This window comes from Leptidea sinapis, chromosome 11, assembly GCF_905404315.1.
Source record: "Leptidea sinapis chromosome 11, ilLepSina1.1, whole genome shotgun sequence".
NCBI lineage: Eukaryota > Metazoa > Arthropoda > Insecta > Lepidoptera > Pieridae > Leptidea > Leptidea sinapis.
This window is the reverse complement of record NC_066275.1, coordinates 2,481,968-2,603,863: the sequence shown is the minus strand read 5'-3', so window position 1 is coordinate 2,603,863 and position 121,896 is coordinate 2,481,968. Positions and strand designations below refer to the sequence as shown.

The following is a 121,896-nucleotide window of genomic DNA, read 5'->3' as shown; positions in this document are numbered from 1 at the left end:
CATTCAAGAGTTTTTCTTAAAAAAAAACTAAGCTGCTCAGTTCCTTGCTGCACCTCTTCTCAGCAGACCACTTGTCTGTATGTCGACGTGATTGTAGTCTAAAAAACATGTTACGTGCACGGACAAGATAAAAAATAAGGACTCCGTGTCACCTTACATAACAATGTAGCACCAAAACAAGCAGATTAACGTGTAAATACATAGTCCCACGCACACACTTACGCTACTACAGGCCGATAGGCGGCCATTATGAAAATTGTCATCGTCTGTGACAGATCAGTTTGCGTCTCAATAAAATATTATAAAAATGCCGTCGTGCGTTGTGAAAAAGTGTAAAAACGATACTATATAAGTATTTGTGACCATATATGATTATTTAAGGGAGAAAAAATTGTGTTACTAGTATCCCCCGTAACCGCACACACACCTAGCTTAACGGTGCTTCACTTGCTAATATCACTGCGCGGAGTCCTTCTTTTTTCACTCGTCCGTGGTTACGTGTAAAATTATTTCCTTGAGATCCACTTACTAGCTATAAAGTTATCCGAATTTGAACTGTGCATCAACATTACCACTAATATAGTTGTGAAACACAATTTTCATATTCTGTGAAGCTTTTTAAGTCTAAGGCGTCATCTGTTTTTGCTTTAGTTGTTCTCACGTAGAAACCAAACTTCTGTACACTAATGTAAAAGTTTGAGCACATCTGACACGGGCTCTGTGGTGTGAACGCTCTACTGAATTTCAGATGCCCAACCCTAGAGTTGCCTAAGGTTAGACCGTAGAGCGTACTCCGTAGTCGCGCCCTAGCCATCGTAGGGGATGGTTGTGTCGTGTGTGATAATAAGTTCGATACGTTTTCGTGTTGTGTTGAGTTTGGATTTACGTATGTAAAGGTAAGACACTAAAAATATTTTAACAATTACTTTTGTTTTTTTTTATTTATTACCAAAACTTTTATGGAAGCCCAGAACATAATTAAAAATTATAAGTTAGTAATGCAGATCTCTGAATATTATCGTAAGTTTCAACCCCTCCCAATTATCAGTAATTTTCAAGATTTTTAAATATTTTTTTCATTTCGGATTTTGCAGTATATCGATTTTGAATTAGAGTTATTGATTCTCTTCGTGCCTTTTACTTATTTAATTTCATGTTTTTCTTGTTTAAACATAATTCATGCATTAATTTATGGATCTTTTATACGTTGGATATTCGTTATTTATTTATTTATTCAATAAATAAAATTATCTTAATATAATATATACAATAATAAAGACATACTCGCAAAACCTCTAAGGTTTATGTGAGAGCAGTAAGTTCGCATTACAATAATTATATTAATTTTATTTTTTATTTTTTTAAAACATATTGCTTTTATGTACATCGTATTGTAAATATTTACCCATAGCAAATCAATATTACATAGTGTAATGTCATTGTTGCTTTAACTGCTTTTTCAGAATATGTTTTGCTCTTTTCAATAAACGAATAAATAAATTCAATATAAAGTTTTGTGAGATTACAGTAAATTTTTGTTGTGAATTCGGACTTAAACAGTTTGACTGGACGGCGACTGAACATTCACGTAATGAAATGTAATTACTTTTAACGGATTCAATCACGGTTTAAATTTTTAATCAGTTACACTTAAATCAGTTAACATTACATAATTCTTACATTATAGTTAATTGATGTTTGAGAATTTATGATAAAAATTGAAAGTTGTGCCAGTGTCTCATAAGAATTAAAACAATTTAATCCGAATATTATGGAAATTAAATCGTACCACATAATAAATTTTATTTATTTTATATCTATATTTATTTTCTCATAAATATGTTTTAAAGAGCATAAGCTAGTAAATAGGATTTGTGTTCTTTGTTTTTTGTTAGTATTGATTTAAGAAACCACGTAATTTTAAATTTTTTTCTCGGAAACGAAATGCAGCTTTTTTCATGAGAAAAAAAGCCGAGAAGAGCAATACGTTTAGCTGATAGTACACCGTGCCCAATCATAGCACAGTACAGCTCAGGAATCTTGAAAAACCGAAAATTCTGATCAATTTGAGACATAAGATGGAAATTCGTGTCTTTATCCCAATAATTTTACGAGATTTTTTTCTGCTGTGAAGCAGTAATGTGTCAGCATTATTGTGTTCTGTGTGAAGGGCGCCGTACCTAGTGAAATTACTGGGGAAATGAGACATCTTATGTCCCAAGGTAACAAACAAACAATTGTAGTTTCCAGTTATGGTTACCACAACGGCGGCTTTTTCTGCCGTGAAGCAGTAATGTGTAAGTTTTACTGTGTTTCAGCACAGTAGACATATATCTACTGTGGTTTCGGTCTGAAGTGCACCGTAGCTAGTGAAATTACTGGGCAAATTAGACTTAATATCATATGTCTCAAGGCGACGAGCGCAATTGAAGTGCCGCTCAGAATTTTTGGTTTTTAAAGAATCCTGAGCACTACATTGTAATAGGCTGGGCGTATCAATTACCATCAGCTGAACGCCCTGCTCGTCTCGTCTCCTATTTTCATAAAACAATATAAGGCAATACCTACCTCATATAACCTGTACCTCGGCGCTGGTTTCTGATTGCTCAGAATAGTCATAGTTACTTACAACAACTTAAGAAACGAATCTACTTCCGGGACATCATTAAGAGATTTCCGCCGCCAAGGCTCTCTTGTACACAAAAGGAATCACGCCATTCCAAGAAAATGGACGTCATTTATAATATTACACATCCACTCGAAAATATTTCCGAAAGTACACGCGTACAAACCTTTTTATATCACATACGCGCCACAGTCAATGCAAGCAAATATTCACACTTCTATTGACTGTTGCTTCTCAATACATTTTGATAATGTTCTGTATGTTCATAAGCACACTGAGGAGTTTTCTAGAAACTGTGACTTTCATAATGTTAACACGAGGAACAAACATAAACTTGTTATGCCTACTACTCGGTTGGGTCGAGTTAGTAAGTCTTTTGTTGGGCGATGTATATGCTTCTACAATATGATCCCAGAAAATGTACAAAACAAATGTGTTACGGAAATTTAAAAGAATTGTTAAAAAACGTTTGTGTGGGAAAGGTTATTATAGCATAAACGATTTCCTAAATGACACCACGGACTGGGAATAAAGCGAACACCCTCAGGCTCTTTAATTATAAATGTTTATTGTACGATATCACATTGTAATCCATATTTTATAAAAAAAAGCCCGTTGAGTTTCTTGCGCCCATTCTTCTCGGGTCTGAGGCAGTCTCTTTTGAATGGGTGGTAGTTTTTGACGTTCAATAAGTGATTTTAAATCCTATTTTGAATAAAAATATTTGAATTTGAATTAAATATCACATTTGCGCGGGAAAGAAGTGCTGAATGTCAATCAACAAGCAAAAGAACCAATGTGGTTGGTTTCTTAGCACAGGATGCCGGCTACATATGTACCATAGAGGAGATTTTGCCGTCAAAGAGCAGTGCACAAGCACTATTTCTGCTTTAGTTTGAAGTGTAACGAAGCTCTTTTTATTTACGATTTATTTTTATTTATGACAATAAGGGACGAGACGAGCAGGATGTTCAGCTGATGGCAATTGATATGCCCTGCCCATTACAATGCAGTGCCGCTCAAGATTCTTGAAAAGCTCAAAAATTCTGAGCGGTACTAAAATTACGCTCGTCACGTTGAGACATAAGATGTTAAGTCTCATTTGTTCAGTAAGTTTACTAGCTACGGCGCCCTTCAGACCGAAACACAGTAATGTTTACACATTACTGCTTCATGGCAGAAATAGGCGCCGTTGTGGTACCCATAATCTAGCCGGCATCCTGTGCATAGTAGCCTACCATTGGTACTAAAACTCAGCATAGTTTATAGTCCAAGAGGAGAGAGTTCAGATTAGAGAAGAGCCAAATCGTAGACTCCCAGCCAAGCTTACGGAGTTCATAGCTTGTGACCAGATACAGTCTTGCTGGAAACTCCATGATACATTTTTATAAAGGGTATTGCTTTGATGTTTCACAACACGATTTAATGTCTCGTGATCCACTTTGAACGGTATCAGCTGGATAATTAACAGCACGCGGTTGCCTCTATCTATAAAGATCTTTGACAATGTGTTGGTATATCTATCTATAGAATGATAGAGGAACATATGACTGATAACCAGCTTTTGAAATGCCTTGAAAATGACCGAAGGCAAGGCAATCATAGCCATTCTGTTCTCTTTAACACCCCATAGTTATGAAGAAAAACCCGAAGAAAAAAAGTTGAATGGCGGGAAATTATCAAAATGTATAACAAGTTCAACGCGTTCCAAATATTAATTTAAAAAAATATGAATTAGAAGTGTTAAAGTTGTAACAATATTTATGGCCAGACTATGTATGTAGTTGGCAATACCATGACCCTGGAAATTACTTTTAAAATCCCCATAACGGCTAGATTTATTTTCATTTTGAATTATCAGTGATACATATTGACAGCCTATACTATAAGAAATAATCCGCAGAAAGCCAAGTAGAAAAGCAAGAAAAAAAATTAAAACTCTTCAAACGGCAATGTCGTATGCTCCTGCTCTATGAATTTTAACTGACTCTGGTATTTAAACATATACTGTGTTATAACAAAAAAATTAAACGTGTGTTGAACCCTTGTTTTAAAAAAGTTCTATTACAAATCTGTGTCTATCTGTTGTTCAGCGTTAAACAATCTTTAGACATTGCTTATATTTAAACACGAGACGAAGCATGTCCAACGGATACATCATATTATTCTTAAGGAAAATTTGGATTATGTCATAACAGAGATATGATATCTGTTGAAAATTGCGTTCCATTGGCTTAGTTGTTCCTGTACACTTCAGTTTATGTTGTGTTTGACTAATTAGTTAAACACAAGCTAAACACTGTTTTGTAATATCTACGTCGATATTGTGAAGTCTCTGATGTTGTTAAGTTTGGTCACTGTATAATCACACACGTGTCTGAGCCATGCTTAAAATATTTTTTTGTAATAACACCCTATGTTTTGTTAATAGTAATTATTTATGCAACTATTTTATAATAAGGGGTATTAAAACACGAATGTGGGTTGATAATAGTATCACATGAGTGTTTTTATACCTAATTTTCAACAGTTGCATACAAGACTTAGCTACACCCCTAATATGAATCCTCAAACAGACTTTGGGTGAAACAACCAATGACAACCTAATAACCATTACATCATCCAAACGAGTGGTGTAATGAAATTGAGTACAACATTACAACACTCGTTTGGATGATGTAATGGTTACTATGACTGGCTTTTATAATGTTTTCAGTAAGCTAACTTTTTCAGAATCTTTAATTGAGGATTTACAGCATGGGTGTAGATAAAATGTATTCACTCATCTTGTTAAATAACAACGTTCTTTTATTTACCGAAAACTACTTGGTACGTACCAGAAGTAACTTTATAATCACGCATTACATATTCCATGTGAGCATGTTATCAAAACTCACAAAAGCACCGTTTAACATTAATGAGCACATGCAGTGCGGTGTCGAAGCACGTACAGTCACAAGGTGCTGTTTGTCGGATGTGATTTTAGCCTAGATTTGGGAAACTCTACAATGTATAGCGCGCTGGTTTAAGTCACTCATTTGCTTAAGTCTCGCAAAATTTGCAACTCGTTGTATTTGCCAGTAAATACAAATAACTGTTTCTCTTTGTATAGCCGTATTACATTATTATAAATTTAATGTCGATCATTAATACATAGTACAAAACAAAGTCCTCCGCTGCGTATGTCTGTTTGACTGTTCGCGATAAACTCAAAAACTACTGCACCGACTTTTCTGCTGTTTTCACCAATGGATAGTTCTCGAGAAAGGTTTTAGTGTATTATTTGTTAAGTTTTGTATACATTAACGATATTTATTGGAGGGTTCGGAAAAAAGTAAACTGTCTGGGAGCTTTGAATAAAAACCCTTTGAGATATAACAAAATAATGTATAGTGGAATTGTGTATCTTATATAGGACTATAGAAAAGTCCATTGCATAATATGTCTATCTGTTAAGGATAACATACGATTTCCATTTTAATACTTTAAAATATTGGCACTTATAAAGCGGTAATGTAAAAGCTATTTTTTGAAAGAATTAAGATCATATTATAACGTGACCACTATAGTAAAAGTATTACAAGGAATTCAATTGCATTATTTTATACGCTTTATATTAGCTTCACCAGTATGTTTGTATGTTTGTAACCGACTTCTTTGGGCGCGATTTTGATCCACTTTAAACGGCTAGAATTCGTTCAAACTTCGTAGACACTAATTTGACTAAAAAATGAAAAAAAAAAATTTTATATTAACGCTTTTAGCAAAATAGTCACAACTTCTCATACAACTCTCAAAGAGCGGCGATATCACAATAACCAAGCTTGTTTATCTAGCAACCCATAATATAAACCGCATAATGATACCTCGAGTATTATAAACACAAGTGGGTATGACGTTTCAAGTGTCCGGCGCTGCGTTTGGCGCCAAAATAGCTCAGCAAGTGGCTTCACCCGAAACGTATTGGAATATCAGAGGATATAGTCAATTTGGAAAAAAAAGAAGCATAGAATTATTAATTACTTTCGCAGCCTTCGTTCTCATTGGAGTTGTTTTAATACTTTTAATTAAAGCTAAACATGTATTTACATGTGGGGTTAGATTGAAATATTACTGCTAACTAAGAGGTTCCTGTAGTGTTGCTGTTGAGACAAGTTGATAGCAATTTGTATAATCATTTAACGAAATGAAATAAACCTGTAAGCCTCGATGAGACCGAGATATTATTCGTTCCATTATGTCTATCAATTACAACACTAGATAAAGTCGCTTGTACATGTGAAAAATCCAGAGTATTAACACAAGTCACGTACTACACCAGTAATCTTACCCGTAACCAAGTCATTAGGTCTAAAACAGACGATTCATTAAGAGTTGCAAACACCCTTTGAATGAAAATATATGCCTAGCAAGGGAAATGACCTTCTTATTCAAGGTTAGCCTCTAACTTCCTAAAATCTACCTTTACATCTTTGATGCATAATTTTAATACTTTTTACATAACAACAACAGAATAACTTACCCTTTCACTAAAAGTACTTAAATATAACAAATGTAGAAATACATTTAATCCTACGATATATTTATAAGATCCTTTGATCCATTAGTACCCTCATAATTCATTTAGTAGAGTAACAATTTCCTAATGGGAGCGGAAGAAAAAACCAAACAATAGCGGTCTTTTCTGACACCTACAATACTAGCAACTTGTAAAGAAATTAATCAATTTGCTTTCTCAAAGAATTCGTATTCGATCCAACAAATTAGGAGGTTGTTCGCTGCGGGCGAAAAGTTAGTGAGTGGTTTTCCCTTGGTTTTTCTTTTTCGTTGTTTGAATGGTCTTTGTTTGACGTTTGTGTAAAGTTTGTCCCAATGAGACTCGCTTATGACTTATTTATTTCATAGTCTACGTTTTAAATGGGAATTCTTTCTAAATTTTTGATGCTTAAGTTTTTATTTGTTGGTCAAAAAATTTGGCTGTCACATTATGTTTTAATTTGAAATAAATAAAAGTAGTAAGAAATAAGTGGTTAGTGACCCTACCAACTAAGCTAGAGGTCCCGGGTTCGAATTCCGGTAGGTGCAATCATTTATATGATTAATATGAATGTTTGTTTCCGAGTCATGGATGTTTATTTGTATGTATGTATGTTTAAGTAAGTATATTATATTCAATATATCATTGTCTTGAACCCGTAGTACACGGCTATGACAAGTTTGGGGCAAAATAATTTATATAAGAGTGTGTCAATATTTTTATTAGAAGTATCAAATAGTTAAATAAAAATAGATTTTTATTTCAATAATAAGACAATAATTCGCATTATTCTATTGCCATCAAGCGTGCATGAGGGCATGGGGCAACGTAGTACCATTTTCCATGACGCGAAACCGGATGATTTTACTGCCAATGTAAATCTTTTGGATTTTACCAATGAGAGACTTTTTGAATAGTGCTTTATAATATTATTTTATTATAAATGTAATGCATAAAAAGGAAGCAAAACGCTGCTCACCCATTTTAGAAAGAGCTGTAAAAAATATATGAATAAATAATTTGATTTAAATAAATTTTTAATAACGATATTCACTTAAAAGCTTAGAATAATATATTTAAATGGAATGCCTTACTCTCAGTAATAATTACTCCAACAGCCTTGAGTCTGATAAATATTATTTCGCACAAAACTAACACTTAATGTTACTTATAAATAGTTAAAGAGTAACAATTAGCTTACCTCTTAAGATTTGCTTTAAATAAATTCGAACTAATAATATACATAATTAAGTTCTTTTCACATACTTGATAAAAGAGTGAAAAAGCTTTTTTGTATGCTAATACGAGACTAGACGAGCAGGACGTTCAACTGATGGTAATTGATTCTCTCAGGTTTCTTCAAAATCCAAAAAACTCTGAGCGGCACTACAATTGTGCTCGTCACCTTGAGCCATAAGATGTTAAGTCTCATTTGCCCAGTAATTTCACTAGCTTTCTTCTTTCGGTCAAGTTTTAATTTAAATTTAAAAAAGCGTAATTCCACTTTGATATTAAATGAATATTTAATATTGATTTTTTTTTTTGGTTATTCAAATCCTATAAAATACTCTAAGTTTGTATTAGCTAAGTATTTATTGTATCATTAAATATAAATAATTATCAAAATAATATTAAACGATTTATAAAAACTATATCTGAATATCTTAGTATAAATAGTAAATTCCTGTAAGTTTGCAGAAAACTTAATATAAATAGCACATTTTGAACCGACTTCAAGCAGACTGTACCACAAAAATAAATCAATTTTGCCTATGTGAGTTAAATAATATATTTAAAGTATTCAGAAATAATGATCAGAAAATTCATTCAAGGAAATCCTCTCAAGGGTATTTATAATACCATAGATATAAGAAAAGAAAAGCGTAAGTTGATGAGATTGTAAGAGCATTTTTCTGTAGTGTAATCGGATAAGGGGAGTACCCCAATGTCAAATGCAGTTTTGGTGATTATTGTGAAATAGGACTCCATCATTCGCACCTCATTCTTTTGACCCTCTGTAGCATGGGGTCGTTAATGCCATCAGAATTAATAATATTCTTCATAGGGATAATAGAGATTTTGGAATCATCGTTGGAAGCGTGATTTTAATAAATATTTTCTATGTCTGTTTGCGACGGCGAGCAACTCATTATAATATCTATAAAATGGTTTATAAAATCTGTGAAGGCCAAAAGGCTTATATAACAGCTAAAGTACTTTGTTGGGAAGTTTTCAATCGAATTTGCAAGGGATTTTTTTCGTCGCAGAACTTTTAATATATCAAGAAAATAAAATAAGGTTTGCATCACAAAATCTTATTTTTCCATTATAAACGTACAAAGATGACAAATTAATTTATTTTACACCATCAAAATATAAATAAAATACATAATAAGATTCATTTACAAGTTTTTGAACTATTTGAAATACATTTAATTAAATTACATAAATAAAAAATTAAAGTTATTAAAAAAGAATTAATAAAATCGTATCACAATTATATACAATTAAATTGAAAAAGTTAAATTTAAATTACATTAACACTTAACTTTTTCTAAAAAGACATTTAGAGAATTTTATGATATATTTATAAATGTAAATTATTTCTATTAATTAGTAGCAGTCGCCTCTTTGGCGTAGAACTTCCCCATTCTTTTCCAATAATCTCTGTCACCCGGTGCAATACTGGTATTTGAACGAAAACTATCCACCTTTTCTCGGTGTCCTCACCGTTTTTCTACTCTTTGAATCCATTCTGTTAAGATTCATTCATCATCATCATCATCAGCCGGGAGACGTCCACTGATGGACAAAGGCCTCCCCCAAAGATTTCCACAACGATCGGTCCTGCGCTGCCCTCATTCAACGTATTCTGGCGATCTTGACCAGATCAGACCAGACTGTTCCATCTTGTAGGGGGCCTACCAACACTGCGTCTTCCAGTACGTGGTCGCCATTCGAGGACTTTACTGCCCCAACAGCCATCTGTCTGTCGAACTATGTGCCGTTCCCCCTTCAGTTTCGCAATTATTTGGACTATGTTGATTCTAAGTTAACTAAGTTTTATCGTCTACATGTAATACATTTTTAATACATCACCAGTCCAATCTCATTTTAGAATATCCACACTTTTTGCGCTTTGTTTATTTCCTAACAAACTCCTTGGTTAGGTCATTTTCTTCATACTTCCTGGATAAACTAATTTAATATAAAATTTATTAATTTCCTCGATTTAAGTTTATTTTCAAAATTTTAACAAAGTAGGACAATATTTTAGAATTTTCTTAGTTAGCTCAACGTTAGCTTTTTCATTTAAATAACTGACTTTAATATTAAAACTAAAATATGTTTCATCAAACAATATAATCTTGGTCGTGTAATTTTAACCAAGGTTAATCGTCGCCGGGTTGCGAATATTTCTTTATTAAACCCATAACTTGGCTTCATCTTAAAAATTAATACAGTTTCCTCTAAATATATTGGCCTCCTTAAATTAAATTTTTGTAATTATTTCAGCTCGGAAGCCCCAGTTGAACTTTAGCAATCTTAATATACCTACAAAATTTTACACGCATAACCATTGGGAGATATAATTTCTTTTGTAACCGTATTTCAAATATTTTGAACGTTATAGTATTTTAATTATTCTTGAAACTTGTATAACTTAATTGTTGAATTGTTGACGACAAGGATAGAGTAGCGTCACGGAAATTAGTAATTTTGAATCTCTAGCTAAACGAGCTCGGCTAGGATTTCTAAAACCGTGGGGACAAAACGAACTATGGGTAATCCCTAATATGTATACAGGGCTATAAGGAGGTACCCATCACGGCAAGATTCAAATTGGAAAAAAATTTAAAAATATATTAGAAAGAAACAAAAATCATTAATTCAATAAGTTCAAAATTACACTTATGAATGTCTGACTTTGCCACCGCCTACGAAAAGATCAGCCGAAGAAGTGGCACAAAAATCATTGCCTCTCTTTTTCATGTATATTTGCAGTTCCAGCATTTACATTATATTTTATATAATGTGTGTAAAGTAATGCACAAAAATTGCAAGGTTTTGACTTGGAAACACTCATTTGTATAGGCCTTCTTTATGCATGCGAAAATCAAATAAAAAATCAGTAAAAAGTATTCTTTACAAAATTTACTCTGTTCAAGTATTTAAAATTAGGGTTGACTCATTCAAGAAAATCGTTGCTAGCAGATGTTTTATTATATCAAACTGAAAGACTATTTGTCCCTTGTTCCGGGTGAAGAATTAAAGTTTTCAAGCGAAACGTCGCCTTTGTTATCACTAGCTTTCACAACCGTCCCGTCTCGAGTGATATCTGGGCGTCTTGGATACTGATTCTTGAGATGTTTTGTGCAGTTTTATTTTTTCTACTAGCTATTCTATGCTAAAAGATTCATTCCTTAACAATTATTGTTGCCTTTTTATAATAGACCTGATATAAAGTCTCGTCTATATTAAATGGAGTTTATTGAAATCCAAGATGGCCGCCGCGCATTGATTTTGACAATATGGATATCGTATCCGACGTTCTCGAGGGTTCAGCGCGTGGCCGCAAAATCATAGAACAACTTCCCCACTGGCTTTGTATCGTGCAGATTTAGCACGCGGATGCGAGTAAGAAGAACATCTTCACTGCTAGCATTGTATCGTGTAAGTTTAGCGCGTGGTCGCGAGTAAGTAGAACATCTAATAATTACTAATATTGACAAAAAACATTTGCTTTAGAGAACATATTAGGATAATTAATATAAACGAGATTTAAAAGAATTTTCACTTATGACATGTTTACTTTGTACACACAACATTTTTTTATTAAGAAGATCACTTGAGGTTTAGCTAAGAATTAAGCGATTGAAATTTTCGTAATGGTCTAATTATGGTTTTTAGGTGTATGAATCAAACATAACATGCGTAAGATAAGTAATATAATAGGTGCTACAAGGGTAGGGAAATCTCAATATGTAAGTAATATTTTTCAAAATGTCAGTAGAATGTTCTAACGTTAATTTGTATCCTTAGACGATGGCTATTAATGTATTCCCCATTTCATTTCTAGCACTACCGCTTTCAAGATAGAACTATTGTTATTACCACTCATATACTATTTATTACTCGTCGTCGAGACCTGCAGCAATTACAAACTTCAGTAACTTCTTGAGGTGAGTTTTTAAAATATCAGTTGGAAGAAAGGAGTATTTTCAAAGGGCCTATGCATTAGTGTGCAACAATTTCAGAGGAAATTCACCTGTGTTTCGTCAGCCTCACAGAAAATCTACCGTAAAACCTAAAAATATTTCTGCTTATCCATTTTCAGCTGGAAAACGTCCACTGCTGGACAAATGACTCCCCCTAAGATCGCCATAACGATCGGTCATGCGCTGCCCTCGTCTAACTTACTCCGCCGATCTTGACCAGATCGTCGGTCCATCTTCCGGCTGATGATGATGATGATCTATATATCGATCGATATCTAAAATCATGAAATCTACAGATTGTTATTCTCTACAAGATTTTGAACTAAGTACTTCGTAATAGTACCTAGGTGTAAAGTAATGGTAATTTGAAATATATTTAGAAAACTCATGTAAAACAATGCACATTTTGTTAAAATGTTAAAAAATAATTATGAAAGAAAGATGATGGGAGGCGAAGGCCCCCATAAGATGGAAACATACAGTGTTGGTAGCAACACAATGTCTTTCGGTACGTGATCGCATTTAAGGACTCTACTGCCCCAACGGCCATCTGTCCGTTGAGCTTTGTGCCCTGCCCACTGCCACTTCAGTTTCACAACCCCAAATGGATTTGTCGGTATCTTTGGTTCTCCTTCGGATCTCCTCGTTACAATTCCATCTCGCAGGGAAAATTTCTGTTTATATTTATCGAATACAATATTCAACATGCCCAATTAACAATCAGCAAAATAATAGCGTTATCATAAATTAACGTGTTGAAATAGATTAAGTCCACGCTGACGAAAGTGCGTTAGTTTTCTAATTCAGATGTTTAATCAACAAAGCTAATTATTAAACATTTGGGTTACCTCCAGTTGTTTTTATATACTCTTGCTATAAATACATTCAACCAACGCTGACTAGATGTCGACAAAAAATTGTTTCCGACTTCGTTCTGAATGTAGGTCAGATCTCACAATAACGTGATTCCATTGGGGATGTAATAACATTAACTTATTTTATAACTTATTGTATTGTTGTGATTTTAATAAACATTCATTAATTAAGATGTATAAGATTTTATTTGTCAAATTTACCTTCTTCGACCAATATTTGACTCCATCAATAGTATTTTTTCTAAAAGTTGCATCATTATTTTTTTAACATTTCATCAAAATGTGTATTGTTTTTTACTTGAGTTTATTAAATATATTTCAAATTACCGTTACATTAAACCTAGGTATTATTACGAAGCAATTAGTTCAAAATCATGTACAGAATATCAATCTTTAGATTTTATGTTTTTAGATATCATAATTATCATTATTATTAGCCGGAAGACGTCCACTGCTGGACAAAGGCCTCCCCAAAGATTTCTATGACAATCGGTCCTACGCTGCCCTCATCCAACGTATTCTGGCGATCTAGACCAGATCGTAGATCCACATTGTTGGAGGCCTACCTGCACTGCGTCTTCCGGTGTGTGGTCACCATTCGAGGACTTTACTGCCCCAATGGCCATCTGTCCGTCGAACTATGTGTTACTATTTTTAAGATATATATAGACCAAATTATGTTTGAAGTTGGTATTTAATTAAATTTTTCAATAAAGCAAATTATGATTAAGATAAATAATACAAAACAAAACATTATAAATCCAAGAATATCATGACGGGTGGTTGTACTACAGCTATGTAGTGTTAAAAGGATCCTTTGATCTCATACTATGTTCTATTAGTTATAGCTACTATCTGGTACTTATCCATACCTATATTAAGTAAAACAGAATAATATTTATACGTATATATAATACATCTTTCTATTCACTCTACACACATTAAATTTTTTGTTTGCGATAATACACTTTGGATATATTCAAGCTGATTGTGGGTAAACACTTTTTCGTATTTTGAGATTCGTTGACACAGAAACAAACACTTGTGTGAAAGATTTATAGACGTATTTGTACACTGTGGCTTTGCGCACCAAATTTTTATCAAGTAATTTTATAGAAAACGATATATATACCTACTTGATGTACTTTAGATAACACTTTATTAAACAGGTCAATAAATTGTTAACAGCTGGAAACAAATTACGATTTGGGAGTGGTTTTACAAATTTATGTACAACTATTTTGATTGTTATTGTCAAGTTACTGTACGGTTTTTCTCTTTATTAAATAACTTGCTTTTAATATACACTTAGGTTAAAAATTTATAACATTTTTCAAGAATTAGTCTAATAAGGCTTTTAGGCAAATTTCCCGGACCGATTTGTACGCATCATCTCTATGCAGGTTGTAGAGCACATCAACAGGATAGAACCTTTTATCTCGTTATATAATTCATGTAATTTTTTTGCAATCACAAACTTTTAAATAGAGTCATTATGACACGCGTCTTTGTTTCCAGAAGGCGTCCAATCCATGATCAAATTTATTGTTGTGTCTTGTCTAAAAACTAGGAAACGATTTTTAAGGAGAAGAGACGAAGCCATGTTTTGATATTTAAAATTTTAAAATAATACATGTATTTTACTAAGGTATTTTAGGTATTGATCTATTACAGAAATCTCCTTTCAATCACAATGGAACCAAATCGAATATGGTTCATAATTCTCCACTATACCGATGCATGAACAGTTGTCATTCAATTCATAACGTAGTTCCTGTTGATACAAAGGAAAGCTTAGAGATTTTGTCAAATTCAATAACACAATTCAAGAAATTGGCGGATAAGTAACAAACAATAAGCTAAGTTAAAATAGCTGGTATTGTAAATGAGTGAAATAATGTAAAATTTGAATTTGATATAATTTTATTGAGTTAATTTGAATTGTTATTTGCCGTTATTAATGTAATTTAATAAATTTTTTTGATTCTTCAAATTAAGTTTAACCTGTTATAATTAAAAACTGTAAAATAATTTTATTTTAACTTAATTTAATTTAATGTAGTTCCATTTAAGTTTGTTGGTGAAATAAAAAAATTAATACAGTATCTGTGGAATACAATATTTATTTATTTATTTATTTATGATTCCTTACAGCTAACAAAATGAAAAGAGTATATTAAAAATTATACAGAATAGATACGCCAATTAAAAGGAATACTATTAACAATACAATAAGTATGTGACAAAGTAGTTTAAGACAAAAACGAAAAATACTAGAAAAACTTACAAGAAAAAATTACATAGAAAGAAAAGAAGAAATCGTATCCATATTGAGTAACTGAAACGGTGAGTAGGAGTATATAAGCATCTAGCTGATTTTATCTTAAAATTGTTATCAAGTAATTTTATATAAAAGGATATATATTCCTACTTGATTCACTTTAACAAAAACTTTAGTATACCTACTGGTCAATAAATTGTTAACAGTCGTGTAACGCCATAAATCGTTTGAAAATAGCCACTACTGAATCATCAAACATATTAATTTTTATTGTAAAGTTACTGTACGTTTTTTTTTTATAAAGCAAACATTTTTCCTTCCTTATTTCTATATATTATTTAGTAATTACTTATATATTACCATATTTCTTAGCTTAGGGTATATATATATATCGTAATTATTCACGTATTATCATATCACCTTAATAAACAAATACCCTCATAGCTGTCATTATAACAAATAATAAAATAGTGTAGAAATTTCATTCATACTGTAAACATTTATTTTATACGTTACCCACCTATTTCGTTATTAATGTATCTACCTAATTAGTATTTATTGTAACTGTGTAAATTATGGTAACTTTAAATATAAGGACTTAAATTATATCTATATATAACTTAAGTATTTAGTACCTGGACCACCGAGCATTGCTCGGATTTTTAAGAAGGCACAAAACTTGCACAAAAACAAACTAATAGGACATCTGGATTCGAACCAAGGTCTTCTGCTTTCCTGATTACCCAATTTCCCATCTGAGCTATTATAGTCTTGTACATAGTGGTTAAATTTACCTTTGTATTCTAATGTCATTGTAGCAGTTTCTCATTAAAACACGGATAAAACTACAATTTTTTAAACCGAAACCCACCTAGATCGATTTCTCGCCCCGACACTACCTGTATACTAAAGTTCATTAAAATCGTTGGAGCCGTTTCCGAGATTCAGATTATATATATATATTTATATACAAGAATTGCTCGTTTAAAGATATGAGATATACACTACGATTTGCCGCTCAATATGTGTATCATGTTAGTTTAAGTATCTCAGTAAGTGAATTTGTATTCTTTTTGAGATAATAAATATTCTGAAATCAAAAAAAAATCATATCATTGCCTTCATATTAATAAAACGACTCAGATAATAGTAAAAAGCTACACAAGTTTCTTTCAGCGAAAATAGGTCAGATGCTACGTTATAGGTTTGCCAGTGACTTAAGAAAATGAACTTATTAATATTTTACTTCATATTTTATTTTTTCATCCCATATATGAGAGCAGCTGTATCTTTAATTAAACTGTTTTCATTTCAACAAAAAATACAAGAATATATCTACGTTGTGCATTAAATGTATTGATAATAATGCATTCGATGTATCGTATGATCATAATTTTATTGCTTATTGATGTTATGAATACTACAATAATATGTAAAGGCGCATTTTATTTCATTAAATGAATACCTTTTTGAATGGAAGACGCAGTGTTGGTAGATCCCTCACAAGATCTGGTCAAGATCACCGGAATACGTTGGATGAGAGGAAATCTTTGGGGTAGGCCTTTGTCCAGCAGTGGACGTCTTCCGGCTGATAATGATGATGAATACCTTTTTTAATTGCTATTCGACTCCAAACTTTAGTTCCACGGTTCAGTTTCAAAAACTCATTGTCAGCGGTCATGATGCAGTCCCGAGGCACGCGATTCTTTATGACGGTACCGGTAGCATTGAAACCAAGCTTACTTAAATATTGCATCAACTTCGTGTTGGAGAAGTAACTCTCTCTCTCCCCCTTCCGCGTAGTCGTACAAGACGTACTCTGTTCCCTATAGCTCTACCTGATTGTTGTATTCTTGCTGCTCTAGAACTCGATCGTCCCCGAGTCAACGAAGACGAATAAAGTGCTGGCGATGAAGGTTGAGTTGGTAAATTACCTTCAGATTCTGAAATGAATTCATCTAATTTGGAACTGTTGAGCACAACTCAATCTGAATTGTCGCGATGTTGATGTTGGTGGCTCATATATTTCGTCATCATCAGAAGCCCTGAAATCTCCCTTACTATTGTCCAAATCCTCTAGAATTTGATCTTTATTTAAAACTACAACAACAAAACAAATTATATTAAATTAAATTAAGGAACGAAAGACCTAAAATAAGTACATTTAAATAACGAATCTCACCGTGTAGGAACCTCATGTTCTAAAAAAAGAATATCGGTGGGCTTCAACCAATAAAATTGGGTTATATGGATAAAATAGTAAAATAATAACAATAGGTTGTTGTACTCATATCAATATATCTATATCGATGGCAAAAATTTGGAAGGTTGCAAGAAAAGGAATGATTATAATTGATTAAGTTAACCCTGTTGGCCAGCACACACGTTTTACCTGGTTGTGCCACCATTTTCTGTTTGAAACAAGTGACAAAGAGCAGTAACTTTTCCTTTTTTACTCCCTTTGTATAGTAAGGTTACATTTCCAACAATAAATGTTGCGAAATTGATACATTTTAACAAAATCTTTATTTTTTTTTGGATGTTCTAAATATAGCACTTCAGGACTCAGGAGGATAGTACCAATCTATTTTATATACCGCACGCTATATAAAACGATTATTACTAAACTCCATTAAAATATGATGTAGTAGCATTGCGATAGTTCTAGTTATACACATCTCTGGGCTAGCGCACCCCAGTATCAGCTCGATCCATTTGACCGCGTGCAACGCAGAGCAGCTCGAATTGTCGGGGACCCATTGCTCTGTGAATGGCTGGAGAACGTCGCTTCATTGTGCGTCTTCTACCACATTTATAACGGGGAGTGTTCCGAAGAGATGTTTCACCTGATTCCTGCCGCCGAATTCCACCTTTGCACGACATGCCACAAATTAGGATATCATCCCCACCATCTGGATGTGTGGCGGTCCTCCACTGTGCGCTTATCAAGGATCTTTCTTCCACGTACTACAAAGCTGTGGAATGAGATTCCTTGTGCAAAGTTTCCGGGACGTTGGGTACCTTCAATAAAAGCGCGTACACCATTCCCCCCCGTCCTCCCCCCCCCCCCCAACAAAATATGAGAGCGGTCCTAAAAAATAAATTACCCCAGGAGGGTACCGGCTCTTGTAGAGCCGGAGAATCCCTCCCCGAGCATTCGCGCTCGGGCTGCCCCTCGTATTCTGGGGAGGGCACAGTACCGCGTATGTCACAGGACAAACAGGGCAGCAACACCACGGCACCCCGCTCCACACTTAATGTGGACTTTTGTAACATCCGGGGAATTCACTCCAACTTAAACGCCGTCCACCACCACCTTGAGACGGCGCAGCCGGCCTTGTGTTTCCTTACGGAGACGCAGATATCTCGACCTAGCGATACGTCATATTTAACGTACCCCGGGTACAAAATTGAGCATAATTTCATGCCTCATGCAGGGGTATGCGTGTACGTTAGGGAGGATATCTGCTGTCGCCGTCTCGGCAATTTTGAGGGTAGGGGCCTGTCTACTCTCTGGCTCCGCGTAGATTTAGAGGACCGCGTCCGCATCTATGCGTGTGTCTACAGGTCCCATAGTGGTAACGCAGAAACGGATCACCTCATGGGCTGCGTTCAAGCGGCATTTGATGACGTGCTTGCTCAGATCCCCTCCGCTGAAATCGTAGTCTTGGGTGATTTCAACGGGCACAATGCCGAATGGCTTGGATCACGTACCACAGACTACGCAGGGCGATCTGTGCATAATTTTGCATTGGCGTATGGTCTGTCCCAATTGGTTGAGTCGCCGACGCGGCTCCCGGATGTGGATAGCCACATGCCGTCCTTATTAGATCTTCTGCTGACTACACATCCCGATGGTTACCAGGTCTCTGTCGACGCCCCTCTCGGAACGTCCGACCATTGCCTGGTCAGGAGTGTAGTGCCTATCCGACGCCAACGTCGCAGACCACCAGCGACCCGCCGCGTTTGGCACTACAAGTCAGCAGATTGGGATAGGATGCGTTCCTTTTTTGCATCCTACCCTTGGGGCAGGGTTTGTTTCCTTTCAGATGATCCTAGTGCCTGCGCCGTTGCAGTAGCCGATGTGATACTGCAGGGCATGGATATTTTTATACCAAGCTCTGTAGTACCGATCGGTGGCAGATCACAGCCCTGGTTCGATGCGTCAGTTAAAGCAGCATCTGACTGCAAAAAACAGGCGTATCGAACTTGGGTTGCGGTGCTGGGCTCAAAGGATCCGAACTGCAAAGTTCTGAAGAGGAAATATAACCGTGCCTCCAGATTTTTTAAGCGGCAAATCGCCCGTGCGAAATCGAAGCACGTCGTCAAAATTGGCGAGCAGCTTTCCAGTTACCCGACCGGAACACGCAAGTTCTGGTCGTTGTCGAAAGCTGCTCTTGGTAACTTCAACCAGCCGTCCATGCCGCCGTTGCACATGAGGAATGACACCCTGGCCCATACGGCAAAAGAGAAAGCCGATCTCCTGTGCACTCTTTTTTCCTCCAACTCGACTCTTGACGACAACGGAAAAACACCGCCGACCATCCCGCGGTGTCAGAGCTCCATGCCTGAAGTACAGTTCCGACAGAAAACTGTTAGGCGAGCTCTGTTTTCGTTGGACGTCAGGAAGTCGAGCGGGCCGGATGGCATTTCTCCAATCGTGCTTAGAACGTGTGCCCCTGAGTTGACGCCGGTGCTAACGCGTTTATTCCGGCACTCTTATTCAAAAGGCGTAGTCCCTGATTCATGGAAGTCAGCCCTTGTCCATCCGATCCCAAAAAAAGGAGACAGTTCGGATCCGGCAAACTACAGGCCTATTGCTATTACCTCCCTACTCTCCAAAATTATGGAGAGCATAATTAACCGCCAGCTCTTGGTATACCTTGAGGGTCACCGGTTGATCAACGACCGGCAGTACGGCTTTCGCCATGGTCGGTCGACTGGCGATCTTCTGGTATACCTAACACACAGATGGGCGGCGGCTATTGAAAGCAAGGGGGAAGGCCTGGCAGTTGGTCTGGATATAGCGAAGGCCTTTGATCGTGTATGGCACAAGGCACTCCTCGCAAAACTTCCATCATTTGGGCTTCCCGAGAGCTTATGCAAGTGGACCTCCAGCTTCCTCTCTGGGCGCAGCATACAGGTCGTTATCGACGGTTATTGCTCGAATCCCAAGCCCGTGAACGCTGGAGTGCCCCAAGGCTGTGTGCTATCTCCCACGCTGTTTCTTCTGCATATCAATGATATGTTGGACACCGCCAACATGCATTGCTATGCAGACGACAGCACTGGTGATGCCGTATACACGGGCCATGCAGGTCTCTCTCGGGAAAACGTCGACCAGTGCCGGGTGAAACTTGTGTCTTCTATCGAGTCCTCTCTCGAGAAGGTCGCGGAATGGGGTAAGTTGAACCTTGTCCAATTTAACCCCCAGAAGACTCAAGTTTGCGCGTTTACCACTAAAAAAACCCCATTTGCCGTATCACCGCTCTTCGAGAACACTTCCCTTAAAGCCTCGCCTAGTATCGGAATACTGGGTCTCGAAATCTCGAGCAATTGCCAATTCCGTGGCCATCTGGAGGGCAAAGCCAAACTGGCTTCAAAGAAACTGGGCCTCATAAATAGAGCACGGCAATACTTCAAGCCGGCCCACATTCTAGCGCTCTACAAAGCGCAGGTCCGGCCTCACATGGAGTATTGCTGTCATCTCTGGTCTGGCGCACCCCAGTATCAGCTCGATCCATTTGACCGCGTGCAACTCAGAGCAGCTCGAATTGTCGGGGACCCAGTACTCTGTGAACGGCTGGATCACTTCGCGTTGCGTAGAGACGTCGCTTCATTGTGTGTCTTCTACCGCATTTATCACGGGGAGTGTTCCGAAGAGCTGTTCAACCTGATTCCTGCCGCCGTATTTTACCTTCGCACGACACGCCACAAGTTACGATATCATCCCCACCATCTGGATGTGTGGCGGTCCTCCACAGTGCGGTTTTCAAGAAGCTTTCTTCCTCGTACCACGAAGCTGTGGAATGAGCTTCCTTGTGAGGTGTTTCCGGGACGATACGACATGGGTACCTTCAAGAAAAGCGCGTACACCTTCCTTAAAGGCCGTCAACGCTCTTGTGATTCCTCTGCTGTTGCAGGAGAGTGTGGGCGGCGGTGATCACTTAACACTAGGTGACCCGTACGCTCGTTTGTCCTCCTATTCCATAAAAAAAAAAACACGTTCCTTAAGGACCGGCAACGCTCCTGTGATTCATCTGGTGATACAAGAGAATGTGGGCGGCGGTTATCCCTTAACACCAGGTGACCCGTACGCTGGTTTGTACTTTTTCCATAAAAAAATGGGTAGACCAACACTGGGATTGACCAGGTATAATATAAAAATATGCAAACATAAGTTGAACCTTACCCAGAAACAAAAAACGATAGCATTTGTGTATATTATTAGCATCCATCACTATCAAGTTATCTAATAAAAGTCACAATTGTATCGGACAAGAAACTTCAAAGAAAAGTTATTTAAAACTAGCCCCATCTGCGCATCCGAACTGCAAATAAATTGAATTTTTCCATATTCTTGCTCGTGTACTTCGTAAAGACTAACTAATAAATATTTGTGGAAATAGATTCAATATATTTTCACTTTGCATCATTCACAAGCTCGAATGTTTCCTTTATTTATATTAAGAAAAAAGACGTGTGGCACTCGGGGATTGCATAGCATTTTTTATCAACTTATGCAATTATAAATATTTATTTATTTTATTTATGCAGCATTTTTTTTTGATAAAAACTAATTTAAAAAAACTCAAACGGGAAGTGAGTAAAATTTTACTTGCAAGATTTGATTACAGACAGACAACGGGACAGGTGAAATTAAATAAAAATGCTTGTCATAATAATAAAAATTAAAAAACGTGATAAAAAAATAAAGAAATTAAAAAAATATAACGTACCCCAGGCTCGAACCTGAGACGTTCTGCACAAAAAGACATAGAAATATCTATATAGATGTAGTAAGTAAGTGTTAGGTTATTTTCGTTACGGAATTTCTGGTTTCGGTCACGCTCAAGGCCCGCGATAGAAGCTATGCAATAGCTTAAAAATAAAATCAGTGGATATTTTTGCAGTGTTAAGAATTTTCTTAAACGTATTATCGATCATTTAAAATGAAAATCCGATTCAAAGTTCACTTGCACTTTTTTTTTGACGAGACGAGTAGGACCTTCAAATTCAAATTCAAATTCAAAAACACTTTATTCATGTAGGTCACGGAAATGACACTTATGAATGTCAAAAAAAAAATAAAAATAATAAAAATATTGTTTCTTATTGAATTTATCGCTACTTCGTAAAGGGTTGAGCTAATGAGAAGAAGTTGCAATAAACTCACTGCCACTCTTTTAAGTCAATATTTACATTTTAATTGTTTTACAAATCATTTTAATTACAATATATGCAAAGTGACGCAACAAAAATACTCAAATATCAAAAACTGAAAGGCTTACACGAGTACATCAAAAAAAAAAAATTAATACTTATAAACACAAGAGTTATTGAATATAGTAGATGCATCAATCCACACATACCGTAAATAATTAGAGGCATTATGTCAGCATTTTATAAAATAAAATATATAATAATATTAACTTTAAAGGAAATAATAGATAATAATAAAAAACACATCAAGCAGACCTCCCGGTAACAAGATCATCCAGCCACCAGTTCAGCTGAAGGTGAACAATGCAATGCCCCTCAGGATTCTTGAAAAACCTGGAAAAAAACTGGAAAAGTATTGAAACGTCGCCGTCGAGTTAACTAAAATAAACACAGAAACAACAAAAACAAACAAAATAGCGTGAAGCACTGGCAAAAATAAGTAATAGTCTATACACTACTCGGTCAGCCGCTGCGAACTGTAGGCGCCGCCCGACCGTCACGCGACATGCAACACAGAGACGAAAGAGTTTGAGACGATGTAATAAAAGTTTCACTTTAATATTAACTCCTAAGAATCTATAACAAGACTAGGTCATAGCGAATGTAAATAAATTAGATGTAATTACCCGTCATAAGAAGCTTCGTGGAAGCCTTAAGAATAATATAAATGATATCCTTCAGTAAACATTGAAATGACAAAGACTTCTTATTGGATAAGTCTTAAGTAGTGCAAAATCGGATTAAGACTACTACTTTAATGGCTTTTTGAATAGACTGGAATTCTGATAAAACTGTTTTACTTTTAAACTTCTTATATTTTATAAAAAAAAAACTTTTATAACGACTAAAATTGTATCAGTTAAATAATAAAGTATATAAAATCGTTTGTTAGCAGTTTATGTTTTAAGAAATAGAAATTATTTAACTAGGGTTGCTACATCGAGTTTCGATAGTAATAAAATAGAAAAAGCAAAAAGTTTTAAACGTGAACAGAAACTTATTTATGTCTAAACTAGTTAGCAAGCTACGGATAAAATTATATGTATGAATCTTGTATAGTAATCTAGTGGTATAGTTATAATATACTAGCTGACCCAGCAAACGTTGTATTGCCGATATAAAAATCGCGATACAAAAGTAACTGTTCATCGTAGATGGGTCAAATTTGAAGTTGTATGTATTTTTTAATGCTGACTCATAATCATACAACTATAAAAAAAAAGTCAAAAAAATAAAAATTTGCCGTGGACCATCCCTAGGGGGATGAAAAATAGATGTTGTCCGATTCTCAGACCTACCGAATATGCACTCAAAATTTTATGAGAATCGGTCAAGCCGTTTCGAAGGAGTTTATCTACAAACACCGCAACATGAGAATTTTATATATTAGGTTATGTAACATTGGTTAGAGTAAATTCGGCTTGAGTGACTAACGGATAGTCGTATTTGATGACGTTTTCACTTCATTAGGGTAGTCTTAAGCACATTCGGTCTTTTTTCATAACAATTAATAAAATTGTTATTTTCGATTTAACCCAGTTCATATCATAGCATACTATATAATGTTGGTTGGTGATGAAAGTTTGTACCTAGTTTAATCACTCTTCGCATTTTATGAAATATTTATGGTTATCAATATGTTTTTGTATTAATATAAAACCTACTTTAAAAAAAAAACAGCTTCAAAAACTGAAAAGTATCAAATAACTAAAAATTTAATTAAATACACCTCTTATGCAAACCTTTACCTTTAAAATTAATAAAATACTATTATTTATATGTGCTACCTATAGGTTTTAAGTCGGCACCAAGGTCCAAACAAAATAAAACTTAATATTATAAGCAGCTTACTTAATGTAATTATTAATGTTGTCTGGCCACGCATGTCTGTTCGCTTGGGTTGTTTTGTTCTAGACGAAGCTATCCCGCTCAAAGTCACGCGTGGCGAGTGTAGGTACCTAATATAACATTTGGATTGGGCTTACATTGAGAACCTCCTCCTTTTTGAAGTCGGTTAAAATATCTTCTTATCTTATTTCTTACCTATTTATTACCTCAACCACGGCTAAGGGGATGATAATCAAACTTCGAGAAAACTCAATTTTTAAGCTATTACTGTTACAAAATGCACCGAAATATCGAAACTGCAGCCATGTTAATCGAATGTTGAAAACGGAAGCGTTTAATTTACCCTTTTATATTTATGATCAAGTTTTACATCACGAACCACAATGCAATGATAAATTGATTCATATTTTTAATATCGGTTTTAAATTAAGCTGCGGGAATTCGGTTCGTGCATGATTTACATGTTATTAATAAGTCTTTGGACAATGTTATTTGTTGGTTCCGGTAAATCACTTCGTATTTTTAAATTACTTGGATTATTGAGTTGTCTTGTCAAAATGAGAGACAGACTTTTTAATGCTTATCAAGCGCTTCATGAACCATGTTTCAGATGCATTATTAGTATTAAATTTATTTTAGGTAAACATGAATTATATATTATTATTATATATTAGGCTACTGCCCGCGATATTGTCCGCATGGAAACAATAGCTACATTTAAAGTTTTAAACTTAAAAACTATAATTTAACGTAAATATTATGTAAATTAGTATTTGTTAATACACTAAACGTGACCTTTTTCATACTTAGAGAGTTTTGTACCGGTCATTACTTATGAACCAAAAAGCCCGATCCGAATAATTTTAAATTTAAGTGGAAATTGTACACATATATCTATTATTACTTATCAAACCATTTAAACTACTATTTTATTTGCCGTAAATAGTTTTTGCAGTACCGACAATATAATGACGGTTATACGCAATTTTTTGATACCTAGGTTTACATTGTTCCAAAAAATTAATTGAGGATCTCTTTTTTTATAATATTATATAACCTACGTTACTTGGTAAAGATAAAACAATTGTGTTTTGAGATTCTCCTTCAAATTAAAAGTGATTAGTAGATTGTAAGATGGAGCCCCACTTTCTAAGTTATCTAAATCTTAGTAATAATAATCCTAAAGTTAACATATAAATGTAAAGAATGGAAATTTATTCTAGCTCATAGCACGGAATGCCGGGTAAATTGTTATCCAGTGTGACTTGGCTCCAAACAGATCAAGTGTACATATAAACACTATTTGGTTTGAAGGACTAAAGATTAGTGAAATTACTGTGTTACTGAGTCTTAGCATCTTATGCCTCAATAACATTGCAATAGTGGTACCGTTCATCATTTTAGAAATTTCTAGAATCCTGAGCGGCACGGCATTGTAATGGGCAGAGTCTATCATTTACCATCACGTGGGCGTCTTTTTTATGATAATAATGGAAAGACGGACAAAGTTCAGCTGATGTTTTTTTTTATAAGAATCAGGGACGAGACGAGCAGGACGTTCAGCTAATGGTAATTGATACGCCCTACCTGCTGTGCCGCTCAGAATTCTTGAAAAACCCAAAAATTCTGAGCGGCACTGCAATTCCGCTCGTCACCTTGAGACATAAGATGTTAAGTCTCATTTGCCCATTAATTTCACTAGCTACGGCGCCCTTCAGAAACACAGTAATGTTTTAACATTAGTACCCATAATCTAGCCGGCTTCCTGTGCAAAGGAGCCTTCCACTGGTAACTGGTGTCTTGCTTGTGATGAGACAAGCATAGACTTCTTATCTTTAAATAAAATGCGCATCCTCATACTCTGCATAAGTGATCATCTATCAAAAGTATTTAGGATTGATGTACTCAATCAATACAATTTTTAAGGGAGTTTCTCTTGTCATTTTTGACGCATATGACATAAAAGAAACGTGTCGTCAAGAAACAAACTTCTCGCTAAATATACTACAAATGCAATAAAGTTTACCGCAACCACAAACACGAAACAACACATACGAGAAGTAGGTTACCTACGTGTCTTTCAACGCGTTTCTATTCAACTAATGTTGTATGCTAGACTCGAGTAGACAATTAGAAAACTATGAATAGCCCCTGTTTTACCCATTTTCTGTATTGTATGTGCCACGTGCATACTCTGTGGAATAACTACTTGTTTCCAGCAGGGTTTAGTAAGAGAATTATGTAGTTTGACTTCAACCTATAATGTTTTTAGTTTCTGTAAGTTAGAAGATGAACATTATTTTATTTGAGGCTATTATGTAATCTCTACACAAATTAAATAATAGATTTTTCTACCGACTTTACCAGTGCAAACAAATTAGTTGGTGCTGCTACATACATAATTCAAAAATTCAAAATTCAAATATTTTTATTCAAAATAGGATTTATAATCACTTATTGAACGTCAAAATCTACCACCCATTCAAAAGAGACTGCCTCAGACCTGAGAAGAATGGGCGCAAGAAACTCAGCGGGCTTTTTTTTTATATAAAGTATGGATTACAATGTAATATCGTACAATAATAAACATTTATAATTAAAGAGCCTGAGGGTGTTCGCTTTAATACCAGTCCGTGGTGTCATTAAGAAAATCGTTTATGCTATAATAACCTTTCCCACACAAACGTTTTCTAACAATTCTTTTAAATTTCGTAACACATTTGTTTTGTACATTTTCTGGGATCATATTGTAGAAGCATATACATCGCCCAACAAAAGACTTACTAACTCGACCCAACCGAGTAGTAGGCATAACAAGTTTATGTTTGTTCCTCGTGTTAACATTATGAATGTTTCAAACAGTTTCTAGAAAATTCCTCAATGTGCTTATGAACATACAAAACATTATCAAAAATTTATTGAGAAGCAACAGTCAAAATGTTTATTTCTTTAAATTTTTCTCTTAATGATTCTTTAGGACCTAGGTTATAAATCGCGCGAATAGCCCTCTTCTGCAGCACAAAGATAGTATTAATATCGGCCGCACTGCCCCATAACAATATACCATAGGACATAATACTATGAAAATAACTAAAGTATACTAATCTCGCCGTATCTATGTCAGTTAACCGTCTGATTTTCTTAACCGCATATGCTGCAGAACTAAGCCTATTCGCCAATCCTTCAATATGGGGGCCCCACTGCAATTTGGAATCAAGAGTAATGCCAAGAAATATAGCAGATTCCACTGGTTTTACCACCTCTCCATTTAATTAAATAATTTAATAATCCGTCCATCAATCCATTTCAGGCAGAAGACGTGAATATGGTCTCTTTATTTTTATGGAATAGGAGGACAAACCGGGTCACCTAGTGTTAAGTGATCCCCGCCGCCTACATTCTCTTGCAAAACCAGAGGAATCACAAGAGCGTTGCCGGCCTTTAAGGAAGGTGTACGCGCTTTTTTTGAAGGTACCCATGTCGTATCGTCCCGGAAAAACCGCACAAGGAAGCTCATTCCACAGCTTTGTAGTACGTGGAAGAAAGCTCCTTGAAAACTGCACTGTGGAGGACCGCCACATATCCAGATGGTGGGGATGATATCCTAACTTGTGGCGTGTCGTGCGAAGGTGGAATTCTTCTTCCAAAGATTGCCATGACGATCGGTCCTACGCTGCCCTCAAACAACCTACTCCGGCGATCTTGACCAAATCATCGGTCCATCTTGTCGGGAGCCTACAAACATTACGTCTTCCGGTACGTGGTCGCCATTCAAGGACCTTACTGCCCTAACGGCCATCTGTCCGTCGAACTATGTGGTGGCTGGATTATCCTGTTTCCTGACCTAGCTGACCTCCCAGCTCCTTTTTTTATTTTATACAATTATTTTATATTTAAGGTTATTATAATATATTTTGTTAAAAAATGGCTCGCATAATCCCTGTTTTATATAGAATGAGTGGATTGATCGATCTGCTGTACTCAATAACTCTTTTTTTTGTGTGTGTAAGCCATTTAGTTTTTGACATTTTTGAGTATTTTTGTTGCATCACTTTGTATATTATATATATTGTAACTGAAATGATTTGTAAGTTGCATTAAAAATAAGAACTTGTAATACGAGTACATAATCTGTTTTGAAAAAATGACATATTTCAAGTATAATATGATTTATCTATGAAATAAAATATTTTTGATTTGATTTGTGCCCTGCCCACTTCAGTTTCGCATCCATTTGGGCTATGTCAGTGACTTTGGTTCTCCTACGGATGCCGCACTAGCGTAACTATGTTCGTCGTAGTAGTGTTGTCTTGATTACTGATTAGGAGAAATGACTTAAAAAAAATTCAATGCACGTATATGCTCGCAAATCAACCTTCAAAACTAAACAAAGAGGAATTTTTCTAAGAGCCGAAGGAATTTTCTCACCGTATTTTATTACAAAGGCTGTCCATCGTTAAAACAAATTGGCATGCGGGCTTCAAAGCACGTTTAATTTTACTCTTATTACGTTTAACTTTATCACCGGGTGTTTCAGTACATTGATATATAATATAGATAGATCCAATTGTTTTGAATTTTTTTGGGTATTAATTCCGCCAATATTTGTCTACTAATAATTCGACACCTGTTTTGCATGTCATCATCTCCTGAGGATGCCTCGTGTAGAGTATTTCGCAATGGTGTTGTTTGTCAGAATGCCATGACTTTTATACTTCTCCATCATGAAATTGAATGACTTAACCACCATTTCTAAGCTTATGTTGAACGCTGTGAATAAAAACTATTTTAAAAATTTAGATTTTTCTAAAAAAAAAAAACATTTTTGCTGACTATTAATTTATCAAGGAATTATTAAGCAAATTTACATACAGTTTAATCTACAGTAACAAAATTGATAATTTTCAATCAAGCGCATAGACGATTTTATTACACGTCACAATTTTCGTTTTGATTCGATAAGTTAAAATTTTGTACTTCATGGACGGGTTCCGCCCCCATTGTGATGTGCCACACAACGATTACTACGATTGTGCCACAGATTCCAATTATTAATAATCGTTAGAAATAAAAGCTTATACGTAAATAAGGTGTAATATGCTTTTTAATCAGGAAGACAATAAAATTTAACGTTGAAACAATCAAAATTAAATATTAACATTAAAGTTATAGGCTTTTTTCTTCTTTTTCTTTCTTTCTTCCATACAAATACAACAACTAAAATAGTTTAATTCCTGTTATTAACATGAGTTATTAGAATCATCATATTATATACTAGATTCGTACAATGTCCTCATCGTCTTCAGTAATATTAATGATTACCTCTTGTGTGCATGAATAATTATTAAATGCAATGACTCTCTTAATTTTTTCCACCATACTAGCTCAGTTCTTGGACGTCACGTACACCCAGCAAGCATTATTAAGTGATGTTGTTTCAATTTCATTTGAATTTCAACTCATTTCATAAATGGCCAACATGGTTAGGTGACTATAATTAACTAATAAAATAGTGACAAAGCCAGAAGGTATGCATTGGAATTCTGGGTTACTTCAACTAAGTTCATTGTTTGTTCTCTTTCTATAATTGAAAAGTAGATTTGATAACATATTACCAAACATAAGCTTAATAATTAACACAGAAATTCATAACATCGTAAAGAACTTTCCCTGGAATAAGTGGAATAACTGAGTACAATGTAAAAGTACGTCACAACCCAGTTTTATTGAATCTATTCTGTCCATTAAAGTAAACTCTTTGTTGAGAAGTTTGTTAACATCTGAATACGAATAGAATCCTCGCTACAGTCTATATAAAATTAGCAGTTTTTATCTTATTGCAAGATGTAAATTAGTTGACTGCCTTGCACAATTTACATTTTAATATGAGTGACTAAATTGGTGCAGTAGACTATTGTGTTTTTAATGCAATATAAGGAAAATACAACCATACCAGGCCGGTAAGAATTACCAAAAACCATTTGTATCTATAATAACCAATTGTTTGTAAGGTGAGCATTACCTTTTAATAACTATACTAGTTTTAACTTGACCATCCGAATACCAATAATTGTAAAAAGATAGATGTAAAAAAAAAATTAGATGCTGTAACGCTCGATTTTATATAAAATTCTCCACTTTACCCTAAGTCATGTATAGTTAATAGTTTATATAGAATAGCATGGTTTTGGATGATTCATAGTCTCGTACTTCATGTAAGATTGTTCCTTGACAAACACACGACTGAATGCTACACATCTAGATCGTATAGAAGTGTGTGTTTGTAGCGTGTTGTGCTATTGTACTGGAATGAAATAGTAAGAATTCCGCAGAACTTGTAGACACATGTGAGAGTTCTGCGGGACAATCTCCCAGATTTATGTGTTACAAAACAACCAATAAATTTACGGCTGTTAGTTATATAGTGAGCCATTTTACAGTGTACTTGATCACCGACACTCAAATCAGCGGGCCTACCATGAACTCTTATTGCGATTCAATTGACGACGTAAAATGAACTGCTTTGCTTTTTTTATACCACGACATCATTTGAGCTATCCAATTTAGGTTCACGTCAAATCAAGTCAGAAATTGAATCACTAACTGTTAAAATTCGTTCATTCATTCGTACCATGAGGCAATATTTCAACCTCAACTGGATAGCTTATGTGTTAAAGTGAGCGATTAAAAAAAATATGCTACATTCTTAGGCAAAAGTGATTTTTTTTGTTGATAACTTTCAAAAAAATTATGAAAACATACTCAAAAGGAAATTGGAATTGATAAAAGATGAGATGAGAAGACTTTATTGGACTTTTTTGTAAAACAAAATACTGAAAATAAAATACTAAAGACGAGGCAAAATACTACAAAAAATGTACTCTGTGCTCCTGTCAAATCAAACATGAATGGAGGTGCGTTCATAACTCGTTTTTAATCAGTTTATTTCTACGAAAACACCTAAACAAACATTTAATTCGTAATACAAAGAACTATATATATATATATTACTATTATTGAATAGGTTACTAAAAAATTCTTAAGGGCTCATAATTTGACGCTATAAAGTGCAATTTTCAATGTATTTGTAGTAATTTCTACGCAAAAAACGGCTAAAATCATATCGTTATTGAGTAAGAGAGACAAACTTATGCAACGACTGTACAGGGTCATCTCTTTCTCACACTGCGGACCACAGACAAATTTCTTTCGTTCACTCTTCCATAAGCGATTCAAATACCATGCAGTTATATCTTAGGGATTCAGTTTAGGTACCTAAACCAATTTTCATCGGAATTGAGTCACTAATTAAGAGTTGGTGGTAGGCCTTCAGGTCTGTGTTGCATGTGACAAAGGGTACGTAAGCTATTCAAATGTCATTCAGTTATAGGCACTTCATGGTACGTATCTTAGCGATTCAGTTTAGGTACCTAATCTCAACTGAATCGGAATTGAATTGCTAGTTAAAAAATGATGGTAGGCCTTTAGGTTCTGATTTGCATACGACAAAGGGGGTGCTTAGGAATCACAATACATAAGAGCGATACTGGATATGTTCCTACGTAGAGAGTGTGAACCATTATTCGCAATATTGACGACAATTCGGTGTTAACTCTCAAAACAACTAAGACACTACATTAATATAAATACTGGATATATATTTGTGTAAATATAAAGCTTTCATAGATTAAACTATTCTAATTTCATCATTCCATTAAATTTTTTGAAATACATCAATCCGTAAAGTTTATTACTTTGAGATCTCATGGAGTACCCACGTTATCATATTTTTTATTATTTCATATGGACGTCACATGAATATTTTATGTTTATCTGTCTGTATATCTTGCATTATAGCCTTATGTTTATTAAATTGCCTTACTTCTTTAAAAATATAAGTTAACTATAACTAGAAAAATTATATTATCTTGTCTTGTTAATTATTGCATTGCATTATTTTTCCTTCATCGTTTTTCTAGCATTACTACTTTAATTTAGATTATATTATGTTTGAACGTATATTATATTATTGCCAAGAGTATATTATTACCCCAGTTTGTTCCGCTAGGTGGCGCTTCCATTATCATAAATCACAGGAATATCTCATGAATCAGCGATCTTCGTGAGAGCATGAAAGATGCTTAGTCGTAGCTTTGTCTCGGAGGAATTAATACGTTAATGTGATTTCATTTTTCTTCTTGTTGGAAGTTTACAAGCAATCATTATATCATATTTCCTCGAAAATGCCTCTTAAGTTTCATGAAATATCAAAGTAAAGAAAGTCTTCATAATTATACTTAATAATTATTTATAACGTATTTATTCTGTTACGTATCACACAATTATTATAGTATAATAAAGATGTAATAAGCTAAAGCTATATAATCTAAACTAAAGAGTATAAAAATATATTAATTTTTATTCAAAATTGATAAAAAAAATATTCAAATTGTATATATTTTGTGAGATTATTATATATTATAGCTGTTTTAGAGTTAAATGTTTACTACCCGCCGCGATGGCAAGCGTCCTGGTGGAATAACCCTGGTGGCCAAGCATGGGGATGGGCGCTGGTGTTGGACACAGCTTGCATCGACACTCTGGCTTCTTCTCATGTCCAAGTTACGTCAGTTATTGCTGGGGCTACTGCTTCGACTGCCGAAGACAGCAAACGTCGCAAATATGTCAGTCTCAGTGAGTCTTATATCTTGTTGCCGTTTGGTGTCGAGACACCAGGCCCGTGAGGCCCAGAGGCGCAGAGAATGTACTATTTTCTTGCCTCAATAAGCGCGCCAACCCAAGCGCTAGCAGCTATTTCGGTCAATGGATCAGCCTAGCTATGAAAACAACATGAAATGATACCAGTATTATTTTACGCTTCTCCGTAATGATAGGTTTAATTTAATGTAATCATAGTATTGTAAATATAATTATGCAATTTGTTTTGTTTGAAAAGATTATATAATTTTGAGAGAATACCTTAGAAAAACATATTATTTTATTGCAAAAAATAAAGTTATATGGAATAGGCGGGACGCTTTTGAAATGGTTTAATTCCTACTTATCGAACAGAACTCAATACGTAGCGGTGAAGGGCTTCGAATCCGACAATTACGCAGTGATGTCAGGAGTACCTCAGGGTTCTCATTTGGGGCCATGGCTGTTCAATTTATCTATTAATGATATTGTATCTCACATCCAACACAGTAGCGCTTATCTCTTTGCAGATGACCTGAAGTTATGCAGAACTATAACAAGCCCTTTAGATTGCGATTTATTACAAGAAGATCTTAATGCAATAAACAAATGGTGTACTAGTAATAAAATGACATTGAACACAAGTAAATGTTACTCTATCACATTCACTCGCAACCGCGATATACTCAGAACTCAATATAGCATTAATGGTTTAATTCTTGAGGATAAAACTGATATTAGAGACTTAGGGGTTTTTTTTTGATAACAAATTAACGTTTCTGCCTCATATTGATAATGTTATTAATAAATCTTCAAAAATGCTAGGCTTCATCATCCGTAACTGTAAAAAATTCCGCAATCCAACAACTAAAATAACCCTGTATAATGCTTATGTGCGCAGTAATCTAGAATACTGTAGCATCGTTTGGTCTCCTCAATACAACATTCACCAATTAAGAGTTGAACGCATCCAAAAACGGTTCTTATGGCACCTTGCTTTCTGTTCCATGACAAATGCTAGATCTAATATTTTTATACAAAATAATTAGAAATCAGTTCGACAGTCCATCACTCGTGCACTCCATCAGCTTACGAGTTCCCCGCCGAGTACCAAGGCGTGCGCAGGTCGGAGCTGGCCTGTTCCATCAGCCATTTGCCAAAACTAACCTTAAGCAATTTTCTCCCATACCACGTCTATCAAGAACTTATAACTCCATCTGTGGTGAAGTAGATATTTTTAAAGATTCTTTACCTGCTTTTAAAAAAAATATTACGAGATTGTTAGGCGCCAAAATATGATAAATATGAATATGATTAATATTCTTCTTCTTCTTTTTTTTCCTTCTTTTCAAATTCGTATCTTGATTTTATAATTTTTGCTTTATTTTATATAATTGTTTTCTTGGTGTCACGGAAGCAAAGACTGTGCATGTTATGACACCTTAATTTGTTGTACATTCAACTCATTATTTGTAAATATTTGATATATTTTAAGCATATTAAAATGTAACAACTACTGGTTGTCCTATAAATAAATAAATAAATAAAACATTTTACACAGGTACTTTCTTATAATCGAGATAAATCTCAAATGATTTAACAATTCCACAAACAATTGTTTGCCGTTACAACCCAAAATAAAAGACTGAACGTTGCGTTGGTACAAATAAAATTAAGTGTCCTTATAAATAGCTGTTTCGCGAGCTGCAAAACTATTTCATTCAAAGCGTAAAGTTTTGCGAATAAATAGAATTTGCGATTCCAAAGTGTCGCAAATTTCAACGTGTAACGCAATAAGTTTGTGTGACTTATGTTAAAATATTACTGTATACTATTAATATGTTATACTACAGTACGGTGATATAGATTTGCGTGATTTTAGATTTGAAAATTTTTAACATTGGTAAAATTGTTTAGATTTGAAAGAGCGACATCTCAAGTCAATTATATGCAACCTAATATGCAAATATTGGGGTTGAGCAGGTTATAAACTGTAAAGCAGATCCTGTAGATGAAACCACAACCTGAGAGTTAAACAAAGCATACAAGATTTATCAACGATACGTCACTCGAACGGTTGGCTCAGTTGGAGTGCTCTTTGGAAGACGAGAGGTCGCGGGCTCGAGTCCCACATCGTTCATAAAATTTGTTTTAAAATTTTATTTGTAAAATTAATCCCAGAAGTGAGGGTTATGAATTTAAAATATAACAAATTGTTTAGATTTGATTATTTTATTAAGATGACAAATCTATTTTTATAAAGGTAAGATACCAAAGAAAATTATAAAAATTGGTCGGGCTAAAATACTACTATGTCGGTTATCCGCTAGTTGCAGAAAGCATCCTTAAAGTTAATGTTTCATTAAATATAATACCGTCACTTTCTCTTGAAAGAGAATGAATTTTGACAGTCAAAGATAGCATGTGATTATGACATTGAAACAGTAATGACCTCATGACTCAGTAATCATCACCACACCGCTCAGCGTCCTTTGAAGTTTTCGTTTTCATTGATTTCTAAGAAATGACATTAAAATCAGCCACCATGTTACTGTATTTCACGTATAATTTAAAGGATATTGTTAAAATATCGTGGCGTTTTGGCTACAGTCTGTTTTAATGATGAAATTAAGTTATCAATAACTCTATTTTTGTTGCGTTACTTTGCATATATTGAAATTGAAATGATTTTTAAATTGCATTAAAAATATGAACTTGTAACACCTAATCAGTTTTGAAAAGCGCAAACTTATACTTTCTTGCAAATTCTTCTCTGAGGAAATCTGCCTTCTGAATGAGATGTATGAAAAAATTACATATTTTGAGTGTAATATTTGCATAATATCGTAAAATATCGTATGGGACCCAGTTTTCTGTGAACGCCAGCCGTTATCACTTGGCGTTGTGTAGAGACGTCGCTTCATTGTGTGTCTTCTACCGCAGATATCACGGTTCTGAAGATCCGTTTCACCTGATTCCTGCCAACGAATTTCCACTTTCGCACGACACACCACAAATTAGGATATCATCCCCACTATCTGGATGTGTGCCCTCCACAGTGCGGTTTTCAAGGAAGTTTCTTCCACGTAGTACAAAGCTGTGGAATGAGATATTTTGTGCCGTGTTTCTGGGAGGATACGACATGGATATCTTAAAAAAAGTGGGTTCACCTTGCTTAAAGACCGGCAATGCTACTGTAATTCCTCTGGTGTTGCAAGAGAATGTGGGCGGCGATGATCACTTAACACCAGGTGACCCGTACGCTCTTTTGTCCTAATTTTGTATAAAGAAATCTGTTTTAATGCTGAAATTAAATTATTAGTGTGTATTATAAACCGATATTAAACAAATGCCCAAACCGAAACCCCAAAACGACTAGTAAAGCGAAATTTTATTAGAGATTTCTAATATATAATATGTATGGTAAATACATACATAATATTTAGCATAACAATAGTACAATATCATGAAAAACATAAACTTTTACTTCCATTGTATAATATTAAACTGCAGCCTGAAGAAAATCAGTTTAAAATTAAAATGATTAAGCAAGAAGGCTTGATTTTCGATGGCCTCACAAATTGAAGATATAAATTAAAAGGGTCCGCGATCGTTGTAAAACGAAATTAATTAAACGCTCATAAACAAAATACTCTAGTTACCTCGAATAAATTAAATTGTCCTTATTGCGAATTTTAAAGGGGTTTTTATTTGCCACTTAATTCAATGATTTTACAAGTGTTTTCCTGGTTTCGCTTTTATGTATTAATAATGATTCTACACGGAGTATTTACCTACTTGGCGGCAATTCATGACTTTTATTTTGTTTGTACTATGCTGGTGTTTAGTTTTAAACTTGATAATACTGATGGAGGGTAATTTTTAGAAGATACATAAATGGTAACTAAGGACTACCAGTGGTAGGCTCCTTTGCACAAGATGCCAGCTAGATTATTGGTAGCACAACGGCGCCTATTAGTGCCATGAAGCAGTTATGTGTAACGCATTATTGTGTTTTGGTTTGAAAGGCGCTGTTGCTAGTGAAATTACTGGGCAAATTAGTATAGTAATTCTTTAATTCAGGCGAGGTGTCGCCCTTGAGGTACATGTGTCACGCGAGGGTCACAGAAGATCAGCGTTGCAACACACTTGTGTTGAAACACATGCTGAGTGGCTCCTTTTTAAGCACCACACGATTTTACATTTGTATATTTTTAAGTTGCTTCATTTTGTTATTTGTGTGTGTATTGAAATATAAGTTTATTCCTTCTTTCTTTCTTTCTTTTAAAATGAGACTAAACATCTTATGTCTATGACGTGCTTTTGATTGTGATTTTTAAGAATCCTGATCGGCACTACCATTGTACTGGGGCAGGGCCTCATCATGACATCAGCTGCACGTCTCTGTCATAAAAAAGTACTTTTTAGTGAAACAATTTACAAATACAATATTTTCTTGCTTTCTGGTTATTATCAAAGCGCACTAGGTAGCAGCTCTCAAAATACTGTTAGGCGAGACTGCTACTTGTAAGGCAAATTCAATATATTTGAAATATTATTCTCTCTGATTCCTGCCGCCGAATACCACCTTCGCACGACACGCTACAAGTTAGGATATCATCCTCACCATCTGGATGTGTGGCGGTCCTCCATAGTGCGGTTTTCAAGGAGCTTTCTTCCTCGTCCTACAACGCTGTGAATGAGCTTCCTTGTGCGGTGTTTCCGCGACGATACGACATGGGTACCTTCAAAAAAAAGCGCGTACACCTTCATTAAGGGCCGGCAACGCTCCTTTGGTGTTGCAAGAGAATGTGGGCAGACGCTCGTTTGTCCTCCTATTACATAAAAAAAAATCTCCATTTTGGCGCTAATAAAAGTTGCGACTAGTATGAGCGTACTTGGCACTAGTACTTTAAGTACTAGTAAAATACTTATATTTTAATACATTTTTGCTATTCAATTACGCCACAACAACGTCACAAAAATAAATTAGTATATAGATATAATATATCTTATTTTTTCGGCGAATTCGAGGGTAAAAGTTTGTTTATTATAATGTCAAAATATCTGCTTTGTATGCTAACCGTAGATTTTTAATTTGGATCAAAATTGGGATCAATTTTCAAGTGTTGATAACAGAGCAAACTCAGAAACACTGTAATTATGCCTTCAAGTCTGCCAAAAGAGATTTTTCTGAGGCCAAATCAAAACACGTGCACTGAACTGTGACTAGCGAACTTTTCTTATTGCACCCGACACCTAAAAATAAAACGAAAGCATGTTATCGGGTGGCACAAAGCATTTCTATCGAAAAATAGTTGACAGTGCAAACTCCAGCCCTAAGATTATGAACGCTGATATTGTCTAACAAGGTAGCTTTTTCTTCTGTATATCAATAGGGCGAATTGTTGGCAATCATTACTTTGCAGTTGATAGCATGTTTTATATTGCAGATGATCAATTCCAATGTAATCATGCCTTTAATACTTAAAACCAAAGAGTTTTTATAAACACTGCAAGTTGTAATAAAACAATTTAAATTATTATAATTGAAAACTTCACCAAGCACTAAGCGAAAAAGTTATTATTATATACAAAATGTTCAAAACAAAAGTATTACGATATTTAAAAGTTGTTAAAAACGTTTGTGTGGTAAAGATTACTATAGCATAAATGACTTTCTTAATGACACCACAGATTGGGAATGGAGCGAGCGCACTCAGGATAATAATTAATAAGTTTAATTGTACAATATTACTTTATAAGCATATTTTTTTTGATGAAAAAATATCCCGCTTGTTGCGCCCATACTTCTCAGGTCTGAGGCATTCGTTTTTGAATGGGTGGTAATTTTTGACTGTCAATAAGTGATGTCACATCCTTTTTTGAATTAAAATATTTGAATTTGAATATAATATAATGACTTTGAAGTACATAATCCAAAAAAATAAATGACATATAATATTTTTCATTTCCAATTAAACGCAGAAATAAAACAATGTCAAAAATTGTTATTATAAAATTCGGAGGTGCCTCAAAAGTTTGTAAGCTATGGCCTGGGATGTATATACCAAGTGAGAATTTCCCTGTTAGATTTATGAGCTCCAGAACAGTTGTGTGGGGCATCAATAAATTTGTGGGACACGCGTGATGTTCAAACTACCGTGGGTTGTTTATTGCACTAACTTAGCTGTGTTTTGGCTTAATCAATGAAATCCGCTTCCAGAACACATGATGTTTAACTAAAGTGGGTTCTAATGCATTTACCACAAAAATTTAATTTTGTTAGACATGTCCAGGATGTCTATTAGAAACATAATATATAGAGAGTTCGGCAAAAATGATTACAAACACAATGTGCATTTTCTCATAATTAGATCAATTTCCGTTTTATAGTTGACAAGTCTGTAATGTGCCTGTAATGTAAACTCCTAAGTTGACCTAATGTTATTTGAAAAAACAAACACATGAATTATTGCTTAAAGCATTTCATTGCAATCTTTACTGTGACATAATAACGTTCAGCCCAATGAGACCAATTTTCCTACAGATGGTGAAGAAATCGCAGCTACAGTTCATGTTTTTTTACATTGAATGCTCATATTGTTATAATTACATAATATACTTACTTTGTCAAACTGCTACCAAAAGTACTCAGTAACTGGGTGACTTAGCTATGGCTAAATCTTGTTCACAAGTTTTTCATTCTCAAAAATTCAAGCAAAGTAAATTTCACCAATTCGTTTCATTCACTTCCGTCAATTCAATCGTATTAGATGTCTTTAAATCTACATAAACTAAAAAACAATAGCTATATAGCGTTTGAAATCATTTAATTATATAGAAAATTATTTGTTACTATAAATTGTAGTCTACCATGAGATTTTATGTAAATCTAAATTTGAAGTATCCTTATATAATTCTCCTTATGCTATGATGTATCTTATGATGTTCCAAGATTACCATCCAATTAATATTATAAATGTGAAAGTTTGTTTGTCTGGATGTATGTTTGAACTTCTTTAATGCAAAAACTACTGAATGGATTTTGATGAAACTTTATAATAATATAGCTTACACACCAGAATAACACATAGGCTATTATTTATAAATCTATCGCGTGAATTATACTTTATATGGCTAAACAACGTTTGCCGGATCAGCTAGTTTCCAATAACTACAACAGTGCCTTGTCATTTTTTACATTACCATTTATGTTTGAAACCACATACAAAATCAGATTATATAATAAACCATTGGATCAGATTATTCCACAGTAAACATACAAACATAATTATCTCATCTACATATACATAAATATTCACACTTTTTAATTATTTTTGTAAGAATGTTTTCTCCTCACTTGACTTGTCAAAATGGGTTAATTATTGTAGTAATAACTCAATCACATTCACTTTAATATTATAAATAATAACAACTCGTCAAATCAAATCAAATCAAAATTACTTTATTCATGTGGGTTAAAAATGACAATAATGAATGTCAAAAGCTTTCCTTTCTTTTTAAATTAACAGCCACTTTTGCTTTAATGAGAAGAAGTTTCTTCTAAATCGCCTTGAGGTAAGGTATACAAAATAAATATTATATACAAAAAATATAACGCGTTCTATCAAAGTTTTCAAATTTCAAAACTTACCCTTGTCCGATACATGTCATCAAAGTACTCATAACGTACATTTCACGTATTCAAATTCTTTGTTCTATCCTGAGGCGTCTTCGACTGTATTTCCTCATCAAAAACTTGTTCGGAGCCCTTTTTCGTTGGCTTCGAAATATTATATGCTTCGTTGATTTTGTATTCAAAATGTTTTTGTTTTGCAAGTTGCAAAAGTAAAACAATGAACTCAGCTCTAATAAACCAACCAAATCGTAAGGGTTCAAAAGATTTTCATATGGAATCACAGTTTTAAATATTTTCTTAGTAGGAATAGATATTTTATGTCTTAAGTAATTGGTTTAACTTTAAATCGAAATATAATGTAGTAATTTTGTTGCGGTACTCGCATATAATCTCTCTAGTCGTTCCCTCATGACTGAGGATCGTGGTCATCAACAAGTAGTCCACACTTGGAGTGAACTATTTGTTTCCATCGACTTCTGTCCATCGCGACCCTGACGACGGAGCTAAACCTCGGGCACCTGGAGTATTTTATTTGGTCCTTCCATCTGGAAGGAGATCGTCTTCGGGCTCGATTGCATGCTATTTGTGTTCCCAAATACGATCACTTTATCCAGGCTCTATTACCTCTTCACATTAAGTGGTCAAAATACAAAAGAATTCAATGGTGGCATATCGTGGATAGACGAATTTTTATCTTGAGCTATGTGAGGATCGACACAGTTTTCTCATATGATACAGCGATACAAAATTATTTACACACTGTACTTACTAGCTATATAGTATGGGCTTTGCCACATCTATCACGGTTGCTGTCAGTAATTTTTCGTATGAGATTGATACTTTAGTTATAAAGCTAGGTAATCATTATTTCATATAGATACAGGGGCAAAAGTTTAGTTCGCATACTTAAAAAACTGCTTTTAGAACATTAATAGGGGTCGATAACTGTGATAGAAATCAAATCAAATCAAAATCACTTTATTCATTCGTGGAAATGACACAAGTATGAATGTCAAAACATATTTTTTTCTTATTGAATTTAGCGCCACTCCGTAAAGGGTTGAGCTAATGAGAAGAAGTGGCAAGAAACTCAACGACACTCATATAATTCAACATTTACATTTTCATCGTTTTACAAATCATTTCAATTGCAATATATTATGTAAAGTGATCAAAAAAATACTCATACGTCAAATAGTCAATGCCTTACACGAGTACAAAAAAAAGTACAAGTAAATTAATACAAAAAATATTGAATAATAAGGTAACCCTAACAACATTGAGTCTGTCTGTCTATCTGTGCTAAATGTTATGAACTGCATAGAAATATGTAAATAATACATAAATGCAAAATAAATTTCAGCTCTGTAAATACATTACGGAGAAACGATATTATATTTTCTTTCTGTATGAGGTTATAAATTATTTTATGTTTAAGACATAACTAGACTAGTTCGGTAATCAATTATCGCTGCTATAATTAAATACTCACTTCTCCGGATAGACCGAAGGCTTCAATCAAGTTAAGCCAACTTACTTCACTTCAACAACGAAGATCTAGTAACAAGCTCCCCTGGAAATTCATAACTTGAACACTACTTCAAGCTGTTATCTTAGTTTAAGTAATTGGGTACCAATAAGATGGAGCCATTTTGTTGTATATTACTTGTCGAGATAAATGGTTTAAGTGTCCAGTTTGCAAGTATTTAATAGAATTTAATTCAAGCTGCTGAATATCTAAAATATAAAATTCTCGTGACATGGTGTTAAACTTTGAACTCCTCCGGCTTGACCGATTCTCATGAAATTTTGAGTGCATATTGGGTAGGTCTGAGAATCGGACAACATCTATTTTTCATCTCCCGAAATGTTAAGGGTGGTCCACACATTTTTTTTTAATTTTTTGACATTTTTTTTTTAATTTGTTTGATTATGAGTCAGCATTAAAAATACATACAACATCAAATTTTCACCCATCTACGATGAACAGTTACTTTTGTATCACGATTTTAATATCGGCAATACAACGTTTGCTGGGTCAGCTAGTAAGATATAAAAAATAACTAAATATTGAATAAAAGTCATAAAAGGCATTTATTTTCTCAGAATTGATGTGTTTATAATTCTACTACTAGATACTTCTATCGCTTCGGAAACAAATGGCGCTCTGAGAGAGAGAAGCGGCGCAAGAAACTCTCCCAACATTCTTTTTTTGAAATATACAATATTGCACTGTCATTGCTATTGCTATAAAATAATCACGATCTAGTCCCAGGCTGTCCCATCACTTAGATATTCAGCTGTGGAGCAGTAGGATTTACGACAGAGCCATCTTTTAATAAAACATTTAAACATTAATAGATAATGCCTGAACAGTGGCTGGGACTTTATTATAAAAAAGAACACATTTACCCTAAAAGCTATTATGTATCTTATGAAGCCTACTAGAATTAGTTACAAGCAATCCCTTATTTCTAGTGTTTGATAATTAGATGCTCTCCAAAGAAGCATTATCTGATCATAATATAAATAATTTAATTTGGTTGGAATAGAATCATAAAACGAACAAAGGCGTTTTGTAACGCATATTAATCCTATCTGACTTATCGGTCACTTAGAGACTTAAGATGAAATTTCTTATATGATCTGTTCCTTGACACCAACGTTGTTTGACTGGAATACAACAACTGTACTGCTGTTTTGCAGCAGAAAAATATGTATGTGTAGTACTGCCCCGGAATTCGCCATGAGAGATTTTAGTTTGAATCATGTTCATGTAGCATCCTCACACAAACAATGAATTCAAGCTCTAAAGGTGCAGATGCATCCAATAAAGGATAATTTATATTTATACAGTTTATTGTTAATTACTTTTTATGAAAAATTTGATATTTAAAACGCTTTTAGTTTGAACACGATTCATATATTGGATGCAACACCTTAAAAACTAATGTGTTATGTATATTACAGCCATTGTAAAATACTCCATTAATTGAAAGGAGTAACTGGTAAGTTTCTTGTATGTTCTTCTCACGAGGTCTACTTTTGCCGAACATAAAGTAGATTCAGTAATTTAAAAGAAACATTTATAGTTACCATTCAAAAGCGCTTAGTATAAGCCTAATTGAAAAAAGTTTCTATTACTTTTGACTTTGAACAATAATTTTTTTTATTGAAAAGAAGGACAAACGAGCGTACCTGGTGTTAAGTGATCACTGCCGCCCACATTCTCTTGCAACACCATAGGAATCACAGGAACGTTGCCGGCCTTTAAGGAAGGTGTATACGCTTTTTTTGAAGGTAACCATGTCGTATCGTCTCGGAAATACCGCACTAGGAAGTTCGTTCCAGAGCTTTGTAGTACATGGAATAAAAATCCTTGAAAATCACACTTTGCAGGACCGCCGAACATCCAGCATATATACTGCACATACAGTAAGTTCTATGTCAAGTTATTATTAGTTATCCATACGACATAATTATTTCTATAAAACATTCACAAATAATATAGTATTTTAGTCAAATGTCTATGGAGTGCTGAAAGAAAGTATGACGTAAATACAGTGGTTACAGTAATAACTGTCTCCATACACACAAAATCAAAGGAAAATCACCATTTCTTTAGATATTATTACTTAACCAACCTGCAAACTATCGCCTTCAGTACGTTTCCAAATAAAAGACCAAACGCTAAAGTGAAACCTTCGCAATAATACGATCCCTTATTTTCGCTTCTTGCGTTTCATCAAATTTTATACACACTTACCTTTACATTTACGAGCCAGAAATAACTATTTATTTATTAGTTGTAATATAATCAGTGTGATTCCGTTACTTGAGTTATGAGTTTTGATTGAATACAAGATTATTGTTTTACAAGTTAAACAATGAATTCGAAATGAGTTTGAGACTTGGTTTGTACAAATACTTCGTTATTGTAAACTGTTTTGAATTGTATTCGAAAATTAACAATTACGGATAAAGGGAGAATTTAATATAAGATAAATATTTTGATTAAGGAAGGATCGTTGCTAGCTTGTTAAGATTTGGACGTAATATTTTTAGTTATTCACATAGAATAATGTAGCAGGTTTATTCATATTAAATGCCTATGTTGATAAAAAGTCATAATCTTTATCATCAGCCGGAAGACGTCCACTGCTCGACAAAGGCCTCTACGACGATCGGTCCTGCGCTGCCCTCATCCAACTTATCTTGACCAGATTGTCGGTCTATCTTGTGGAGGCTCTACCATCACTGTGTTTTCCGGTACTTGGTCGCCATTCGAGGACTTTTCTGCCCCACCGGCAATCTGTCCATCGAACTATGTGCCCTGCCCATTGCCACTTCAGTTTCTCAATCGTTTGGGCTATGTCGGTGACTTTCGGAAAATAATTACGCAAAACATATTCAAAGCATTATGAGAAATAGTTCTCATGTTGGAAATAGTATTGCCATATTTGTGGATGTCATTAGGAAGCAGAACGCTTTATCTCTGTGAGGTTCGGACGCCGTGAAGCTAGTTGGGGCTAGAATCAAATCGCAAGCAATTATGCATGAAATCTAGGGGCCTATTATTAGGAGTGATTAGACAGCTGAGCATGAGAAAATAACCATGTAATTCAATATTATTGGCTGGTTCAATTTATCAAACAAAATTGCAGTCTTGGTCACCTGGAGTTGAAAAATCAGCAGGTAATTTTTATAAATTTTTGTTACCGTGTCATGGATGTTTAAAATTATGTTTAAGTTATAATGTATATAGTACAGGCTATGCCTCGTTTGAGGGAAGATAATTTGAGTAAAAGTGTGTCAATATTATATTATTATTATTAATTAGTTCGTCAACAATTCATTATAACAATAAATTTTCTCTTTTTGTGCAAATCAACCCTGTTCTGTAACCGCTCAATGACTCGTAACGTCACACGAGTTTACACAAGTAAATGACCTTTATAATATTGAACTACATCGATAGTTAAGTTACATCGGTTTTCTTAAAATTTATTTAATAAACTGCTTTATAAATGTCTATATAGACAAACCTTTATAAATAATAGACCGAACCAAATATTTCTCAGAAGAATCCGACAAGTTTAATTTTACAAATATTACATACACATATAGTCCAGGATCCAGGATCTTTTTTTGCAATTGATCAGTGTGAAGCAAATTTTGCGATAGTAGCTTTTAATTTTTATATTATACAATTTTTATATTTTAATGGGACGCCTAACATTTTCTCTTAAGCATAACAATTTTCGATTGTACATAGCATGTAATTGGTGCAATTTTTTGTACCTGTGATATTGGAAAATAAATTTATTTAAATTTAGAAAAATATTTTTTTAATCTTATGTATACGATGAATAATGAAAAAATTATAATTCTTGTCGTACTAATGATAATTAATGTCTTCTTGTAGGACACTGTTTCATTTGGAAAGAAATTCACTCGCCTATTGTAATATTTTCATCCTCGAGTTACTAATGAGAAAAGAGGTCTTGTTGTATTTACAACTTTTAAGAGCAGGGGATAACTGTACCACGCAATTTGTGGGACAATGTGACTGTTAAATTATATAAATGTAAACTAAAACAGAAAAGTGTCAGTTGGTTAGTTATCATTTTTCATCTAAAATGATCACCTTGTTACCAATACAGTTGGAAGGAGGGGACTCTTTTTGTTCAAACTATATTCAAATTCAAATTCAAATTCAAATATTTTTATTCAAAATAGGATGTGACATCACTTATTGAAAGTCAAAAACTACCACCCATTCCAAAATGAATGCCTCAGACCTGAGAAGAATGGGCGCAACAAACTCAGCGTGCTTTTTTTTTCATCGAATAAATATGTTTACAAAGTAATATTGTACAATTAAACTTATTATTTAATAGCCTGAGGGCGGTCACTCCATTCCAAATCTGTGGTATCATTAAGAAAGTCATTTATGTTATAGTAACCTTTACCACACAAACGTTTTTTAACAATTCTTTTGAATAACGTTATACTTTTGTTTTGAACATTTTCTGGGATCTTATTGTAAAAGCATATACATCGCCCCACAAAAGACTTACTAACTCGACTTAGCCGAATAGTAGGCATCATAAGTTTATGTCTGTTCCTGGTGTTAACATTATGGTTATGACAGTTTCTGGCAAATTCACTTATGTGCCTATGAACATACATTACATTATCAAGAATATATTGAGAAGCAACAGTCAAGATGTTAATTTCTTTAAATTTTGCTCTCAATGATTCTTTAGGACCTAGGTTATAAATAGCGCGAATAGCCCTCTTCTGCAGCACAAATATTGTATTAATATCGGCAGCGTTGCCCCATAGCAATATACCATAGGACATAATACTATGGAAATAACTAAAGCATACTAGTCGCGCCGTATCTATGTCAGTTACATTTAGTAACAAAAAAATCCAAATAATTCATATTTTATCTTGAGATTTAACAAAAGTTAAACAGTAAGAAATAAATTTTTGACAAATATAAAATCGACACAATTCATCTCTACCTCCCGTTCGCTGTCATAGTTGAAAATTGTTGTACCTAAGAAAAAATTGGGGCCTCATTAAAATTAAGCTACATCACCAAACTATACCAATATTTTGCTGTTGTCACTTTTTTGAGTTGCCTCCTACAATCGTAGTAAAATTAAGCATGATAATCATAACAAAATATGTTAGGTTCGGCTTTTGGCAGGTGTAAAATTATAGTTTTGTTGATATTTAAAATGATAACAACGAAATACGAAGGGCGATGGTTTTTTCTTTTATGTAACGAGTTTTTGGTGTAGTAGATATGGAATCATTACATTTTATAAACGGAATCATATAATATGTATAGAGAAGTAATTAAATGCTTAGCCATTAGAAAATTAGGTGAACCACAAAAAAACAGCATTTAAATAAATTGGTCTACATACAGAGGAAGAACATCAGGCAGCAATCCTTGTTCCGCAAATATTTCTGATAATGGGAAAAAATTAATTCATAAATAGGCAGCTTACAATAACATGAGTTTACATAGTAGTTTACATACATTCAGTCCGCAAAATAACTACTTGGTCAGCAAGATTTCATGATTGGTCAGCAGATAGAGCATGTCTATAATCAGTGTATTTTAGGGGCTTATATTACTATCAATAAAAGGGAGTTGTGACTGTCCAGTCCATAATTTATAAAAAATGGTTAGGTTAGGTTATCTTAGAACAACCAAAACAACGCACGATCCGAGCGTAGCGGGCCGCGGCATCGGCTTGCGAGAAACGAATTCTAGGCGTTAAAATGAACTTTTTGGCTTACCCACTGAGGGCTTACGTTATGAAATGCTTACCAAAATGTTATTAAACAGGAGCAGCTCACTGCAACTAATTATTTAATATGTTATACAAAAATAATTACAGCCATCCAGAATGATTGTGATCCATAAATTGCTGATTGATTTTGGAATGTTTGCTGGCCATCGATTAGCTATTTCTGCTTACAGATTATATTTTTCTGCTCACAAAAACACCAATATTTTGCTTACTATTCAAATAACACCCATATTTATAAATATCCAAGCATATAAAAGCACCTGTTTTACGCCTCTACTAAAGAAGCTAATTATTTTTATACCAATTCAACAAATATTTTACAACACTGTCCGATATAGCCCTGTTTCGGTGACATTAAGCTGCTCTGAAAATATATGATGACTATTAAATTTGGATATCACGTTTACTACGCTTTTATTAACGCATCAGTATTAAAAAACTGGTCAGGAGTGAGTTGGACTTACGTACGATGATATCACCAAGCCCATACATTTTATTCAGTAAGAGGGAACAATTGCTTTTTTATGAAAATACGGGACGAGATGAGCAGGACGGTCAGCTGGTGGTAATTGATACGCCCTGCCCATTACAATGCAGTACCACTCAGGATTATTGAAAAGCCCAAAAATTCTGAGGGGTAGTACAATTGCGCTCATCACCTGGAGACATATGATGTTAGGTCTAATTTGCCCAGTAATTTCACTAGCTACTTGAAACCGAAACACAGTAACGTTTACACATTACTGCTTCACAGCAGAAATTGGCGCTATTGTGGTACCCATAATCTAGCCGACATCCTGTGCAAAGGAGTCTCCTATTGGTATGCTGTAGCTGTGATTCGTCGTGATGTAATCACCACCGCCCATGAATGTACTATTGCAATACTTATTGATTTGTGTTAGCTTATAATAATAATTATAAAACGAAACCACTGGAATATTTGCATGTCTGTAAAGACGAAACATTCCTACTCTTAAATTAAAACAACTATACTTGTAAATGTTTCTAGCAAATAAAGAACTTTGACTTTGTAAGCAAAGTGGAAGGTAGTTTTAATCGTCGGTTGTTACGTATAAGAAAGTTTCTTCTAAGTCGCTCTGTCGGTAAATAACACTCATTGAGATAGTAAGCGTTGTAATTAAGATAGTGCCTGTAACAGCGACATAAGCTCCTCGAAATGCTTTTCCAAAAACATTCATAATATTATTTTTCAACTTCGCTATTAAAGGAGGAGGTATTATTAGAGATCATTTATATTTTTGTTATGTCAGAATGCTTTTTTTCTCAGGACTTCATTTGTTTTATTAGACAGGTATATTCTTTAGTAAAATCAAAAAAAATCTGATCTATCAATGATTGAATTTATAATTGAACGTTAATGTAGTTTAGCTTGGTTGTTTAAACACTTAACTTTTAGATTGGGCCATTGTGCGTTTTCATATGTCTTCATACTCCAACCAGCCCAGATCCTTCCAGAAGTCAAGCAGTCTTTAAGTTTCTGTAGGCATCCGGAAGCGATGCTGGTGATTGGAGTATTTGTGCCCGTTGTTACAACTACGATAGTATCTCACAAGCTAAGAAACTCATCGGTTCTTCACCTAACTGTACTGTTATTTAGATAAAGAATTGTGATGGACATACACATACAGACGACGTTGTCTCAGTAATAGGGTCCCAGTGACCCTTCCGGGACGGAAACATAACGTAAATTGAAACAAGGAAAGAAATAGGGTATGCCAAGAAGATACAAAAGTTAATGTTCTTTGAGAACGATAGTTTTCAAACGACTCTGAAATAGACCACTATTTATTATTTTGGTGGGTTAATATTTAAATATACAATTGAATAATTTTAAAATAATTTTGTATGTAAAAGTTATAATCTATAATATTAATATATTTACAATAATTATCATAATATTTGGTTTATTATAAGAAATACCTTACTGAATAAAATAAAACGGTAACTTACAACTTCATTATGAAATGAACCCATAAGGAGTAATAAAAAATAAATATGAATAAGAGAATTAATTTTATTAAAGGAACACAACATAACAATAATATAAATTTAAATGTGGTCTCAAGTCGATCAAATGATATAAATAATTGTATTATAATATAGGTATTGTACTTATTACCGAAAAAAAAAACATGTGCCTTTCTATCCCTTCGTATCTATACCTATCTATATATATATCCATACTTTATATAATCTTAATTGTAAATAACTATTGTTTTATCCAATTACATTCAAAGGTTTGTTACCAATTTAGTTTTTTCAGGTCTTCTTTCTGCATATATTTTCAAAGGTTATGTGAGATTCAATAACTGAAAATTTCCTTGTGAAAATAAAAATCAAATAACACATTTCATAATTCATATTTAATTTCTATTATTATGTATCTACAACATGTGAATATGGCCTAAGCGTTCAACATGTATCTCCATATCTGTCAGATATATTTATTTTTTTAGTGATTGCGTATCTTATTTCTTATAGCAAGTAGGTATGATAAGTTGTAACTAAAACGTTGTCTTAGGCGTTAAGACGCACATAAAGTCGTGATACGTAGAAATTTATTACGATAATAAAGACGTGAATCGCGACCCTTGGGGGAGAATGCGTATAGTAAAATGTTGAGCACATCTGAAGCTCGGGGTTAATTTTATACGAGCTTTGTATCATATTATACTTATCTTGCAGTGCTAGCTGTATTGAGTAAAGCAGCATATACTTTGCTGACACAAATGATTCTATTACTTAAATTATTCTTCTGACCATACAACAAACCAAAATCATCAGAATATATTATTTTGCTTCACTATTGCATTATTATACAGTGTTTCGGTACCAGGCGATCATGGTTGAAGAAGGTATTGTCTTATGTATGATACGAGTATACCTTAATATATTCTGACATTATTTATACGTGCACTATTTATACGTAGACATAGACACCAGGAGAACATAAATATGGTAGCAGTGTTAGTAATGTCTATCATAGCTGTTGAAATCATGTGTCATTTACATCGGATACAGCGATTCCGTTGATTGAGTTTTTGGACGCCAAATTTAATTTGAAAATGTGTAGCAGTCACTGGCACTGTATCAACAACAACATCAAAAACAGTAACTGAAGAAGTATTCCGAAGATATATTGACAATATTAAGACCAAAGTATTTCTTTCATACTTTAGATACCATAAGCCTCTTGTATCATTCATCGAAAATGTATGCTCTGAATCTGAATAAATCTATGTAATAAATACGAATAAAATCTAAAATAATTATAAAACTTTGTATCACTATGGTCATTACTAAAACCTACAATTATCCTTTTCCTGAAATTTTACATTCGTCTCATTATCTTGAAGTCTCAATTTCAGAAGGTTTCACTTCTACCCTCATGTGAATTGCACACATTTTTTTTTGTAGAATAATTGTCTATATATCTTCATTATGAAAATAAACTCACATTTGCATTTTTAATATTTGTAAGCATATATTTATTGTCAAATCTGTAAAGAAAAATTGTTCTCAATGCTACATGAAACGACAACTACATTGACTAATTGGACCACGATAAACTCCATGATAAATCTCTTTTATAAAAGGTTACGTAAATAAATCACACTCGTATCTATCGATCTACCACTAAACAACAATAATATCCAACGTCCCTCTCTAAATGCTCCCTCGAGAGGAGATAAGTTGAGACAAAAAATCTTAAACCGTTCAAGCGGCAAATCTTGATAAAAGGGTCTAAGTCCCTCGATACCCAAGATTTATTGCTCAGAATCTCTAGTTGAATGGATTAAATGTATAAGTAGTTCTTGACAGCATCAAGATTGTTGTTTCAAATAATGAATTCATTGCAAATAAACATTCAAAGCTAAAGGCGTTTTTGATCTAGACGTAAAGCGTCGCAATAGGTTGAAACATTGACTCTCACCACTGACCCCCGATTCGATCCTCACCCGCCACGTTATTATGTGTTTTCGGTTTTCTCATATGTATAATATCTTATATATATAACGTATCCATATTCAGGGGTCTAGGCTCCGAATATGATTTTGTCCCTTTCGGTGTCGAGACCTTTGGTCCGTGGGGTCCTAGTGCTATAAGGCTTTTTAAGGAAATAGCAAAAAGGTTAGTCGACATCACAGGAGACCGAAGACCGGACAGCTACCTCGAACAAAGAATTAGTCTAGCTATTCAAAAGAGGTATCTACGCTGCCAGTATCTTCGGAACCTTGCCTAAAGGGACTCCTTTTAATATATTTTGGTGTTTATTTAAGGTTTTTAGTTTTAGGTTATAGTATATATTTTTTTCATTATATAGTATATAGTTTTTTGAAAACTCCAGAATTCTGAGCGACGTCATAATTGCACTCGTTACTTCAAGACACAAGATGTTAAGTCTAATTATCGCAGTAATTTGATCCAAATGTTTTGAGATTTCTTTAGTGTTAGTTCCGCTTATATTTGTCTTTACGACACGTATTCGCCACTACACGAGGCATCCTCAGGAGATGCTGACACGCCAAACTCCGGCACGAGACTGAATTAAATGAGCCGCTGTTTTATACTCTCGTCCCATGAAATGACGCGCTGTGATTGGTCGGCTGTTGTGACGTATTACCCCCGGAAAAGATACGTAACAATGGTAAGGAGACCAAATTTGTTTGTTCATTCAAATATTTTCGGAATCAATTCTAAAGAAAACTCAACGCTTTTGGATACTTATGGATTTCTACAAAGTAACACCTACTTAAAAAAAAGTAATGTGATTCCAGATATTCCTGATTCTAGCTACGCTAGCTGCGCCCTTCAAACCCAAAAGCAATAATGCTTGCACATTACTGATTCAGCGCAGTCAAGTTATATATGCTTATATAAAAGGATTGTGCCACTTAATACCGTATTCGTCAAAACGATTTTTAGTGTGTGAGAAGAAATAGAAGGTTTCTCCTAAAATCTCAGTGTTATTCATCCCACATACTCGTAGTTCCCGTATAAAATTTCGATGCAACAATAGATAATTGGCCGAATATTTATATTTCACACGAGATAATATAGAAATAAAAATATTAACGCGGGCCAGCGAACAATACAGGCGTTAAAATCAATAACCGTTGTATTGAATAGGCTTATTGTTTAGACTGCATCGCTCCGCAACATGCCTTTAACCTAATTCTGAAAACGCTTTGAAATTCATATACACGGTGTTGGTTAGTAGTTTGTTGTACTGAAAAGTATTGTGAATACATTACTACAAAATGTTTTTTAAAATGGTTTTATTTTTATAAATCATTTTTCTTCTTTATTTTGAACAGGTATCTAAGCTTTTTCAAAACCTTATAATTATGAATACCAGTCTTATAACGCTTCTGAATCTCAGAACGCTTTGATATTCAAATACACGTTCTCTTGCTTGACCCACAGTAAACCCTATATGGATTTGTTTAACAAGATAATAATTATACGATTGTTATAATATTACTGTTGATAATTTTTTTGCAAATGATTATTTATTCAAACACGAGCCATAGCGACTCGTGTTTAAGTATATCTTTTTTTATGACAATAAGGGACGAGTCGAGCAGGACGTTCAGGCTGATGGTAATTGATATTATGTCCTGCCCATTACAATGCATTGCCGCTCAAGATTCTTAATAAACCCAAAAATACTGAACGGCACAACAACTGTGCTCGTCTCCTTGAGACATAAGATGTTAAGTTTCATTTGCCCAGAAATTCCACTAGCTACAGCACCCTCCAGACCGAAAGACAGTAATGCTTACACATTACTGCTTCACGGCAGAAATAGGCATCGTTGTGGTACCCAAAATCTTGGCGGCATCCTGTGGAAAGGGGCCTCCCACTGGTAGTAAAATAATCTTGCTTAAATAAAAACTCCATAAATGCGCTGAAAATTAATATATATGTGCCTATATCAAAACATTATAACAACCTGTTACATTACAAATTCTTATGTTTATATTTGGAAGCAAAAAATATTAAATCTGTAAATTGTATTCCTGAATTGAATAACTTAAATATTAAACAATTTATTATGATTTTATAGTGACAACCCTCACTTCTAGGATTAATACACGAATAAAATATGAAAAACTAAATTTTATAAACGATTCGGGACTCGAACCCACTAGCTCTGGCTTTCCGTGCCAGTGCTCTAACCAACTGAGCTAACCGTTCGAGTGACGTATCGTCATAAAATCTTGTACGGTTTGTTCACCTCTAAGAGAGGTCGTGCGTTCGAGTCCCGCAATATTCATAAAATTTTGTTTTTCAAACTTAAATATTAACTTAATAGTTCGCCATAAACAAATTTGAAATTTAAACCATGCTATACAAATTCAGATTCCTCGAAATTCGTCGTTCTTTCCCTAATCAGGCTTCAAGTAAGCCTTTGATCGTAAGTAAAGTTGCGACTAAGGCAATAAAATGGCCAATTTATGTAAAACTCATTCAATAATCCGTTGAATTTACACTCGGATTTCGTAGCTAATCCTATTTCGCTTACAATATTTATTATTTTTTGATTACTTATGACTGAAATATTCTTGTTGTGATTAATTATTCTTTCCGCCAGTAAAAATGCCGCCATAATGCCACTATGGGGACATTATATTTGTGTTAAGAATTAGTGGCACTATTTTAAGAAAATGAGGATATATTAAGAGGATTTTTGTACCTTCCAACAAACCTTGCTAGCTTGTCGAGGTTCCGTGAATAGACGTTCGTACCAAAAAGTGTATAATGTCTGTCTTCAAAATATAAGTGATGCGATTTTTTTGATAGGACCTAGTTAATCGGCTTCCAACAAATAATGGGTGCCATGGTGATTTCAGTTATTATTAAAATATGGGACGTTGTTATCTATTTCAGTGTACAAATCGTCCAGAACGAAATCATGAAAACGTAACACACGTCACAGACTAATAATTGCGAACTCATTTACATATGCTGAAAGCGAATCTGGTGTCCATCTTCAATCTACGGGTGATAGTAATGTACCTAAATATCCATCACTACTGTGTAGTAATGTCCATCATAGCAATTGAAATCATGTGTCATGCAAGCAACATGTACCAGGACTTCATATGCAGTTTAGAGGTTCATGCACAACGCAGATCTTAAAATTATTATACAAGTGCTTGTCGTTCGATGGTGTTCTGAAATTATGGATGAAAGTTGATTTTTCTGAGAGATAAACTTAAAATAATTGTACTAGTTCTCAATCGTTTTATTTTTTATGTAATATAAATTTTAATTTTTTGTGTATGATAGCGCAATAAATGAATATTGTGTTGAACCACGAATAAAAATAAGAATAACGTTTTAGATATTTTCTTGGCGACCAATAGCCAACAGAACAAGTAAACAAGCAAGATAATATGTGAAATTCCGAAATAAAATATCTTGAATGTCGCTATATAGATCGGTGGTATTGATAATATGGTAAACTGACTGCTTTGAACATAGGAAACAGCATTTTGCTATCTACCTTCGCAAACGTAACGAAATATATTGGTCAAAGGATTACCTTTAGACTGGTGATCGATACTTAAAACACAAAGCGACATGTTTGCATATGCTTGACGAACTAAAGGGGTGTTCTTCTCCTTTGTACTATGAAGTTCTCATCAAAGACTAGTGCCCTATTTTACATAGGAATAATATAATGTTTCTGAAACAAAGCAGTCAAGTTCGAGAGGGAATTGTGCACAAAGGGTTCTTTACCATCGTACAAAGTAAAACACTATATACGTTTTAAATGCGCTTACTTAATTATTTTATTTGGCATTGGCGCATGGTCAGTCCTAAGTGGTTTAATCACCAACGCGGGTCCCAGACGCGGATAGCCACATGCTGTCTTTTTTAGAACTTCTGCTTACTACACGTCATCCTGAGAGAACAAAAAACAGGTATATGGAACCTGGGTTGCGGCGCTGAGCACAAACGATTTGAACTGCGAAGATCTTATGAAAAAACACAACCGTGCTCCAGATTCCTTAAGCGGCAAAGCACGTCATCAAAATAGACGAGCAGCTTTCAAGTCAACCGACTGGAACATTCAGGTTCTGGGCGTTGTCGCAAGCTGCTCTTGCCAACGTCAATCAACTATTCCTGTCGCGGCTGCGTATCGAACCTTTGCTCATACGGCAAAAGAGATAGCGGATCTATTGTGCATTATATTTACCCCCAACTCGACTCGACTGAATAGCTAGATCCCTTGGCGTTGCGTAGAGATGTCACTTCATTGTATTTTCGTACGTATTTATCAAGAGGAGTGTACCGGAGAGCTGTTTGACTTGATTCCTGCTGCCAAATTCCACTTACGAACGATCTTGGGGATCCAGTACTCTGTAAACGGCTAGATCCCTTGGCGTTGCGTAGACATGTCACTTCAGTGTGTTTTCGTCCGCATTTATCAAGAGGAGTGTTCCGGAGAGCAGTTTGACCTGATTTTTGCTGCCAAATTCCACTTGCGCACGATCCGCCACAAAGTAGAATATCATCCCCACTATCTTGATGTGTGGTATTATTCTATAGGGTGGTTTTCAAGGAATTCTATTCCACAGCATATTTTACAACTTGGTTGTACCTAGTTGTGAAATGAGCTTCTTTGGTGTTTCCAGGACGATACGACATAAGTATCTTTAAAACAAGTGTGTACACCTAAAAGGCTGGCAACCCAAGTCAAACTGTTTATTTATCACGGGGATTGTTCCGAAGAGCTGTTTAACCTGATTCCTGCCGCCAAATTCCACCTACGCACGACACGCCACAAGTTAGGATATCATCCCCACCATTTGGATATGTGGCGGTCCTCCACAGTGCGGTTTTCAATGAGCTTTCTTCCACGTACTACAAAGCTGTGGAATGAGCTTCCTTGTGCGGTGTTTCCGGGACGATACGACATGGGTATCTTCAAAAAAAGCGCGTACAGCTTCCTTAAAGGCCGGCAACGCTCTTGTGATTCCTCTGGTGTTGCAAGAGAATGTGGGCGGCGGTGATCACTTAACACCAGGTGACCCGTACGCTCGTTTGTCTTCCTATTCCATAAAAAAAAAAACAGTTATAGTGTTGAGCTGTAGTGATCACTTAACATCAAGTGGGTTACTTGATGCTAGCTAGTTTTTCAAAATCAAAGTCAATGTTTCCAAGTCCCCATTCACTACAGTGTTATCCAAATTTAGATCTCTGTTTAGGTGAGCCACAGGCAGCTTTGATAACTAACGCAAACGTTCAGGGCATATATGAAAATTATAATCTCAAACGCGTTTAATTATAAAATTAAAAAGTATCTTTGATTAAGAACTCACATCAAAAGTAGACCAGAAAGAAACGTAGAGAAATAAACTTGTTTGTATTTACTTAGTAATTAAATTTTGGGCAAAAACTCGTACATATCCTTGTAAGCGAAAATTGTAGTGTAGCTATGAGTTTTAATTACATGTTGGAATATCAAAGGCGTCATTTCCAGCAATCTTATCCAGTCGATAGTTTCTGATCACGAACGATGTCAAATTAGAAAAGTTATGAGAAAATATTTCAAACTACGAGTACATAATATTACATGAAGATTTTTCTTTAGTATCGGAAAATAGGGAGTATTCGAGGAAACAACGCTAGAGAATTTGCTTTGCATGTAAGGATATTTATTATATTACATTATGTTTGTAGTTTTTTAGATTTTTTTGTGTTAGACATTAGACCGTTTTGTGTAGAGTTAATGTAATTTTTGCAATTGGGATTTTTTCTTATTTTGTTTATGCTATACGCCGTATAAGTATTCAATAATATGATTATGTTATAACTAGATAAACTACTTTTTTAGACTTACTTTTAATGGAAATGAGGCAAATAAAATAATATTGAGGCGTTTATGTTATTATGTTTGTACACACAAACCTCAGAGACTACAGTGGTTCATTGTTGTGTGTTTTTCGTAATGTTTGATAATCATTTCATTTCAATCGGTTCAAGAATAAAAAAATTAAGTTGATTGAAATAATACGTCGATAAATAAGCACGTAAAATAGCTTGTAATACATTTAATTTTTAAGTAACCCCATCTCAATACTATGAGTGAAGGTATGCAAAGATGCTATTTACGTTAAATAACTTTATCGATTGTCACTTAGAACTAAGAACATTATAACATTCAAATCAAATCAAAATCGAATCAGAAATAACTTTATGTAGGTCACGGAAATGACACTTATGAAAATTTTTTTTTTTTGTGTAGTACAGATATTGGTCTATAGTGAGTTCCTATTACAGGTACAACCTGATATAAACAGTGGAACTACTTTACTATATTTCATTAGGTCACGAAATTCACCATCTAATATATAAAATTCTCATGTCATGGTGTTAAACACTGAACTCCTCCGAAACGGCTTGACCGAATCTCATGAAATTTTGAGTACATATTGGGTAGGTCTGAGAATCGGACAACATCTATTTTTCATCCCCTCAAATGTTTAGAGGTTAACGAATTTTTTTGACAATTTTTTGACATTTTTTTTTAAATTTGTTTGATTATGAGTCAGCATTAAAAAATACATACAACTTCAATTTTTCACCCATCTACGATCAACAGTTACTATTGTATCGCGATTTTAATATCGGCAATACAACGTTTGCTGGGTCAGCTAGTATTCTATATAATTGTTAAATATTACAACTAAATCTGGTGCAACAATATCAATCAAAGACTTGACAGATTCTAACTGATATGTCCCAAAGATCATTTGTCACATTATTTATAAAAGATATAAAGGCTTTTATAACATCAGAGCCAGAAACTTGATCAAATTTAAAGATCACATTCAAGAATCATATTATCTCTCAATAGTGAAAGAACGGAGTTTGGTGATGAATTCAAAAAAATTGTAGTGTAAACAGGTATATCTCTCAAGAATGTTGTGAAAATTGTAACAGCTTCGCAATCCGATGCTACATTTTTTTTATCAACCATTAGACTTAGTAATTATAAAGCTCGATGGATAACATCCGTTGGCAATACGCGCTGATGAAATTAAGTATTTTTTATGAAAATAAGGGACGAGACGAGCAGGACTTTCAGCTGCTGATAATTGATACGCCCTACCCATTATAAAGCAGTACCACTCAGGATTCTTTAAAAAACTCAAAAATTCTGAGTGGCACTACAATTGCGCCCGTCACCTTGATACATAAGACGTTAAGTCTCATTTGCCCAGAAATTTCACTAGCTACGGTGCCCTTCAGTCCGAAACACAGTGTTTACACATTACTGCTTCACGGCTGTTTTGGTACCCATAATCTAGCCGGCTTCCTGTGCAAAGCAGCCTCCCACTGGTAAAGTTACCTACGTACGTATATTTCTAACAAAACTTACCAAATTAATTAAACGAATCCCTCGGCTGAAAAGCTTAGCTAATCAATTACAATAAATCGCACATAATTGAGTTATCCTCGTTAGTTTTCCTAATGATTGATCGAACATTGTAATTATTTGTTCCCTTTCAACTTTCACGAACGCTCGCTGTAATCAAAATGTGTCTTGTAATTTGGGGTGATTAATTTATCAAGACGCAAAAATATATTTGTGAGTACATTTTTGTAAAAGGTTATTACAACTCGAGAATTAAGTGGGTCGCTTTGACATGTTAACGGGCAAAATATTTGAGTTATCTGCGCAAAAATATTTATATTTTTATTTTATTTTATTTTTACATTCTACATTTTCATGTTTTGTAATTTGGGAAGAATTTATTTGTATTATATTGTATTTGTATATCAAAACATAAGTACATGCTACTGCTAATCTTTTTGATAGCAAGCAATAACTTAAACTTAACTATGTATAGTATTCACACAAATCTATTTAAAATTTTCTTATATTAAATACTAGCTGACCTGATTTTGCATGCTCTTAACTGAGTTAACCTGCAATTTTTAACAAATCGAATAGATTTTTCAGTTGTAAAAACCTTTTCTTCACAATAACAAACCCAAAAAAAAAGAATTATCAAATTCAGTGCAAGCGTTCGGAAATTTAATGCATAAATACATAACGGCGATTCAATTTTTAAAAGCGGTACGTAAACTAGTTTGATACTGAAAAATTGAGAGTAAAGATTTTTTTAAAGTATTTTTTTCTTTTAAATAATTTAGTAAGTATCCGTTCATTTTATATTAAATATATAATTTATGGTAAATTAATTATTTAACCATTATATTCCACGTTTTCTACAACTTTATATGCGAACGTACTGCTGTCTGCCAAATAGTATAAAAAAACATCGATTTTACTAAGATTCCATTGATATCCAAAATTATAATCAGTTTTTACCATTACTGGTACCACAACGGCACCTAATTCTGCCGTGAAGCAGTAATGTGTAAGGATTATTTTGTTTCGGTCTGAAGGGCGCCTAAGCTAGTGAAATTACTAGTCAAATGAGACTTAATAACTTATGTCTCGAGCGCAATTGTAAAGCCGCTTAGAATTTTTGTGTTTTTCAAGAATCCTGAGTGGCACTGCATTGTAATGAGCAGGGCGTATCAATCACCATCAACTGAACGTCCTGCTCGTCTTATTTTAATAATAAAATATTAAGTTAATTGTAAAAAAGTTCAATTACATATTTTGTGACTATTTTTACTGAACACATCTTATTTCTGTCACATCTTAATTCTTAATCATTAATGTATAAGTGAAAACAATTTGAATTTGTAGCTTTACGTTTGCTTACTTGCGCAAATGCGAACTGTGGTGGTGCTAATTATAACGAAGTGCTAGTAGAGATTCTAAATTATGCTATTTAGCACAGGCTTTAAACGATAAAACCTAACGAAGCTATCATACTCAATAGCTAAACCATTTCACATCAGAACTATTACCCTAACCATTATTTGCCTATGTGTAACTTCTATTTAGTGTCATCAAGCTTAATATCATGATGTGGTCGGAACGTGTAGGGTTGGCATCACAATTGACGTGTTGTGCCAAATGAATATAGTTTTGAAGTAGTAAAATATATAAATTTTCTACTTAATTACTTCAATTTAATCCTTAAATACAAATTTCAGCATAGAATTGGCCAATTTCCAAATAAAAATATTTTTATGAGAAAGGATTCTAGGATATTTATATGAATTTAAAATATATGTAGATCACTTGTGTAAAATACGGTTGATCGTCCTTTATCCTGTTCTCTAAACAGCCAGTATCAGTAAAGCAGAGTTTTATCTGAGTTAGTACACATAGCATAAATTTTATGACCACAGTATGAACACATCCGCGGTATTTGTTGAACCTGAAGTCCATGAACGCTGTAGTGCCCGAAGGCTGCGTGCTATCTCCTACACTGTTTCTTCTGCACATCAGTGATATGTTGGACACCTCCAACAAACATTGCCATGCAGACGACAGCATTGGTGATGCCATATACACGGGCATGCAGATCTCTCTCGGGAAATCGTCGACCAGTGCTGGGAGAAACTTGTGTCTTTTATCGAATCCTCTCTTGAGAAGGTCGCGGAATGGGGTAAATTGAACCTTGTCCAAAACCCCCAGAAGACCTAAGTTTGAGTGCTTACCACAAAAAAAAAACTTTTTTCGTATCACCGCTTTTCAACAACACTTGTCTCACAGCCTCGCCTAGTATCGGAATACTGCGTCTTGAAATCTCCAGCGATTGTCAATTCCGCAGTCATCTAGAGAGCAAAGCGAAATTGCCGTCGAAGAAACTGGACGTCGACGTTAAATAGAGCACGGCAATACTTTTCAAGCCGGCCCACATTCTAGCGCTCTACAAAACGCAAGTCCAGCCACATATGAAGTAATGCTGTCATCTCTGGTCTGGCGCACTCTAGTATCAGCTCGATCCATTTGACCGCGTGCAGCGCAGAGCAGCTCGAATTGTCCCAGTGTCCCAGGGACCCAGTGCTCTGTGAACGGCTGGATCACTTAGCAGTGCGTAGAGACATCGCTGCGTTTTGCATTTATCACGGGGAGTGTTCCAAAGAGCTGATACACCTGATTCCAGCCACCGAATTCGCGCGACATGCCTCAAGTAAGGATACGAAAAAAAAACGCGTACACCTTCTTTAAGGGCCGGCAACGCTCCTGTTTATCCTCTAGCGTTGCAAGAGAATGTGGGCCTAGGTGATAACTTAACACCAGGTGACCCGTTCGCTCGTTTGTCCTCCTTTTACACAGGAAAAAAACAGTTTCGAAGTCTTATCAAATCACAAAGTTTAATTAATATGAAAAATGTATACGTTTAAAATAAGCTTGCCAGTGACGTGTAACTCTGTAACCTAATAAGTTTTTATTCTTCTCTTTCCACGTCCCTTCGTATTGATGTGATAGCTGTGCCAAAAGAACGTCATGTATTACCAGCGGAAAAGTTGCATGAAAGTCCATTTTTAATGTGGTTTAGCGGAATAAGAAAAATCTGCATCTAACGCGTTCTTCATTTCTTTTTTTATTTGTTGTATATTGATTAAGATTGGTAACAATTTACATACAAACTATGGGACGAACACTATCAGCTCTGATCTTTTTTTAAAGTATGTCTTACATAATTCTTTCTGCATTCAATTCATGTTATGTCAAATTGATACTTGTATTTATTTGTTAAAATTGAAATGATTTTTTCGTTTTATTTCTTCTTGTGTTTCTCTGGCCTCATGCCTTGCATCCTCGTTAGGGAACGCTAACTCTCTAACCGTGGTGATCAATGTTCTTTTAACTAAAGTTAAGCATTTTATAATAACTATGTATTATACTGAAATGAAAATATTGACATTGTTATTTATTTTTGCATAAAATGAAAAAAAAAATCATTCAATCTATCAATTAATTATGAAAAATATGCGTAAGTACAAAGTACGCAATATGTCAGAAGTGATGATGATGATGATGATGATGTCCTCCCAGACGTATCCGTCGACGGCAACACCCTTAGCTCGTCTTCGTCTGGGCTCTTGCATGAGCGCGAGCATGACTCGCAAAACCAAATTTTGTTTTGAAGGTCCTATTGCAAGAAGCGTAGTAGTATAGTTGTAGGAGGGCTTGGGTCGAGTTTTTCTGATCAGGCGTTTGGCGTCAAGGTCATCAAGACGGGAACGCTCAAAGTTTTCTATACCCGTGTTGACAGCAGTTCGCCACTCCGACCTCTGCGTTGCAAGCTCCTCCCATGACTCACTAGGCATGCCAATAGCAGTCAAGTGGCGTTTTAAGACATCCCTGTAACGCAGAAACTGTCCTCCAGGCTTTCGTTTACCTGAGCTAAGCTCAGAGTAAAATACCTTTTTTGGTAATCTGGAAGACTCCATGCGTACAAGGTGTCCACACCAGCGTAGTTGGCCTTTCATTATCATACACTCCATTCCAGCGAGCTTAGCTCGACGTAGAACCTCCGAGTTTTGCACACGATCCTGCCATCTCACCCGAAGAATCGCCCGAAGACACTTCATGTGGAAGGTATCAAGGCGTCTGATATCTCCCTTGTAAAGGCACTAGGTCTCCGAGGCATAGAGCAACAATGGTAAGATCATGGCCCTGTAGACAGCGAGTTTTGTGTGGAGTTTCAGGTCATGTGATTTCCAAACTCGTCGGTTAAGACCACCGAAAGCTGCAGCTGCTTTGGCGACTCGCGCAGAGATCTCAGACTCTAGACGATTATCACTGCGCAAAATAGTTCCAAGGTACCGGAAGGTACCTACTCCTGGCAGTGGTTTTTCAAGTAGGTAACAAAAAACACCATCGTCCGCAGATTTACCTTTCGCAGGTTGTTTTAGAATCTGGGTCTTAGAAGCACTGATTACTAAGCCGAATTTACGACAGGACTCATCTAATTTGTCCAAAAAACTCTGTAGGTCGTTCAAACTGTCAGCCATAAGGCAGACATCGTCGGCATACAGAACATCTATTACTGAAACAGAGTCTATTTTGCGTTTTGCTCTGAGACGTGCGAGGTCGAAAACGCTTTTGTCCATGCGGACATTTATGGTAATCTTGTCATTACAGCTTTTAAGAGCGTCATTCATTACTGCAGCGAAGTAGATAGCGAAAAGGGTCGGAGCCATTACACAGCCTTGCTTGACACCGCTAGTGACCGGGAACTGGTCTGTAAAGTTGTTTTCGTGACGCACACGGGCTGTCATGCCTTCGTGGAACTGGCGCACTAAATTGACGAACTTTGCAGGACAGCCACATTTTTCTAGAACAATCCAGAGGGTGGTCCTAGAAACACGGTCAAAGGCCTTTTCCATGTCCACAAAACATAAATAAAGGTCGCAGTGTTGTTCAAAACTTTTTCTTGAAGTTGCTTGACTACAAAGATGGCATCAACCATACCTCTTTTAGGTCTGAACCCGCACTGGGTCTCCGGAAGGAAGCATTCAGCTAAATTACTAAGACTATTGATGATGTGCGCCAGAATTTTGCCAGCTGTGGAAAGCAATATAATGCCTCTAAACGAGCCACAATCAGAGAGGTCCCCTTTGCCTTTATATAGCTTGCTAATAGAAGCATCCTTCCAGTCCTGTGGAACCATCTCAACATCCCAAATCAGTTTGATAAGCTCAAAAAGTCTGGACCTGATACTCGGTCCACCGTATTTAAAAATTTCAGAAGACAGACTGTCTGAACCAGGTGATTTACCATTTTTTAAACGGTTGATTGCAGTAACGAACTCGGCGTACGAAGGCGGGTCATCCAAGCCCGAAGCAGATGGCAAGCTCTCAAGTGAATTAATGTAAGACAAATCTGCTCCTTGACTACCGGGATTGAGCACTTCATTAAAGTATTCAGCCCAACGAAGAAGAACCTCATTTGGATCTGTCAACTTCTTAGCTTTATCTCGCGAGTAAACAGGGGCAGTCCTTTTAGCGCGGGGTCCGTAAACGGATTTTAGCCCTTCGAAAAATTTTGCTGTTTGGCTAGTGTCAACTAACCATTGTAGTTCTTCGACTTTACGGCGCCACCAACTATCCTTTTGTTCTCGGATCTTTGCTTTAAGATCCTGCTGAAGAGACTTGCGCTGCCCTGCACTGATAGCTCCTCTTAGAGCGAGACGACAGTTTTCAACAAGCTGCCGTATTTCCACATGAGAATCATCGAACCAGTCTTGATGTTTTTTATGTGGTATGCCAATAACTCGCTGAAAAACACCATAGAGAGCATTGGAGTATGTAGGCCACCTGGCATCCACTGAGGTATTGTCATCAGTGCTGGGCATTGCTGCCTCAAATTCCGCATCTAGCTCACGACACAGTCCCTCATCACGCTCCAAACGCGCACAAGCAAGTCGAGCTGGAATCCTGTGTTCTGCTCTACGTGGAGGCTTGTAGTAAAGCCTCATCCTGGATCTAATAAGACGATGGTCAGTCCAGCCTTGGGCACCACGCATTGCTCTTGTAATAAGTACATCTCTCAGGTCTCGCCGGCGTACAATGATGTAATCAAGAAGATGCCAGTGCCCAGAGCGTGGGTGCATCCAAGATGTCTTGTATTTATCGGGTAGCCTGAAGAATGTATTTGTTATGCTGAGGTTGAATTCGGAGCATAACGTCAGGAGAGCAACACCATTGGTGTTGCACTTACCTACTCCATGTCTCCCCAGTACGTTCTTTCAGGCGATATATTCTGTGCCAACACGCGCATTAAAGTCACCCAGCATAATCAACTTGTCACAATCTGGAATCCCAGCAAAACATCACGCAGATTCTCATAAAATTGAAGTTTGTCCTCATCAGGTGTTGTCATAGTAGGCGCATACACGCTTACAAGATGTAGGTATTTCCTGGGAGCCATGTGGAGTCGTAGTGTCATGAGCCTGTCATTGATCCCTTCTGGAGGCTCCACTAGCGATCTAGCGATGTTGTTTCGGATTGCAAATCCAACACCATTTGCGGCTCGTTCATTTGCAGGTTTACCCTCCCAGTAATACGTATATCCACCCAATTCCTCACAGAGCTCACCGCTATCCGCTAAATGTGCCTCGCTGAGTGCGGCTATGTCGATGTTATAGCGGAACAATTCACGCGCTATGAGTGCAGTTTTCCTCTCAGGACAGAAGTTGTTTTCATTGTCCAGTAACGTTCTTACGTTCCACGCAGCTAAATTTAAGAATGCATTTAATTTATTATTATGTTTGTTTCGATCGCTTTTAATTGGTGACCAGATGACCGCGGTTAGCCACCTGGGTTGCATTGAGGCTATGTCAGATGTAAAACTTCTATGACAAACTAATTTTTAAATCCCGTTTATGTTATACTAATCTGTTTTCTAAATACAAATCTGTTCTTTAAATCTAATGTCACCTAGTAATGAAGATGTGCTACTTACTAGCAGCCGCGCGCTAAACCTGCACGATACACCGCTAGTAGGCAAAATGATCTACTTACTCGCAGCCGCGCGCTAAATTTGCATGATACAACGCTAGTACGGAAGATGTTCTACATACTAGCAGTGTTGTGTGCTTCATGCTACGTTGGCCCTTTCTCACTCTCTCTCAATCGCTCTCTCCCTCTTCTTGGACAAAAACGTCCTACATTTTCATGTCACTTTATTGCGTTTAACACATAAAAAATTACCCTCATGCGCACAAAGATGTTTCACTTCAAAAAATTATAAGGATTTTAATATTTCTGATTAGACAGAGATAGCTTTTATAAAATGTCACGTCACATCTTAATTTTACCATTTAGCTCCATAATTATTTTTGTTTTGCGAGATAGGAACAGAAGAACCTCACTCGAAAAGTTTATAAGCCTGTAACTATGTATTTTTTGTATGATTTTTATTTTAGTTTCAGTACACATTGTTATTTTTATGATAGTTTTAAATAAAATAATAAAAATTATTAAACGAATTATGAACAGTAAAACAGCATTAAGGAAATGATCAGCGCCATCATCTGCCCTAACTATGATATGACGACCGAAATCGTAACACATTGCTTCGATCACCCTTATTTAAAAGCTATTCACACAGCCTGGGACTAATATTATTATAAGAGCGCAAAAAATAATACTGGCAGATATTATTGCGCCATTTTTTTCTCTCGGAGAGCGTCATTTGTTTCCGAAGAGGTGTTAGTGAAATAAATCGTATCGATCCAATTTTGAAAAAATAAATGACATTTACTACTTCTCATGTGCAAATAAGCAACATCTTACAAACTGGAGTACTAACATACTGTTGCAATTCTGATACACTTTCATATAATATCATATTTTTTCTTGGAAGTAAAATAAAAAGATTCAATATAAAGAGGGTAACTTGGATTACCTACCTATATTGTAGAAAATGTAATGCCGCTTAGGTAGTGAAGCTTACATATAATTATATAAGTTACCTGTTTGTATTTCAATTAAGGATTTGTAATTTTAAATTCCTTTTAAAAGTTTTTGTAATACATCTGTTAAAAAACGAGTTACTACTGTTATTACTTTTATTTCTAGGTTTTAATGTACACTAGTAACATACAACTGTAATAATTATGATAATAAAGAAATTTCAAATCAAATCAATCAATATAAAGAGGGACCAATGTTAAGTAACTCTTATAGAAATTCTTAGGCTGCAGAATACACTCTGTAGAATAGGAAACTTCTGTACATAAAATTAATTACATCAGTATTTTAAGCATATATCGCTTGGCTTAACAATCTATGGAAACCGCGTAGTATTTCTTTTATCTGTTGTCTAAATTCAATTTCAGAATAATAAAATTGTGTTTGGTAATACAACTCTATGATCACTTCAACCGTTTTCCTCAGCACTTGGCTCGGAGCTAATGTTCACTTGGCAGAGGATTTGAGGTTGCTCCATTTTACTTTGTCACGAATTTTAAATAAAACCTCAAACTTAAAACAAAAAGAAAGAAGATTTATCTCCTGCGAGTATGATAAAAATTCATTGAATTATTTTAACTGCAAGTGGCACCAAGGAAATAGAATGGATGGTCCTGAAGAAAATTGATACGAATTATCATGGTATCAAGTTCGAAAATATTATTGATAATTTCGGTATCAAGACCTAGATAATAACTGTCAAACTATAGGAAATTTTTATACATACATATCATTGAAGCAAAAATTATTTGGCGCGTTGAGTACTTTGAATTTGTTTTGAACAATAGACGGAAAAAAGAGAAAAGCCAAGTCCACTTCACTGAAAAGCTAATTTTTATGTTTATTATAAATGTAGCTATATAATTCGGTCTCAGATACTTATAAAAAACCCTCTGAGAAACATTAAAAGTAAAAACTTGTCTAGTGGCGTTGAGCACTTTTCTTAGGATGGGTATAAAACTTCCAGACACGTGGCCTGATCGAAAAATCATAAGACAGCTTTTGAAATTATAGTTCAGCTATTTCAACTTAATGGTCATTGGACCATTGGTTGAATTGGTTACTACATCACTTTTTTAAAGTATAATATTATTTAAAAGTTATAGCAGACAGAAACGGGAAGTGGACCAGCGCATCACATTCCGCAAACTTAAGTATCATCCGAACTGCGTATGGGGATTTTTTTAAAAGTGTGGTTTTCAAGGAGTTTTCTTTCAACTACAAACCAATCTTCGGAATTTACTTTGTCGGTATCCTAATTACTTTGGTTTTGTTTCCTAAAATGATTTTCAGGGAAGCCCTGTTAATTGTAGCTCACTGCTAAGACTGATTCTTTTCATGGATATTATTATATGTTTTGCAGTGAGATGAGGTATCTCAAACAGTTAAAGAATTAGTTGGAGGAGACGCTATGTTTACCCATTAAAGAAACACATTTAGAGAGGATGTGCAACGGGGTCTCATCTACACTATTATAGAATCTATACACTCTGCAATTTCTGAGGCCTAGGATTAAGAGGTGTCTGTTTAGTTTAGTCTCGTTCGAGTCCTAGTTAGGATGCGTAAATTCTCTCTACATAGCCCTGCAACATGTATGTTTTGTTGACTTACTTAAGTTCCTGCATCCCCTAGCTGGGGCAGAGGGCATCCACAATACATCTCCATCGCGATCGATACTGAGCATCTCTCTTAATTTGACTCCAGAGGGCCTACCATCAACTTTTAATTAGTGACAGAATTCCGATGCAGTTCAGGTACCTAACTGAATCGCTACAATTCGTACAATGAATTGCCTTTTACTGAATGGTGTTTGGATCGTTTATGAAGAATTAACGAAATAAATTTGTCTATGGTTCGCGGTGTGAGAAAGAGATGACGGTCTACAGCCGTTGCATAAGTTTGACCCATATGCGTTGCGTTTCGAAACCTAAAATGATATGATTTTAGCTGTTTTTTGCGTAGAAAATACTAAAAATACATTTTAAAATTGCGCTAGCGTCAAATTATAAACCATTAAGCCCTTTTTTATACTTATTAAGTAATAGTAATATAAATATAGTTAATTGAATTACAAATTTAATGTTTGCTTAGGTGTTTTCGTAAAGATAACGAGTTATGAACGCACCTCCATTGATGTTTGGTTTGACAGGAGTACAGAGTACATTTTTTTTAATTTGATCTTGCGAACAGGCTATAGCCCGTGCCCTTACTGCCTCGTCTTTAGAATTTTGTTTAACAAAAAAGTCCAATAAAGACCATCTCATCTTTCATCAATAAAATTTTCCTTATCTGTATGTTTTCACTATTTTTTAAAAGTTATTAACAACACAAATTCACTTTCCTCTGAGGAAGTAGCAATTTTTTTCGAATCGCTCACTTTGACACATAAGCTATCCACTTTAGCTTGAAATATTACCTCATGGTACGAATGAATGAACTTAATCAGTTTGCGATTCAATTGACATCATTGCGATTTAAATAGTTGATTTGACGTCAACCTAAATTAGATAGCTCTAATCACGTCGTGGTACGAAATAGCACAGCAGTTTATTTAAGGTTGTCAATTGAAACGCAATAAGAGTTCATGGGCCTACAGGTCTTTCTGTTTTTCGATTTGTCATTATCAGACCGCCGCCAGGTTTGCTTTGGACGGCCAAGTTTGCGTTTTTCGTTAGGGTTCCATTATAGGACTTTGATGAGAGATGGGCTTGGTTAACTTCCACGTCTCACACCGTCTTATGATCAATACGGATCGGAGCAGAGCAAAAGTTGCTCGTGCTTTGTCGAGTTGTTGAAGGCTTCCCAAAAACTATGACGTAGGTTTCTTCAAAAAAAGCACCTTAAAGGCTAGCGGTGCTCCTGTTATACCACTGGTGTTTCGTTGCTCGAGTGTTAGTGATGACTTCATTGCTATCATCATCACTTTGTTCGTTCATTCTTTAAATTAATTGCTACCGACTCAATAATCTAAGCCTTCCTTATTTTTTATCTTATCGTTCATACATAAAGTTATTACTACGAAATTTTCCTCACTGTAGCTATCAAGCCTTATATAAATATATAGAGTGATACCAAATCTCCTTTAAAGAACCGAGCATGTCAAATCTCATTTGCTACGTAAAACAAGATGAAAGCTTTAGGGCAGGTCTACACAAACAATTTTCATTTGTAACATGACATGACGTGTAATTGGGATGCGGGCTGGTTTTATATTTCACGACTTTATGAACAAGCGAATTAATTAAATGTGCGTTATCAAAAATGTTGAAAGCCAGGATAATAGATATGAGTGTAATGTATACCCCTTTGTTTATTTAATTTACTCTAACAATATTCTCATTGGAAATAAAAATCAATAACGAGGTTTTAATAAATTATATCGTATAAACTTGGTGTGGAGGGAATGTCATTATATTTATTATATAAAGTTTAAGTATACACATCCGGAATCTCATAATTGCTATATTGTGTTCAAGATAAGCTTACTATAATGAAGTTATTTTGGCTTCGAAGAAACTGGTCGTCATAAATAGAGTACGGCAATACATCACTTCCGGCTTACATTCTAGCGCTCTACAAAGCGCAGGTCCGGCCACATATGGAGTAGTGCTGCCATCTCTGGTCTGTCGCATCCTAGATCAGCTGCAGTAGCATCAGGTCGATCGATTTGACCGCGTGCAAGCGTCGTGAGTGCTCTGTGAACGGCTGGATCACTTGGCGTTGCGTAGAGACGTCGCTTCATCCGAAGAGCCTTCCCACGATACGCCACAAATTAGGATATCATCCCCACCTCCTGGATATGTGGCGGTCCACTACGGTACGGCTTTCAAGGAACTTTCTTCCACGTATTACAAAGCTGTGGGATGAGCTTCCTTGAGCGTTATTTCTGGGACGACACGACATGGGCACCTTCAATAAAGGCCGGCAACGCGGTGGTGATTACTTAACACCAGGTGAACCTACACTCGTTTGTCCTCCTTTTCCATAAAAAAAATTTGAAGTAAGAGATGAGTTGACAGAAATATAATATTCGACAATTATAGTCCATACACAACATAATATTATATGTATGTAACGTAAATGTTTTCAAGAGTTAGTCAGTTCTAGGCCCGATTTCGCTATAGCTTCGAAACATATCATACATTGTTTCAAATATGTATGTACCTAGTAGTAACGACAAAAATATTTTAAACTCTCAAAGCTTAATTTTGTAGTTACATTAGAGCCATTGTTCTAATGTTTTTAATCCTATCAAGTTTAATCCTATGGTCGGTTATTGTGTTTCTAATTTAATTTGATATGAGCGTTATAGAATTACTTCGCTAAGAGCACTGTTGGAGATTTTCGTTTTAAGCTAAATGAGAAGCAAAGTTCACATTATTATGAATCTTAATTACTGCAATAACTTTTACTAAAACAGCTCTTTATGTGAGCTTAGTTTATCTATTTCGTACAAATAAACTATAATAGAATAATAATTAAAACTGTTTTGTTACTAATAAAGTTTGGAAGATTTTCGCTAGAAAGATCTTCTATAAAAATCATAACGTTTTTGGACTTCTGTCCAAAAATGTTATGATCAGTAACATCAACGTATTGTTGTAGGGGTGTGAGACGTGGAATGTCACCAAGCCCATCTCTCATCAACTACAGGTTCTTGTTAAATATCCTCATTCACGTATTCACTATCCTCGGTATTGTAAGTAGTTGAGTAAATTTGGCAAATTATTGGTCTTATTTGATGTTGAGTCACTTTTCACCAAGTAGTAATAGTAGTAGTTTTGCACCGTTGTAGCCGATATTTTTATGGAAGACTTCGAGGAAAGAGCATTAGCCACGGCTCCTGTCAAACCTAGGGTGTAAACGCACTTAAAAGTATTGGTGATAAATAGGACTTGTTTTCTCAGTAGTGCCAATGCATAAATACTCGTATTTTAATATTTTGGTGCAATAAGGCACGCACGATTCAGTATTTGCACTGCACTCCAGAGTTTCATGATAATCAGTTTCATCAATCCTAGATTAACTATTACTTATCGATCTCAAAGTATGCCAAAGATTTCATGCAACAGTTGTATAATGAGGGTCAAAAAATACGAGTGGCACGGGTTGCGTTGCAATGAAGGACGTTCGTGGTGTCATTCATTTATATATATATATATATATATATATATGAGGGACCAAAGCCGTGGCCATATATATATATATATATATATATATATATATTCATTAGGATTCTTTCAAGGGATGCCAAAGGAACTCTCATACAGCCAACGCGGGAAATATCGAAAATTACAAAACATCTTGGTAAGCATAACAGCATCTTGGCAACATATATTAACAATTTTTTTTACTTAAGTTGCCATTAAAATGTTTAGTATAATGATATAAATATGAAATATTATGTATGTAAATAAATGTAATATAGTATGTAGGTACTACGTATTAACTTATAATTCTTTGAACCTACTATACCTACGTTGATAATATAGTTGTCTGTGGCACCAAAACAGCTGAGCTTTTAGGCGACATTATAGTACGGTAAACGATACTATTTTCGGCCATAGAGTAGAGAATTTTTCAATGACTCAATATAGTAAGTACTGATCGTGGCTATAAAAATGACAGATAAAGGGTAGAGGAGTAAAAATATATTAAATAAGAAAATAAATTTATATGATCATACTTCCCTAGGTATATATTATGTATGATGTAGCTAATTCAAACGGTCTCTGACGCTTTTTGCTTTCAATGAGGTTTGTTATTCTAGAAACTCAATCTTAATGAAATAATAAGTGCCTGGTGGAGAGGAAATTTTTGGTGAAAACATCTTATTGTGTTTCCACTTGAAGATAATTAAGCTTAATTGAAAGTATAATTATTGACGATGTAAAGTGGGGTAGAGATTCGAGAATAATAATAATATAATGATTGATACTTATTATATTTAATCACGGCAATTAATAATAACATAATTATATTTGAAATATTAGGGCTCTCAAGGCCTTTAATCTCGCTCAATAAGAAATAATGGATTATCGTACCTTAGTTTTCGAAGGGAGTTATCTACTATTTTTGCTGTCTAAGTAAGGTATATTTCGCAACTCTTAAAACATTCAGGAAAGTTGCCTTCGAACCAGGCTTTCTGGTAATAATAATAAGTGACCAGTTGCAAAGTCTTGGTAGAAGGACCACGGCTTTGGTCCCTCATTGGTCGCGATGGGTAATCTAAAAGATTATTTTGAGTGGACTGTATGTAAAAAAAGGTCGCAGGGTTCGTCTCATTGTATACCAATTAGTTTAACGCAGTAAAATTCCAGGGACTAACCTTGATATTTTCTGCAGGCCCCGCTAGGACGTGCTTCACTTTATTATACCACAGACACAGCTTCTTTCAAATTAATATAAATTATGAAGAGCTCAAACATTAAATAAAAAGTTTATAATATGAGGTAGCGGCGCGCGCGCGCATCGAACGCACAGTTTTGAGATGCAGGGTCGACGTACATTCTTCACGGTCGCTTCGCGAATGACGCCGCGATCCAAGTTAGCCCTTTCATTCTACGCAATGAACTAATTGGCGCAACCACTGATAGTTTCAACGTTTTCAAGTTAGTAACTGCGATGATGCGACCTTTATATCTTCAGGAGCCTTACCACATGCTAAAAATGAAAATGTTTTTTTGAATATACGTAAAATTATAATAGAATTTATTAATAGTCATATTTTTTACAAAAACAAGTAATTATAAATACATTAGTAGTGGCGGCTGCTGATGCCACAATCACCACGGAAATAACACCAATATTATAATTTATAACATTTTAAATAGCAATGGATTTCTACAAAATAACGCTTCTAATAATTTTATTGTTATTGAGAGGTTTCATAACACCATCTAGGGCGGTCTATTTTTGCAAACGATTGCTTATTGATTTGGCACTTTGGTATGAACTTTCTCTCGCAGTGTTCTTATGAATACAATAAATAGGAATACATTTATTTACAAGAGGGAAACAAAAGCATAACATATTACAACAATACTTGGTAAACGTCATGAATCGGATATCAAACACAGATGTCACTCTAAGGCCGCATTTCCACCTACAAGCATACCCGCGGAAGTCTTGCATGAGTTGCTTGCAGTATTGTTTACATATCGTACTAATTCCTGCAATTTATTGCTGCTATATATGTCTTGGGAGAAGCTCGCGGATAATACTATCCCAACTTATCGCGGAGGTGTTTACACACGGGAGCTTACGAGTGTCGCGATAGGAACTATCACGATTTATTCTATTCTACACTGTGAAATCATGCCGCCAAGACGCGCATGTGTAGCAGCTGCATTAACAATTTTGTTGTTGAATAAGAAAAAACATCAATTTGGGTTCGAGAATGGATTTCTACGAGATGTGAAGCTGGTGTTTACCATAATTTAAAACGTGAAATACAACTGGAAGATGGTCAACAATATTTCAATTTTATTCGTATGACCGCAGTTGATTTAGAAGTGTAAAACTGGGTGACGTTATAAAAAAAAAAAAACAAGTCACAAGCCACACATTTCATAGATTCGATGTCACCGAAGGAAAGACTCGTTTTGATGCTGCGATTTTTCGGACTTCATTTCCAGTAGTAGAAAATTCTTCAACGATAGATTTAAGCACAGTGCTTTTTTTAATTCGGTTTTTATCATCCGCATGCCGTTTGTACCACAAAGAATGATTGCAATAAACATATAAAATCCTATTAACAATAAAGTTTCTTCACCAGACCATTCACGACTTGGCCGTTGACTCATTATTTTCAATTTAAACAAAAACACAAGCCGTGCGGGCGATACTTGCTGCGAGATATACGAAACAGGACCGATAAGCAGCGAGGTCTGTCGCGAGTCGATGCAGACGTCATGTTTAGACATGCTTTCGCAACTACTCGCAGGAAGCGCTCGACAAAATTGTCGCGACACCACTTGCAATGGAGTTTACACATACAAGCTGCTGTCAGACAGACTGTCGTACATTTCTCGCGGAACTTATCTTGCAGGTGGAAACGCGGCCTAAGGCAGCTAGTATGTGAACACATAACATACCGTCCAAACCATGTATTGGTTTCTTTGTCAGTTCGAACAACCAAAAGTTTTGGTAAAAGAGAATTGATTTCTCCCAAGATTGGTACTTTGAAATTAAAAAAAAAAAACCAATTTCAATAGAAAAGACGGTCTAAAATTATCCAATAATGTCTAAATTAAAACCCAAAACTACACATACCACAAAAGAAAAGGACACTGTCAGTTAATTTTGCCAAAAACCATCTGTCTACAGGAAATACCACCTCCGAGGCAACAAATGGCACTAAACTTCATAATGACAGCTATGATAAATACTATCTTGACTCATTTTATCTGCAGACCCTCAGAAAACGAGACCTGGAAAGGTCTTGAAGCGTCGGGCTAACAAATATAATAACAGAAATGTAAGTTTTACGCAAAAATCTAATGTAAAAATACAGTTACAATTACCCGCATTTTAATCCTTTAAAAGTGTTTTATTTAAACGTCATGAAGCTACATAACATCCTTTGACATGGAGAGAAGAACTGATAAGAAATTCCCAGCCCTCGACGACACAATATCAGGTGTTCCGTCAGAAAAAGAAAGTGTTGGCAGCGGTTATCTCTTTCTATCCGGCGATTATAAAAATCAAAGGAAATCTATTATTATCAAATAGGTAATTAAAAATGGATCATAGCGGCTATCAATATTTGAGTAATTCCATCTTCATTTTCATTTTCCACTTCTGTATTAAGAACAAAATCGATAAGTTTTATTACTTACAATAAGGTTATAATTATCATATAAGTAGTATGAAATAAATCTGAACTTAAATCTAGTGATTTAAGTTTTACTACAGAACAATGCAATCAATAATCAATCAATCATTTGATAATAATTGTTTTCATTCAAATTAAATGAAATAAAATTTTGTTTAAATCTTTATACGTACTTATACTATCCAACGCTATATAATCGATGGATCTGATAACAAGGACAGAGACATTTATTTTAAATGTGCCTCTTTATAATTCATAACAACACATTTAAAAGTCTAAACATAAAATAGGGCGACAACCTGAGACGTAAGAGCATAGTGCAACGCCAATAATCAAAGCAGATAAAGAAAAAATAAATAAAAAGAAAGCAGAAGTTTGGGATCAGGTTGATAAAAGACAGATTAAATAGAATAAATAGTTTTATATCTACTGTAAAAGTTTATAGAGCTAGAGCTAAGCCAGTTTTACATAATTAACATTTGCAAAATTTGGTAATCTCAACAGATCCAACGGAAATGCAAGCTATTTTGATTCTTATTTACATTCGTCTTAGATTATGAAATTCATAAAATAGTTGGTGGAATAATCGTCCTTATTTAATGTTGGTTATAATATCAATAAAAGTAAATTAAGACCATATTTCTACGTTAGCAGATATCTCTAATTTCGTTCCATTTAATGCACCATAACTTCGTAAGTTATTTGGAAAGTTCTGTACAGATGCTTGGTCTCGTTTTATTTGAAATTAATTTATGGTTCGACCGCCTACGGTTCTACATTGCTGAGGACACTATGGGAGGTCCAATTTGTTACCTTTCCTAAGTCATATCCTTATATCATAGTACAGGAGTTGTCGTCGTTTTAAGTACTTAAATATTTCACAGGACATTTACGGACGTACGAGTCAATTGTATCGCAATGATACTGTCTTGTATTATTGCGAGTAATTGTTATATTATTTTAAACTTGTGTTTTAGTTTATTATTCTCGTTTAATAAAGTTTTAGTGCCGTACCTAGTAAATTCTTAGAAGACATATTTTAGTTTCTTAATTTTTTCAATGTGACCTACCATTAGTCGATGGTAGTGCCACAAGAAAAATCTTACAACATCCTACCAATTTCTACAGTAGAAAAGTGGTATACTTGAAGTGCTGTATTCTTCTTAGAAGGGACTAGATGACTTTATTTATTTAATTAAATTGCGTTACATGCGACTTAGTTACTAAATAAAATTGTAGTACTAAATAATTATCACATGCACCTCGTAATAAGGCATAGCAATGAACGACAGAGGGGCAGACTTGATTGGAGCTTAATCATTTTCTAATAATCTTACATCATATTGCCACTGATATACCTATAGACAGATGACGGCACATATTATATATTCAATGTTTCTCAAAACAATAACACCGTAATAGTAGAACTTGCAGAATAAAAGCGGAAAATAACTGGAGTTACAATTCAAATAATTAGACGCAAAAATAAATATAAATTATACACTTATTTTAGATAATATCTTAATAAAAATCTCTTTGAAACTCTATTCTCTCTTTTATTTGCAACAATCAATAACACTAGAGATCACCTATTTATCTTGTTTTCTTGTGTCTTTATATAACCAAGCCAAAAATAGTAGAGAGATAGTATACTATATATTTTTCCAATTTAAATGATTGCCGCCGCTTAAATTCTCCTGCAACACCAGGAAATCACAGAAGAATTGCCAGTAATCAAATAATATAAATATTGTATTGTATTCGTAAGACGTAATCAATAATTAATTATTAATTTTATTTAGTTATTTTTATACAAGTTGTAATCTTATCCGATTTTGTTTTCTCATATTTCTTCATTTTTGTATACTTTCGGAATGCCAATACTCAAGTTTAATTTTTCTAAATACTTATATGATTCTTTTTTGCTAAATAAAAAAAAAAACTTATTGTATCCAGCATCATTTTGGGTTGTCTGGAAGAGACGGCTTCCAGCAATAAGATCTTATTATAAATTTATTTTGAACTCTTTTTGGTATGCAATAAGGTTTCTTTTTATCTAACATACTAACTCTACCCTGTGCCAAGCTACATTCATGAAAAGGAATCTCATCACGTATATAAATACTAGCTGACCCAGCAAACGTTGTATTGCCATTAATAGTAATTCAATTTTAGCATAAAGCAATATTAACAATAGTAATTAAAATTTTTGGGGTATAAAAAATAGATAAAAACCTATCAATTATATCGTACATTAATTTCTATTCGATTGCAATCTTGCTAGCCTATTGCGGATCTGTGGAAAAGAATAAAAATAAAACAAATTGTCAAAAAAAGTAGAAATATATTAAGGGGTGGGTGACCCTTATCATTTAGGGGTATAAAAAATAGATGTTGGCTAATTCTTAGACCTACCCGATATACACACAAATTTTCAAACAAATTGGTTTATCCGTTTTGGAGGAGTTTGGTAACAAACACCGGGACTCGAGAATTTTATAAATAAGATAAATACTTCAATATATCAACTACTTATAGGAAGTAGAAGATTTATTGATTGACAAAGTTATAATTAAAACATTAGGGAAGCAGCTAAATAGGTCTTCCATGTAAGCCGACGTAACGGAGCCACTGGACGTGTTTAACAGTTCATTTCGCAACGAGGTTAAGTGTGACACGTATGGGGATGCTAAAGAGTTTTTTGCATAAATTCATTCATTTGGAAGGAAAATAAGTCAAGTGTGAACTCCAATATAACGTGTTCGAATACGTTGTGAATATCTCGAACACATTTTTGTACGAGATGCTTTGAATCGTAAATTTTAACGAATGAACTGTAGATATTTAAAAGATTTACTTACAATCTGCAATCCGTGTTACATAATAAATACTCTTTAAAGTTTTCAGGTACCTAAATCTGAATTAACAGTAGAAATAGGTCATATATTATATACTATATAAACTTTTAATTAAATCTCCATTTATAGTATATTATGTGTCATAAAAAAGGAAACAAAATCTGAAAATGATAAAAGATCGGCTGCAAGGAACAGAAGAAAAAAGAGATCCGGGAAATGAACACAAAACGGTTTTGATCCATTTGATAAAAGCTATACAAAAAAAAAACTCGATAATTGACTGCCACGTGACTACACTGCAAGGAACCTAATTAACCGTACCTACCATACTCATTTTAGATTTTTTATAAAGATTTAATAACCGCTTTTTGATATATATATTGATGAATAAGTAAACGTTGTTTTAGATTTTAAGAAAATATCTGTAGTTTTTCTTAACAAAAGTCTAGAACTGTCTTCATCCTTGTAATTATTCTGAAAAGCTTTATCTTATACCCATTTTTTTTTATAGAATCAAGTTGAAAGCGTGTATCACAGAACAGAATATATGTTAAAATTGTTAGTGAGATAAACATACTGCAAAAACAAGTGAGTTACAATTGATGATTTGTTTTCAAAGTATTAACTTTAAGTAAGAAATATGTATATTATTATTACTACAAATTTGTAAATATCGCAATTATTTTTATTGTTTTTGCAACCTTATTTTCTCATTACTAACTCTTTTTAAATTTTGAGAAATAAACAGAAAAAAATCTTCAATCCAGGGAGTGCTTGCCGAGTAATAATAAAGATATATAGAGGAAAAATATAACGTATTATTCCTTCGCAGGCATACGGTTAACATTATATCTTATGGTTAAAGGATGAAAAAAGATATACGATGTCAACAGGAAACGAACCGCTACAGAAATATCATAAACAACTTCTTTCTTACCACATCTTCGCGAAAAAACAATTTTAACAACAAAATAATATAAAATGCTGTATTGAAGTAATAAACCCTTTACTATCGCAGATATAAAGTTTCCACATAAAAATAAGCATTATACATTTCTGATGGAGCAGTAAAAAGTTGAGCGCAATAAAATTGTTTGTCATCCCTGTTAACAATAAACCGCGATCATACAATGGCTTTTGTTTTAAAAATGTTGGCAACCTCTTAGAGAAGACTGTTCTTAGTCCAATAAATACGATATTTTCATATTATCAATGCTAAGTATTTGGTCTAAGATCAGAGAATTATTGTATCAATAATTTTAACATAAACTATTGATATATAACTATCAATTACTGTAATTAACGGGATATTTATTATGATTAAGGTTGTTTTGAGATTTAACCATATTTTAACATTATTTTTAATATCTTGCACACAGGTGTCTGAAACTAGCAGCCTAGCGAAACTCTCTAAGAAATAAGCGCTTGTAACCTCGATTGAATGAAACGTGCAGTGATTGATAGATTAACAGATGACGGCTATAATTTATTAGTAAACGGATATACCCGAAATCCACAAAATTTTAAGAAACTGTTCGCTTTCAAATTTAGCCGGATTATACTTCGTCGCCAATCGCCATACTGTAATTACTACTATTTCAAATTCAAATTCAAATTCAATTTTTTTATTCAAAATAGGATTTGAAATCACTTATTGAAAGTCAAAAACTACCACCCATTCCAAAATGAATGCCTCAGACCTGAGAAGAATGGGTGCAACAAACCCAGCGGGCTTTTTTTTTCATCGAATAAATATGTTTACAAAGTAATATTGTACAATTAAACTTATTATTTAATAGCCTGAGGGTGATCACTCCATTCCCAATCTGTGGTATCATTAAGAAAGTCATTTATGTTATGGTAACCTTTACCACACAAACGTTTTTTAACAATTCTTTTGAATAACGTTATACTTTTGTTTTGAACATTTTCTGGGATCTTGTTGTAAAAGCATATACATCGCCCTACGAAAGACTTACTAACTCGACTTAGCCGAGTAGTAGGTATCATAAGTTTATGTCTGTTCCTGGTGTTAACATTATGGTTATGACAGTTTCTGGCAAATTCACTTATGTGCCTATGAACATACATTACATTATCAAGAATATATTGAGGAGCAACAGTCAAGATGTTATATAAGTATATATAAACTTATGTCCATTCACTGCTCGTTTTATATTAAACTAAATTTCAATTCTTACTCAGGCAGTCCCGCCGCTTCTATCGTAGTATTAACATCCTCTTTGGAAGCTAGTTGCCAGTTTTCATAATATATCAATTTTCCCTCTTTGTCACTAATAAATTGTGGTGTATATATATGATTGCTACTTGTTTTATTTACAGCGCTTTCCTTTTCGAGTAAAAATATTTAAGAATCACTGTTTACATCTGTAAATGAAAGTAGGTATTACTTGTTTTAAGACGTTTTGGCAAAATTATGTAGGTCTCGCATTACCGAATGATAAAACAAAATTGGCTGCAATTTATACTCTTTAAAACGTGAGCATGACCAGCTCCACGTGAATAGACAACGTATCATCAATAAAACCCTATTCTTATTCAGTAATGGCTGACATTATATTTTAAAACTCTGCAATACTTCTTAAGGTGTTACATAAACTATATTGTTAAAACGATAACATTGAGATGGCGAGTTAACTCTGCCGCAATAAAGTTCATAAAACTAGTGCGGAGGGTAGATTCAAATCTTTTTTGTACTTAATTTAATATTATTTATTTTGTAACAGGTTTAGTAACTCGATCGGTTCATTTATTATATAAGTTCAATTGATTTTTGCAGGTACCAAAGTTTTGGCACCTTTACCACGTAATGTTTTATGTGATTTCTTGGTCTATATAAATAATTGGGTATTAAAGTGACGCTAGTAAGAACAAAATAAGATATTGTAATTATATATAAGTGTTATAAGTAAATAACTAAATAAATGGATAAGCTTATATTTTAGTGGATAATCTGTTACTTATTTCTTTCTCCAAAACCACTCAATACGTATGTGTTAGCTCCTAATAGTAATTAGTAAGTATATATTATATTAAACAAAGTTACACAATTTATTAGTTTTTTCATGTTGGAATAAATAATTCATTTTCTATATTTTGTTATAATATTATTTACGTATCAAATTTGTAATATGATAATTTTAAAACTAAAATAATCTATAGAAAACTCTTTACGAAAAATTGTCGGTCATATTTACGCATACGCATTTCAATTTTTTTTTTTTTTTTTTCATAGTTAATATTAAAAAATAAAACGATATATATACTACTTAAGGCATTTACTGCTTAAATTTTAATAAAAACAAAACTCATTTTTTAAAGGATCAAAACGCATGTACTGTGTTTTTACATTAGATTTTTGCGTAAAAGTAACTTTTTTTTATTTTAGTTAACCTGACGTTTCAAGACCTTTCCAGATACCGTTTACAGGGGGATAGTCCCTCTACAATTACACGCGTCTTAATCCTGTAAAAGTATTTATTTAAATGTGTAACACTCGATTTAATCAAAGAAAAAACTAATTGTCTTCTATAATATAAAATAATATTTATATTCTTAGAAGGAAGATTGAAATTTACAATGTAATTTGACGCTGCAAAGCTCAAGTCAAAAGCTAGTGCACTTGCCAAGATACAAGAAAAATTGTCCATAAAAAACTAAAAGCATAGTCTGGAGAACGTTTTGACGTCACATGTCACTGTCGTGGAGGACACTCGAGCCTCACAAAGAGCTTCTGAGATCCCGCAAACGTTTATGAAAAACCTCTTTTATACAGACGCTTGTGGCGTATAGCGCTTACATTTTAATTCAGTTTCATATTCATGTTATAAATTTATTTGAATTATAATTATGTTTACTTCTCATACATATCCTTTGAATTTAACGCACTTCTTACGAATAGTCGCAGTTATTCGTTCGCTTTCAAAAGTGTTCTATCATTTTAAAATCCAAATACTCTATTTGATTGAAAAAAGCGGCAGTTGAGTTTCTTAAATATGTCACTAGCTCAACTTTTTACGAACATAGTACCGTAAATTCATTAATTTAAAAGAAAATATATTCTTAGTGACCATTCAAAAGAGCTTAGTTGCCCAATTGAATAAATATTGACTTTGATAAAGTCACATGGTAATAAACTGACTAATAAAATGTTTTAAGATGATTAATTACAATTTCAATTATTTATTACAAATTTTAGAGTATGATCATGTTTATATCATATGACAAGTTTTCTAATCTGTAATGATTATGATAAATATGGTGATCAAATAATAGTATGTAATCACCCTCGCTTAATAAACTGATTGTGATTCATTACTGAATGATTTTATTATTGAAGTTCGATGACTAAGGATTCATTTGTCTTTCATTATGTCTATGCTTTTTCAATGTAAACACATATAAATTTAAGTTAAATAGAAGTAAAAGTTGGACTATAATTTGGAAGTAAAAATACTACACTATACTATCTCTATTAATACAAATAAAACAAAAAAAGTAATACCAAATATAAAAAAGATTAATATAAATTCTCAATTTAAATATTATAACAAATTTATGGGACTAACTTGAAACTTAACGGTCGATTCAAGCAAGAACAATATGACCCGGATTGATTTGTTGCCATTAGGGAATCCAAAAACAATCAGCTTTAAATGAACATTTACTTATAATGGAGCAACCATTGAAGCAAATTGTTCTTGATTAAAACCCATTAATTATATTCAAATCAAATCAAAATCACTTGTTTCATGTAGGTCAAGGAAGTGAAATTTATGAATGTCAATCGTTTTCTCTTTTTAACATTTGCCACCATTTGGAAAAAGTTACGCTTACGTTTTTTCAAATTATATTTGGATGTACTAGATAAACTTTCTTAATTATACCACAGATTGGGAGTGGGGCGACCTCAGGCTATTAAATAATAAGTTTAATTGTACAATATTACTTTGTTAACATATTTTTCGATGAAAAATAACCTGCTGTTTGTTGCGCCCATTCTTCTCAGGTCCGAGGCATTCATTTTGCAATGGGTGGTAGTTTTTGACTTTCAATAAGTGATGTCACATTCTATTTTGAATTAAAATATTTTAATTTAAATATGAGTTAAGGACTCAACAAACAGTTATAAATAAATACATCTGTTTAGAATTATTAGGTGAGGCCGATCGTATCAATCGTATCAGCAATAAATTATGCTCAAGGTTCCAACCTTTACCTATCACCACCAAAACATTGTACCGAGGGACCCTCTAATAATTCACATCCGGCCATTAAGGCGAGTACACAATATTCATGATATTTGTTACAATTTACCTGAGTCGGCTTTATATTCGGCTTATCTCGTACTATATAAATGTAGGCTATATTTTAGGCCCTTAAGTGCTTTATTCTCTTGGAGCGTGACCAAGCCACAAAAGCGCTTCACACGTAGCTTTGCTACATCAAATAATACAATTATTTCTGGGGGATGCTTTTATTTGAGCTTTGTTAGGGATTTATTGGTATTGTTTCAAGATTTCGGGCATAGTGTTCAATAGAGGAAAATTAGATTACTAAACATTACAACGATTTTAAAACCTAAATCTTATCAAATAATTGTCTTTGTGAATGAAATTTAATCCTAATTATATCATAGAATCTTTACCCGCGTTAATGTTACATTTGTCAAACATATAATTTTACTTTTGACTAATTCAGTCGTTTTGTTGACTGAGAAGCATACATTGAAACATACACACTTTCACATTTGTAATTTTAGTATAGATTATTATAAACGACATTTTTCCGAAATTAACTATCAAATTTCGCCTTATCATCACCACTGACAATTATATTTTAAGGAAATATTTTCAAGTGACAGACCCTGATGCAATTTTAAAACACAACTTGCAATAAATAAACTATGTATAAAACAAGATCTTTGACATATATCGTTTCTATACCATTAAAATATAAATAACTTTGAATACATATTTTAGAAATAAAAAGCTAACAAAACTAAATTAAACATATATTATATAGGTATCCGCAATAAAGCGAGGATCAAAGCTTTGTTTCGCAATGTGACATTACGGAAATTGTGACCGAATAAATGGCCCGTAACCATTCGAATGTTTGCTATATGTCACCCGTGTTACACAATTTCCAAATTAATGACACTCGCCCTGTTTGTGATGACAGCGATATAGTTGGAGTAATTTGACGAGACCATTTGACGGGCTGGAATATTTGACGGGTCTAAAAATTATACAATTGGAAACGAAAAATATTATGAATCCTCCAAATAAATTAGTGTTTATCCTTAAAGACGCTTACAGCGGCATGTGTGTTATAATTTTAACGAGTTATATTTTTCCCACTGATGCATACAGGTTGTTATGAATGATTCTTAGCTCTGCTGGCTTGAGGATTGTCACTTTCTGTAAAAGTCTGGGTATTCATCAAACAAAGCTTTATAATAAATCTATCTCCGTTTCAATACGAGCTGAGAATAGACCAAAAGTTTCATGGTTTCTATAGAAGATAAAATCGTTGAGCAATATAGATCATGAAAAGATGAAGTAAACAAGTTATAAACATATGAGTGTTAATAATTAAGGTAAGATGATTCTGGAAAAAATCGAAGGGGGCCTTTCTGTATCAGAATAACCAGGCAAATAAATATTAAGTTATTAAAAGAAAAGTGTTATATACAAGTGGTGTTATATAAGTTACCGACATAGCCCAGGTGGTTGCGAAAAACGTTGGCAGTAAAGTCCTTGAATGGTGACCACGTACCGGAAGACTTAGTGTTAGTAAGCTCCCCACAAGTTGCACCAACGCAGCTCAGGTCGGATCGTCATGGCGATCTTTAGAGGAGGCCTTTGTCCACGAGTAGACTTCTTCCAGCTGAAATGGATATAAGTTGGCTGGTTAATAGACTCATGAATAGCATAAGTCTTTGGGGCAAGATGAAGCCGTCCTGGGAATTGAAGCTTGTACCATTTTTGCAAAGGACGGTGGGAGGTGTATCAAAGTAAATTCAAAAGTCATTTATTCATGTTCATTAGAATATGGCTGTTTTTAAAACCAATACTACCACTTAATACTACTACGAAAAAGTTGAACTTGAGAAAATATTTTAAATACAGTCTATGCAATATGATGCAACAAAATGCTCGAACATTTCAACTTGAACTTTTACATCATAAAATACCTCAAGAGTCATTGAGTACAGTATCGAACATCTTAAAAACATTTGAAGTATCACTAGGTTGCCGTTGCGGGAAATTTTTTCAACTCTTTTAAAATATAGGTAGAAGTATGTAGGTTTATTATTAGATTATTTTATTAGTGTTTGTGATTCCTACACGTGTTGAAATAAAAAAAATCTTTAGATATTTGGATAAACGGTCGACACAGCCATTGGATAAGTATTAAATATATGAGTAGGTATAGTTTTTATTTTCATCTGCACGTCCGGAATCTTAAAAAACATGAAAAATGGCTAACTGCGAGTTGGACTCATACACGAAGGATGACGTAACACGTAAATAGGTAACAGTTTTTTTTTTAATATTGACACACTTTTTACACAAATTATCTTGGCCCAAGTTAAACATATATATAGCCTGTGTTATGGGTTACAAGACAATGATATGTTTAATACAATATACTTACTTAAACATAAGTACATAAATTCATATAAACATACATAAATACATTTAAACATCCATGACTCGGAAACAAACATCCATATTCATCATATAATTTGCTTGCACCTATCGGGATTCGAACCCGGGACTTCTAGCTTTGTAGGTAGGATCGCTAACCACTCGGCTAAACAGGTCGTCTTTTTATCTTTTTTGTTATCTGAATGGTGGCCATTTTGGATTTAACCATCTTAATTTATATCCGTTTTGGTTTATAGTCTCAAATTTTGAACAGTTTCGTATTGTGTTTTATGGTGGGACTTTTATGTCCGATTGACGGACGGAGAGTGTAGTATTATTAGTCTATCGATAACCCTAATAACACTGGTCACGTGATTCATATAAACGGACTGAAAAAAAATGGGCAACCCTACTGTAACTCCTTAAATGACATCATGACTTAGTAGACCAACCCACATGTATGGAATACACTAATAATTATAAAACTTTAAACACGAATTCCTTAAAATGTCATGTTTGTGGCTTGGAACGTTTTTCAGGAATTACATCCATTTATACGTCTAAATCTTAGGTCTAAATAGACTGACAGTTGTGAAAACGTCAATAAAAATAGACTTTAGAACATCTATCTTAAGCAATTCACGCATACTAACACAAAGTTTCATACAAATCGCGAGTGTAAGACGTAGCTTGTCACGCACACTAAACTAATATTCCTGGCCTATTTTTATCGGTTGTCTAACAGCAAAAAACTATCTATTCGTATAAATTACCTACGAACCGGGATAGAAAGTTAGTACTACTTTAAAAACAATACTGAAATGAAAACTCTTATATGTTGTTGGTATAAAAAATAGCAATACGGTGCGGTATATATAGTTATATTGCATAAATTACAAGACCAAAACAATGCTTACAACACAGTATAAATAATTTTGCGGTGTCTGGCGTAAGTCCAATTCGAATTGTTACGTTTACATTACCTTGATAATAAAGCTAAAGTTTAAACAAGATACACAGCTTTGTCGGCCGTTAAGAACATAGCTATTTGGACGTAAATTTATAACAGTATTATTTTTTATTGAAGAGGAAGAACAAATAGGACGTACCTGACTTACTAAATAATTTTGTGGTAATATCTACGCGTTTGATATAGTTGATATAAGCGAAACGTTTAGGTGCGCGGTCACCTGGAAGAGAATGGCTATATAAAAAAAAATTTAACAAAAAAACAACTGACTTCAAAAACACTATTCCAAAACAATAGATATAATATGCACTAAAAAGTATAAAAATAATTGCGTGTTTTTATACAATCTAATTCTAGTTACGATTATTGTAATTTTTGGAATCAGTGTCCTTCCGCCGCGACCCGCTCTCGCCTCTCACCTGCTCACGACTCAAGAATATCTCACCTTTAACTATGTATGTAGTTACAAGCCTATCTTGGATGACACCGACTCCAAAAATTACAAAAATCGTAACTAGAATTAGATTGTTTGAAATTACGCAATTATTTTCATATTTTTTAGTGCATATTATATAAATTGTTTTGGAATAGTGTTTTTGAAGTCGGTTGTTTTTTTGTTAAATTTTTTTTATTTTTTGATTTTTAGTGAATTTGAAGTACACCAACAGTTTGTCTAAATATGTGTACCTAGATATACTAAATTTGTTATGTTAAAAAAAAATTATCTTCGATCGGCTTTATTCTTTAGTTTTAGTTGTTTACGTTAAGAATTTCACCAGAGTATATTACGTCAAAATGAGAATTTCCTCCCCCATCGTAATGATGTTTAGCATTCTACAACTCCGCGTGTCGCAATAAAATTATTTGCCATGCATAGACACATGTTGGGAATAATTGCCGCTGTATTCCCGAATCGATACGACATAGTGACCTTCAATCTTCGAGCATACTCCCAACTTAAAGACGAAAATGTATCTCTTGACATCTTTAGGATGTCCATGTGCGGATGCTTTTCACTATCCATCACGGCTGTTGCCGTTTGCTGGCTAACATACATTCGGGTTACCTGATACTATGAGATTACTGCGGACCACATTCTCCTGCAATACTAGAGGAACCATAACAGAGTTGCCGGCTTCTTTGAAACGTGTATGTGCTTTTTGACGGTATACACCATGTCTAATCGTCCAAAAATACCGCATAAGGAAGCTCATTCCATAGATTGGTTGCTCGTGGTAGAAAATTCCTTGAAAATCAATCTGTAGAAGGATGTCTGACGTCCAGCGGTAGAAATAAGTGCAAACAGCTGTTCAGAACTCTCCCCGTGATAAATGCGGTAGAAGACACACAATGAAGGGTCGTCTCTACGCAACGCCAAGTGATCTAGCTGTCCAAAGCTCTGGACCTCAAACAATTCGAGCAGCTCTGCGGTGCACGCGAGTTGTCAAATGTTTCGAGCTGATACTGGGGTGCACCAGACCAGAGATAAAAGCAATAATCTATATGTGAACTGACTTGCGCTTTGTACGCCGTTGTGATATAAAACCCAGGATCTAACCAACATTTTAATATATGTATTCAAAAATTGAAAACAAAAAATAATTGTTTAAATTTTTTTTTTGTTATTAAATAAAACAAAAAATATATAAGATAAGTGGGTGGGATTAAGTAGATATTTTGAATCACTTAGATAGTAGATGTTATTTTGTTATTATTTTTAATTTATTTTCTTTTATTAATTTATGTAGCTTATATGTTTTATTGTCAGTTACTAGAATAGGAAGTAGCAGAAAGATAACTTCAAGAAAAATTCGACGCTATGTGTCAATGGTCTCACGATGTTGGTTTAGCCATTAACGCGCAAAAAACCAAGTTAATGTGCATTGACTCCTCTCATAACAAATCTTCATATAAACCTTTGATATTAGCCCACTGCCAACACAATAATACAAGTCATAACAGCACAAACTGTACACCACTGGATGTAGTGAAAGAACATATGTACCTTGGGCTAATTATAGACAATAACTTTACGTGGGGTCTTCATATAGAGCTTGTATGTAATAAACTAAGGTCAATACTTTCTAGATTATCAATACTTAAATACAAAATGAACTACAAAATCTTGAGACTATTATATCTTGCCCTGGCTGACTCTGTTGTTGGATACGGGTTGTGCTGTTATGGCAGAACGTATAAAACATATTTAGAAAATATTCATAACTTAAAAATAAGATTACTTAAGACCATTGTGCCTAACCATGTTAAATATAAATTTACTAATAACCACCAATAACTATTTTCCTATTGTAATGTCATGTGGATACATTCTAAAATAAAATTCGCTATTTTAGTTGTAGAATATAATAATACATATTGTAATGTTAAGAAATATGAAAGAAAACAAAATATGAGGAAACTAGCCTACATAAATAAGTTTTGTCTAACTAAATATAACAATGTATATGGTAAAAGAACCTGTAACTATGTATTACCTAGGATATTAAATACATTACCTTATGATCTAATAGATATATATCTGCAAAAGAAAAATTTCAAAGTAAAGCTAAAAAAATACTATCTAGAAGCTAATAACCAGGAATACCTATGATGTATATTTTTAATAAGACTACACTACTTACAATTATTGTAATGCGAACTTACCGCTCGCACATAAACCTTAGAGGTTTTGCGAGTTTGTCTCTATTATTGTATATATTAAGATAATTTTGTTCATTGAATAAATAAAAAAAATAAAAATAATATTGAGATACTCTTACACAAATTATCTTGCCATGAACTAGGCATAGCCTGTACTATGGATGCAAGACAATGATATATTTAATACAATATACTTACTTAAACATATATAAATACAAATAAACATCCATGACTCGGAAACAAACATTTATATTCATCATGTAAATGTTTCCATATACCGGGATTCGAATCCGGGACCTCTAGCTCAGTAGGCAGGGTCCAAACCACTGGGCATAGGGGACCATAGGGGTCGTCAGTATAAATTTATAACTGTATTAATATTTATTGTAGAGGAGGACAAACATACAATTGGGTTATCATTTATCTCAGTAAGTGTATTTTGTAATTCTTTTTGAGATAAATAAAGTTTCTGAAACCTGAAAACACATTGGTTTCATGGCGAACCAGGAGCGAACCGAGGGTACCATGGTGATATTCAACGGTTCTACCAATAGGTAATAATACCACCGATCTTGAATCACTGCATGTTGGATTTTATGATAGTATCTGCTAAGAAAATTAATAACGTTGTAACAGCGTTATATTTTTGGCGTAAGTATCCGCATTTTCTCACATCTTCGCAGGTTAAAGTCGGTACCATTACTTTTTATATTTACATCAAGTGTATTAATACTATTGAACAAAAACATCTGGAGTCCTTACTGAGTCTTTCAAGAATAAGATGTGATGTACATAAATATTCTTTGAATCTGATATTGTAAATGTACAACGGCAAATAAAATAAATTTTATAACATTAATATTTACACTCATAGACATACACAATGACAAATCAGAATTGGTCACGCGTTTTCGGGCTGTCAGATCGTCTATACCGTAGTATATCATACGTAAGGGATTCCACTGTTGTTGCAAGAGAGGATAGACAGCAGTGATCACTTATTCTCAAGTTACTAAAGTGAAGTTTTCATAAAGCAGTTGTGCTAGTGATAAGAGTGATCACTTACCCCCAGTTAACTAAAGTGAAGTTTTCATGACGCAGTTGTGCAAGTGATAACAGTGATCACTTACCCTCAGGTTACTAAAGTGAAGTTATGAAAAGCAGTTGTGCAAGTGATAAGAGTGATCACTTACCCTCAGATTACTAAAGTGAGGTTTTCAAAAAGCCGTTGTGCTACTGATAAGAGTGATCACTGACCCTCAGGTTACTAAAGTGAAGTTTTCAAAAAGCCGTAGTGCTACTGATAAGAGTGATCACTGACCCTCAGGTTACTAAAGTGAAGTTTTCAAAAAGCCGTTGTGCTACTGATAAGAGTGATCACTGACCCTCAGGTTACTAAAGTGAAGTTTTCAAAAAGCCGTTGTGCTACTGATAAGAGTGATCACTGACCCTCAGGTTACTAAAGTGAATTTTTCAGAAATGTGTTGTGCTAGTGATAAGTTTATATTTAAAAAAAAATATAATTAAAATGTCTTCTCAGGTCTTAATCGCAAGGAGTCCCTAATATTCATTTTTATTTATTTGGAAATATCGCTGATTTATAATTTGTAATCAATTTAAAATAATAAAAATACACATTCATTGTTTCACTAACCCATAATACATAGTGATATAAAAGAATCAACAAATTCAAAAGGAATTAAGTCTATTACTAAATTGTCATTAGATTTTCTCTTAAGGACTTTAAAATAATAAGGTTAAATTATAAATTGCGTGTATTTACTCCTCGTTTTCTACAACAGATATAATCGGCTGAATAGCTTCTTAATAGTCACATTTATTTATTTATTTACATTAAGGTTTACAAAAGAAAGTACTTAAAGCTAGCATCATAAAACCACTCGGATTTGTAATATATGCTAACAATGAGTTAAATCTAGGTACATTAACTATAGAACATTAGTGCCAGTTAGATAAATTGTGTAAATATATTTATTTTAAGTGACTTAAAAAGTATGATTTTAGTATTTTCTTAATATTACGAGGACTGATACAGTTCCGTACATCAGTGGGTAATTCATTAATTAGGCGAGGAACTAGGTAAGCATTCGTTCGTTCGCCATATATATAGAGCGCGCTCGGAGCGTATAAACGGCCCCGAGTGACGGCCCGCGTGCATACAGAGGTTGTACTTTATCCCAGTATTTAGTATTGAAAAAGTTTTCTTTTATCATTGAATATTTCATCAGTAACTGCACCGGTAAAATTTTGCAATGTTTAAAAAGTTCAGTTTCGGAATAGTCACTATGATTTTTGTTAGGCAAAAGTTTTAGTTTTCTTTTTTGCAGCTTCAATATTTCATTCAAATAGGAGTTATAATATGTACGTCCGTAACTACTCGAACCATATTGTATATAAGATTGAGCTAGAGAATTGTATAACATTAATTTTACATTAAAGGGAATACGATTTCTTAAAATTGTCATATTAGCTAAAAATTGCCTAAGCTTATTGCAGACGTATTCAATATGGTTATTCCAATTAAATTTACTATCTCTATGTAGACCTAAATATGTAACAGAGTCGACTACTTCAATAGCGGAGCATTTACAAATGCTGTTATTTGAGTGCAAACAACTATGGTCGTGGGCAAGAATGTCATCCACTGGACGTTTTGCGAGGTTTGGTGATCTTATGATTATTAGCTAAGTTTTACCTGTGTTAATTACCAAACCAGCATCGTGACACCACCCATTCAATGTATTAAAATCAGACTGCAGGTGGTTGCGAGCATTTTTAAGATCTTTATCAGCGATCAGAAGGCATGTATCATCTGCAAATTGATAACACATGTAGTAATTTATGCATTTATGCATATCATTTACATATGAAAGAAAATGAAGAGGGCCCAGCACTGAGCCCTGCGCTGTACCTTCTGTACATGATACATGCCTACTATGTGCAGTATCGATCTTAACTGTAAAAGTTCTATTGTGGAGGTATTTTTCGCACCATTTTAATAAAGGTCCACGAAGCTTCTCTACCAGGTGTTTATGCTTCAAAATCTCAAAAGCACGCGAAAAGTCAATAAATAAAGCCAGCACATGTTTTTTCTTATTCAGATGATCGTTGACTTCATTTGTAAATTTTGACAGAAGTTCAGATGCGCCTTTACCAGCCTGAAATCCAAACTGATTTGGGTAAATCACGTTCTGTTTTCTATAGAAACTATGTATTTGGTCACTAATACATTTTTCTACAATCTTATCAATACAGGAAAGTAGTGTAATTGGACGATAATTGCAAAAGATATTTAGTGATCCCTTTTTGTAAACCGGTCTGACACATCCAACTTTTAATTCATCGGGATACAGTCCTGTTTTTACGCTCTGATTAATTAAATGAGCTATTGCTTACGTCGTTATCTAAAATTTTAATATCTGAAACTTTAATATTATCGAGTCTAGGAGCTTTATTATTATTTAATTTTTTAATTATCTTATGAACATCAATACTAGTTACATCTTGGAAGCGAATACTAGAGTCTGTTCCTATATCAAACTTTTTAGCATTGATGAGCTTATTGTTACAATTCGGAATAATGGCTTTCACCGCATTATCGAATTCGTTAGCGAAGTGTTGAGCAATAGTTGCATTGAAAAGCCCTTGTGCACTAAACGCCTTAAGTATTGCCTCATCGATTGATAATTTTTGTCGTCCTAACATCTGATCAACAATTTGGTATATTTTTTTTTGTGTTTCTAAAGTTACATGGAATCCGAATTTTATGTAATCCATCATTGGATCTAAATTCTGCCTTTCAATAAGTCAATCTTCAGTTCTAAGTCCAAATAATTTACAAAACGCTTATGTTACTTAAGTCAGATTCATACAAATGCTAAAAATAATAAAACTTCATACCAAAGGTGCATTCCAAAAATACGTTACGTAGACTGATTATTGAAATGCCAAAAGCAGGAAATGGATTAGAATATCAAGCTCAGCTCGCCAATTTAGATTGAGATTGAGTAATTGGCTGTATGTCAGTGAAGTTAACAACTGGTTAGTAAAACCCAGTTGCTTAGCAAACGTAGTGAAAATATAAGACAATTAACTGACATTATATATTAAATTTAATTTACTCCAACTAGCCATAATTAGGAACATTGTTTATTTCTCTTTAGTTTCAATTAGTATTGCATAAACATTTTTTCTATGTACCTAACATTGAATACCTCAAGGTTTTACATAGAAAGATGTGGACAACGCTATCTGACTACAATTTTATTAGACTTATATGTTATTTCTTTATGTACCTACTTTGTAAGTTGTAGTTGTTTGCTTTTTGTACTAAATAAACAAATACCATAGTGCGCTTTATTTATTATTATTATATTATCCTTTGCCATATTAGTATTTGGTAAATCAATTATATTTTTGTGATTCAGAAATGGACTTTTTGGGAACCTAATTATTTCCAAAGCCTGGAAGACACAGCTAGAAAAAAGTTTGAAGTTATTTATTTAGTGATGTTTTACAATATATTCCAGGTATGATTTTCTCAATAATTATGGTTATATTTATAATATTAATTTCTTCCTATAAGAGTAATTCCTCTGAATTGCAGATTTTATTTTAAAGGGGTCGAACATCCACCATACTAAGCCATTAAAATAAGACCAACCATTTAAAATATTGTCTTTTCCACGGTTTTTATAACCGGTGTGCAAAGTTTCACTTCAAAACGACGTTTTAAAGTGGGTTAAAATCACTTTCAAAGATGCCGTTACATAGATACATGCCAAGCTAATTAAGCGCGTGTGCAATAAATTTATTTAATTATTTTTTTATGTAATATACTACGGATTCAGACATTTAGAGCAGTATTTTATTAAAAAAAACCCCATTTGTCATATCACCTCTCTTCGACAACACTTCCCTCAAAGGCTCACCTAGTATCGGAATGCTGGGTCTCGAAATCTCGAGCGATGGCCAGTTCCATGGTCATCTGAAGCGCAAAGAAAAACTGGCTTTGAAGAAGCTGGGTGACTTAAATAGATCACGGCAATACTTCAAGCCGGCCTACATTCTAGCGTTCTACAAAGCGCACCCCACTATCAACTCGATCCATTTGACCGCGTTCAACGCAGAGCAGCGTTGCGTAGAGACGTCGCTTCATTGTGTGTCTTCTATCATGGGGAGTGTTCCAAACATCTGTTTCACCTGATTCCTGCTGCCAAATTACACCTTAGCACGATATGCCACAAATTAGGATATCAACCCAACCATCTGGATGTATGGCGATCCTCCACAGTACGGTTTTCAAGGAGCTTTCTTCGACGTACTGCAAAGCTGTGGAATTAGCTTCCTTGTATGGTGTTTCCGGGACGGTACGACATGGGTAACTTCAAAAAAAGCGCGTAAAAGGAAGGTGTCCTTAAAGGCCGGCAACTTTCCTGCGCTTACTCTGGTGTTGCAAGAGAATGTGGGCGGTGGTGATCACTTAACACTAAGTTCCCGTACGCTCATTTATCCTCTTTTTCTATAAAAAAAAGCTGATAATTCTTATGATCCTCTTTCTGTGTATGAGATGTAGAATCATCAGCTCATTTGAAAAGCATTTACGACATCGAGATAGAGCCTCTTACTACACGCAGACAACCGATGAAAACAGGCCAGGTTTATTACTTTAGTGTGCGTACAAACTACGTCTTACACTAGCGATTTGTATGTCACTTTGTGTTAGTGTGCGTGCATTGCTCGAAATAGAACTTAACTATCAACCCTTTTCGACGCTTTTACAGTCTCAGTTCTAGATGTATAAATGATCTAAGGGTAAGTTGTCATAGTCGACTTTTTGCCGATTCCCACACAAATTAGGACGACGAAGACTTACACTAGAAGTGCATGCCCTAAAAAGAGTTCAAAAGTACACAAAAACACAGAAAGTGTATTCCCACAAACAAATATGTACATTGAAAGACGTAGGCAAATAAGGGTTTCATGAAAGAAGACTCATTTGCGCAAAGTGCTTCAGTCGGAAGGGCTAAGTATGCTATTTGTTACGCCTGATGAGTATTCGCTACTTGAGTGAACGTAAAATTTTTCCTTCCAAACTTGTGAATAGCTACAGGAGAGGATTATGGATTTACACTATTGTGGTGCTATATTTGTGTTCAGATGTCAGATAAAAAGGTTCATAAACTTTAGTTATCTCAAAAAGAATTACAAAATTCACTTACTGAGATAGTACTATTCTAGTAACAGACAGAAAAAAACATCTGCAACTTATACTACATACTTAATAATAGAACATAAATTAAATATGAAGACAATACAAGAATATAACAAAAATAACATCTACTATCTAAGTGATTGAAAGTACCTATTTAAAGAGACCCACATAAAATCTTATATTTTTTTTTATTGCACAAAAAATTTAAATTATTTACAAAATGACACAATTTAGTTATCAGTGTTTACGAGAATCCATTAAACTGTGTGTTTTTAACAATTTTTAAAAGTATTTAACGACTTGGCTTCTTTTATATCTTTAGGTAATTTAATTTTTATAAATCCACGCACCTTTAAACGTAATATTTCTTCTTCCACATATATAAAGGTAAAACCAGATGAAATTCCTGTGTTTCGTAATTGTTTTAGCAGTATTTTTAGTGCTGACTCAATCAACGAAAAGTAAATAAATCATATTATTATATCTCACTAAATAATGCTAAACTTCCCGAAGAAAGTTCCCTTTAGCCAGTACAGTACAGATGTTAAGGAACACTCGTCCACGTGCAATCAAACTGAAGAATAAACTTCTTTGTACGGTATTTACAAGTCCATGTGACTGGCGATCAGAAAATATGGACCTCGAAATTGCAATCGTTAGTGGTTTTGTATCCTAGCGCTACGCAATACGCTTCACAATCCTATCCACTATTGTCATGTTGGTATTGGGGTCGGTGTCGCGTTCGCGATGGTTATGTCATCATAGGGATTCAAATTGAAGTATATTATATTACTAGCTGCCCGCACAGACTTCGTTCTGTCAAAAGTTTATTATATAAATGTATATGTATATCCAAGTGATCCCGTTAAATATGCCTCAACAATAAACTACTATTGCTTACAAAAATCTGTTCTGTAGACTGCAATTACATATATACTTGATGTAACTCATTCCGTTTTTTTATTTTTTTTTTATTTAAACCAGGTAAATCAGAGATTGCGTATTTGATCGAAGCTTACAATGCTTGGCTAATTATTGCAAATATTCAAAATATTTAAGAAGCTTAATGGTCAGTTTTAGAGAGTACGGCTTGCTTGCGAGCATGATAATTTGGAGTCCCTAAAACAATCCGTACGATTGGCAGTGAAGAATTTTCTCATGGAAAGAATGCGTGCTTCTACTGATAACTGGTTGAGGCCAGTTTAAAAGACTGTATTGCAGCCGATGTAGACCACTTCGATTAAGCTTTTTATATTTCAAATTGTTTTATATTTATGTACCTATTAACATAACACACTGTAAAAGTAATAAATGTTATTTGCAATAGAAAAATATTGTTTTTTCTTTGTTTCGTTAGATAGATAGATAGATCGTTTTAATTTAATTTAATTATAGACAGTATTTTCAATAAAATTATTATATTTTTTTTGTTTCAATAAATATATACATTATAAATAGTATATTTTTTTATGAATTGGTGCGTTAACAAATAGAACTGACGGTTTTCGAACGATGGATCAGGCAACGTACAACTGTCCCTGAGAGAAGCATGGGTTTTCTTAATTAACGCCGCAAACAATTAAGACTGACACTGTGATTTATTTTGATAATTGGGAGAGTAAGCTGCACTATAAATTGCAGTCGTAATTAATTATTAACAATAAAATTAAATTTTAATAATAATTAAATTAATTGTAATTGCACTGTAACTATTAGGATGCGGAGTATCAACAATTCTTCTCTTTTGTATTTTAAAATGATTGCTTCGAATACATTGTTAATGTATTCACTGATAGCCAATTGTCGTTATAAACACGCGGTGGGTTAATATTTCGTAACATTATGACTACCGATCCTACTTTTTATTGAAGATTATGGGGTGACAATCCTGGAAAATTCAATGAGTTTTAAAAATTATGTGGGATAGTCGACGACATTATTTGCGCAATCAACTGACTTGTATGTCTTTTATTCAAGGTACTCATCTGTATAAATACCACTGGACAGGCTGTTCCATATGTTTGACAGAATTTTTTTTGTGCCTATTTGAAGAGCCACTCGCGAGCGTCTAGAGAACTAATTTTGACGTATAATACAAATGGCTGCGAAGGAACGAATAATAGTTCTAAGCATTTTTAAATTTTGAAATAATTACGTTCGTTTTCCGTGTTACTTATGTTTAAATAATCAACGTAATAAAGTACACAATTTTTTTTGTAAATAGTTTGCCACCATCTATGTTGTCATTGTCATTGTGTTTATGTACCACACCACCACACCGTATGGTTTAGTACCACAGACTCTCGCAACATGGCCACCAGCGCCAAAATGGCGAATATCAAACAGGCATAAAAGCACTTTGACAGCCGCCAGTCTAGCGGTATAGTAAAGGTCAGTGATTCAAGGGTAATATAATTTTTTATCTCATTTTCACCCGTGTTTTTGGCAGCTAATGTAACAAATAGGCAAATAAAATATGTATGAATGTTGGAGAGTAATGTAAGTGATTTTGTCTTTTCTTGTATCTTCTCGTCTTGTACGTTATTTGAAGAAATTTAGTGATTGCTTTGATGTCTGATTTCAATGCTATATCAGATATATTTTTTTTCGGTTTACTTCTTACGTAAATGTCAGTATAAATATTTCGATTAAATAATAAATAATTAATGCTGTTACTGTCTTTATAACTTTACGTGCTTGTTAATTAACATTATTTTTGAGTTCTAGTCAACATCGACTCCAAATTTTGTATTTATATTTGATTGTCTTTGAGGTAGCCTAATATTTTTCATTTCATTTTACTAAGGATAGCGCTGAAACTAAGTTGATTATTAAGTTGTAGAAGAATTCGCAATTATTTTCTTACTTTTTCAGTGTATATTACATTGTTTTGGATTTTGTTTTTGAGGTCGGTTGATTTTTTTGTAATTTTAAATTTTTTGGGAATCTGAAATACACTTACTAATTTGTCTGAATATGTGTAGACCTACTAAACGTGCTGCTCATATGAGACAGCACTTCTTAAATGAAACAAACGCCTATCTCAACAGAGGCTATCTAGCCCGAGGACAATTCCAAAAGAGACTTGCGAAGAGTGCAAAAATAAAACTCTTGCGTCATGTTACAATAAACGAACGTAAGCGCATTGTAATTTGATTACAGACAGTAAGAAATTCTGCCACATATCCCACTCTTACTGTAAGCCTTTAAGGAGTTCCATTGATCATCATAATATTAGAGTATCAATAACTTGACCAAAACGATGTTACGGTAAGTGCCTCAAATATGCGGATTGCATATAAAAGATTCGGTCAAGTATCGTTAATTTGCTCCTAAGAATTGAAGTGTTCCGTTCCGTTACTTTGTCATGGATCCCATTATGAGAACCTAACCAAATTCTTATTTTTGGAAATGATATACTTCATATACTTTTACTCTTATTTTTATTAGAAATGATATACTTCAAAGGTATTGGAACAAAGTATCGTCGAAATCAATTGTCGTGAGATATATTACATATTGAGATAGGTATTCGTCCATTTGTCGCGCATGTTAGAATGGCTACGAGAAATAGAATATAAAGGGTTTGGAAATTACAGATAAAGTTAATATGAGAATCTAATAACCTTTATATTCAAGTAAACCACTTTATCCTTTGTAATATATTTATTACTTCATGAAGCTACGTCGGTTCGTAAAGTAGCTGTGACATGGGGAGAAGAACCGACAAGAAACTCCCAGCTCATCTTTTGAATAATACAAAATATACAGTATAATCTTTGTACAATATTCATCAAACAAGTTATTACTAATATAGCATTAACTAGCCTCATTTAATATTCACAAAGGGTGACGCTATTATATTATTAATATGTATTACAAGGGTAATAATATCAGAACAGAAAATAGAATATAATACAATGAATAATAATAAGTACTTAACTCTGATGTGTCCGTTCGGTGCAGCTGCCACAAGCCAAATGTCTCTAAGCACCACTGCGCCGAACTAACGAAACCTTAGTAGACTTAGGTTGGCATTTCTAGCTGCTTGATCGCTGATTGGCTGCTCAACAGCCAATCAGGAACAAGCTCTTATTGGATGTGTTGACTTTTAAATACAATTGAGCTACTTTTTAGTTTTAAGACGAATAAACATATTTTATATATATTTATTCAGAGTTATTTACCTGTTTATTATTATTAAACAATTATGTAGAAGCTTAATAATCTATCACGCACATACTAAAATACACTCGTATTGATAACCTCCTCCTTTTTGAATTTGGTTAAAAATTAAAAATTATATGCGAAATAGCGTTTGGAAAAATATGTTTAAAACCATTAATCACTCGAACAATTCAAATGTCTTAAAAATCATTAATTTACTGCCACTAATGAGGTTACAATAATCTTAGGTATTAAAACATTGAACAAATTAATTAAGAATAAAGCCATCGGTGACCTTTAGAAAAACATTTCTTCTAACGAAGATAAATTGTCTAAAGAAAATTGATTTTTAATTGGCCATCAACATTGTAGCGTTACAGAGCTTATTGTTATTAATCACTTTCAGATTGCTGTGTTTGGTCCAAATTTTTGTTGCTTTTGGCGATAAAAATAGAAAAAAAATCGAATAAGGGTTGGTTAAGTTGTTCTAGTGATTGCTTAGTTCAATTCCTTCTGGGTTTACATGTATAAATAAATCTCTCCGTGATCTGAATATTATGCGAGTAATTTCCTGTTTAATTTTACGTATTTAAGTTTAGGGCCTTATTTTTTGTAGGAATGTTTAACCAATAAGATTAAATGCAACATCAGTGCTGAAGATCCAGACAGTACTGGAGATGCCGTATATAATGGCCATGCAGGTATCCCTTGGGAAACAGTCGACTATTGCGGGAACAAACTTGTGTCTTCAATCGAGTACTCTCTTGAGAAGGTCACGGAATGGGGTAAAATGAACTTTGCCCAATTTTACCACCAATAGACTCAAGTTTGTACGTTCACCACTAAAAGAACACAGTTGTCCTATCACCGCTTTTCGACAACACTTCCCTTGAAGCCTCGCCTGGTATCGTTATACTGTTATATATTTCTGGAGCGTCACCTGGAAGGTAAAACCAAATTGGCTATGAAGAATCTCGGTGTCTTAAATGGAGCACGGCACTACTTCAAGCCGGCCTACATTCTAGTAGTCTATTCTGCAAAGCGCAGGTTCGGCCACGACCTGAAAACGATCTAAAATGTTAAGCAAAAGCAACCATTTAGCTATTTTGTTATACTTAATTTTGATATTATACACTATACATACAGGCTATGTTATTTTATAAATTCATGTAATTTGTGGCATACAATGGCAATTTTTTAAAAATAAATTTATTAAAAAATGGCAGCTATTTCTGTCCTGGGATAAGCCTAGCTTTTCAACGCTACAGAAATGCTGCCGGTATTCTTGGTACACTTCCCCGTAATGAAAGTTTTAATTTTTAATGCAATCATAGTATTGTTGTATTTCTCTCTAATATAATAAAAAGTAGTTATTGTTCCAACAATCAATTAACGGTCATCTTATAGTAAATGTGGATTTTATCAAGTACCAAACCCTAAATGAAAACTCTTGATTTTTTTTTTATGAAATTAAGGGACGAGACGAGCAGAACGTTCAGCTGATGGTATTTGATACGCGCTTCCCATAACAATGCAGTACCGCTCAGGGTTCTTGAAAAACACAAAAATTCTGAGCGGCAATACAACAGCGCTCGTCACCTCGAGACGTAAGATGTTAAGTCTCATTTGCCCAGTAATTTCACAAGCTACGGCACCCTACAGACCGAAACATCATAATGCTTACGGCAGAAATAGGCTCCGTTGTCTTCATACGTTCATACTTCATACGTTCACCACGTATGAAGTTCAATATTTGTAGCAAACGTGGCATCTCTGGGAAAGTTTAATTTCAATTTCCATAATAATTAGCGATATGTTTTGACGAGTAATTTGGGAAATAAATTATATAATCAGTATTTGCCGTAATTACCTGCTGTTGAATATTATATTGAGTTGGATTTATTGATTATTTGACTAATTAGTATCGAGGCTAACGAATTTCATCATTGCTCTTTAAAGTTAATATAAGCTCATTGACAACAACCAATAGCTTAACCCCCTAATATCTTACATGAAATTTAAGGTAATTTTATTATGATATAAGTTTCTTGATGGTAAATGATAATCGCCGACTGCTATTCACTTCAGTCAAGGTATCTCGAACTATTTGGGAGTAATGGGTCTATTTAAGGCCACATTAGATAATATTCTTGACAAAGTGAATCAAAAACGTTTGATGTTGTGAAAAAATAAATTTAAATTTACAATTATATAACTTATTAAATAACATTTTTTTTTTGTTTCAGACTTAACGATGGAGCTCCAAAGAGTTAAATTAATTTGCATTTTCATCATATTAGTCCTGATTAATGCGATGTCTTCTGCTATCCAAGCGAAGGATAACACAAAACGAAAGTCTAAGGAGAAATTAGGTGGCTTTCAAAAGAATATTTGTGACGTAAGGGACAGAGAGTCTAAAGTTCACTGCTATTGTGAAAATACTCGAGAACACGAGAATGTAACTAAAGCTGAATGTTGGGTTTTTAACGGAGGTATTCAAAGGGATGATCAGATCTGGCAAAGTTTCGCATCACAACCAACTTTACAAACTTTGTCCTTTAATATCCGAGTTGACGGAGCATTGGGCTACGTGCCGACCAAAGCGCTACAGTACTTACAAAGACTTCGATCTATTAACATAAAGTATGGCGATATCATTGAATTGGCGTCCTATTCTTTTGCTAATTTAACCAATCTAAAAGAAATATTGCTCTCACAAAATAATATTCACACAATGGAACAATATGCTTTTGCCCATCATCCAAACTTGACTCATATAAATTTAGAAAATAATTCGATACTGGAAATTGAAAAAGATACTTTTGTTGATTTACCGAACTTACAAAAATTAACGTTGGTTGGTAATAATATTACTACGATCACTAATGGAGCATTTCAGTACACATTCAACCTTTTGGAGTTGGATTTAAATAAAAATTTAATATTCCACTTGAATCGACACACGTTTGATGGATTGGCAAACTTGAGGAGATTGGATCTAAGAAAGAACCAAATTTACAATTTGACTGAGTTTACTTTCGCCGAATTGTGGAATTTGCAAGAGTTGCTTTTGGGGAACAACGATTTAAAGTATATATCTGCAAGGGCTTTCGATGGCTTGTCTCAACTGCGAAAGTTGTCCCTTGACGATAATAAACTTTCAGCGATTCCACCCGGTTTATTCGAAGGAGTTCGAGGCTTGAGTTCCCTTGATTTGCGATCGAACGAACTACACGCATTAACTTTTGACAACATTAAGCCTATATTGGATAATTTGAAACCTCTAAACAGCAATCTGCTTCTCGAAGGTAATTATGAATATTTAACTACTTTGCATATATAATGTGTTCACGGGAATTTCGAATGTTTAACAAGTTTGTGTAGAGATCTTGAGATAACTTTGTTGGCAGTCTGTTCATTTATTATTTTACATAGTATTTTAAAGTAACACTAAAGTTATCTTAGTGATATATCATTCAAAACTTTGGAAGAATACTAGAAACTTTTGGCAATAAATTGAAATTGATCTATTAAAAATTATTGGACTTTAATCGTATGTTAATTGTAAAGAGTGATTTCATGATTCATCACATCAATAAATTACCTTTTGTTGCAAAAGAATCTTATGAATATTAAACTTTATTCTCTCCTAACTAGACGTCTTATGAATTGTCTTTTGGACATTTGTCAAAGTACACATGATAAACGAATATCAAGAAAACTTTCTTTCAAAAATTGATGACAGTTATTTTCTTCAACAGAAGTTAGACAAACAATATATTGTTTCTTATTTATCTACTTATATGACAAGTTCAATCTTAACCTTCAATAGTTTTGTGAACTAAAGGTTTCTGATTACTTTAATTTACCTAACAAATGGTATTGTACAATAGTAATAAAACTTTTCTACATTTCTGCTTACGGTAATTCTTTGAGTACTTATAAACTTCTAGACTTCGACTCACATAGGATAATAATAAAGATAAATATATTTTTTTTTTCAATAAGTTACGAGACAATCAAGACATTCACCTTATGGTAACTGGTACAACCTGCCTATTACAATGCAGTATCGCCCAGGATTATTGAAAAACCCAAAGTTCTGAGCAGCACCGATTACAGTCTTGAGACATACGATTTTAATCTCGTAATTTCCCAGAAATTTCACTAGTGACACCGAAACACAACGTGCACATATGGTGATGTGAATAAGCGTCACGTATGGTGCCAATCTAGTGGTAATCTTCAAAACAATCACAAAATATAATCATATTAATTTTTATTTACAGGAAACAATTTCATTTGTGACTGCAGACTCAAGTGGATGCATTCTTTACGGAATGATACAAAAAGCCAAAGCACCAAAGACTCTTTAGACGGTGTCACATGCAAGACAGATCCACCAATTGTTAGTTCTGCTTATAATAAAATTACTGACGACAAAGTTGCTTATAGTCAAGATATTGCTTACATTGTTGAAGTAAAATTAAACACTACAGATAAAAGGAAACTTAATGAGACCAACGATGGAACAAAAAAAGGTGTCAAGAGGAGCGTTATGAAAATTTCCCCGGAAAGTTTACCTTGTCCCAAAGAAACAGTTAAAACTACAGAGATGACACCAATGCTAGTTGATCCTGTAATACCGATCCAGAATGAGATGAAAACTTTTAGATTCCAAGGAACGAGTTCAGGGAGCAACATGTGCTATTTTAGTTTAATAGTTTACAGTGCGTACTTCGTTTTCTTTTTTACCTAGATTTGAACTGTACAAAACATTCCTGAGATTTCGAATTGAATAAGAAATCTGATTAAGTTGTCGAATTCTACAAACAATTTATTTAATTAATTAACACTTAAGTTTGTTGGCAATAAGTACAATTTTCGATACAAAACCTATTCAATTATGGTATGAGGAAAATAAAATTTAAAAAGTTATTATGACCGACGCCTTTTAAATATTTATTTTTATTTTGTTTTGTCTTTATATTTCATTATATTGAACTTATAACCCAAAGATTAATATAATTTAATTAATTATGGCATAAAGACAAATCGAGGTATTTATTAGTATAGATATTAAAGTTTTCATAATATCTAGTCAAATAATAGATTTGATTGTAAGTACGAAAGACTTATTTATTTATAAGAAAATTATATGTTAGAATAAGATAGCTTATAAAATATAGTGTTTTACGTTTTATCTAAAATATGTTTAACTGTGATCTTGGTCTTGAGGGGCCTTTAAATTATTATGAATAAATTCTTGGGCACTCTATTAAAATTTCGAATTATTATAATTTTTTATAATTTTATTAAAACTGCAAATTTTTTTGCAATAAGATATTCCTTAAGGATTCACTGTATTATTTAATATACTTTATTTTATAATAAAAAATCAAATCATTTATTTATATTGTAAATAGATTTTGTTTTAGTCAGTACATACGTAATTAATATTTTCCCAATAATTAGTAAGGTCATTTACACAGTAATGGATTTATTTATTTATAACTTTCCTTAATATGAATACTACCATAATAAGTACAACTAAAAAAACTTTTCTGTTACCAAAAACAGATTTATCAGTATTAAGTGATTCACAAGATATTACCATTATTTGTGTAATAAATACAAATAGTATATTAAATCTTTTGTTCTGCCCCTGAACTCCTACAACGCTTTCTCAACGTCGTTAAAAAATGGAAGGATAAAATAAAAGTACTGATACTATAAATTTTACTGGTAAAGTAGCCAAAAAAAGCCAAACGCGTGCAACTGATTCACAATGGAAAGAATCGGTGTGACCGCACGCGGCACGAGCAGGACAGGGTCACCGCTCTCTTTCTCTACCGCACCCTATCTATACTATAGGCATAGTATAGATAGCGGCGAAGTTGAGTCATTATTTGTATTTATTACATATTAATATATTTAACTCTGAAATTAAGCGTATTGTTTATACAAATAATATTTTCATGAAATGCTAACTTCGCTAAATCTTTTCATTTATGTAATTCCTAATTTGTGTGTTCGTAATTTGTCTACTATAAAATGTCAAGGAATCGATTTTACTCCTTTATGTATTCTGGACTTACGGACTTTACATTTATTGTATTTCCAAGATATTCTTTTTAAATTTCCATAATGTGATCGGCATTTATGTGTGGAAGTGTTTTGTTGATTTTGTATGGAGTTTTGTTATATTCCATTCATCTTATTCATAAACCGATAGTCTTATCAACTTTTATTTTATAAGTTATAATTTTATAATTCTGTAATGTCTTTTCACACTTAATTACTGTCTCAAGTCTCTATCAATATTGAAGTTATATGTAGTTATATGTATGTGCGTTTTAAGTGTTTTTAAATAAGTTGTATAAAATATTTCGACGGTGTTTTGTATTCAAATATAAATGTAAATTTTCTTATTGTTATTTTTTTGCCTCACAATCCTCATTATCTAATAGCCATCTTAATAACCTCTGAAAGATATACAAATGGGAGTGCAATGGTATTACTTTCGATTTTAAACTTACAGTAACAACTCCATAATATCATCTTTATCAAAGTACTATCATAATCATGTAAGTAACCAAGTCTTCTTAAAAATGATTTTTATCTTTGTAAAAGAATTTTACATCGCTAGGAGATAGTAGAACCATAGGGAAGAAAGAAAAAAAGAATAAAATATTAAAACAAAGAACCTCACGGGCGAAGAGTTAATGTTATTATATTAAACTAGTTTGGTGCATAACATGACGTCCTTATGTCAATAGGTGATCTGCTATATATATTTGTATATGACAAAGGATATAATTATTAATTTTTACTTTTACAACCATTTCATTTTTTTTTTATTTTAGAGACCATATTCAGTGAAAACATATAAAAATTCTTAAATTTAAGTTAAATAACATTCCAAATATCAACCGATACGTTCTCGTAACGATTTTGAACTATTTGAATGAATTTTCACAAAGGATCCGAACTGCAAAGTTCTTAAGAGGAAATATAACCGTGCCTCCAGGTTTTTTAAGCGGCAAATCGCCCGTGCGAAGTCTAAGCACGTCGTCAAAATCGGCGAGCAGCTTTCCAGTTACCCGACCGGAACACGCAAGTTCTGGTCGTTGTCGAAAGCTGCTCTTGGTAACTTCAACCAGCCGTCCATGCCGCCGTTGCACATGAGGAATGACACCCTGGCCCATACGGCAAAAGAGAAAGCCGAGCTCCTGTGCGCTCTTTTCGCCTCCAACTCGACTCTTGACGACAACGGAAAAACACCGCCGACCATCCCGCGGTGTCAGAGCTCTATGCCTGAAGTACAGTTCAGACAGAAAACTGTTAGGCGAGCTCTGTTTTCGTTGGACGTCAGGAAGTCGAGCGGGCCGGATGGCATTTCTCCAATCGTGCTTAGAACGTGTGCCCCTGAGTTGACGCCGGTGCTAACGCGTTTATTCCGGCACTCTTATTCCAAAGGCGTAGTCCCTGACTCATGGAAGTCAGCCCTTGTCCATCCGATCCAAAAAAAAGGAGACAGTTCGGATCCGGCGAACTACAGGCCTATTGCTATCACCTCCCTGCTCTCCAAAATCATGGAGAGCATAATTAGCCACCAGCTTTTAGTATACCTAGAGGGTCACCAGTTGATCAACGACCGACAGTACGGCTTTCGCCATGGACGGTCGGCAGGTGATCTTCTGGTATACCTAACACATAGATGGGCGGCGGCTATTGAAAGCAAGGGGGAAGGCCTGGCAGTTAGCCTGGATATAGCGAAGGCCTTTGATCATGTATGGCACAAGGCGCTCTTCTCAAAACTTCCATCATTTGGGCTTCCCGAGAGCTTGTGCAAGTGGACCTCCAGCTTCCTCACTGGGCGTAGCATACAGGTCGTTGTCGACGGATATTGCTCGAACCCGAAGCCCGTGAATGCTGGAGTGCCCCAAGGCTGTGTGCTATCTCCTACGCTGTTTCTTCTGCATATCAATGATATGTTGGAGACCTCCAACATGCATTGCTATGCAGATGACAGCACTGGTGATGCCGTATACACGGGCCATGCAGGTCTCTCTCGGGAAATCGTCGACCAGTGCCGGGAGAAACTTGTGTCTTCTATCGAGTCCTCTCTCGAGAAGGTCGCGGAATGGGGTAAATTGAACCTTGTCCAATTTAACCCCCAGAAGACTCAAGTTTGCGCGTTTACCACTAAAAAAACCCCATTTGTCGTATCACCGCTCTTCGAGAACACTTCTCTTAAAGCCGCGCCTAGTATCGGAATACTGGGTCTCGAAATCTCGAGCGATTGCCAATTCCGTGGCCATCTGGAGGGCAAAGCCAAATTGGCTTCGAAGAAGCTGGGCGTCATCAATAGAGCACGGCAATACTTCAAGCCGGCCCACATTCTAGCGCTCTACAAAGCGCAGGTCCGGCCACACATGGAGTATTGCTGTCATCTCTGGTCTGGTGCACCCCAGTATCTGCTCGATCCATTTGACCGCGTGCAACGTAGAGCAGCTCGAATTGTCGGGGACTCAGTGCTCTGTGAACGGCTGGATCACTTGGCGTTGCGTAGAGACGTCGCTTCATTGTGTGTCTTCTACCGCATTTATCACGGGGAGTGTTCCGATGAGCTGTTTAACCTGATTCCTGCCGCCGAATTTCACCATCGCACGACACGCCACAAGTTAGGATATCATCCCCACCATCTGGATGTGTGGCGGTCCTCCACAGTGCGGTTTTCAAGAAGCTTTCTCCCTCGTACTACAAAGCTATGGAATGAGCTTCCTTGTGCGGTGTTTCCGGGACAATACGACATGGGTACCTTCAAAAAAAGCGCGTACACCTTCCTTAAAGGCCGGCAACGCTCTTGTGATTCCTCTGGTGTTGCAAGAGAATGTGGGCGGCGGTGATCACATAACACCAGGTGACCCGTACGCTCGTTTGTGATCCTATTCCATAAAAAAAAATCTCTATTGGAAGATACTGATACTGCTGGCTGATACAATATTATCTTCTATGGTCTATGTATTTCTTTTATAATGATAAATTCAGTTTACTATATTGTACGTTATGACGTAAGACAACATTCAAAACATTTCGAAACAACTCTGTACACTAATTCACATTACAGCCGCCTATTTCAAACAACTACTTAAGTTCCAAGAATGTTTCAGATAAAATTACCTTTACCTTCTAACTTTGGAGGGTTTGAGTGGTGCCCAATGGGTTAAACTGTAAAATTGAGATAGGTAATTTATCCGGGATAATACAACATTACTTAGGTGTGTTATTATAATAAAAAGATAAGTAATGAAATGAAATATAATATATTTATTGCACACCACACAATAAATATAACAAAAATCGAGAATACTTAACAAGCAATAGGCGGCCTTACCGCTTAAGAGCGATTTCTTCCAGTGAACGAGCTGTACTGGCAAAATGAAATAGTTTTAGTTTTATAAGATAAGAGAAGGTGGTGTTATCGATATACAAAATATAATTTAAAGAACATATACATACATGTGGGGTATGCTCCAGCAGAGCTGGAATCAGTGATGTCTTGCCAAATCTATAAACGTTGTCAGTATAATATTTTTGATCGAATTAAAAGCGTTTATGCCAAAAAACTCTCACTCACATTTAAAGTTACATTAAACGGAAAGGAAGTTTTTCGTGCCGTGGTCTCATGACACTTAACTAACATCCCTAATGACCTCTTACACTGAAGTCCGAAGTTTGTTATTTACAGTTCTAGTTTGTATGCAAATTTCCTCTCCCTAAATCTCATTAAGTCGATCCAATAAATTTAATTCCGGTTTCGTTTTGAGTGGATTACGAATACCCTCATTATTGCTGATCGTTTGATATGCTATCACTGACGGGGGATTGAAATGCTCCAGTATAATGTATTGTTTTTACTCGCGACCCTAGTTTGGCTTAAGTACGGAGTGATAGATATCTGATGTTTGAGCGATAAAATAGGTACTTAGGTTGATGAAATCCCTACGAACAAGAGGAGATATGACTAACAAATTGTACCTTCATTTTAACAAATTTGTTACTGACCAGGTTCACAGTACTCAAAAGTAGACCGAACTACTTATAAAATGTATTATAGTGTTAAACTCTTTTTTCTCTTCTTTAACTCTTGCTGCTAAACTTTCGATTATTTTGGGGTTTTTGTTTTTATTTTATATTGGTGAAATGTCATAGAAGTAGATACCTACATGGATGTTACAGCCTTGAGTGGCCGAGACAATATGCACGATAAAATGAAACGCTTATTAACATTAAACTAGCATTGAATTGTTGAATTTTCGCAATATTAGAAATTTTTTTTTGTTAAATTAAGATAAGGACATAATTGGTCAGGTGACCGTACAGGCTACGGAATCCAGTATTATCATGTGTTAAGTTATTAAGGAATTTACTAAAGCACTGGTCAGCTGTGGAGAAATAAATTTCTTATTATTTGGAAGAGTCCTTTACAAGGACTTTTTTATCTATACGCGGGTCAGGAACCAGAGAAAACAGCATAGAGCATCAGAGAGAGTTGAGAGCCAATCACTTTCAAAAATACTTTAAAATTATTTTATTGAGGCTATCAACGACGGTAAACATGCAATCGGGGTGTGAGGCCATTGCTATGGTAATAATGGGGTGTAATTAAGTCTTTTGTAGTAAGAGAATAGCATATTAAACCGTTCCGGAACTGCCTTCATGGAGATCCTATGGTTCTTAAAACTAATATGTCTCGTTGATGTAATTTACAACTCTAGCAGAGTCCTCGATTTCCACGCCGCTGCCCATATATTTATCTGAGGTCGTGGGCTCAAGCCCAAGTTCAAGTAGTTGTTAGATAAAACCAAGGATTGTTGTTAATCAATCCCGAAGATGTTAAAAAGGCTTTGATTCAAAATACTTGGAGGTGGTGCTTTGTCGGAAAACCGTACTAAAAACAATAAAACTATCATTACGTGGAAGCGTATCAAGAATACTGCAGCATTTCTGCGTTGGATAGCTAGGCTGATCCGTTGACCGAGATAGCTGCCAGCACTTGGGTTTCCAGTAGCCTTATTGAGGCGCGAAGAGTTTGAACATTCTCCCCGCTTCTGGGCCCCACGGGCAAAGTGTCTCGACACCAAACGGCACAAAGATGTATGACTCACAGAGACCAAAATATTTGCGACGCTTGTTGTCTTCGGCAGTCGAAGCAGCAGCCCCAGCACCAAATGACGTAACATGAGAAGGAGCCAGAGTGTCTAACGCTAGTCGCGTCCCATACCAGCGCCCTTCCCCGTGCCCTAGCCACCAGCGTAATTCCATCAGGACGCTTGCCATCGCGGCGGGTTTTGGCTCTAAAATTGCTGGTATATCAGTAAACCATGAATTGTGTGTTATTTAAAGATAAATATTATATTTTATAGCATTGCTTAGTATTGCCAGGTATTACTGATAATGGTAAATAATATTTTACAACAGGATTTTTTCATTTACCAGCAACTACGTGACTAATGATAATGATCTTAGTAAAATTTATTCCTTAGTTATTATAACTTCAAACCGAAATTCAAAAAATTATAACTCTACGATATTACTAGACTAACTGGAATAACTTGGAGGGTGTTGGAAGGAAGTACTTGTTAAGTTGAGAGTGGTCAGCGGCTTGCAATCAATGTCCGTAACAGTTGTTAACTTCTAGACATAAGTTGTACAAGTTAATGTGGTTTTGTGCTATCAACTACGAGTCTAGAATGGCCGACAATATCTTATAAGGCTTGTTAGTGATTTATTTGATTTTAATTCATCAGTTTTAAATCATATAACTGTATTTAACTTAGAAAACACCAGATAAAGATAGGATTATAAATTACATTGTCACTATTTTTTTTTATGGAATAGGAAGACAAACAGGCGTACTGGTAACCTGGTGTTAAGTGATCACCGCCTCCCACATTCTATTGCAACAGCAGAGGAATGACAGGAGCGTTACCAGTCTTCAAGGAAGATGTACGTGCTTTTCTGTAGGAGGACTAAGTCGCTTTTTAATAAGTGATAACAAAATAATATTAGCACAGAACAGTTTACTGTAACATCGAGAATGAATAATATAAGTAGTTATTATTTAAAAATTATACTTAATTCAATTAAAACTATGTGAATTTGTTTTAAGTAATACCATTTAGATATAGAAAATCAAATTATCGAATGTTTACTCGAAAATAATAAAAATCCGAACACGCGATTGAACTACAGATATTTTTTTTTAGCAGGACGTCCAGGTCAGATGGTTATTGATCGCCCGGTCCATTACGATTCAGTGCCGCTCAGGATTCTTGAAAAACCCAACAATTCTGAGCGGCATTACAATTGCGCTCGTCACCTTGAGACATAAGATGCAAAGTCTCATTTCCCTAGTAATTTTACTAGCTCCGGCGCCCTTCAGATCAAAACACAGTAATGTTTACACATTACTGAATCACGGCAGAAATAGGCGCCGTTGTGGTACACTTAATCTAGTTGGCATCCTGTGCAAAGGAGTCCTCCACTGGTGTTTCTAATAAGAAAACATAAATGATTACAGAGGCTGATACTTTGCACCATGCAGTCGGATTAAAATAATCGGCCTATTTATATTATTACATTACATATATTGCTGGAGTGCCCCAAGGCTGTGTGCTATCTCCTACGCTATTTCTTTTGCATATCAATGATATTTTGGACACCTCATACATACATTGCTATGCGGACGACAACACTGGTGATGCCGTATACACGGGCCATGCAGGTCTCTCTCGGGAAATCGTCGCGGAATGGGGTAAATTGAACCTTGTCCAATTTAACCCCCAGAAGCCTCAAGTTTGCGCGTATACCACTAAAAAAACCCCATTTGTCGTATAACCGCTCTTCCAGAACACTTCTCTTAAAGCCGCGCCTAGTATCGGAATACTGGGTCTCGAAATCTCGAGCGATTGCCAATTCCGTGGCCATCTGGAGGGCAAAGCCATATTGGCTTCGAAGAAACTGGGCGCCATCAATAGAGCACGGCAATACCTCAAGCCGGCCCACATTCTAGCGCTCTACAAAGCGCAGGTCCGGCCCCACATGGAGTATGGCTGTCATCTCTGGTGTGGCGCACCCCAGTATCTGCTCAATCCATTTGACCGCGTGCAACGTAGAGCAGCTCGAATTGTCGGGGACTCAGTGCTCTGTGAATGGCTGGATCTCTTGGCGTTGCGTAGAGACGTCGCTTCATTGTATGTCTTCTACCGCATTTATCACGGGGAGTGTTTCGAAGAGCTGTTTAACCTGATTCCTGCCGCCGAATTCCACTTTCGTACGACACGTCACAAGTTAGGATTTCATCCCCACCATCTGGATGTGTGGCGGTCCTCCACAGTGTGGTTTTCAAGGAGCTTTCTCCCTCGTACTACAAAGCTATGGAATGAGCTTCCTTGTGCGGTGTTTCCGGGACAATACGACATGGGTACCTTCAAAAAAAGCGCGTACACCTTCCTTAAAGGCCGGCAACGCTCTTGTGATTCCTCTGGTGTTGCAAGAGAATGTGGGCGGCGGTGATCATTTAACACCAGGTGACCCGTACGCTCGTTTGTCTTCCTATTCCATAAAAAAATATCTCTATTGGAAGATACTGATACTGCTGGCTGATACAATATTATCTTCTATGGTCTTTGTATTTCTTTTATAATGATAAATTCAGTTTACTATATTGTACGTTATGACGTAAGACAACATTCAAAACATTTCGAAACAACTCTGTACACTAATTCACATTACAGCCGCCTATTTCAAACAACTACTTAAGTTCCAAGAATGTTTCAGATAAAATTACCTTTACCTTCTAACTTTGGAGGGTTTGAGTGGTGCCCAATGGGTTAAACTGTAAAATTGAGATAGGTAATTTATCCGGGATAATACAACATTACTTAGGTGTGTTATTATAATAAAAAGATAAGTAATGAAATGAAATATAATATATTTATTGCACACCACACAATAAATATAACAAAAATCGAGAATACTTAACAAGCAATAGGCGGCCTTACCGCTTAAGAGCGATTTCTTCCAGTGAACGAGCTGTACTGGCAAAATGAAATAGTTTTAGTTTTATAAGATAAGAGAAGGTGGTGTTATCGATATACAAAATATAATTTAAAGAACATATACATACATGTGGGGTATGCTCCAGCAGAGCTGGAATCAGTGATGTCTTGCCAAATCTATAAACGTTGTCAGTATAATATTTTTGATCGAATTAAAAGCGTTTATGCCAAAAAACTCTCACTCACATTTAAAGTTACATTAAACGGAAAGGAAGTTTTTCGTGCCGTGGTCTCATGACACTTAACTAACATCCCTAATGACCTCTTACACTGAAGTCCGAAGTTTTTTATTTACAGTTCTAGTTTGTATGCAAATTTCCTCTCCCTAAATCTCATTAAGTCGATCCAATAAATTTAATTCCGGTTTCGTTTTGAGTGGATTACGAATACCCTCATTATTGCTGATCGTTTGATATGCTATCACTGACGGGGGATTGAAATGCTCCAGTATAATGTATTGTTTTTACTCGCGACCCTAGTTTGGCTTAAGTACGGAGTGATAGATATCTGATGTTTGAGCGATAAAATAGGTACTTAGGTTGATGAAATCCCTACGAACAAGAGGAGATATGACTAACAAATTGTACCTTCATTTTAACAAATTTGTTACTGACCAGGTTCACAGTACTCAAAAGGTAGACGGAACTTCTTATAAAATGTGTTATAGTATTAACTCATGTTGCTAGGCTTTCGATTATTTTGGGGTTATTTGTTTTTTAGGAAGAGTCCTTCAATAGGACTTTTTTCTCTATACGTGGGTCAGTAACCAGAGAAAACAGCATAGAGCATCAGAGAGAGTTGAGAGCCAATCACTTTCAAAAATACTTTAAAATTATTTTATAGTGGCTATCAAAGACGGTATACATGCTATCGAGGTGTGAGGCCATTGCTATAGTAATAATGGGGTGCCATTATGTCTTTTGTAGCAAGAGAATAGCATATTGAACTGTACCGGAACTGCCTTCATGGAGATCCTATGGTTCTTAAAACTAATATGTTTCGTTGATGTAATTTACAACTCTAGCAGAGTCCTCGATTTCCACGCCGCTGCCCATATATTTATCTGAGGTCGTGGGCTCAAGCCCAAGTTCAAGTAGTTGTACGATAAAACCAAGGATTGTAGTTTTTCAATCTCGAAAATGTTAAAAAGGCTTTGAAACAACATACTTGGAGGAGGTGCTATGTCGGAAAACTGTACTAAAAACAATAATAAATAGTTGCTGCAGAGATATATACCAACGAAATGACGTAGATGTAGATTTTGACAGGGAAATAATCAGACACCGTGTAACATCCTAAAGGAATAAGTGCATCTGAAAGAACATGACCACTCAACGGAATTTATTCAAGTCTTTTCTCCCACGAACTGTACCATGGCCAAGAGTTCCTAGTTGCTTGACGATCTTAGTAGATTTAACACATAGATGGGCGGCGGCTAACAAAAGCATTCATGTGAAGGATACTTCTAGCAGAATTGTTTTTCAGGCGACAGTACCACAAGACCGGTCAACTGTGTTATTTCTTGAGAAGCTCCAGTACTTATTGTGTGTTTTTTAATGAGTTTATCGCAGGGAATGTGCCAAAGAGCTCTTTCACTGCAGCTCAATTCACCCTGACACCACTAACCATCACTTTAATTATCATCCCCACCATCTGGATGGCATTCCTCCATTGTTCGGTTTTAGGAACTTTCTACCACTTACTACCAATCGTTGGAATGAATATATTTGCGGGTTGTTTTCGATACGACATAATTACACTACAAAAAAGATTTGATCACTCTGGTGGAGCCGTGACTGAGGAGAATGTGAGCAGCGGTAATCATTTCCCATCAGATCATCCATTAGTTAAAGCAGATCTTCCATATAAATAAACAATTATATTCATTATATACAACTAAATACTTTTTATTTACTGTACCTATGTGTATGTTGTTTCAATAAGCATCATGGTGTTTTTCAAGAATATGGTATTAACATCGGACGCTTTTGCCAATTTTACCATAGGACATAATACTATGATACTAACCTAACTATGCAAGCCAGATCTATATCAGTTACTTCCATTAATGCTACGGAACTGAGTCTATTAGCAAATCCTTTGACAAGGGGGCCGAATTGTAATTTGAGAAAAATAGTAATCCTGATAAATATAGTAGATTCCCAAGGTTTAAATAACCTCCTTAAAACAAAATCAATAGATAATGGCATAATAATAATGTTACAATATTACGTTATACTTACGATGACAAAATCTACCTTTAGCTTAAATTTCCGAACTCTTAAACACGGGCTCTGAACATCTTAAAGAAAAAAATGACTCTGAAAATTAGACAACTAGTAAGGTGTCACAAATAAAGTCAAAATATCTGTTTCTTCCCTTTACAGTGTTAATTTCAAAGTGACTATTGAATCTTCTTTTTTAACCGACTTCAAAAAAGGAGGAGGTTCTCAATTCGTCAGTATGTTTTGGTCATAATATTTCACCTGAAGGTACGGAAACGGTATAGGCGTTAGATGCGTACTTATCTGCTTCATATACATAAATGAACTTAAAGTTGCAGTATTTGCATGTGGATGTTATTACATATTAGTAATAACATGGAAATAGAACATAACAATAAAAAACATCGCCTTCGGGAAACGACATCTTAAAATCATAATTACATCGCTATATCCCAGAATAAAAACATTTTAAAACGATTTATTTTACGCTCATTCAGTTTTACAATCATAAGCCTAATTGTCGTAAGGGTAAGCGAACTAAACTGGAAACCGGAATAGCATCGAGTGTGCAATCAAGATACGCCAAAAGCTTTAAGCGAACTCTGAGTCTTACTTGTCCTGCTAGTGATTGACCAGAATGATATCGATACTTTATAATATGATTTGATGAAACTTCTACAGAAAATCTATACTAATATTATAAAGCTGCAGTGTTTGTTTGTTTGTTTGTTTGTTTGAACGCGCTAATCTCTGGTACTACTGGTCCGATATAATGATTCTTTCAGTGTTGGGTAGTCCATTTATCGAGGAAGGCTATAGGCTATGTTTTTTTTTTTTTCAAAATTAGGGATCCGTAATAAAATTGCTATTTTGTAACACAAGGTGTAAAATGTAAAATCTATTTTTGCGTGCGCTACAAAAACTATTGACAATAGAACAAAATGATGTACAGGCTATAATATAGGCAATATTTTATTACTTATAAAACTATCGCGTGAATTATACTTTATATGGCAAAACAACGTTTGCCGGGTCAGCTAGTATGAAAATTTAATTTAATAAAAACAAATCTTATAACTATATTTACAATTCTATGACTACATAAAATTAAAACTATCATTACGTGGAAGCGTACCAAGAATACTGGCAGCATTAACGCGTTGGATAGCGAGGCTGATCCGTTGACCGAAATAGCTGCCAGCGCTTGGGTTTCCAGTAGCCTTATTCAGGCGTGAAGATAGTATTATGAACATTCACCGCGCCCCTGAATATGAATATTTAAAAATACTTTTAAAGCTTTTATTATTTAATATGATACTTGGACACTGAAAGCTGCAGACCGCAAACGCATTGATGCCTTTGAAATGTGGTGTTGGAGAAAGATGCTCCGTATCCCTTCGATACCATTACGGTCTAATCTCTATATACTGCGTGAACTTAGGATCTCCTCGCGATTGTCTTCCGAATGTCGCAGAGTTTTAGAATACTTCGGTCACATCACAGGGAAGGACGATGGAAACCTTGAAAGGCTCATTGTGGTCGGCGAAATAGATGGGAAGAGGCCTCGTGGACGCAATCCAACACGATGGTCCCACCAGATCCACTCCGTCCTCGACTCTACGGTTCACAATGCCATTCAGACTGCCAGAGATAGGAATAGATGGAGAGAGATCATATGAGAGAAAGTGATACAGACCATCCTGACCACGACCCTCAGTACTGAGGATGACGACGCAGTGAGAGAAAGCTTTTATTATATCTTGAAGTCTTGTTGTCTTTGAAGATATTCTTAGACTAAACTAAAATGAAAATTTGTGACGAGCGTCTAAACTCAACTAAGTCTGACATAAACGTATATTCATTGTTTGTACATTATACATATTATAAAGTTTTGTAATGTAAAAATAATTGATTGATTGATTTATGTGCTTATGACTGTATAGAGACTTCTTTTTCTAATATTAAACTATAACAAATAGGCAAAAACTGTTCAAACTTAACCACAATGGAGGTCACCCTTAAAAGATGTAGCTAAGTCTATTAGAGCCCCTAAAAAGCCCGCTGAGTTTCTTGCGCCCATTCTTCTCAGGTCTAAGGCAGTCTCTTTTGAATGGGTGGTAGATTTTGACGTTCAATAACTGATTTTAAATCCTATTATGAATTTGAATTTGAATTTAATAGTAAATACCTAGGCAATTGCCAATGAAGAGATACACCTCAAAGATGATAGAGTAACTTACGGCCGTTCTCAATATACTATCTACAGGTAGAGATAAATTACTACCTTCTACTGTCAGTAATTAGCTATCAATAATCTGAAGCTGTCCCAACATACCCGATAAGTCATTCTTATCGCCTTATATTGGGACTGAAATGGGTGTCAATTACAATTTCCATGCAAACTTCTATCGCTGGTCAGCTATACGTCTTCCCATTGACAGACAGCGTATACGGATAAGATGAGTTACCCTCGATAAGTTAATTGGGACAGAAAAGTCAACGATAGTTCTGATTCTTATCGCAAGTAAGCCACCACCGGAGATAGACTAAATATTGTGACAGGCCGTTAAAGAAGTCAGCTAGTTATCTAGACTTACTTCACTGAACTTGCCGTAAATAAGGTATGTTATACGTGATTGAAATACGATAATCGACAACTTCAGGACTACCCTATTTACGGACTGACACCTCTTTAGCACAAGCTTGTTGAAAATTGAACCTTAAATTAAGTAGATAGGATTCGTTTTAATATATTTAGAATATTGAAGGATTTGTGAACAAGTGTAGTAGATTTGTGTTGGGGAGTGCGAGTGACTGGACTTCAGTATGTGAGAAGGCAATCAATAATTTATTTTGGTTAATTCCACGATAGTAATATTATGTTTAAATTGCTTTGTTCCTTATAATCAAATAGTATATATATTTTACTGTTTCATCGTTAGATAATAATTATAAAACTTACTTAAAAATACAATCTTAAAGCATTTTATTAGCTGTTTTATAGTGATTCTCAGCAGAATATAGTTCAACCGTTATTGGAGATTCTCATTAACTGATGCAGAAAAATACAATTACCAATTCACATTTGAACAATAGTATGTTAACCCATCTTAATGCAATAATTACAATGTCCAACATCTCGAACAAACTCGAAAACAATAAAACACTCGGAGGTGAAAATATACACACTGATCCCATGTCAAATATCAACGTTTGGATGAAACGTGTTAAAAACCATAATACCACTCGACCAATGGGATAAATCCCTTAAATAGCATTATATTGCCAATCTTGCTAAGTATATATAAAATGAAATACGTATAGTCATGTGTATACAGTAATGCAGTACGCGTCTAACCATTGACCAGGCTGGTCCTAGGTTATAGGTTATCACGGGCTATTATCCGCAACTCGAGGACTACAGCGCACCTATTTTGCGTGGTGAGGTGGGCGGATAATCCTGCCAACCCAGCTCCTCAAGGTATTGTATCTAATGTCACCCATGACCTCAGGGAGAGTCCTCGGTTACCACAGGTGTTTTGCCCGGTATGTAACCACACTCCTACACTCCAGAATGACGTGTGCGGCTGTTTTATCTGCCTCCATGGAGGCTCTGCACAGTGGACTGTCGGTGACACCTATATTAAACAGATGCTTGTTAAAAGGACCGTGAGCCGTTAGTATATGAGTTATTTTTCGTAACCTAGGTCGTGGAAGTTTTACTAGCTTGCGAGAGAGCTTGAGGTCTATTTGAGGTAGAGCTTCTTTTGCTTATCTATACCCACTCACTTCCATCCAGTACTTATTATGTAGTTCCTTGGTTAGTTGACGTATGACCGTTGCAGGCCAGCTAGACGGGAGAGGGATAGTTGGTTCTGGTCCTTTTGCTGTCATCGCTGAGCCCCTACTGGCCAAAGGCCGGTCCTAATTATCAGTTACTATTTTTATTCGTTCCGAATAACCATAATACAAGTCCGTGTATTCACCAAAATAACTATTAATCATAGTAATCATCACTAGTGGAAGGCTCCTTTGCACTGGATGCCGGCTAGATTATGGATACCACAATGGAGCCTATTTCTGCCGTGATGCAGGCAAGGTAACGAGCGCAGTTGTAGTGCTGCTCAGAATATTTGGGTTTTTCAATAATCTTGAGCGGCACTGCATTGTAATGGGCCGGGCGTATCAATTACCATCAGCTGAACGTCCTGTTCCTGTCCCGGACGTGATCCCTTGCTG

At 34.7% G+C, this 121,896-nt stretch overlaps 1 protein-coding gene across 1 annotated transcript; it reads left to right on the top strand.

The window, feature by feature from the left end:
* The first annotated feature begins 805 nt into the window (after positions 1–805).
* Positions 806–107,601, top strand: LOC126966711 (connectin-like). The gene is made up of 3 exons (XM_050810920.1): positions 806–896; positions 103,550–104,611; positions 105,593–107,601. The coding sequence occupies exons 2-3, from the start codon at positions 103,558–103,560 to the stop codon at positions 106,060–106,062; spliced, it is 1,524 nt and encodes a 507-aa protein (XP_050666877.1). The 5' UTR covers positions 806–896; positions 103,550–103,557; the 3' UTR covers positions 106,063–107,601.
* Positions 107,602–121,896: the final 14,295 nt, after the last annotated feature.

Bases quoted from the DNA above. Each gene is read 5' to 3' on its own strand.
- LOC126966711 (XM_050810920.1), top strand. From the start codon at position 103,558: ATGGAGCTCCAAAGAGTTAAATTAATTTGCATTTTCATCATATTAGTC. The intron at 104,612-105,592 runs GTAATTATGAAT...TTTTATTTACAG, and splicing joins CAGCAATCTGCTTCTCGAAG to GAAACAATTTCATTTGTGAC.